The sequence below is a fragment of the Leuresthes tenuis genome, unplaced genomic scaffold (genome assembly GCF_036924035.1).
Source record: "Leuresthes tenuis unplaced genomic scaffold, fLeuTen1.0.hap1 SCAF_5, whole genome shotgun sequence".
Classification (NCBI taxonomy): Eukaryota; Metazoa; Chordata; class Actinopteri; order Atheriniformes; family Atherinopsidae; genus Leuresthes; species Leuresthes tenuis.
The window spans coordinates 36841028-36962923 of record NW_027325359.1 but is presented as its reverse complement, the minus strand read 5'-3'; the positions used below and the strand labels follow the sequence as shown (position 1 = coordinate 36962923).

Sequence of the window (121896 nt, the reverse complement as noted above, 5' to 3'; positions counted from 1 at the left end):
GTAAATAAACCATGAGGAGTTATTTCATTAGCTAAGCTGTTAGCGTTAGCTGCTGCTAAAGGAAGAAATAAATCAATAAATAAACCATGAGGAGTTATTTCATGAGCTAAGCTGTTAGCGTTAGCTGCTGCTAAAGGAAGAAATAAATCAATAAATAAACCATGAGGAGTTATTTCATTAGCTAAGCTGTTAGCGTTAGCTGCTGCTAAAGGAAGAAATAAGTCAGTAAATAAACCATGAGGAGTTATTTCATTAGCTAAGCTGTTAGCGTTAGCTGCTGCTAAAGGAAGGAATAAGTCAGTAAATAAACCATGAGGAGTTATTTCATTAGCTAAGCTGTTAGCGTTAGCTGCTGCTAAAGGAAGAAATAAATCAGTAAATAAACCATGAGGAGTTATTTCATTAGCTAAGCTGTTAGCGTTAGCTGCTGCTAAAGGAAGAAATAAGTCAGTAAATAAACCATGAGGAGTTATTTCATTAGCTAAGCTGTTAGCGTTAGCTGCTGCTAAAGGAAGAAATAAGTCAGTAAATAAACCATGAGGAGTTATTTCATTAGCTAAGCTATTAGCATTAGCTGCTGCTAAAGGAAGAAATAAATCTCCATTAGCTAAGCTGTTAGCGTTAGCTGCTGCTAAAGGAAAACATAAAGACTGTTCAGAACATCTGAGGCAGAATGATCCGGAGCAGGAAAAAAAGACGTTTGTCCAAAATGAGTTTAGTGTTTTTATTGAAGTTTTTACAATGCATCGTTTAAAAGCTCGCTTAGTTTCTCAGACGTGTCCTGAACGCCACACGAGGTCGCTTTTCTCTCCCATAGTTGAATCGTTTCGGTGTGTTCATGTGAAGAGGAACAGACCGGAAGCGTGGTCCGGTTCTGTTGGACCGTGGCGTGCAACATTGGACCTTAAAAGTGCGGCTGGTTCTGGGATCGGACCCCAGCTGCCAGCGGGGCGCGTTTAAAGGTCGGTCCGCTCATCGGGTCGAGAGGTTTGAGACAACAAAAACAGAACCAGACCTGGGTCAAACTGCCAGACAAGAACCAGCTGAAACCAGTTCTAAGAATTTTCTGAATGAATCAGCAGTTCGGACCAGTACCAGGTTCTTATTCTGCTGAACATCGAGTTCCAAAAGTCCAATTTGCTCACTTTTCGATGGTAAATGAACTTGGACCAGGTCGGTTTGACCCAGTTCTGTGAGGAATGAGGTTCCTGAACGCAGCTCTGAGGGGAGCCTGGTATCAGGACCGGTTCAGTCCGTTAGCTGAACTCAACCTCGGCACAGATCAAGAGAAAAATGCAGTCGGATCAGAACCAAAGAGATGCGTCAGGTTGGGGTGAGTCAGAACTCATCCTTTACAAACAACCTGATCAATACTTCTGATCGGAACCGCTCAGCCGACAGTTTTTTCTCGGATCTGAGTTTACGTACAGTTATGACATCACTTCCTGCGTCCTTCGGACCGAAAAGGACGCAGAATGTTTCTGGAGACGGCTCCGGTACGGAGCCCCCAAAGCGCCCAAATTACAACAAGCAGAGGTCATTGAATGCACCACGTTTTAAACTGATCAGAACTTACTCCAACGGGTTTGATTCTGTTGGATCTCAGTTCAGTTCCTGATGAAAACAAGCTTTTGTATTTATATCAAATGTTCTGCTTTGGTTAAATAAACAATTTTCAAGGATTTAAATTAAATTAAACTGTTTATTTCGGTTTCGCTCGCTCTAATTTAGGCGCCAGGGAGATAAAAGCTGCTGGGTCGACCCGGTCGATGCAGAAAGCGTGAGTCAGAAACTACCACAGAACGCCAGACACGAGGAAGGTGGCGGTGAGGATGGCGAGATGCAGAGTCTGTGCAACAGTAGAAAAATACAGGTTAGAAAGGTGCGCCGCCTCCCAGGTAAAGCTAACCAACCAATCAGACGCTCAGCAGGAAAACAACAACGACCCTCGGAAACATTTACACACAACCTGCTCCGACAGATGTGGAAGCTGCGTTCAGGCGGTCTGCCCCAGTGCTGGTGACAAATATACAACTAGTAGACAATCTTCATTATTTTAGTCAACAAAATAGAAACCAAAACTATTTGTTTCCCCCGGAGGCTGAAGAAGCTCCGCCTCCTGCGGCTCCAGCTGGGACTACGCCGCCACTTTGTTGTCCTTCTGCAGGAAAACACAGAAACACACGTTTACACGGGTTAAAACACAAAGTTTACGCTCGATTCATGGAGTGAAGTTTCACAGTGAGGGAGGGAGCCGATCAGGCCCGGTACCAGCAGAACCGGCTGCTCTCAGACTAAACTGGACCGAATCTTTGAGAAGTTCTGAGATGAATTCTGTTGTGAAGTGGTTAATGGGCCCTCTTCAGAACAGAAGTGTGTAGTCACACAGTTTATGCTGAGTAAGTACGTTACGGATGGGAATTGTTAAGAATTTAGCGATTCCTGATATCCGATATCGATTATCGATTCGGTTCCTTATCGATTCTCGGGTCGCAGGAATGTGGGTCTGACCCAAATGGCCGCTGCAGAGCTTGATGACGAGCGGATCATTTGGATCAGGTGTGCTGGAGGGAAGATGAATTCTTATTCTGTTGTGAAGTGGTTAACAGGCTCTAACTTTTCAGAACAGAAGTCACACAGTTTATGCTGAGTAAGTACGTTAGGGATGGGAATTGTTAAGAATTTAGCGATTCCGATATCGATTATCGATTCGGTTCCTTATCGATTCTCCCCCTCGCTGGGCGGGCCAAAGTAACTGCATGCGGTCCGGTCCAATGTTTCGGCGTGTTGGAGGTATTTCCCCCTTTGGTGTGATCATAAAAACACACGTTTACACGGGTTAAAACACAAAGTTTACGCTCGATTCATGGAGTGAAGTTTCACAGAGAGGGAGGGAGCCGATCAGGCCCGGTTCCAGCAGAACCGGCTGCTCTCAGACTAAACTGGACCCAAACTTTGAGAAGTTCTGAGATGAATTCTGTTGTGAAGTGGTTAACGGGCCCTCTTCAGAACAGAAGTCACACAGTTTATGCTGAGTAAGTACGTTACGGATGGGAATTGTTAAGAATTTAGCGATTCCTGATATCCGATATCGATTATCGATTCGGTTCCTTATCGATTCTCGGGTCGCAGGAATGTGGGTCTGACCCAAATGGCCGCTGCAGAGCCTGATGACGAGCGGATCATTTGGATCAGGTGCTGGAGGGACACATCTAAAACATGCAGGGCAGTGGGTCCTTAGGACCGGAACTGAGAAACACTGCGTTAACCAGAACCTATAAACGGGACCGTTAGGAGGACGGATTAACGATTCCACGGAATCAAACTACTGGGAGACGGTTCTTCTCGAGAACCGGTTCTCGATTCCCATCCCTAGCTAACGTTCTGTTAGCGTGTCTTTGGAGGTTTCAAATGATGCTAGCATCAAGCTAACAGAATGAACGATCTTTACATTACGTTATGTTGGAGGAACGGTTTCCCCTCTGATCTGAACCTTCAGGCAGGACTAAAGGTTCTGGTTCTGACAGATTAAAGCCCTTCAAGCAGGGCTGAAGGTTCTGGTTCTGACAGATTAAGGTTCTGGTTCTGACAGATTAAAGCCCTGCAGCAGAAGGTTCTGGTTCTGACAGATTAAAGCCCTTCAGGCAGGGCTGAATGTTCTGGTTCTGACAGGTTAAGGTTCTGGTTCTGACAGGTTAAGGTTCTGGTTCTGACAGGTTAAGGTTCTGGTTCTGACAGATTAAGGTTCTGGTTCTGACAGATTAAAGGCAGGGCTGAAGGTTCTGGTTCTGACAGATTAAAGCCCTTCAGGCAGGGCTGAAGGTTCTGGTTCTGACAGGTTAAGGTTCTGGTTCTGACAGATTAAGGTTCTGGTTCTGACAGGTTAAGGTTCTGGTTCTGACAGATTAAAGGCAGGGCTGAAGGTTCTGGTTCTGACAGGTTAAGGTTCTGGTTCTGACAGGTTAAGGTTCTGGTTCTGACAGATTAAAGGCAGGGCTGAAGGTTCTGGTTCTGACAGGTTAAGGTTCTGGTTCTGACAGGTTAAGGTTCTGGTTCTGACAGATTAAAGGCAGGGCTGAAGGTTCTGGTTCTGACAGATTAAAGCCCTTCAGGCAGGGCTGAAGGTTCTGGTTCTGACAGATTAAAGGCAGGGCTGAAGGTTCTGGTTCTGACAGATTAAAGCCCTTCAGGCAGGGCTGAAGGTTCTGGTTCTGACAGATTAAAGCCCTTCAGGCAGGGCTGAAGGTTCTGGTTCTGACAGGTTAAGGTTCTGGTTCTGACAGGTTAAGGTTCTGGTTCTGACAGGTTAAGGTTCTGGTTCTGACAGATTAAAGGCAGGGCTGAAGGTTCTGGTTCTGACAGATTAAGGTTCTGGTTCTGACAGGTTAAGGTTCTGGTTCTGACAGATTAAGGTTCTGGTTCTGACAGGTTAAGGTTCTGGTTCTGACAGATTAAGGTTCTGGTTCTGACAGGTTACGGTTCTGGTTCTGACAGATTAAGGTTCTGGTTCTGACAGATTAAGGTTCTGGTTCTGACAGGTTAAGGTTCTGGTTCTGACAGATTAAAGGCAGGGCTGAAGGTTCTGGTTCTGACAGGTTAAGGTTCTGGTTCTGACAGATTAAAGGCAGGGCTGAAGGTTCTGGTTCTGACAGATTAAAGCCCTTCAGGCAGGGCTGAAGGTTCTGGTTCTGACAGATTAAAGGCAGGGCTGAAGGTTCTGGTTCTGACAGATTAAAGCCCTTCAGGCAGGGCTGAAGGTTCTGGTTCTGACAGGTTAAGGTTCTGGTTCTGACAGGTTAAGGTTCTGGTTCTGACAGGTTAAGGTTCTGGTTCTGACAGATTAAAGGCAGGGCTGAAGGTTCTGGTTCTGACAGATTAAGGTTCTGGTTCTGACAGGTTAAGGTTCTGGTTCTGACAGGTTAAGGTTCTGGTTCTGACAGATTAAAGGCAGGGCTGAAGGTTCTGGTTCTGACAGATTAAGGTTCAGGTTCTGACAGGTTAAGGTTCTGGTTCTGACAGGTTAAGGTTCTGGTTCTGACAGATTAAAGCCCTTCAGGCAGGGCTGAATGTTCTGGTTCTGACAGATTAAGGTTCTGGTTCTGACAGGTTAAGGTTCTGGTTCTGACAGGTTAAGGTTCTGGTTCTGACAGATTAAGGTTCTGGTTCTGACAGGTTAAGGTTCAGGTTCTGACAGGTTAAGGTTCTGGTTCTGACAGGTTAAGGTTCTGGTTCTGACAGGTTAAGGTTCTGGTTCTGACAGATTAAAGCCCTTCAGGCAGGGCTGAATGTTCTGGTTCTGACAGATTAAGGTTCTGGTTCTGACAGGTTAAGGTTCTGGTTCTGACAGATTAAGGTTCTGGTTCTGACAGGTTAAGGTTCTGGTTCTGACAGGTTAAGGTTCTGGTTCTGACAGATTAAAGCCCTGCAGCAGAAGGTTCTGGTTCTGACAGGTTAAGGTTCAGGTTCTGACAGGTTAAGGTTCTGGTTCTGACAGGTTAAGGTTCTGGTTCTGACAGGTTAAGGTTCTGGTTCTGACAGATTAAGGTTCTGGTTCTGACAGATTAAGGTTCTGGTTCTGACAGGTTAAGGTTCTGGTTCTGACAGATTAAAGCCCTGCAGCAGAAGGTTCTGGTTCTGACAGGTTAAGGTTCTGGTTCTGACAGATTAAGGTTCTGGTTCTGACAGGTTAAGGTTCTGGTTCTGACAGATTAAGGTTCTGGTTCTGACAGGTTAAGGTTCTGGTTCTGACAGATTAAGGTTCTGGTTCTGACAGATTAAGGTTCTGGTTCTGACAGGTTAAGGTTCTGGTTCTGACAGATTAAGGTTCTGGTTCTGACAGATTAAAGCCCTGCAGCAGAAGGTTCTGGTTCTGACAGATTAAAGGCAGGGCTGAAGGTTCTGGTTCTGACAGATTAAAGCCCTGCAGCAGAAGGTTCTGGTTCTGACAGATTAAGGTTCTGGTTCTGACAGATTAAGGTTCTGGTTCTGACAGGTTAAGGTTCTGGTTCTGACAGGTTAAGGTTCTGGTTCTGACAGATTAAAGCCCTGCAGCAGAAGGTTCTGGTTCTGACAGGTTAAGGTTCAGGTTCTGACAGGTTAAGGTTCTGGTTCTGACAGATTAAGGTTCTGGTTCTGACAGATTAAAGCCCTGCAGCAGAAGGTTCTGGTTCTGACAGATTAAGGTTCTGGTTCTGACAGATTAAGGTTCTGGTTCTGACAGGTTAAGGTTCTGGTTCTGACAGGTTAAGGTTCAGGTTCTGACAGGTTAAGGTTCAGGTTCTGACAGGTTAAGGTTCTGGTTCTGACAGGTTAAGGTTCTGGTTCTGACAGATTAAAGCCCTGCAGCAGAAGGTTCTGGTTCTGACAGGTTAAGGTTCTGGTTCTGACAGGTTAAGGTTCTGGTTCTGACAGATTAAGGTTCTGGTTCTGACAGGTTAAGGTTCTGGTTCTGACAGGTTAAGGTTCTGGTTCTGACAGATTAAAGCCCTGCAGCAGAAGGTTCTGGTTCTGACAGGTTAAGGTTCTGGTTCTGACAGGTTAAGGTTCTGGTTCTGACAGATTAAGGTTCTGGTTCTGACAGATTAAGGTTCTGGTTCTGACAGGTTAAGGTTCTGGTTCTGACAGATTAAGGTTCTGGTTCTGACAGATTAAAGCCCTGCAGCAGAAGGTTCTGGTTCTGACAGATTAAGGTTCTGGTTCTGACAGGTTAAGGTTCTGGTTCTGACAGGTTAAGGTTCAGGTTCTGACAGGTTAAGGTTCTGGTTCTGACAGATTAAGGTTCTGGTTCTGACAGATTAAGGTTCTGGTTCTGACAGGTTAAGGTTCTGGTTCTGACAGATTAAGGTTCTGGTTCTGACAGATTAAAGCCCTGCAGCAGAAGGTTCTGGTTCTGACAGATTAAGGTTCTGGTTCTGACAGATTAAGGTTCTGGTTCTGACAGGTTAAGGTTCTGGTTCTGACAGGTTAAGGTTCTGGTTCTGACAGATTAAAGCCCTGCAGCAGAAGGTTCTGGTTCTGACAGGTTAAGGTTCAGGTTCTGACAGGTTAAGGTTCTGGTTCTGACAGATTAAGGTTCTGGTTCTGACAGATTAAAGCCCTGCAGCAGAAGGTTCTGGTTCTGACAGGTTAAGGTTCTGGTTCTGACAGGTTAAGGTTCAGGTTCTGACAGGTTAAGGTTCTGGTTCTGACAGGTTAAGGTTCTGGTTCTGACAGGTTAAGGTTCTGGTTCTGACAGGTTAAGGTTCTGGTTCTGACAGGTTAAAGGATGAACCTTACCCTGTACGATAGGTCAGCAAACTCCCGTCCAGCCTGGTTTCCTCTGTATCCTCCCCTGAAGCCGCCGCCCCCCTGCGGCGGCCCGAAAGACCCTCGGCTGGTCGGACGGCCGCGGCCGCCACGGAAGCCCATACCGCCGCGGCCGCGGTAACCGCCACGGCCTCGGCTCTGACGCAGGGGGATGCCGAAGGTCTCGGCGTTCATCCTCCTCTCCTCTGCCCAGGTCTGCCTCCGCTCCCTGAGGGGAGGAAGAGAGGAGAAGGAACCTGTGACATCACTGTGACATCAGAGATGATGTCACCACCTGCTCTGGGTAAAGCCCAGCAGTTAATCTGTTGCTGGACTCGGAGGATCATTGGGATTCTGTGACTCACCGTGGGAAAACGGAGCCTCCAGACTTCTCATTGGCTTTCCTGGAAGACAGAAAACAGAAAGCGGGTTCATCAACATCCTGAAAGTGAAGCGTTTCATCTTATTTAGTCTGCTGTGAGATCAACTTTAAACTTTCCTGATCTAATGAATCATTTCCACTTTATTTCGGTTGATTTTTGTTTTAGTTTTTATTCACCGACTGAATGAAACTGTTCAGTCTTCAGATTTCCAGGCCTTGGAGGTGTACCTGAACGCATCACTTGTTTTCAGTCCCAGGTGGAGCAGCTCGGGTGGGTCGGACAGCAGGAGAACCGGGCCGGTTCTGTTCATTCTGTTGCCTTAACATTAATGCGTTCTGAATTATGACCAGAACCAGCTGCAGCCGATCGGTTTTATCAATGAGATTATTGATCAATGCTTTAATCATGGTTTAACGTTGCTGTGGATGGAAAACGGATCGACCAGAACTCGTCTGTTTGGGTCAACACGGGCTTTAGTTCGGATCAGAAACATCTGCTTTCATTTATCAGGTTTAAAATCAGATCTTTATGTTCCAGATAGATTTGTGTTCGATACTTTGACCAGAACCAATGGTGTTTTCCCCCCTCTTTTCTGTCTTCTCAAACCCCAGCTGGTCGAGGCGGATGGACCCTTCCTGGTTCTGGTTCTGCCAGAGGTTTCTTCCTGGTTCTGGTTCTGCCAGAGGTTTCTTCCTGGTTCTGCCAGAGGTTTCTTCCTGGTTCTGCCAGAGGTTTCTTCCTGGTTCTGGTTCTGCCAGAGGTTTCTTCCTGGTTGTGGTTCTGCCAGAGGTTTCTTCCTGGTTCTGCCAGAGGTTTCTTCCTGGTTCTGGTTCTGTTGGTTTCCTTAGCTCGGATATTATTTTTGAATTGGCTCCATATGAATTAATTGGATTATGATTACAATGAATTGAATTCCAATTGGCTTGAATTGGACTTTATTACTTAAGTGCCTTGAGATGACAATTGTTGTTGAACTGAACAGAATTGAACTGAATTGAACTGAACTTAATTGAACTGAATTGAACTGAACCGAACTGAACCGAACTGAACTGAATTGAACTGAATTTAACTGAATTGAACTGAACTTAATTGAACTGAACTGAACCGAACTGAATTTAACTGAATTGAACTGAATTGAATTCAACTGAACTTAATTGAACTGAACCGAACTGAATTGAACTTAATTGAACTGAACTTAATTGAACTGAACCGAACTGAATTGAACTGAATTGAACTTAATTGAATTCAACTGAACTTAATTGAACTGAATTGAACTGAACCGAACTGAACTTAATTGAACTGAATTGAACTGAATTGAATTCAACTGAACTTAATTTAACTGAACCGAACTGAATTGAACTTAATTGAACTGAACTTAATTGAACTGAACTGAACCGAACTGAATTGAACTGAACTGAACTGAATTGAATTGAACTGAACTGAATTGAATTGAACTGAATTGAACTGAATTGAAACTCGCGTCCGACCCGGTGGGTCTGAACCAGGAGCCTCTGGACTGAGGCCTTTAAAGGGTAAAGATCCTGGTTCTGACCCAGTCTCTTACCTGGTGCCAGAGGTTTCTTTCTGGTTCTGGTTCTGCCAGAGTAAAGATCCTGGTTCTGACTCAGTCTCTTACCTGGTGCCAGAGGTTTCTTTCTGGTTCTGCCAGAGTAAAGATCCTGGTTCTGACCCAGTCTCTTACCTGGTGCCAGAGTAAAGATCCTGGTTCTGACCCAGTCTCTTACCTGGTGTCGTCACAGGAGATGTTGTCGAAGAAGGACTTGGACTTGTCGTAGTAGCAGTTGGGCCCGAGCGGGTCGCACTCCTCGTCGGCGTTGCCCTCGCTGTTCTGGGTCTCCACGCCGGAGTCTCCTTTGTCCTCGCCGTTCAGCGCCTTCTCCGTCTTCTCATCTGCGTGACAAACGCTCACATTCAGACGTTTGGCCGGAACCAGCGGTTCTGTGGAGGACGGGCCGAGCTTTTCCAACCTTTCAGCTTCAGCTTGCTCTGGAACTCCCGGTCGATCTCCTCCTTGTTGAACTGGGCGTTGGCGCTCTCAAAGTCGAAGTCTTTCTCGAACTTCACGGGCCCGTCTCGGCGTACGTTGAAGCGCCCGCGGCCGCGGTGTCCGCCCCCCCGGCCGCGCCGGTTGGCCGGAGCGCCGGCAGCTGCTGGCAGACAGAATAAAGTCATCAGAAGAAGAAAAGCAGACGCCACACGTCACAGCGAGATGGAGTGAGTCACATCGACCATGGAGGAGAAACACAGCGGCGGAGCGGCAACCGTGGCGTTCTCAGGTCAACTGCGTGAGAACGCCGCCAGCCCGATGACATGAGCGGCATGTCAGTCAGAAACTGGCAGCACGTCAGAGGGATGCGGCGCCTCTGGAGGATGGGAAGCATGCAGGATGGGTTCGGAGAGGGCGGGGCTTTAACCTGAGGGGCGTTTACCCGGCTCCCCGCCTTCGCCTCCCGCCTGCTCGCACTCGGGTTTCTGCAGGTCTGTCCCTGGAACAGCAGAGTGTTTTAGTGTCCACAACAAGCAGAGCGGCGCCGCGTCCGACCCTCAGACTCAACACCTGAACGCCACATGAACAGAGATTCTTCAGGAGCACGAGTCGGAGCGGGACGTTTGAAGCACGGGAAACAGATTCTCATGTCCAGGAAATCTTTCTGTTGTTCAGGTGAAGGTGAGATATCGGACCAACAGAACAGAACCACAGAACAGAACCTGGTTACCGGGTCACTGAACCAGATTCTATCTGAGCTCCGCCTCCCACAGCTGGCCGGTTCTGGACCCGGTGATGTCAGCGCCCTGCTGTTTCCTGTGCTTCAGACGCCGCCCTCCACAGTCAGAACGAGGCGCCTCAACACCTCACCTGATTGGCCCAGCAGGACAGATGCCCCCCCCCACAGGCTCACCTCTCCTCGGGTCCACGCCGTCCTGGTGCTGCACCCTCAGGGCGCTCTGACTCGGGGCGGCGGGGGCCGTGCGGCCGTGAGCGGGGCTCCTGTGGCCCAGTCCAGGCGCCGTGGCCGTGGTGGAGGCCGCCGGGGCTGACGGGCCGCTTTGGACCGCCTGGTCCAGCGCGGGACTCTTCCTCAGGGGGTCCAAGCTGGGGCTGCTCCGGCCTGGGGGGAAAGCCACAGAGAACAGGGTCCAAAACCAGACTGAACCAAATCAATACGATCAGATTACCGTAAAGTCCACCTGAATATAAGCCACACCCTCTGATTTAAAGGGAAAATCCACTCTGTTCTTTATCGGCTGCATTTTAACATGAGATATTTACACATATTTAAACTTTAAATTAAACGCTTAAGGGAAGATAAACAAATACATGCTGCAGATTTGAACGGTGCCTGTAACACCGATGGTTTTAACTTAAACACCAGAGGCATCTAACGCACGAAATTGCATTTTGACGTGTCTCTAAGGACTTGATAAACTACTAAAACAATCAAACTTTTGTATTATATATAGAAATATGGTATGTACTAAGTGTAGGACAACTGTTGTCATTGCATTTGATGGATTTCAACCTTAAAGTTCATTACCGTAACGTATCCAGGCTTTTATTTTTTAATCTTAAACCCAAAATTATCACAATACATAATTTAATATACATATAAATAGAAAAAATGGTTGGGGTTATACCCTTTAACTAGCAGTGTTACCATTTTGGGCCAACTATTTGTGTCCGGAGCATGAACGATTCATTTCCGTAACACTGATATTTGGCTCCATTAAAATCCTTTTGTTCCAATAAATAGTTTTTTTTTTTATCCCATGATGCCTTGTGTGGAAGAGAAGTTTCAAAATGGCTACCAGGTAAGATCATCTTTCAAGTTCTTCCAGTAGATATGTTAAAAATTGTAATTATACACACCCTTTGGCACACTACTACTGTTCATTACCGTAACGGGGTATATTTAAAATAGTTTTGTAGATAATTATTTTATATTCTGTGGAAAAGTAACTTTTATAGAGCCAAACTGTTCGTGAAAATATTTCTGCCCAGTCATGCTAGCTATGCTAATTAATGCTAGCAACATGGAACTGCCATTCGTTACCGTAACGCTCTGCATTCATTACCGTAACATATGCAAGGCTGTTACAGTAATGAAATGAAGTGTTACGGTAATGAATTATATATGTATAATCAGGGCTACAAAGTGTGTGGTTCGTTATCTAGGGGTTATACTGTACTGTAGCAGCATTCCTTCTCATATCTACTAACTACCGAGCTAGCTGTAGCCATTTAGGCTAATTAATTTTTTTTTTCTTTAAAAATTCATAAAAAAATTACAGGGTCCCTTAATTAACATTAGTACATTATTAAGTATTAATTAACTGTTTACAGATATATTAGCAATTCCATCCATCCATCATCTGCCGCTTATCCGGGGGCAGCAGCTTTAACAGAGAAACCCAGACGTCTTTAACTTAAATAGCCATGGGTAACACAAATACGGCGTAAATGCTTTCCCCCCCGAACAGCCTGTAACACTGCTGGTTTTAACTTAAGCTTCCCGTCTGTTCTCTGCTAGCTTCCCCTCTGTTCTCTGCTAGCTTCCCCTCTGTTCTCTGCTAGCTTCCCCTCTGTTCTCTGCTAGCATCCTTCTGTTCTCTGCTAGCATCCTTCTGTTCTCTGCTAGCATCCCTCTGTTCTCTGCTAGCTTCCCCTCTGTTCTCTGCTAGCATCCTTCTGTTCTCTGCTAGCATCCTTCTGTTCTCTGCTAGCATCCTTCTGTTCTCTGCTAGCTTCCCTCTGTTCTCTGCTAGCTTCCCTCTGTTCTCTGCTAGCTTACCTCTGTTCTCTGCTAGCTTCCTTCTGTTCTCCGCTAGCTTCCTTCTGTTCTCCGCTAGCTTCCTTCTGTTCTCCGCTAGCTTCCTTCTGTTCTCCGCTAGCTTCCCGTCTGTTCTCCGCTAGCTTCCCGTCTGTTCTCCGCTAGCTTCCCGTCTGTTCTCCGCTAGCTTCCCGTCTGTTCTCCGCTAGCTTCCCGTCTGTTCTCCGCTAGCTTCCCGTCTGTTCTCCGCTAGCTTCCCTCTGTTCTCCGCTAGCTTCCTTCTGTTCTCCGCTAGCTTCCCTCTGTTCTCCGCTAGCTTCCTTCTCAGCTAACATTAGCTAACCATTAAAATGCTAACGTTAAATGTTCCCTTGTGTTTGTTTCGCTCAGTGGACTCTTTTTGTGAACTGGCTGCTTTCTGCTCAGATTCTGTAGCATTGACGTTGTGCTATCGTGCTAAGCTAACTGGCTTTTATAAAGGACAGTTCAGTATTTTCTCTTTTCCTTTAAATGCTCCCAAGCTTTAGACATTTTTCCAGACATTGACCCCTGAGGTTTGTGTGGTTCCTTGACTTTTTTGTGTCGGTGTTTCTGGGCCTTCAGCGTCGCCTTGGTAACACGGCGCCTGACCGCCCAGAGGTCCTGTGGAGGGTTTTTCGGAGGCCTCGGCTGCGACGGCTCACAGCCACGCCACGGACCGCCCCCCCCTCGCTTCCTGTGGCATGTGTTCGTGGTTCAGGGCCACCGACAGACCGAGAACCCTTGGATATCATGCTGAGCTGCTCAGTAACACCAGAACAGAGCAGTGTGTTCTGCAGTTTGAGCTTACCGACACCAACGGGTCCAAACTGGGGGGACACCAGCGGGCTGGTGTTGAACTGGTTGTAGGCAGGAGCCGGAGCTCGGTTGAAGAGGCCGTAGGAGCCGGCGGACTGAAACGGAGTCGGCGCCGAGCCCAAGGTGGACGAGGAGCTGGAGCTCATGGACGACTGAAAGGTAGATGAAAGACAGAAGGTCAGGGGTGGATCTACTGGAACAGAACCATAAACAGATGGCAGCTGCTTCTGTGATTGGTCGGCTGTGTGGAGGAAGGCGGAGCCTGAACCACAGGAGAGAATCAAAGCTTTGTTTCTCGCAGCTAAAGGATGGGCCCTGAAAGATGGCTGCCAGAGCTGAATATGGACTCTGATTGGTCAGAGTCAACCAAAGATGACATCACCAGCGGCGTACCTGGACGATGGCGGGGTCCTGGGGCAGCGAGCACGTGGGTTTGGGCGGCTCACACACCGTCAGGTCCTTGATGTCGCTGCCTCTGAAGATGATGTACTCAAAGGTGTCGTCCCGGGGCGGAATGGGCCGGTCCGTGGGTCGGTCCTCCGTCCCGAAGGAGCGAACTGAGGAGGAAACGGGTCATGGTTAGAATCACAGGTCAAAGGTCGACCAAAAATGAAGCAAACAGAACCAGAACCGAGCAACAAACCGGGCTCTGCTGAGTGATCCCAGAAAGAGAAGAAGATCGGAGATGCCTCAACGAGTTAAACACTCCAGGCTCAGAACCAGAGGAACCAACCTGGACTCTGCAGCCAGGCTCAGAACCGGAGGAACCCACCTGGATTCTGCAGCCAGGCTCAGAACCAGAGGAACCCACCTGGACTCTGCAGCCAGGCTCAGAACCAGAGGAACCCACCTGGACTCTGCAGCCAGGCTCAGAACCAGAGGAACCCACCTGGACTCTGCAGCCAGGCTCAGAACCAGAGGAACCCACCGTTCCCACCTGGACTCTGCAGCCAGGCTCGGAACCGGAGGAACCCACCGTTCCCACCTGGACTCTACAGCCAGGCCTCAGAACCGGAGGAACCCACCTGGACTCTGCAGCCAGGCTCGGAACCGGAGGAACCCACCACCCAGTCCATCTTTCCTGCTTCAGCTGGGTCACATGACCCAGGCCTAATCAGACTAAAAGTTCTTCATGTCGACACCTAAACCACATCCAAGTGATCTGATCAGTTTAATCTTTAACTAGATTAGCCACGTTTCCACGGGATGATGCTGCTTCACTGTGATTTAAATCTCTCTGTTGTGTTAGTAAACAGATGTGGTGAACTGTGTTTACATCCCTCACTGAATTTAATCTGAATTAAACTGTTGGCAGCCCGAGTTCTGCTGCTTCCACTGACGAAACAAACTGAGCAGCACTCAGTCCAAATGGGCTGATGACAAAAGAAACAGGAAAATATGTGAAATTCAGCTGGATTAATAAACACTTTACTGCTTTTACTAAAAGATGCATTTAGATGGAAGTTTGGAGCCTGAACAGAGTTCAGTTCTGGTCCGGTTTCAGTCTGACTGAGGTGTTTACGTGTAATTTAAAGGCCCGGTTCTGGTCAAACTGGCAGCATAGTTAGTGAGGTCTGAAGCTCCACTTTACTGTGATGTCTCAGTCTGCTGCTTCACTATATAAAATGTGTTTATATTCCACAGAAACACCAGAAACCCGCAGCTGCAACACGTCGCCATCAAGCTCATCTTCTAACGCACGACTCATTTAATCAATACCGGTTCGATCAATACAGGAGGGACAGCAGCGTTTTCTCTGCTGTTCCAGTAAAAAAAAGTCAGTTTTTACAGCCTGAAAGTGTTCAGCTGTGTTGGACCCCGGAGTCCAACATCACGGATCCATTTACAGCCTTAACCTGTTGCTGCTGCTGCGCCAGGTGAGCAGTGACGTCACTCGGCTTGGTGGGAAACTTCGCTGTCACTCAGAACCGACACTTCCTGCTAAAGCTCGTTAGCTGACTCATGTTCCAGAACCACCGGTCCACTTCACTCCGGTTGACTAAGCTACTGTAATTGTTCTGGAAGTAAAACCCTGGCTGAAGTGGCCCCGCTGTTATCTCAGCAGCTAACCGCCTGATGGTGCTGTCCCAGTGGATGTTAGCTGGAGCTAGCAGGCTAGCACCGTCAGTTTGTATGGGGGCCGCTGACACGCTATAATCACCGTTAATAAACCGTGAACACATTTCATCGTTACCCGCCCCCAGCAGCCGGCCCGCGGCCTCACCTTTAGCCAGAGCCACGGTGGAGTTCTCGGTGTCGATCGTGTACAAGATTCCTTCATAGCGGATCTCGGCCTTGGAAATTAGGCTGATTTTACTGCCCAGATACGGCGTCCCGCCGCTCATGGCGACTCTGGGGTTCGGCAGCTGGAGCAGAGAACAGAACGGCGGGTTCTTCCGAACCGTGTGGTCAACTGGACCGATTCTTCAGCGAGTCTTCCGATTCGTTTCCCTCAACCGCTGCAAATCTCCGCAGCTACAACATGGCCGCCACCTCCACCATCGAAATGTTCTGCGCGCGGGGGCTAACGAGAGTTTGTAATATCGCGCGACTTTGTTGCGCCGTGAACTCCAGATCTGTAGCGAGTAGAATGGAAGTGTTTGACTCAGATCAACAGAAGAAACGTGATGAAGTGCATTAAACACTGGCAAAGGATGAGGAAAAATACATTTAAAAAATGTGGAATATATGGAGATGAAATATTGAATTGAAAGCGAAGATATTGACGATCAGAATTGATATAAATGAGGTTATCATTGTTTTTTATTTGTTGTTTTTATCCAAACAGGTGTGATGTTCAGCTGTGTGGATCAGTTAATTACAGCCTTATTATCATGAGTGACACATTAATCTGTTCTCCGTCAGTTTCTGGTGATCAGTGACTTATTGAGTCCAACATTTTGTTTCTTTGTTTTTGTCATTTAATGTTTTTGGCTTTTGGTTTTAAGGCTTCTATGAGACACCGTTTTTATTGTATTGTGAAGCACGTTGTGACGTCACATTAATAAAGTTTCATTACAAACGGCTGAAGTTTGGAGGTTTGTCTCGGTGTTACTGCCTGATACTGGTCACACAGCATCAGAAAGCTGCTCCCTGCAAAGATCTAACCTGGCTCTACCTGCCGACACGCCTACATTTAAAGAACATAGCGTCTCAGCGCAAATGGAAAATCTCTTCGTTCTATTTCTATGCTCGAAAACGAGCCGGATCCTCCGCGCATGCGTGAATTCTAAAAAAACGATTTGCACAACGGTCCAACATCAAAGATGGCGGGAGCCTCCGACCCACTGGAGGACATGCTCTTCAATGAGGTGGACGAGAAGGCGGTCAGCGACCTCGTCGGTTCTCTGGAGTCACAGCTGGGCGACAGAAAGCCTCCCGCGGCGTCGTTCTCCGACGGGAAACGGGAGGCAGCTACGGCCGCGGCCGGACACTTCTCAGGGAAAGTGCGCGATCAAGTGGGGTCCGCGGAGCAGCCGCAACAAGGGCATCCAAACGCGGGGTCGACCCAGGAACCCGGCGCTAACGTGCCGCTCTCCGGGAGAGCTCTCCCCTCCTCTACCTCCACCGTGGCCGCCGGTGCCGTTATAACCGCCGGAGCCAGCGTGCAGACTGCGGGAGCCCCCGCCGCTTCGACCGGACCGGGACCGGTAACTTTGCCCACTCAGCCCGCCGCCGCTAGCTTCCATCGGGCTGCCGTCCTGGGTCCGAGCGCGGCTCCCAGCGCCCCCGCGGTCCCCGCGGCGGAGGCGATCAGGACCTCCTCTCCCGGTATACAGAGTGTAAACGGCGGCAGCGGAGCCGCAAAGTTGGTGAACTCGCCCGGTGTCCCTCCTTCCGCCGCGGCCGGCTCCGTGATCAGCGCCTCTCAGCCCGGCTTCTCAGTCCCTCAGTCCTCGGTGGGCTCCCCAGCTGTGGCCCTGCAGCGGCACCCGAGCCCAGTGAACGGGGTGGACCCCAAAGGCGCCCCCTCCCCATCCGCCGCCGCCTCTCAGGTCATGAACCACAACAACCCTCTGATGCACACCAAGATGCTGGTTCCCAGCCAGCCCGTCCCCGGGAGCTCCGTCATCCTGACCAGCACCCCGCCGCCCGCCGCGGTCCAGCCAACCATCATCCAGACCCAGACCGCCACCAGCACGGCCAAGCCCGCCGTGAACGGCGTGGCTCTGCCCACCGTGGCTGTGGTGAGGCCGCCGGGCGCTCCCGTGGGAGGAGCCTCCGCCATACAGCAGCAGAGACCCGGGCTGGTGTCCGGTTCTCCCCGGGCCGTCGCCCCCCAGCCCGCCATAGCGGTCCGGCCTCAGCAGCAGACGACCATCCAGCTGCCCCCCGGCTTCACCATACCTCCAGGTAAGCCAGCACACCTGCCGGGTCACCTGCCGGGTCAGAATCCTCACAGAAGCTCCGACCCACCTGGGTGTAGAACTGCTGCATCTTCGATTGATCGATCAGTTGATTAAGTGTTTTAACCAGTTCATCCTCAGTTGCTTTTCTTCTCACATCCTGGTTCTCAGCCTGGTTCTGACTCAGCTGATCAGCAGCCTGGTTCTGACTCAGCTGATCAGCAGCCTGATCAATCAGGTCATTGATTTTATAACTTTGTATAATCTAACATTTAAAAAAGTTCTGTTTCCAGCTTTAAACAGAAAAAGTTCTGGGCCCAGAAGTTGAAATCAGCAGGTTAAACGTTTCCACATCGGAGAACCGACCCGAACGCCGCTGAGGCGTTACCGAGGCGACGGGCACCAGAGACGGCGCCGCTGGTCGTGTCGCACTCATTAGACGTGGCGCCGGGCTGAGCCTCAGAACCTTCGGTCCATCCAGACGAACAGGAACCGACGAGGAAACTGATCCGAACAGAGTTCTGGTCCTGTTCTACAGCAGCCTTCATGAAGATGAACTGTTTGTCTTGTTGTGCACGTGCACGTGAAGCCGTGCACGTGAAGCCGTGCACGTGCAGCTGGTAACGGACCGGGCCTTTAGTCTCGTGCGCTCCCGTCTGTCAGTTTTTCGTAGTTTCTTTTGAAATCTGGTTGTAATTCAGTAGAAGAAGAAGTCGACAGGAAATGAACCCGAGAAGAACTCCAGTTCTGACCCGTTTTCTGTCGTTGTTTTGGGTCCAGTACGTTCGGTTCTTAGATGTGAGCTCGGTCTCGATGCTCAGCGGAGAAACAGAACCCAACAGGCTAATGTTGCTCCTTCCCCTGCAGGCATGGTTCTGGTCCGGACGGAGACGGGTCAGCTGGTCATGGTTCCTCAGCAGATTCTGGCTCAGGCTCAGGCCAAGACGCAGCAGGGCCAGACCGTGGTGACCCAGAGACCTGCGACGCCCACGGCCACAACCACCATCCGGGTCAGCACGGCCACCACGGTGAGTTCGGTACCAGCAGCTCCGGGTCTGCCGGGCTTCTGCTGGGTTTCAGCCGGGTTTCAGTCGGGTTTCAGTCGGGTTTCAGTCGGGTTTCAGCCGGGTTTCAGTCGGGTTTCAGTCGGGTTTCAGTCGGGTTCCAGCCGGGTTTCAGCTGGTATTCAGTCGGGTTTCAGTTGGGTTTCAGTCGGGTTTCAGACGGGTTTCAGTTGGGTTTCAGTCGGGTTTCAGCCGGGTTTCAGCCGGGTTCCAGCCGGGTTCCAGCCGGGTTCCAGCCGGGTTTCAGCCGGGTTTCAGCCGGGTTTCAGCTGGTATTCAGTCGGGTTTCAGCTGGTATTCAGTTGGGTTTCAGTCGGGTTTCAGCCGGGTTTCAGCCGGGTTCCAGCCGGGTTTCAGCTGGTATTCAGTTGGGTTTCAGCCGGGTTCCAGCCGGGTTCCAGCCGGGTTTCAGCCGGGTTTCAGCCGGGTTCCAGCCGGGTTCCAGCCGGGTTTCAGCCGGGTTTCAGCTGGTATTCAGTTGGGTTTCAGCCGGGTTTCAGCCGGGTTCCAGCCGGGTTTCAGCCGGGTTCCAGCCGGGTTTCAGCTGGTATTCAGTTGGGTTTCAGCCGGGTTCCAGCCGGGTTCCAGCCGGGTTTCAGTCGGGTTTCAGTCGGGTTCCAGTCGGGTTCCAGCCGGGTTCCAGCCGGGTTTCAGCTGGTATTCAGTTGGGTTTCAGTCGGGTTTCAGCATAGTTTCAGTCGGGTTCCAGTCGGGTTCCAGCCGGGTTTCAGCCGGGTTTCAGCCGGGTTTCAGACGGGTTTCAGCTGGGTTTCAGCCGGGTTCCAGCCGGGTTTCAGCCGGGTTTCAGTCGGGTTTCAGCATAGTTTCAGTCGGGTTTCAGTCGGGTTTCAGCCGGGTTTCAGCTGGTATTCAGTTGGGTTTCAGCCGGGTTTCAGCCGGGTTCCAGCCGGGTTTCAGCCGGGTTCCAGCCGGGTTTCAGCTGGTATTCAGTTGGGTTTCAGCCGGGTTCCAGCCGGGTTCCAGCCGGGTTCCAGCCGGGTTTCAGTCGGGTTTCAGTCGGGTTTCAGTCGGGTTCCAGCCGGGTTCCAGCCGGGTTTCAGTCGGGTTTCAGTCGGGTTTCAGTCGGGTTTCAGCCGGGTTTCAGTCGGGTTTCAGTCGGGTTTCAGTCGGGTTCCAGCCGGGTTTCAGCTGGTATTCAGTCGGGTTTCAGTTGGGTTTCAGTCGGGTTTCAGACGGGTTTCAGTTGGGTTTCAGTCGGGTTTCAGCCGGGTTCCAGCCGGGTTTCAGCCGGGTTCCAGCCGGGTTCCAGCCGGGTTCCAGCCGGGTTTCAGCCGGGTTTCAGCCGGGTTTCAGCTGGTATTCAGTCGGGTTTCAGCTGGTATTCAGTTGGGTTTCAGTCGGGTTTCAGCCGGGTTTCAGCCGGGTTCCAGCCGGGTTTCAGCTGGTATTCAGTTGGGTTTCAGCCGGGTTCCAGCCGGGTTCCAGCCGGGTTTCAGCCGGGTTTCAGCCGGGTTCCAGCCGGGTTCCAGCCGGGTTTCAGCCGGGTTTCAGCTGGTATTCAGTTGGGTTTCAGCCGGGTTTCAGCCGGGTTCCAGCCGGGTTTCAGCCGGGTTCCAGCCGGGTTTCAGCTGGTATTCAGTTGGGTTTCAGCCGGGTTCCAGCCGGGTTCCAGCCGGGTTTCAGTCGGGTTTCAGTCGGGTTCCAGTCGGGTTCCAGCCGGGTTCCAGCCGGGTTTCAGCTGGTATTCAGTTGGGTTTCAGTCGGGTTTCAGCATAGTTTCAGTCGGGTTCCAGTCGGGTTCCAGCCGGGTTTCAGCCGGGTTTCAGCCGGGTTTCAGACGGGTTTCAGCTGGGTTTCAGCCGGGTTCCAGCCGGGTTTCAGCCGGGTTTCAGTCGGGTTTCAGCATAGTTTCAGTCGGGTTTCAGTCGGGTTTCAGCCGGGTTTCAGCTGGTATTCAGTTGGGTTTCAGCCGGGTTTCAGCCGGGTTCCAGCCGGGTTTCAGCCGGGTTCCAGCCGGGTTTCAGCTGGTATTCAGTTGGGTTTCAGCCGGGTTCCAGCCGGGTTTCAGTCGGGTTTCAGTCGGGTTTCAGTCGGGTTCCAGTCGGGTTCCAGCTGGGTTTCAGCTGGTATTCAGTTGGGTTTCAGCCGGGTTTCAGTCGGGTTTCAGCATAGTTTCAGTCGGGTTCCAGCCGGGTTTCAGCCGGGTTTCAGCCGGGTTTCAGCTGGTATTCAGTTGGGTTTCAGCTGGGTTCCAGCCGGGTTCCAGCCGGGTTTCAGCCGGGTTTCAGCCGGGTTTCAGCTGGGTTTCAGCCGGGTTTCAGTCGGGTTCCAGCCGGGTTTCAGTCGGGTTTCAGTCGGGTTTCAGTCGGGTTTCAGTCGGGTTTCAGCCGGGTTTCCTGCGGACAGGAAGTCTTAATTCGACAGACTTTTTAATTCTGTGGCTCAGCCACTGATTCAAGGGCCCCAGGCCCTAAAACACAGGCCCTGAAACACAGGGGGCCCCAGTCGCTCCTCAGATGTGATTAAAGTCTCATTCCGCTTTAATCCAAAGTAATTTTCCTGCTTTCAGCCCTTTTTACCCACAGGTTCTGAAACTAACGACTGTTTTCCCTCTCTGTGGTCTGCAGGCGCCTGGACCCCCTCAGACCGTCCGCCTGGCCTCCCCCACTCCCACCAGGATGGTTCAGACTCCCTCCACCACCACTGTGCAGGTGAGTTTCCACCTGAAGGTTGAACACGTGCACAGAAAAGCCTCTCGTTGGTTCTGAAAAGAGAAACAGAACTCTTTCAGTTCGTGGACGGTTGGTCATGTAAATGAAGTTTGGAGTTAACTTCTCACCCAGCTGGCCTTTTAACCTTCTTCTTCTTCTATTGTTACATTTTTACATTTTAACAGCACAGAACGTCTGTTTTAGGCTCGATTCTTCCAAAGGAGCCTTCAAAATATGTCCTTTTTTCTTCTTCTTCTTGTTTAAATCTGATGTAAGACCAGCGTTCCCTCCGGCAGCTCCTCGCCCCCCTTCATCCACACGCCCCCCTGCAGCACAGTTTATTCACTCCGTGCTCTGTGACAGTCGGCTAACTTCACACAGAGTTTGCTGCTGATAGTTTTGTGCAACATGGCAGGATATTTATCAGATGGACGTTCTTACCGGAGTGAATAAACTGTGCTGCAGGGGGGCGTGTGGATGAAGTGGTCCCAGTAGAGTGCCTGTGTAGAAATCCCTCCGTTAGCTCTCCTATAGCTGCAAGTAGCCACATAACAGAGCTATGAGCTAACAGCAGCTATGAGCTAACAGAGCTTTGAGCTAACAGCAGCTATGAGCTAACAGCAGCTATGAGCTAACAGAGCTTTGAGCTAACAGCAGCTATGAGCTAACAGAGCTATGAGCTAACAGCAGCTATGAGCTAACAGAGCTATGAGCTAACAGAGCTATGAGCTAACAGAGCTATGAGCTAACAGAGCTATGAGCTAACAGAGCTATAAGCTAACAGCAGCTATGAGCTAACAGAGCTATGAGCTAACAGCAGCTATGAGCTAACAGAGCTATGAGCTAACAGAGCTATGAGCTAACAGAAGCTATGAGCTAACAGCAGCTATGAGCTAACAGCAGCTATGAGCTAACAGCAGCTATGAGCTAACAGAGCTATGAGCTAACAGCAGCTATGAGCTAACAGCATCTATGAGCTAACAGCATCTATGAGCTAACAGAGCTATGAGCTAACAGCAGCTCTGAGCTAACAGCAGCTATGAGCTAACAGCAGCTATGAGCTAACAGAGCTATGAGCTAACAGCAGCTATGAGCTAACAGAGCTATGAGCTAACAGCAGCTATGAGCTAACAGAGCTATGAGCTAACAGAGCTATGAGCTAACAGCAGCTATGAGCTAACAGAGCTATGAGCTAACAGCAGCTATGAGCTAACAGCATCTATGAGCTAACAGCATCTATGAGCTAACAGAGCTATGAGCTAACAGCAGCTCTGAGCTAACAGCAGCTATGAGCTAACAGCAGCTATGAGCTAACAGAGCTATGAGCTAACAGAGCTCTGAGCTAACAGCAGCTCTGAGCTAACAGAGCTATAGCACACGTTCATTCATTCATTCTTCTTAAAGTATTGGTGAAATAAAGACAGATAATGCCTTATTTAGAGGCTGCATCCTCTAAGCCCCGTTCACTCCGTTATATGGATCTCCAGTTATCTAAATATCTTCTGAAGGACGCCGACTTTCACCAAACTGTTCTCTGTGAGCAGATGAACGTATTTAATGCCATAAATAAGGTTTAAAAACACCGGAGTTCCCCTTTAAAGCCTGCAGTCAGCATTCAGAGCTCTCCTTCTGACATGAAACTGTTTGTCAGGTGAAGATGTGAAGCTCCTCTGATGGTTAGGGAACCCTGAAGGCAGCAGAACCTCCAGAGTGCAGCTTCGTTATTAGCATTAGGATCAGAACCTTTTATTTTAACGGTGACAAACACAAAGTCTGTCTCAGACATTCGATGATGAGCTGTTTAACTGCATGTTTGCCTCATTTCTTATTGATATTTTAGCATTTTGGTCAAGTTTGGTCGTTTCTTTGATTTATCAGATTTTAGCTCCTCCTCCTCACAGACTTCTGATAATCCAGCTCACCTGAAGAGATTTAATCCTTGTTAGAATCGAGCTCTGACAGCCTCCATGTGAGCTCTGTGGCAGCCGCGCTGCGGCAGCTTTCAGATGTGCAGAAGAAGAAAACGTGTCTCTTCCTGTCTTGTCTCTGAAGGCCCTTCCCGTGGCGCCCGGCGGTGCTGCCGTGTCCGTGAAGATGACCACGCCGCAGAAGAACTCCACGGTAATAACGACAGGCGGGACGCCGGTCCCCAAGCCCGGCAGCGTGGCGTCCACGCCTCCTCCCGCCGCCTCCCCCGCCGCCAGAGTCACGGTGGTGTCGCAGGTGGGTTTTCTGTGGTTTTTAAACGGCGAGTTCACGACCGGCAGGCTCCTCACGCTCTGTTTGTTCTGGCAGGAAATGCAAGAAAACGTGAAGAAATGCAAGAACTTCCTCGCCACACTCATCAAACTGGCGTCCCACAACTCCCCCTCCCCAGAGACCTCCAAGAATGTGAAGGCCCTGGTCCAGGACCTGCTCGTAAGAAGCCCTCCGCTGACCTCCACAGACGAGTCCTCATCGGTTCATGTCCTCATGTCTGTTTTTGTGTCCAGGATGCAAAGATTGAGCCTGAGGAGTTCACCTCTCGGCTGCAGGCTGAGCTGAAGTCCTCCCCACAGCCCTACCTCATCCCCTTCCTCAAGGTACCAGCCGTGTGTTATTACTGTGTTATTACTGTGTTATTACTGTGTTATTACTGTGTTATTACTGTGTTATTACTGTGTTAATACTGTGTTAATACTGTGCTAATACTGTGTTATTACTGTGTTATTGCAGCGTTGTTGCTGTGTTATTAGAATGTTATTACGGTGTTATTACATTACTCCAGTGTTGGTGTTATTACTATGTTATTATTGTGTTAATACGGTGTTATTACTGTTATTACGGTGTTATTACATTACTCCAGTGTTGGTGTTATTATAGTGTTATTAGAGTGTTGTTACGGTGTTATTAGTGTTATTGCAGTGTTATTACGGTGTTATTAGTGTTATTGCTGTGTTATTGCAGTGTTATTACATTACTCTAGTGTTAGTGTTGTTATTACAGTGTTACTAAGGTGTTATTAGTGTTATTACAGTGTTATTACATTACTCTAGTGTTAGTGTTGGTATTACAGTGTTACTAAGGTGTTATTAGTGTTATTACATTACTCTAGTGTTAGTGTTGTTATTACAGTGTTACTAAGGTGTTATTAGTGTTATTACAGTGTTTTTACAGTGTTATTAAGGTGTTATTAGCGTTATTACTGTGTTGTTACGGTGTTATTAGTGTTATTGCAGTGTTATTACATTACTCTAGTGTTAGTGTTGTTATTACAGTGTTATTAAGATGTTACTAGTGTTTATACAGTGTTATTAAGGTGTTATTAGTGTTATTACAGTATTATTACAGCAGTAAACATGCATATATCTCCACAGAAAAGCCTCCCTGCCCTGCGTCAGACTTTGCTCAACAGTCAGCAGTCTCTGACGACCGTGCCGGCCAGCACCTCTGCACCCCCCCCGACCCCTGGCTCCATCACCACCACCGCCATCAGGCCGCGGCTTCCCATCAGCCCGGCCGGCAGCACGGTCCGCCTGAATGCACCCATCGCAAACACAGCAGCTCTGGTATCTGAAATGAACAAATCCTCAATAAATGCAGTTTTAATTAGTTTTATGAAGAAAGATGTAATAGAATTAGGAAGATGGCGGTTAGATAAAGGTCTGACTCTATGAAGCTGCTTCCACTACTAAAGCTGCCTCTGATGATGTCATGTGTCCTGCAGGCTGTGGCGAGACCAGGTGTGCAGACTCTGCAGACCCGCTCACCTGTAGTCATCAGTCAGCAGCTCCGACATCCAGGTGAGTCCAGACGCTGTGTTGTTGCACTGCTGACCTTCACCTGTAGGGGGCAGCATTCATCATTTAAAGACGGCCTTTGCTTTTCAGCCACACTCATCAGAGGACCCGCGACCATAGCCGGGAAAAGTCCTGTGACCCTGGCAGCTCAAGCCAATCAGAAGAAGCTCAGCGACCCGGGGGGCGGGACCTTCAGGTGAGTTTGATCTGCTCTGAGCTGATGGAAAAGTTTCCCTTTTAGAGGAGGAATTATTGGTGCTGACCAGAAACATCTGAGCTGTGAGAGGTCAAAGGTCAGCCAGCAGGGGGCAGCAGTTCAAAGGTCAGCCAGCAGGGGGCAGCAGGATGAAGGTGTGCTGATGTTGGACAGGTCAAAGGTCAGCCAGCAGGGGGCAGCAGTTCAAAGGTCAGCCAGCAGGGGGCAGCAGGATGAAGGTGTGCTGATGTTGGACAGGTCAAAGGTCAGCCAGCAGGGGGCAGCGTGATGAGGGTGTGCTGATGTTGGACAGGTCAAAGGTCAGCCAGCAGGGGCAGCGTGATTTGAAACTCTGCACAGAGGGAAGCAAATCTGGGTGGCACACCAAGCCCCCCCCCCTAAAAAAATGTAGTCCTACAGGTTAGGACTACAGGTTACCTTGTTTAAGTTAACTTGGAGGAAGTTTAAATGTCTGGTTGTTGTTTCTGACGAGTCAACTAAAGTTTCATCACTTGCTGCTTGTTTTTGATGCACTTTTCATGTCTTGAGGAAATAATTTTTTTCTCCTCACTAAATTTCTGTTAATTTTTATTTGATTTAAAGTACATTTGAGTTATTTACATAAAAAAATGAAACCGATTTTATGGGGCCCTACAACAGTTAGTCTCAGACTGGATATGAATTCGTAGCAGAAAATCAGGACAGCAGCCGCCCTCCTCACCTTCTTCCTTACCGTCCATAGAGACGATGATGACATCAACGATGTGGCGTCGATGGCCGGAGTCAACCTCAATGAAGAGAACGCACGTATCCTAGCAACCAGCTCGGAGCTCGTTGGCACGAAAATCCGCTCCTGTAAGGACGAGGCCTTCCTGCCCACTGACCTGCTGCACCGCCGCATCCTGGACACGGGTAACCTGTTTGTTTACATCCTGTTTACTGATGTTTACATCCTGTTTACTGATGTTTACATCCTGTTTACTGATGTTTACATCCTGTTTACTGATGTTTACATCCTGTTTACTGATGTTTACATCCTGTTTACTGATGTTTACATCTTGTTTACTCATGTTTACATCTTGTTTACTCCTTTTTACATCTTGTTTATTCCTGCTTACATCTTGTTTACTCCTTTTTACATCTTGTTTACTCCTGCTTACATCTTGTTTACTCCTTTTTACATCTTGTTTACTCCTGCTTACATCTTGTTTACTCCTGCTTACATCTTGTTTACTCCTGCTTACATCTTGTTTACTCCTGCTTACATCTTGTTTACTCCTGCTTACATCTTGTTTACTCCTGCTTACATCTTGTTTACTCATTTTTACATCTTGTTTATTCCTGCTTACATCTTGTTTACTCCTTTTTACATCTTCTTTACTTATTTTTACATTTTGTTTACTATTTTTACAACTTCTTTACTCCTTTTTACATCTTGTTTTACACCTTCTTACATCTGTTTTACTCCTTTTTACATCTTCTTTACTTATTTTTACACGTTGTTTACTCTTTTTACATCTTGTTTACTATTTTTACATCTTGTTTACTCCATTTTACATCTCGTTTACACCTGTTTACATCTTCTTTACTCCTTTTTACATCTTCTTTACTCCTTTTTACATCTTTTTTACTCCATTTTACATCTTGTTTACTCCTTTTTACATCTTGTTTTACTCCTGCTTACATCTTGTTTACTCCTGTTTACATCTTATTTACCCCTTTTTACATCTTGTTTACTCCTTTTTACATCTTGTTTTACTCCATTTTACATCTTTTTTACACCTGCTTACATCTTGTTTACTCCTGCTTACATCTTGTTTACTCCTGCTTACATCTTGTTTACTCCTGCTTACATCTTGTTTACTCCTGCTTACATCTTGTTTACTCATTTTTACATCTTGTTTACTCCTGCTTACATCTTGTTTACTCCTGCTTACATCTTGTTTACTCCTGCTTACATCTTGTTTACTCCTTTTCACATCTTGTTTACTCCTTTTTACATCTTCTTTACTTATTTTTACATTTTGTTTACTATTTTTACAACTTCTTTACTCCTTTTTACATCTTGTTTTACACCTTCTTACATCTTGTTTACTGCTTTTTACATCGTCTTTACTTATTTTTACACGTTGTTTACTCTTGCTTACATCTGTTTTACTCCTTTTTACATCTTCTTTACTTATTTTTACACGTTGTTTACTCTTTTTACATCTTGTTTACTATTTTTACATCTTGTTTACTCCTTTTTACATCTTCTTTACTCCTTTTTACATCTTTTTTACTCCATTTTACATCTTGTTTACTCCTTTTTACATCTTGTTTACTCCTGCTTACATCTTGTTTACTCATTTTTACATCTTGTTTATTCCTGCTTACATCTTGTTTACTTCTTTTTACATCTTTACTCATTTTTACATTTTGTTTACTCCTTTATACGTCTTGTTTACTCCTTTTTACATCTTGTTTACTCCTTTTTACATCTTGTTTATTCCTGCTTGCATCTTGTTTACTCCTTTTTACGTCTTGTTTACTCCTTTTTACGTCTTGTTTACTCCTTTTTACATCTTGTTTACTCCTTTTTACATCTTGTTTACTCCTTTTTACATCTTGTTTATTCCTGCTTGCATCTTGTTTACTCCTTTTCACATCTTGTTTACTCCTTTTTACATCTTCTTTACTTATTTTTACATTTTGTTTACTATTTTTACAACTTCTTTACTCCTTTTTACATCTTGTTTTACACCTTCTTACATCTTGTTTACTGCTTTTTACATCGTCTTTACTTATTTTTACACATTGTTTACTCTTGCTTACATCTGTTTTACTCCTTTTTACATCTTCTTTACTTATTTTTACACGTTGTTTACTCTTTTTACATCTTGTTTACTATTTTTACATCTTGTTTACTCCATTTTACATCTCGTTTACTCCTGTTTACATCTTGTTTTACTCCTTTTTACATCTTCTTTACTCCTTTTTACATCTTTTTTACTCTATTTACATCTTGTTTACTCCTTTTTACATCTTGTTTTACTCCTGCTTACATCTTGTTTACTCCTGCTTACATCTTGTTTACTCCTGCTTACATCTTGTTTACTCATTTTTACACCTTGTTTACTCTTTTTACATCTTGTTTATATCTGCTTACATCTTGTTTACTATTTTTACATCTTGTTTTACTCCTTTTTACATATTCTTTACTCATTTTTACATCTTATTTACCCCTTTTTACATCTTGTTTACTCCTTTTTACATCTAGTTTACACCTGCTTACTTCTTGTTTACTCCTGTTTACATCTGGTTTTACTCATGTTAACATCTTGTTTATGTTTATGCATTTTTGCTTTTTTCCAAAGCAACTGACAAATGAGGATCTAACATTACAACTAACATCAACGCTAATAATTAGCTACATAGAAGGAAGCCACCAGTCAGACAGATTAGAGATAGGGTGCAGGCATAGAGGGAAGTGCAGGGTAGGAGATGGCATCTGAAGAGCTGAGTTTTCAAGAGTTTCTTGAAGATAGACCTGCCTGACCCCTGTTTGGCAGGTCATTCTCCCATCGTGGAACGACACATGAAAAGAGTCTGGAGGTGCTGCTAAAGGATCGGAGGGACTAAGTCATGACGTAAGCCTTTGCAAGAGCATTCAAGTAGATGGGAGCCGTTCCATTAAGCTCTTTGTAGCTAACATCAGGGACTTGGCCGTGACCAGTTAGGAGACCAGTTAGGAGACCAGTTAGGAGACCAGTTAGGAGACCAGTTAGGAGACCAGTTAGGAGAGCAGTTAGGAGACCAGTTAGGAGACCAGTTAGGAGACCAGTTAGGAGACCAGTTAGGAGACCAGTTAGGAGAGCGTTGCAGTAGTGAAGGTGGGAGATGACCATGGCCTGCACCAGGAGCTGGGGGGCATGTTGGGTTAGGTATGGTCTGATTTTCTTATGTTTAGTAATGCAAAGCGGCTGAACGAGTAACCGAGGTAACGTGATCTTTGAAGGTTAGTTGGTCATCAATCATGACACCCAAGTTTCCAGCAACCTTTGATGGAGCCAGAGATTCAGTTTGGATGCAGATGCTGTGGTGTATGGTTGGTTTGGCTGGGAAGACCAGCAGTTCAGTTTTTGGGAGGTTAAGTTGAAGATGATGGGCTTTCATCCATGTTGATATGTCAGAGAGACAGTCTGAGATTCAGCTGAGACCGTGTGGTCGTCAGGTGGGAATGACAGATAGAGCTGGGTATCATCAGCATAACATTGGTATGAGAAGCCATGAGATCGGATGATCTGTCCCAGTGAGTTGGTGTATATGGCAAAGCGAAGAGGTACCAGTACTGAGCCTTGGGGGACTCCTGTGGCTGCAGAAGTGTGACCAAGCCAGGATACTTTGAAGGACCGACCAGTGAGGCATGATTCAAACCAGGAGTGTGCTCTCCCTGTGATGCTAGAGAGTATGGACTAAAGGATGCTAAAGGTTGTCAAATGCAGCCGATAAGTCGAGCAGGATAAGAACTGAGGACTTAGCTGTCGCTCTGGCTTCTTTCTTTTCTCTGTTTACTCCTTTTTACATGTTGTTTACACCTGTTTGAGCTGCTGGACATTAACCGGAGTAAAGCCCGGCAGGAGGAGCTCTGATGGAGGTCAAAGTAAACATTGAGGAACATGGCGACCCCCGCTCAGGACTGATGATGCTTCTTCTTTCTTATTGAAGTAAAATCATGAAGTAAGACCCATCTAAGTCATCTCAGGTGATCTTAGAGGCCTGGTCAGGTGTGGATTAGTGGAACCACACCTGGAGATACCATCGAACAGATGAATCAGATCATCTCCAAGAGGGTTTAATACCAAACTTCCATTCAGGTGATCCAGCATCTGATGGAGATGCTTCCAGAGGTCAGAGTGGTGGAGTTTGTCATCTCCCGCCTCCCGCTGGCGTCCAGGATCAGACTTGTTGTCTCCCGCTGACTCTTCCTGTTTCTCGTTCGCAGCGAGGAAGCTGGGCGTGACCGAGGTGCCGCTGGATGTCGTGAACATCATCTCCCACGCCACCCAGTCCAGGCTGCGCTCGCTGCTGGAGAAGGTTTCGGTCGTCGCTCAGCACCGCACCGACGGAGGGAAGGTGAGAAAACGCAGAAACACGCGGACTCAGGAGGTTATTTGGTACCAGATGCTGGTTCCTCCAGATGTTGAAGGCGTCTCACAGCAAAACCAGAAACTTTTCAGTTTAAATTCTTCCTTAAATGTTGAGGTGTGCAGTTAGTAAGTCTGAAACTTCCCCTGAAACTCCGCCGTCAGAGGTCAGAGGTCAGAGACCACCTGCTGTCTCACGCCTTGGTCTTCCTCCCCCAGGACGAAGAGCACTACGAGCAGACGTCAGACGTGCGCTCTCAGCTGCGCTTCTTCGAGCAGTTGGAAAGGATGGAGAAGCAGAGGAAAGATGAGCAAGAGCGGGAGATACTGCTGAAGGCGGCCAAGGTACCAACGCTTAAAGTCCCCGTCAGCGGGTTTAATTCAGTGCGATTGGATTTAAAAAACACCACCAGCTCTCCCTCCTTAACCCTCCTTATGATTAAACTGATGTGGAAGCTCAGGTCCGAACGGGCTGCATCAGAACCAGAAGTTCCTTCTGTTTCTAACCTGATGTGTGTTTCACCTTCAGAGTCGTGCACGGCAAGAAGATCCAGAGCAAGCTCGACTCAAGCAGAAGGCGAAAGAGGTACAGCTGCTTTTCACTGGCTGTGATTTACAACAAACCGGTTCTGTTTCATATGAGTTCACTGAGCTCTGACACATGATGACATCATCTCCGGCGTTTGTTTCCTCAGATGCAGCAGCAGGAACTGGCTCAGATGCGACAGCGAGACGCAAACCTCACGGCCCTCGCCGCCATCGGGCCACGCAAGAAGCGCAAGCTGGATGCAGCGGGTGGAGCCTCGGCCGGCAGCGAGGTACGAGACCAGCTCTGTAGGACAGGCAGTCATGTGGGTCACATGACTGCGTGTTCAGATCAGTTTCCAGTCAAATGGTGACAGGGTCACAGGGGTCAGAACGTTATGAAGCTGGTCCCGCTCAGTTAGACCCTCCCCCACATGTGCTGATCTTTGGTTTTATGAGTTTGAATCTCTGTTGTATTTGAAATCACAAACATGTTAATGTGCATAGTGGAGCTCCGAGATCACTCTGAAATCACTTAGATTACTCCTAAATCACTATTAGATCACTCTGAAATTACATAGATCTCTCTGAAATCACTGAGATCACTATTAGATCACTCTGAAATCACTATTAGATCACTCTGAAAAATCACTGAGATCACTATTAGATCACTGAAAAATCACTGAGATCACTCTGAAATCACTATTAGATCACTCTGAAAAATCACTGAGATCACTATTAGATCACTCTGAAATCACTGAGATCACTATTAGATCACTCTGAAATCACTATTAGATCACTCTGAAAAATCACTGAGATCACTATTAGATCACTCTGAAATCACTATTAGATCACTCTGAAATCACTGAGATCACTATTAGATCACTCTGAGATCACTATTAGATCACTCTGAAATCACTATTAGATCACTCTGAAATCACTGAGATCACTCTGAAATCACTATGAGATCACTCTGAAATCACTTGGATCACTCTGAAATAACTTAGATCACTCTGAAATAACTTAGATCACTCTGAAATCAGTTAGATCACTCTGAAATCAGTTAGATCACTATGAGATCACTCTGAAATCACTTGGATCGATCTGAAATTACTGAGATCGCTCTGAAATTACTGAGATAGCTCTGAAATCACTATGAGATCACTCTGAAATCACTTGGATCACTCTGAAATAACTTAGATCACTCTGAAATCACGATGAGATCACTCTGAAATTACTGAGATCGCTCTGAAATCACTATGAGATCGCTCTGAAATCACTATGAGATCGCTCTGAAATCACTATGAGATCGCTCTGAAATCACTATGAGATCACTCTGAAATTACTGAGATCGCTCTGAAATCACTATGAGATCACTCTGAAATCACTATTAGATCACTCTGAAATCACTATTAGATCACTCTGAAATCACTGAGATCACTCTGAAATCACTATTAGATCACTCTGAAATCACTGAGATCACTCTGAAATCACTATGAGATCACTCTGAAATAACTTGGATCACTCTGAAATCAGTTAGATCACTCTGAAATCAGTTAGATCACTCTGAAATCAGTTAGATCACTCTGAAATCAGTTAGATCACTATGAGATCACTCTGAAATCACTTGGATCACTCTGAAATTACTGAGATCGCTCTGAAATCACTATGAGATCACTCTGAAATCACTTGGATCACTCTGAAATAACTTAGATCACTCTGAAATCACGATGAGATCACTCTTAAATTACTGAGATCACTCTGAAATCACCATGAGATCGCTCTGAAATCACTATGAGATCGCTCTGAAATCACTATGAGATCACTCTGAAATTACTGAGATCGCTCTGAAATCACTATGAGATCACTCTGAAATCACTTGGATCACTCTGAAATCACTATTAGATCACTCTGAAATCACCATGAGATCGCTCTGAAATCACTGAGATCGCTCTGAAATCACTATGAGATCGCTCTGAAATCACTTGGATCACTCTGAGATCACTCTAAAATCACTATGAGATCACGCTGAAATTACTTGGATCACTCTGAGATCTCTTTGATCACTCTGAGATCTCTCTGAAATCACCGAACTGTTCTCGGTGAGTAGATGAATGCAGTTTATGCCAGAAATAAGGTCTAAACGAAGATCCCCATTAAACATGTTGGTGCTGCATTCAGGAACACCTGGGATCGTAGGTATTTCACCTTTTGACTTGGAAATGTCAAAGAAGGAACCAGCAGAAGTTGGATTTTTTTCTTTAGGAGCAGCTCAACTCACAGACTTTCACCTGTTTCTCTTGTTCTGATAGAAACTATAAATATTTCTTCATTTCTTTCCAAACTAAGCAAACTGCAGTATATGACAGCTTCATTTCCTGCTTTCTGATTGGATGTCAGAGCCTGTAAGTGACATGTTTGTGGGGTTTTCGTCCCTATTGAGCAGCATCTCGTCACTTTTAGTGGCTTTTTGTTTCCCTCACTCAGTTTTTTTTTTTCTGCTAAATGTTCATCTTCAGAGTCTGATGCCTGAAACTTTGTCTGATCGGGTCCGGTGGATGATTCAGGACCATCACAGCCTTCAGGCTGAAGCCCTGAAGGAAAAGGAGTTGTAGTCCTGTGTTCTGGCTGTAGGGGGAGCCAGAGGTCTGTGTTCCTGGTGGGGAATAAGAGACTGAGCTGAGCTTTGAGTTAAACCCTGAAGCTTCACGCTCTGCTGTTGATGAACATGTGGGCGGAGTCAGTCGGGTCCAGCGTGTGAATCTGACCAGAGCTGAGAGGAAGGGGGTCAGAGTCGGCCTGGGGGGGGCTGTGGCTTTAAGCCCCGCCTCCTCTTCCTGGAGGCAGCCACACATTTCAGCTCTGAGCCTGAGGGTGGGGGGTGGGGGGGGGGGGGGGGGGTCATGGCCTGGGGGCAGGGGCCTTGTGATCGCTGCCCCCCCCCCCCACAGCCTGCCTGAGGCTGACCCCAGCAGACAAAGGGAACATTTCACAGTGGGGGGGTAGTTTATATCCAGTTTAGTGACGTTTGATTGTTTTATTTATTTAGTTAGTTTAGTGAAAACTAAAGAAAGAAATAATAACTAAACGTGGTTATTTAACACCCCCCCCCCTACACTGTTCACTTCCTGGTGATGTCATAAATCCTTCTTACTTTATTTATCCAGAATTTACAGACCAACATGTCCACAGACTGAGGTCAGAGCGGACGGAACCAGAGAAGAAGAGTGTAGACTGAGGTCAGAGTGGACGGAACCAGAGAAGAAGAGTGTAGACTGAGGTCAGAGTGGACGGAACCAGAGAAGAAGAGTGTAGACTGAGGTCAGAGTGGACGGAACCAGAGAAGAAGAGTGTAGACTGAGGTCAGAGTGGACGGAACCAGAGAAGAAGAGTGTAGACTGAGGTCAGAGTGGACGGAACCAGAGAAGAAGAGTGTAGACTGAGGTCAGAGTGGACGGAACCACAGAAGAAGAGTGTAGACTGAGGTCAGAGTGGACGGAACCAGAGAAGAAGAGTGTAGACTGGGGTCAGAGTGGACGGAACCAGAGAAGAAGAGTGTAGACTGGGGTCAGAGTGGACGGAACCAGAGAAGAAGAGTGTAGACTGAGGTCAGAGTGGACGGAACCAGAGAAGAAGAGTGTAGACTGAGGTCAGAGTGGACGGAACCAGAGAAGAAGAGTGTAGACTGAGGTCAGAGTGGACGGAACCAGAGAAGAAGAGTGTAGACTGGGGTCAGAGTGGACGGAACCAGAGAAGAAGAGTGTAGACTGAGGTCAGAGTGGACGGAACCAGAGAAGAAGAGTGTAGACTGAGGTCAGAGTGGACGGAACCAGAGAAGAAGAGTGTAGACTGAGGTCAGAGTGGACGGAACCAGAGAAGAAGAGTGTAGACTGAGGTCAGAGTGGACGGAACCAGAGAAGAAGAGTGTAGACTGAGGTCAGAGTGGACGGAACCAGAGAAGAAGAGTGTAGACTGAGGTCAGAGTGGACGGAACCAGAGAAGAAGAGTGTAGACTGAGGTCAGAGTGGACGGAACCAGAGAAGAAGAGTGTAGACTGAGGTCAGAGTGGACGGAACCAGAGAAGAAGAGTGTAGACTGGGGTCAGAGTGGACGGAACCAGAGAAGAAGAGTGTAGACTGAGGTCAGAGCGGACGGAACCAGAGAAGAAGAGTGTAGACTGAGGTCAGAGTGGACGGAACCAGAGAAGAAGAGTGTAGACTGAGGTCAGAGCGGACGGAACCACAGAAGAAGAGTGTAGACTGAGGTCAGAGTGGACGGAACCAGAGAAGAAGAGTGTAGACTGAGGTCAGAGTGGACGGAACCAGAGAAGAAGAGTGTAGACTGAGGTCAGAGTGGACGGAACCAGAGAAGAAGAGTGTAGACTGGGGTCAGAGTGGACGGAACCAGAGAAGAAGAGTGTAGACTGAGGTCAGAGTGGACGGAACCAGAGAAGAAGAGTGTAGACTGAGGTCAGAGTGGACTGAACCAGAGAAGAAGAGTGTAGACTGAGGTCAGAGTGGACGGAACCAAAGAAGAAGAGTGTAGACTGAGGTCAGAGTGGACGGAACCAGAGAAGAAGAGTGTAGACTGAGGTCAGAGTGGACGGAACCAGAGAAGAAGAGTGTAGACTGAGGTCAGAGCGGACGGAACCAGAGAAGAAGAGTGTAGACTGAGGTCAGAGTGGACGGAACCACAGAAGAAGAGTGTAGACTGAGGTCAGAGTGGACGGAACCAGAGAAGAAGAGTGTAGACTGAGGTCAGAGTGGACGGAACCAGAGAAGAAGAGTGTAGACTGAGGTCAGAGTGGACGGAACCAGAGAAGAAGAGTGTAGACTGAGGTCAGAGTGGACGGAACCAGAGAAGAAGAGTGTAGACTGAGGTCAGAGTGGACGGAACCACAGAAGAAGAGTGTAGACTGAGGTCAGAGTGGACTGAACCAGAGAGGAAGAGTGTAGACTGAGGTCAGAGTGGACGGAACCACAGAAGAAGAGTGTAGACTGAGGTCAGAGTGGACGGAACCACAGAAGAAGAGTGTAGACTGAGGTCAGAGTGGACTGAACCAGAGAGGAAGAGTGTAGACTGAGGTCAGAGTGGACGGAACCAGAGAAGAAGAGTGTAGACTGAGGTCAGAGTGGACGGAACCAGAGAAGAAGAGTGTAGACTGAGGTCAGAGTGGACGGAACCACAGAAGAAAAGTGTAGACGAGGTCAGAGCGGACGGAACCAGAGAAGAAGAGTGTAGACTGAGGTCAGAGTGGACGGAACCAGAGAAGAAGAGTGTAGACTGAGGTCAGAGTGGACGGAACCAGAGAAGAAGAGTGTAGACTGAGGTCAGAGTGGACGGAACCACAGAAGAAGAGTGTAGACTGAGGTCAGAGTGGACGGAACCAGAGAAGAAGAGTGTAGACTGAGGTCAGAGTGGACGGAACCACAGAAGAAGAGTGTAGACTGAGGTCAGAGCGGACGGAACCAGAGAAGAAGAGTGTAGACTGAGGTCAGAGTGGACGGAACCAGAGAAGAAGAGTGTAGACTGAGGTCAGAGTGGACGGAACCAGAGAAGAAGAGTGTAGACTGAGGTCAGAGTGGACGGAACCAGAGAAGAAGAGTGTAGACTGAGGTCAGAGTGGACGGAACCAGAGAAGAAGAGTGTAGACTGAGGTCAGAGTGGACGGAACCAGAGAAGAAGAGTGTAGACTGAGGTCAGAGTGGACGGAACCACAGAAGAAGAGTGTAGACTGAGGTCAGAGCGGACGGAACCAGAGAAGAAGAGTGTAGACTGAGGTCAGAGTGGACGGAACCAGAGAAGAAGAGTGTAGACTGAGGTCAGATTGGACGGAACCACAGAAGAAGAGTGTAGACTGAGGTCAGAGTGGACGGAACCACAGAAGAAGAGTGTAGACTGAGGTCAGAGCGGACGGAACCAGAGAAGAAGAGTGTAGACTGAGGTCAGAGTGGACGGAACCAGAGAAGAAGAGTGTAGACTGAGGTCAGAGCGGACGGAACCACAGAAGAAGAGTGTAGACTGAGGTCAGAGCGGACGGAACCACAGAAGAAGAGTGTAGACTGAGGTCAGAGCGGACGGAACCAGAGAAGAAGAGTGTAGACTGAGGTCAGAGTGGACGGAACCAGAGAAGAAGAGTGTAGACTGAGGTCAGAGTGGACGGAACCACAGAAGAAGAGTGTAGACTGAGGTCAGAGCGGACGGAACCAGAGAAGAAGAGTGTAGACTGAGGTCAGAGTGGACGGAACCAGAGAAGAAGAGTGTAGACTGAGGTCAGAGTGGACGGAACCACAGAAGAAGAGTGTAGACATGTGCTCCAGCAGCTCTTACTGGGACATTTTAAACTCTTTTACTGGTGTTTGTTCAGTAATAAACGCAGCAGCAACATTTTAGACCAACAGGGAACAGAATCACTCGTCTCTCAGCTCTTTATAGACAAAAGCTTCTGTTTTAGGATGTTTTTAGGAACTATTTTGCAGGTTATACGACTGAAACGATCTCAGCTGTCGAGTTTCTGTTGAAATCTTTTCATTTGAAGTGAATAAAGTTGGTGGCAGCACCAGAGGGGGCGCTACAGGCTGCTGTTAGTGGCTGTGATCCAGTAGAAGAAGCAGAAAAGGCAACAGCTGGCTCTGATTGGTTGGATTCCTGCACATCAGAGGGAGGCGCCGGTTTGAAGCCGTGAAGTTTGGACAGTTGCTGGGTAACAAGCAGCTGCCTGTGCTCCTGCTTGGCCCTGAGTTCTGCCTGCAGGCTCAGCTGCACAGGAACCACAGACAGCACCGCAGCTCTGGGACCGGGCCGGCTTCAGGCCGTGTAACCGGGTCAGTTTGCTCCTCAGGGCACTGAGCTGCAGCTCAGCGTTATTTTAACAAGCTGCTGCTTCTGTGACCCACAAACAGCCTCATCACTGAGTCCCTGCTGCTCTGACCCCCCCTGAAAGGCCTCTGTGCTGCCGTCTTTGTCTGTTAATCTGATTTAGAGTCAGTTGATCCTGATCGGGGGGGGGGGCAGAAGCTCAAACCTCCTTCAGGTCCTGTGGGAAACTAAAGCGCTGCTTCCCCAGTGGCTGACTTCCTGTTTACGTCATGTTGGGGGAGGGAAACGGGTCTGGACCCACATGGTTCCTGTGGGCAGACGTCAGGAAACATGTGGGTAACCGGTTCTGTCGGGCCGGTGCTGTCCAGCAGCGTCCCGCTGGCACCGGGTCTGGATCCCATCCAAAATATTCCCAAATGGGATAATCAAACGTCTGGATAACAGCAGGTTATTGTTTAGGTTCAGTCTTTGTTTGAAGTGATGACCTCTAACACACTCCTCTGTGCCCCCCCACAGGTGGCTTCGGGCTCAGGTGCCGGGTCGGCGCCGGGCTCCTCCTCCCGCCAGCAGCTCCGCCAGCGGATCACTCGAGTTAACCTCAGGGACTTCATCTTCTGTCTGGAGCAGGAGCGCAGCACAGCCCGGTCCCTGACGCTCTACAAGGCCCTGCTGAAGTGAGGAGGTCCTCCCGGTTCTGGTCCTCCCGATCCGATGCGTTCTGGTCCTCCAGGTTCTGGTCCTCCCGATGCGTTCTGGTCCTCCAGGTTCTGGTCCTCCCGATGCGTTCTGGTCCTCCAGGTTCTGGTCCTCCCGATGTGTTCTGGTCCTCCAGGTTCTGGTCCTCCCGATGCGTTCTGGTCCTCCAGGTTCTGGTCCTCCAGGTTCTGGTCCTCCCGATGCGTTCTGGTCCTCCAGGTTCTGGTCCTCCAGGTTCTGGTCCTCCCGATGCGTTCTGGTCCTCCCGATGCGTTCTGGTCCTCCAGGTTCTGGTCCTCCCGATGCGTTCTGGTCCTCCAGGTTCTGGTCCTCCAGGTTCTGGTCCTCCCGATGCGTTCTGGTCCTCCAGGTTCTGGTCCTCCCGATGCGTTCTGGTCCTCCAGGTTCTGGTCCTCCCGATGCGTTCTGGTCCTCCAGGTTCTGCTCCTCCCGGTTCTGCTCCTCCCGGTTCCGGTCCTCCCGGTTCTGCTCCTCCCGGTTCTGCTCCCCCAGCAGCACCTTTGGTCTCTCTCATGTCTCATGTCGGTCGGTCCAGAGTTAAAGGAGCACTCCCCCAGTCTGAATCGGACCTGGCAGGAAAACGCCTCGTTTTAGCCTCGTTTTTAGCGGTCAGAAAGCCGACGGGGAGCGAACGCATCGTCATGCTCCTCGCACCCTCAGAGCCGGCGGCAGGTTCACTTTTACTGATTCTGAGGCTGTGACGGTTGATCTTTGCGTCACGCTTTTTACCGCAGAGCGGCGCCGGGAGGCTCAGGCGGAGTGCTCCTTTAACGGCAGCAGCTGTGAGTTCTGATTGGCTGCCAGCGTCCTCGCCCCGCCTCCAGACTCCTGAACCGGTGCCTTCCTGGTGGACCTCTGCTGTCGGCGGGCGCCGCGGACGCCGGCCGCACTCGTTTGAGCGCCGTTACGTCATTTTAATGTGTGCGTGTTTTATTGTGTGTGTGATAATCATGTGATGCTCGGGAGGCGGAAAGCTTAAAGGAACAGTTCAACATTTACGGCTGAGAGTCTGCGGCCGATCAGCTGATAAAAACACCGATTAATGATTATTGAGAGGAGAGATTCAGCCTTATTGGTTTGTTTATTGAACAATTTCAAGTCATAAAAACACATAACCCCCCCCCCCCCCCAGATGAGCTTGTGATGTCTGATCATGTGACTCTCAGCAGAAGTCGTGTGGTACTGTCCCTTTAAGGAACACGTTGCAGTTTTTCGGTGGCAGGGAGCTGGCTCTCCGACGCACAGGAACTCACTCAGGCGCCACATTCCTGCAGCCTCCTCGCCTTCATCACGGCCGGCTGGACCCAAGCTCCGCTCCGATTGGTCGGCGACTGTCGGCAGATGAAATGCAGTCGGGCCTCGCAGATTTGAGGGTTTTTAACGCTTTAACTGTCATTTTTTTTGTTTGTATAACATTTAGCTGAACCCGCTAACCGCCGCCGAGCTGCAGAACTGAGCTCAGAATCCGGCTCCAGTCCATCTGCTGGAAGGACTCGATTTATGCGACTATTTATATTTCCTACGTTCTGTATTCAACCTGACGCTTTTCAGGCGATGCAATTTTACAGTCGTTTGTACCTTTTCAAAAAGAAATAAAGAAAATGATGAAGAAGCAGCTTCATGTGGAGTTCTGATGTGTTGTCATGGCGCCGCCTTCAAACGGCACGCCACGGCCCGGTAGGGGTCTGCTCCTCTCACACCTCACACAGTTACTGTGCATGTCAGGGCAGGACGGAGGGCGTGGAGGCTGCACGCCACGTGGCTTGGCGTGGAGGCTGCACGCCACGTGGCTTGGCGTGGAGGCTGCACGCCACCTGGCTTGGCGTGGAGGCTGCACGCCACCTGGCTTGGCGTGCAGCCTCCAGCGCCCTCACGGCAGAATTTACAGGTTTTTAATCAACACGTCTGTACAAACAACTCAAGGACACAACGCCAGAATGTGCAGTTTATAAAAGAGATAAATTATGTCCACGTAGAAAAAAACAGCAGTCAGTCTCTGCTGGTTCTGGTTCTGGTTCTGGTTCTGGTGTCAGTCCAGAGGCTCCTGTTTGATCCGGATCGGGGTGCTGGTGGCGGAGCGGCTGCGCCGCAGGTCGCGACACAGGACGTACTCGCTGAACTGCGACGAGTCGACGCCGCCGCCGCAGGACGCCCTCACGCTGAAACCCTTCTGGAAGAGACGCTCCAGGACCTGCGGGGACACATGGAGAACCAGGTGAGCTTAAACAACCGGTTCTGATAGAACCCAAAACATCCAGAATGGGAGAAATCGGTCTGAACGCGTGGAGCAAACCAAACCCGGAGCAGAAGTCTGCGAATTTTAATCTGGATTCTCACCTCCGACACTTAAACAGACACCTGAGGAACCCAAAGAGCTGGAGACGGAACCCAAAGAGCCTGCGTGAGCCAATCACAGAAGGTCCCTGACAAAGTTTGGACGAGTAGCGAAACAAGGACAGAACTACAGAACCAAAGAGCTGAGATGGAACCCAAAGAGCTAGAGATGGAACCCAAAGAGCTAGAGATGGAACCCAAAGAGCTGGAGACGGAACCAAAGAGCTGGAGACGGAACCAAAGAGCTGGAGACGGAACCCAAAGAGCTGGAGACGGAACCAAAGAGCTGGAGACGGAACCAAAGAGGTGGAGACGGAACCAAAGAGGTGGAGACGGAACCAAAGAGGTGGAGACGGAACCAAAGAGCTGGAGACGGAACCAAAGAGGTGGAGACGGAACCCAAAGAGCTGGAGACGGAACCAAAGAGCTGGAGACGGAACCCAAAGAGCTGGAGACGGAACCCAAAGAGCTGGAGACGGAACCAAAGAGCTGGAGACGGAACCAAAGAGGTGGAGACGGAACCAAAGAGGTGGAGACGGAACCAAAGAGGTGGAGACGGAACCAAAGAGCTGGAGACGGAACCCAAAGAGCTGAAGACGGAACCATAGAGCTGAAGATGGAACCAAAGAGCTGGAGACGGGAACCAAAGAGATGGAGACGGGAACCAAAGAGCTGGAGACGGAACCCAAAGAGCTGGAGACGGGAACCAAAGAGTTGGAGACGGAACCAAAGAGCTGGAGACGGAACCCAAAGAGCTGGAGACGGGAACCAAAGAGTTGGAGACGGAACCAAAGAGCTGGAGACGGAACCCAAAGAGCTGGAGACGGAACCCAAAGAGAACCATAGAGCTGAAGATGGAACCATAGAGCTGGAGACGGAACCCAAAGAGCTGGAGACGGAACCCAAAGAGCTGGAGACGGAACCCAAAGAGCTGGAGACGGAACCAAAGAGCTGGAGACGGAACCCAAAGAGCTGGAGACGGAACCCAAAGAGAACCATAGAGCTGAAGATGGAACCAAAGAGCTGGAGACGGGAACCAAAGAGCTGGAGACGGGAACCAAAGAGCTGGAGACGGAACCCAAAGAGCTGGAGACGGAACCCAAAGAGCTGGAGACGGAACCCAAAGAGCTGGAGACGGAACCCAAAGAGCTGGAGACGGAACCCAAAGAGCTGGAGACGGAACCCAAAGAGCTGGAGACGGAACCCAAAGAGCTGGAGACGGAACCCAAAGAGCTGGAGACGGAACCCAAAGAGCTGGAGACGGAACCCAAAGAGCTGGAGATGGAACCCAAAGAGCTGGAGACGGAACCAAAGAGCTGGAGACGGAACCAAAGAGCTGGAGACGGAACCCAAAGAGCTGGAGACGGAACCAAAGAGCTGGAGACGGAACCAAAGAGGTGGAGACGGAACCAAAGAGGTGGAGACGGAACCAAAGAGGTGGAGACGGAACCAAAGAGCTGGAGACGGAACCAAAGAGGTGGAGACGGAACCCAAAGAGCTGGAGACGGAACCAAAGAGCTGGAGACGGAACCCAAAGAGCTGGAGACGGAACCCAAAGAGCTGGAGACGGAACCAAAGAGCTGGAGACGGAACCAAAGAGGTGGAGACGGAACCAAAGAGGTGGAGACGGAACCAAAGAGGTGGAGACGGAACCCAAAGAGCTGAAGACGGAACCATAGAGCTGAAGATGGAACCAAAGAGCTGGAGACGGGAACCAAAGAGCTGGAGACGGGAACCAAAGAGCTGGAGACGGAACCCAAAGAGCTGGAGACGGGAACCAAAGAGTTGGAGACGGAACCAAAGAGCTGGAGACGGAACCCAAAGAGCTGGAGACGGGAACCAAAGAGTTGGAGACGGAACCAAAGAGCTGGAGACGGAACCCAAAGAGCTGGAGACGGAACCCAAAGAGAACCATAGAGCTGAAGATGGAACCATAGAGCTGGAGACGGAACCCAAAGAGCTGGAGACGGAACCCAAAGAGCTGGAGACGGAACCCAAAGAGCTGGAGACGGAACCAAAGAGCTGGAGACGGAACCCAAAGAGCTGGAGACGGAACCCAAAGAGAACCATAGAGCTGAAGATGGAACCAAAGAGCTGGAGACGGGAACCAAAGAGCTGGAGACGGGAACCAAAGAGCTGGAGACGGAACCCAAAGAGCTGGAGACGGAACCCAAAGAGCTGGAGACGGAACCCAAAGAGCTGGAGACGGAACCCAAAGAGCTGGAGACGGAACCCAAAGAGCTGGAGACGGAACCCAAAGAGCTGGAGACGGAACCCAAAGAGCTGGAGACGGAACCAAAGAGCTGGAGACGGAACCCAAAGAGTTGGAGACGGAACCCAAAGAGCTGGAGACGGAACCCAAAGAGCTGGAGACGGAACCCAAAGAGCTGGAGACGGAACCCAAAGAGCTGGAGACGGAACCCAAAGAGCTGGAGACGGAACCAAATAGCTGGAGACGGAACCCAAAGAGCTGGAGACGGAACCAAAGAGCTGGAGACGGAACCCAAAGAGTTGGAGACGGAACCAAAGAGCTGAAGATGGAACCAAAGAGTTGGAGATGGAACCCAAAGAGAACCAAAGAGCCGGAGACGGAACCGTAACCGGAGACGGAACCGTTCTGGCTCCATAATGGATGGGTTGAGCTGCTCAGTAAAATTACACATTTGATTGTTATGTTTATGCATTTATCAGATGCTTTTATCCAAAGCGACTTACAGGTAGGCAGGTAGGGTAAAGGGGTCTTGCCTAAGGACCCCTACTGGAGGTAATACCGTTCATGTAGGGGATTTGAACCCAGGTCTCCCACATGGAAGGTGGCAATCATACCACTACACTATCCAGTCCCGGTGATTGGTGATTAAAAAGGTTCTGCTTCTGTTGAGCAGACTGAAACAAACAGAATCTGTATTTTATAGTTTTTATGGCAGGTTAAAGAGCCCCTTCCTCCTAATCTGAGGGGAAACCTCAGCTCAGATATTATGGGATGGTCTCACTGGGTGAAAGATGTTTGAACGTATAAATGACATATTTAGAGGTAAAAGTCCAACTTCCTGTGAGCTGTTCGGACCTTCAGAACCACAGAGCCAAAGGTCGCAGCAAACCGACTCACTAAAGACAGAAATGGGGTCTTTAAGGCAGCCAGCGGCGTGTTCCGGCCCTTTAAGAGCGAGCTCACCTGCACAGAGTTCAGCCGGCAGTAGCCGTTGAGCGGAAAGCGGATGACGTGGGTCGGGTCCTGGTTCCAGCCGGCGTTCACAGAGTTGCACATCACGTCTCCGGTCTCGGGGAACACCTCCTCGATGAGAACCTTCTCCCCGCTCAGCGCGATCCTCTCGCCCAGGTCGGGCGTGACCCGCACCACCAGGCACTCGCAGGGCGCCGCCCGCTGGGCCTCGCGCTCCGCCTGCCAGCGCTCCAGCTCCCGGACCATCGGGGTCAGCTGGTAGTACCGGGCCTCCTCACACAGCTGGGGGAAGTCCTGGAGGGGGGGCAGAGATTGGTTACATTCTACCATGGATCAGCCGTGTGGGCGGGGCCTTTAAAGCCCTCCAATTAGCCCTGTGGGCGGGACCTTTAAAGCCCTCCAATTAGCCCTGTGGGAGGGGCCTTTAAAACCCTCCGATCAGCCGTGTGGGAGGGGCCTTTAAAACCCTCCGATCAGACGTGTGGGCAGGGCCTTTAAAACCCTCCGATCAGCCGTGTGGGCGGGGCCTTTAAAACCCTCCGATCAGACATATGGGCGGGGCCTTTAAAGCCCTCCAATTAGCCCTGTGGGCGGGGCCTTTAAAGCCCTCCGATCAGCCGTGTGGGCGGGGCCTTTAAAACCCTCCGATCAGACATATGGGCGGGGCCTTTAAAACCCTCCGATCAGCCGTGTGGGCGGGGCCTTTAAAACCCTCCGATCAGCCGTGTGGGCGGGGCCTTTAAAACCCTCCGATCAGACATATGGGCGGGGCCTTTAAAGCCCTCCAATTAGCCCTGTGGGCGGGGCCTTTAAAGCCCTCCGATCAGCCGTGTGGGCGGGGCCTTTAAAACCCTCCGATCAGACATATGGGCGGGGCCTTTAAAGCCCTCCAATTAGCCCTGTGGGAGGGGCCTTTAAAGCCCTCCGATCAGCCGTGTGGGCAGGGCCTTTAAAACCCTCCGATCAGCCGTGTGGGCGGGGCCTTTAAAACCCTCCGATCAGACGTGTGGGCGGGGCCTTTAAAACCCTCCGATCAGACATATGGGCGGGGCCTTTAAAGCCCTCCAATTAGCCCTGTGGGCGGGACCTTTAAAGCCCTCCAATTAGCCCTGTGGGCGGGGCCTTTAAAGCCCTCCAATTAGCCCTGTGGGCGGGACCTTTAAAGCCCTCCGATCAGCCGTGTGGGAGGGGCCTTTAAAACCCTCCGATCAGCCGTGTGGGTAGGTCATGTGACCCGTGTGTAGGTCATGTGACCCGTGTGCAGGTCATGTGACCCGTGTGCAGGTCATGTGACCCGTGTGCAGGTCATGTTACCCGTGTGCAGGTCATGTGACCCGTGTGTAGGTCATGTGACCCGTGTGCAGGTGACCCCCGTGGTCATGTGACCCGTGTGCAGGTCATGTGACCCGTGTGTAGGTCATGTGACCCGTGTGCAGGTGATGTGACCCGTGTGTAGGTCATGTGACCCGTGTGCAGGTCATGTGACCCGTGTGCAGGTCATGTGACCCGTGTGCAGGTGACCCCCGTGGTCATGTGACCCGTGTGCAGGTCATGTGACCCGTGTGTAGGTCATGTGACCCGTGTGCAGGTCATGTGACCCGTGTGCAGGTTATGTGACCCGTGTGCAGGTCATGTGACCCGTGTGTAGGTCATGTGACCCATGTGCAGGTCATGTGACCCGTGTGTAGGTCATGTGACCCATGTGCAGGTCATGTGACCCATGTGCAGGTCATGTGACCCGTGTGCAGGTGACCCCCGTGGTCATGTGACCCGTGTGCAGGTCATGTGACCCGTGTGCAGGTCATGTGACCCGTGTGCAGGTCATGTGACCCGTGTGTAGGTCATGTGACCCGTGTGCAGGTCATGTGACCCGTGTGCAGGTCATGTGACCCGTGTGCAGGTCATGTGACCCGTGTGTGCAGGTGACCCGTGTGCAGGTCATGTGACCCGTGTGCAGGTGACCCCCGTGGTCATGTGACCCGTGTGCAGGTCATGTGACCCATGTGCAGGTCATGTGACTCGTGTGTAGGTCATGTGACCCGTGTGCAGGTTATGTGACCCTTGTGCAGGTCATGTGACCCATGTGCAGGTCATGTGACCCGTGTGCAGGTCATGTGACCCATGTGCAGGTCATGTGACCCATGTGCAGGTCATGTGACCCATGTGCAGGTCATGTGACCCGTGTGCAGGTTATGTGACCCGTGTGCAGGTCATGTGACCCGTGTGTAGGTCATGTGACCCATGTGCAGGTCATGTGACCCGTGTGTAGGTCATGTGACCCATGTGCAGGTCATGTGACCCATGTGCAGGTCATGTGACCCGTGTGCAGGTCATGTGACCCGTGTGCAGGTGACCCCCGTGGTCATGTGACCCATGTGCAGGTCATGTGACCCGTGTGCAGGTCATGTGACCCGTGTGTAGGTCATGTGACCCGTGTGCAGGTCATGTGACCCGTGTGCAGGTCATGTGACCCGTGTGTAGGTCATGTGACCCGTGTGCAGGTCATGTGACCCGTGTGCAGGTCATGTGACCCGTGTGTAGGTCATGTGACCCATGTGCAGGTCATGTGACCCGTGTGCAGGTCATGTGACCCGTGTGCAGGTGACCCCCGTGGTCATGTGACCCGTGTGCAGGTCATGTGACCCGTGTGCAGGTCATGTGACCCGTGTGCAGGTGACCCCCGTGGTCATGTGACCCGTGTGCAGGTCATGTGACCCGTGTGCAGGTGGTCATGTGACCCGTGTGCAGGTCATGTGACCCGTGTGCAGGTCATGTGACCCATGTGCAGGTCATGTGACCCATGTGCAGGTCATGTGACCCGTGTGCAGGTGACCCCCGTGGTCATGTGACCCGTGTGCAGGTCATGTGACCCGTGTGCAGGTGGTCATGTGACCCGTGTGCAGGTGGTCATGTGACCCGTGTGCAGGTTACCTGTGGTCATGTGACCCGTGTGCAGGTCATGTGACCCGTGTGCAGGTTACCTGTGGTCATGTGACCCGTGTGCAGGTTACCTGTGGTCATGTGACCCGTGTGCAGGTTACCTGGAAGTCTTCGGGCAGCAGCAGCTTGCAGGTGCGCAGGAAGCTGAGGATGTAGCGGAAAATGTCTCCGTCTCTATCGATGAAGTAATGCTGCTTCAGGCTGTCCAGGACGATGGGCTCGGTGCCGTTGAACAGGCGCCCGATCCTGCACACACACACGTGCACACACACACGTGCACACGCACACGTGCACACGCACACACACAGAGATGAGCGTGCACGGCCAGAAACATCATTTCTGTACAGACTTCATGCAGAATTCATTTTCTCACAACTGGAAGCAGAAGGTTTCAACATCTGATTAAATCCAGAATCCAGCAGAAAATCAATGCATCAGAACCATGATCAGCTGATTGATCCGAGTCAGATCGATCTGAGGAGAAGTTTCGGGTTTTTGGTTGAACGTTTTAAACACTCCAGAACAGGTCCAGCTCAGAGCTTGGTTCTGTTTCTGCTGGACCTTCAGCGGGAGGATTTCTGACCTCAGGTCAGCTTTCAGAGTGACTCCATCCTGACCTCCACCCTTTAAAATACCTCCACCAGAACCAGTTTGTTCTGTTACCTCCCAGAACCAGCTCAGAGGAGAACCATCAGTCTACATGCTGCATTCACTGAACCCCAGACGTGGGAATTCTGAAGTCTTTTGGGTTTTTTTGTCATTAACAACAAACAACAGGAGCTCATAAAGGTCATAAAGGTTCAGTGTTTGGTGTTTTATTAGATCAAGAATAGCAAATTAGAGGTTTTTCCACCGAGTGATGACAGAAGTCTGTGTTCACAAAGGTTTTCATCATGAATCACCTGCTTCAGAGGTCATTAAATGTGACATATGGACATCACTGCATCTCCTAAAAGCAGCTGCTGTGAGCAGAGCTGCACAGATGTGGCTGAAATGCAGCTGTTGTTCTGCTCTCTGTGGTATTTTTCACTAAAACGTGTCACAGACGTTTCATTCAGGCCTCCGGACACGGTTGAGCTGTGGAAAACAAACGTTTCAGAGCGGTTTCACTCTGGATTTGGTCCAGGGCTCATTGTGATGATGTCATAATGCTGCGACACTGTTACAGTCAGAGTTTCCGTTTCTATGGAAACAGCTGGAGTTTAACCAGCAGGAACTAGTTCCCTTCAGCAGTTTGTTACTTTCACATGAAGCTTCCTCCTAAAGTGGGACACACCTGCCTGCTGTGACTCACCTGGACTCCGGGAACTTGGTGAGCGTCGCCAGGCTGCTGGTGTACATGTGCCCCCCCACATCGATGTGGACGGGCGCGTTGGCCTTGGTGAGCTGGGCCGGGGATGGGATGCCCTGAGGGGTCATGGGCGACACAGGTGAGCGGCTCAGAGACATCCTGGACAAGCTCCGCCCCTCCTGTCACAGGTGAGAACAGGTAACAACAGGTGAGAACAGGTAACAACAGGTAACAACAGGTGATAACAGGTAACAAAAGGTGAGAACAGGTAAGAACAGGTGAGAACAGGTAACAACAGGTGAGAACAGGTAACAAAAGGTGAGAATAGGTGAGAACAGGTAACAACTGGTGAGAAAAGGTAACAAAAGGTGAGAATAGGTGAGAACAGGTAACAACAGGTAAGAACAGGTGAGAACAGGTAACAAAAGGTGAGAATAGGTGAGAACAGGTAACAACAGGTAAGAACAGGTGAGAACAGGTAACAACAGGTGAGAACAGGTAACAACAGGTGAGAACAGGTAACAACAGGTGAGAACAGGTAACAACAGGTGAGAACAAGTAACAAAAGGTGAGAACAGGTAAGAACAGGTGAGAACAGGTAACAAAAGGTGAGAATAGGTGAGAACAGGTAACAACAGGTGAGAACAGGTAACAACAGGTGAGAACGGGTAACAAAAGGTGAGAATAGGTAACAGGTGAGAACAGGTAACAAAAGGTGAGAACAGGTAACAACAGGTGAGAATAGGTGAGTACAGGTAACAACAGGTAAGAACAGGTGAGAACAGGTAACAACAGGTGAGAACAGGTAACAACAGGTGAGAACAGGTAACAACAGGTGAGAACAGGTAACAACAGGTGAGAACAAGTAACAAAAGGTGAGAACAGGTAAGAACAGGTGAGAACAGGTAACAAAAGGTGAGAATAGGTGAGAACAGGTAACAACAGGTGAGAACAGGTAACAACAGGTGAGAACGGGTAACAAAAGGTGAGAATAGGTAACAGGTGAGAACAGGTAACAAAAGGTGAGAACAGGTAACAACAGGTGAGAACGGGTAACAAAAGGTGAGAATAGGTAACAGGTGAGAACAGGTAACAAAAGGTGAGAACAGGTAACAACAGGTGAGAACGGGTAACAAAAGGTGAGAACAGGTAACAACAGGTGAGAACAGGTAACAAAAGGTGAGAACAGGTAACAACAGGTGAGAACAGGTAACAAAAGGTGAGAACAGGTAACAACAGGTGAGAACGGGTAACAAAAGGTGAGAACAGGTAACAACAGGTGAGAACAGGTAACAAAAGGTGAGAACAGGTAACAACGGGTGAGAACAGGTAACAAAAGGTGAGAACAGGTAACAACAGGTGAGAACAGGTAACAAAAGGTGAGAACAGGTAACAAAAGGTGAGAACAGGTAACAACAGGTGAGAACAAGTAACAAAAGGTGAGAACAGGTAAGAACAGGTGAGAACAGGTAACAACAGGTGAGAACAGGTAACAAAAGGTGAGAACAGGTAACAACAGGTGAGAACAGGTAACAAAAGGTGAGAACAGGTAACAACAGGTGAGAACGGGTAACAAAAGGTGAGAATAGGTAACAGGTGAGAACAGGTAACAAAAGGTGAGAACAGGTAACAACAGGTGAGAACGGGTAACAAAAGGTGAGAATAGGTAACAGGTGAGAACAGGTAACAAAAGGTGAGAACAGGTAACAACATGTGAGAACGGGTAACAAAAGGTGAGAATAGGTAACAGGTGAGAACAGGTAACAAAAGGTGAGAACAGGTAACAACAGGTGAGAACGGGTAACAAAAGGTGAGAACAGGTAACAACAGGTGAGAACAGGTAACAAAAGGTGAGAACAGGTAACAACAGGTGAGAACGGGTAACAAAAGGTGAGAATAGGTAACAGGTGAGAACAGGTAACAAAAGGTGAGAACAGGTAACAACAGGTGAGAACGGGTAACAAAAGGTGAGAATAGGTAACAGGTGAGAACAGGTAACAAAAGGTGAGAACAGGTAACAACATGTGAGAACGGGTAACAAAAGGTGAGAATAGGTAACAACAGGTGAGAACAGGTAACAAAAGGTGAGAACAGGTAACAACAGGTGAGAACAGGTAACAACAGGTGAGAACAGGTAACAAAAGGTGAGAACAGGTAACAACAGGTGAGAACAGGTAACAAAAGGTGAGAACAGGTAACAACGGGTGAGAACAGGTAACAAAAGGTGAGAACAGGTAACAACAGGTGAGAACAGGTAACAAAAGGTGAGAACAGGTAACAACAGGTGAGAACAGGTAACAAAAGGTGAGAACAGGTAACAAAAGGTGAGAAGAGGTAACAAAAGGTGAGAACAGGTAACAACAGGTGAGAACAGGTAACAAAAGGTGAGAACAGGTAACAACAGGTGAGAACAGGTAACAACAGGTGAGAACAGGTAACAAAAGGTGAGAACAGGTAACAACAGGTGAGAACAGGTAACAAAAGGTGAGAACAGGTAACAACGGGTGAGAACAGGTAACAAAAGGTGAGAACAGGTAACAACAGGTGAGAACAGGTAACAAAAGGTGAGAACAGGTAACAACAGGTGAGAACAGGTAACAAAAGGTGAGAACAGGTAACAAAAGGTGAGAAGAGGTAACAAAAGGTGAGAACAGGTAACAACAGGTGAGAACAGGTAACAAAAGGTGAGAACAGGTAACAAAAGGTGAGAACAGGTAACAAAAGGTGAGAACAGGTAACAACGGGTGAGAACAGGTAACAACAGGTGAGAACAGGTAACAACAGGTGAGAACAGGTAACAAAAGGTGAGAACAGGTAACAAAAGGTGAGAACAGGTAACAACAGGTGAGAACAGGTAACAAAAGGTGAGAACAGGTAACAAAAGGTGAGAAGAGGTAACAAAAGGTGAGAACAGGTAACAACAGGTGAGAACAGGTAACAAAAGGTGAGAACAGGTAACAAAAGGTGAGAACAGGTAACAAAAGGTGAGAACAGGTAACAACGGGTGAGAACAGGTAACAAAAGGTGAGAACAGGTAACAACAGGTGAGAACAGGTAACAAAAGGTGAGAACAGGTAACAAAAGGTGAGAACAGGTAACAACAGGTGAGAACAGGTAACAACAGGTGAGAACAGGTGAGAACAGGTAACAACAGGTGAGAACAGGTGACTAAGATGAGCTCATTCACTTCATTTGATTCACATAAATGAAAGTTAGAATCTATCTCCAGCAGTTAAATTAAAACCTGTAACTTTGAGGATTTCTTCTACCTGATAAATGAAGAGTTTCAGTTTAAACTAAACCATAAACCAGCATTCAGGACCTGATCTGACCACATCTCATAGTTAGGGATGGCTCAGGTGAGTCTGAACTCAGGTGGACTCAGATGGACTCAGATGGACTCAGATGGACTCAGGTGGACTCAGATGGACTCAGGTGGACTCAGCTGGTCTCAGATGGTCTCAGCTGGTCTCAGATGGTCTCAGATGGACTCAGGTGGACTCAGATGGTCTCAGGTGGACTCAGATGGACTCAGGTGGACTCAGCTGGTCTCAGATGGTCTCAGATGGACTCAGGTGGACTCAGATGGTCTCAGGTGGACTCAGATGGACTCAGCTGGTCTCAGATGGTCTCAGATGGTCTCAGGTGGACTCAGGTGGACTCAGATGGTCTCAGATGGACTCAGGTGGACTCAGGTGGACTCAGATGGACTCAGATGGTCTCAGATGGACTCAGCTGGACTCAGCTGGACTCAGGTGGACTCAGATGGTCTCAGATGGTCTCAGATGGTCTCAGATGGACTCAGATGGACTCAGGTGGACTCAGATGGTCTCAGATGGACTCAGATGGTCTCAGGTGGACTCAGGTGGACTCAGGTGGACTCAGATGGACTCAGATGGTCTCAGATGGACTCAGCTGGACTCAGCTGGACTCAGGTGGACTCAGGTGGACTCAGATGGTCTCAGATGGACTCAGCTGGACTCAGGTGGACTCAGGTGGACTCAGGTGGACTCAGATGGACTCAGCTGGACTCAGATGGACTCAGATGGTCTCAGATGGACTCAGCTGGACTCAGATGGTCTCAGATGGACTCAGATGGTCTCAGATGGACTCAGGTGGACTCAGATGGACTCAGGTGGACTCAGATGGTCTCAGGTGGACTCAGATGGACTCAGATGGTCTCAGGTGGTCTCAGATGGTCTCAGATGGACTCAGGTGGACTCAGGTGGACTCAGGTGGACTCAGATGGTCTCAGATGGACTCAGCTGGACTCAGGTGGACTCAGGTGGACTCAGGTGGACTCAGGTGGACTCAGCTGGACTCAGATGGACTCAGATGGTCTCAGATGGACTCAGCTGGACTCAGATGGTCTCAGATGGACTCAGATGGTCTCAGATGGACTCAGGTGGACTCAGCTGGACTCAGCTGGACTCAGATGGACTCAGCTGGTCTCAGATGGTCTCAGATGGACTCAGATGGACTCAGATGGACTCAGATGGTCTCAGGTGGTCTCAGATGGACGCAGATGGACGCAGATGGACTCAGATGGACTCAGATGGTCTCAGATGGACTCAGATGGTCTCAGATGGACTCAGGTGGACTCAGATGGTCTCAGATGGACTCAGATGGTCTCAGATGGACTCAGGTGGACTCAGGTGGACTCAGGTGGACTCAGATGGACTCAGATGGTCTCAGATGGACTCAGCTGGACTCAGCTGGACTCAGGTGGACTCAGATGGTCTCAGATGGTCTCAGATGGTCTCAGATGGACTCAGATGGACTCAGGTGGACTCAGATGGACTCAGATGGTCTCAGGTGGTCTCAGATGGACTCAGGTGGACTCAGATGGACTCAGATGGTCTCAGATGGACTCAGCTGGACTCAGGTGGACTCAGGTGGACTCAGGTGGACTCAGGTGGACTCAGGTGGACTCAGATGGTCTCAGATGGACTCAGCTGGACTCAGGTGGACTCAGGTGGACTCAGATGGACTCAGATGGTCTCAGATGGACTCAGCTGGACTCAGATGGTCTCAGATGGACTCAGATGGTCTCAGATGGTCTCAGGTGGACTCAGATGGACTCAGGTGGACTCAGATGGTCTCAGGTGGACTCAGATGGACTCAGATGGTCTCAGGTGGTCTCAGATGGTCTCAGATGGACTCAGGTGGACTCAGGTGGACTCAGGTGGACTCAGATGGTCTCAGATGGACTCAGCTGGACTCAGGTGGACTCAGGTGGACTCAGGTGGACTCAGGTGGACTCAGCTGGACTCAGATGGACTCAGATGGTCTCAGATGGACTCAGCTGGACTCAGATGGTCTCAGATGGACTCAGATGGTCTCAGATGGACTCAGGTGGACTCAGCTGGACTCAGCTGGACTCAGATGGACTCAGCTGGTCTCAGATGGTCTCAGATGGACTCAGATGGACTCAGATGGTCTCAGATGGACTCAGATGGTCTCAGATGGACTCAGCTGGTCTCAGGTGGTCTCAGATGGTCTCAGATGGACTCAGATGGTCTCAGATGGACTCAGGTGGACTCAGATGGACTCAGGTGGACTCAGATGGTCTCAGATGGACTCAGCTGGACTCAGATGGTCTCAGATGGTCTCAGATGGTCTCAGCTGGACTCAGGTGGACTCAGATGGACTCAGGTGGACTCAGATGGACTCAGGTGGACTCAGATGGTCTCAGATGGACTCAGCTGGACTCAGATGGTCTCAGATGGTCTCAGATGGTCTCAGGTGGACTCAGGTGGACTCAGCTGGACTCAGATGGTTTCAGATGGACCGGGACCTCCCACAGAGGAGGTAACTGAGGGCAGCAGCAGCTCAGCAGCCTTTTCAGGGGGCAGAGACTCTGATGAAACACAGGGCCTGATGTCCTGGGGGGTTCTGTGATGTCCTGGGGGGTTCTGTGATGTCCTGGGGGGGTTCTGTGATGTCCTGGGGGGTTCTGGGATGTCCTGGGGGGGTTCTGGGATGTCCTGGGGGGTTCTGGGATGTCCTGGGGGGTTCTGTGATGTCCTGGGGGGTTCTGTGATGTCCTGGGGGGGTTCTGGGATGTCCTGGGGGGGTTCTGGGATGTCCTGGGGGGGTTCTGGGATGTCCTGGGGGGTTCTGGGATGTCCTGGGGGGGTTTACCCCCCCTCTCTCTGCAGTTCAACGGATCTTTGAAGCGTGAAAGGTGAACAGGAGGCTGCGGCTCCGTCTGTGCCCCGCGGCCCGCGTGCCACCCGAGGCCAAGGCGACCTGCTGCGCCCCGCCCCCCTGCCGCTCCCGCTGTGCACGCGCGTGCAGAAACACTGGTGCGTTCAAATGTCAGGAAACAACACCGTCTGTGCTGCCGATGCTGTACCGAGAGATCCAACTGTACTGAGCGAGTGCGCGCTCCCGCGGAAGGAGTAGACTCCCTTCCCAACAGAGATAACTATGTGCACGTGCCAGGTTCTGAACCGGCGTGTGTCCAGAACACGGAATGCGTTACTGCGCATCACCGGGAGCCCGTCTTCTCTCTGACGATCCGAACCGGAAAAACTTGCTGATTTTATGTGTCCACGCGCGACCTATGGACCAGACCGCGCGCACAAACACACGCATGTGGGGGTCACATTTGTATTTTTACATCTATCTCTGAAACTGGAGGAAACATCTGGAGAAGAACCACTTTCTGTGAAGGAACCAGGTCCGAACGCGCCAAGCCACGCTCCGGACTCCCTTAAAAAATCTGAATATTTAAGCTTTTTCTTTATAATCAAAGACACGAGGCAGGTTCAGTGTATCTTCACCTGATTTCAGATGTTTGAGACCTTTTAGTCAATTCGGTATACAATATGTATTTTCTAAATAATGAATCGCTTTCATAATCTTGTATTTCAACCATCCACCGGCGCGTATCTATCAGTAGGTTGAAGAGGTCATAAAAGGGTGAGTCACCAGAAAAAGTTCATTTTTGGTTGAAAAACGTCCTTTTTTGGAACAGTTGTTCCTGCCGATTTTTAGGCCACATCCTGTTATTACGTGAACAAATAAAGTTTTATTGTGTCGTTTCCATTTGTTCATTCTCACTGGTGTCGATTAAAAACTGATGTTTTTTAAGCGGAATCTGGCTCCATGTTGGGAGCCTCGAAGCTCGCTGAAACCCACAAGTAGGCGATCAAAAATCGAGTTTCTGTGGTAAACTTGCAGCACGTGTTCTGGTCTCACCTGAGAGGACACGGAGGACATGGAAAGCGGTGTCTGTGGCTCCGGAACCGGGCTGCTCCTCACCTCACGGACCGTCAGTCTGCGTCTCCGTGCTGCGGTGTGTGCGCGCGAAGCGGGGGGAGCCAAATAAGCCAGTCCGCGTCTCTCCCCCAGTATAAAGAGGAGGGCTGAAAGAGGAGAGAGGCCCGGGGCCCTTCAGACCCCCAGGGGCCAGGATTAGGGTGCAGTTGGGAGGGCGGTGAGAGCTTCTCCTCCACCCGGACCCGCGCGTTCAGCCGCGGCCGGAGGAGCGGATCCTGTCGGCCTGTCGGAGCGCTGCTTTCTGAGCGGAGACAGAAGCGAATCCTCCCGGTTCGGTGTGGCTGCGCTGTCTGCACATTCAACCCGTCAAACATCCCTCTGGCTCTGGGGCAGAATGGCGTCTTGCGTCATGCATTGTGCCCCCCCCCCCAGCAGCCTGCGGCTAAGTGAGCCATTTCAATTATTGCGCTCTGGTAGATGGAGGAGAGCCGCGAGGCTGCACCCAGAGCCGCTTCCCCCTGATCCTCTGCCGGCTGCAGAGAACCGGAACGGATCAGCCGAACTCCGCTCGCTTGGTCCACAGGAGCCATTTAGGGCTGCGGAGTCGTGCGCGGAGCCGTGCGTGTTGGATGTGACTCCTATCGGACACTGAAGCAGCTTTCAGACACGAGCTCCACCTGCGCCTCCTCACAGCTTCAGTTTGCGGCTCCTGCTCTGCGCCACTTTCCTCTGACAGCCGCAGATGTGCAGAGATGATGAGAAGTGCTGCTCACGCTCTTCCTCTTCCTCATCCTCTTCCTCATCCAAATCATTCAGCATGTGACCAACGCGCAGCCGGCGGCTCACACTCTGCTCCATAAACTCTGGACTCGTTTTTAGTTTTTAGAGGTAAAGAAGTTTTGTTTTTGTGAAGATGGAGCTGCTGCTGATGGATTCAATAACAAAAAACTGGTATCAGAAGTCAGATTTCCTATTAAACAAAAGATTTATTGGCTCATATTGTGTATAAATCCCTTCTTCCTGTTCCTGGGAGCAGATATCAGGGCGTCTGAGGTCACCAGCAGGTGTAAAACTCCCCAAAGAAAGTTCCTCATTTAACGAGCCGTTCTGATTTTCATTTCTAAAGTACGTCACTCCTTAAGTTGGCTCCGCCTCCTCTGCTAAGCCCCGCCCACTCACCTCCACCCTGCTGGACGGATGAAGCCAGCTTCTGGTGGAAATGTTCTGCTGTCAGCTGCACTGAGGAGCATGCATCTTCCATCCAGCAGCAGCCTCAGAGGATATAAGAGCCCAGTGGATAAACTATATCTGAGGCTAATGTTCCAGCAGAGTTAGCTAAAGACTGTGAATGTGCAAGTAATTAACGGTGCACGAGTTACGCTGTGCACATCTCCGACTTGGTCCATTACTGTTGATGAGAAAGCATTGTTTGCTAGCATCTGCTGCTAACTTACAGCGAACTGCTAACTTACTGCTAACTGCTAACTTACAGCTAACTTACTGCTAACTGCTGACTTACAGCTAACTGCTAACTTATTGCTAACTGCTAACTTACAGCTAACTTACTGCTAACTTACAGCTAACTGCTAACTTACAGCTAACTTACTGCTAACTTACAGCTAACTGCTAACTTACAGCTAACTGCTGACTTACAGCTAACGGCTAACTTACAGCTAACTGCTGACTTACGGCTAACTTACAGCTAACTGCTAACTTACAGCTAACTACTGACTTACAGCTACCTGCTAACTTACAGCTACCTGCTAACTTACAGCTAACTGCTAACTTACAGCTAACTACTGACTTACAGCTACCTGCTAACTTACAGCTACCTGCTAACTTACAGCTTACTGCTAACTTACAACTTACAGCTAACTTACAGCTAACTGCTGACTTACAGCTAACTGCTAACTTACAGCTAACTGCTAACTTACAGCTACCTGCTAACATACAGCTACCTGCTAACTTACAGCTAACTGCTAACTTACAGCTAACTGCTAACTTACAGCTTGCTGCTAACTTACAGCTACCTGCTAACTTACAGATACCTGCTAACTTACAGCTAACAGCTAACTTACAGCTAACTGCTAACTTACAGCTTACTGCTAACATACAGCTACCTGCTAACTTACAGCTACCTGCTAACTCACAGCTAACTGCTAACTTACAGCTAACTGCTAACTCACAGCTAACTGCTAGCTTACGGCTAACAGCTAACTGCTGTCCTTAATCAACACGTATTTTAACCAAATACATCTCAGAAAAGGCCTCAGAAAAATGTGTCAAACTGGTAAAAAGAGCACCTTTAAGTACAACAAAACTAGTGATAGAGCCAAACAACAAGGTGTGCGTTTAAACTTCTTTTCTGAAGTACATTGAATGCAGCACGATGTGAAGCTGAGGGCAGAGACTAAGATGGAGAAGCTGGATGGATCTGACTGGGGGGGGGGGCTCCAGACAAACTAACAGCATTATTGGAGGTAACTTCAGACAAACAGATTTCTCATGTGAGTTTCAGCAGTTTGTTCTGGTGAAGCGGCCCACAGTGAAACGGTAAACAGCAGCTGGTTCTGTCTGGTTCTGTTTGGTTCTTCCAACATCTCTCTAGTTTCAGAACCACATGTGAAGTTTTTCCATGTCTGAACTGGTCATTTTCTGGGTGACTTATGGTTAAAAAACAGAACCTTGTGATTGGCTTCTGAATTCAAAAGGTAGAGGCCACACCCACCTTCCTGGTCATCGGACTCCACCCAGAACAGAACCGCCTAGAACCGCCGTACATGTCGAACTGCTGCTTTAAACAAAGGAAACCAGGTGTTCCCACGATGCCCTGCTGCTGTCAGGGGGGCTGATGATGCTGATGCCAACTTACAGCTACCTGCTAACTTACGGCTAACTGCTAACTTACGGCTAACTGCTAACTGCTGTCCTTAATCAACACGTATTTTAACCAAACCCTCTCATACATCTCACTAAGGCCTCAGAAAAATGTGTCAAACTGGTAAAAAGAGCACCTTTAAGTACAGGGGGGCTGATGGGAAACGGCGACGTCACGCTGAACCCAGATCAGTGACGTCTGAGGATCTCCGTCAGCCGGCGCCTCGGGCCGCCTGAGAGCGCTGCAGCTTCCTCCTCATTAAAGGAACCCCGCAGTTATTAAATTACACACGTTCAGAGGAACTGTGTCACCAATTTAAAGACTTAAATATCTGCTAAAGTCGCTGCAGGCTGAGGGGGGGGGGGTCAGGTGCTGTAAAACATGAGGATTGGATGCCAAACACCGCTCATTATTTAGGGTTTTTCTTACAGTTTGGATCTGAAATAATCAAATTAAAGCTCAGATTCTGGACCGGAGGATCCGTTTGAACCAGCTGGAGTTACAGGAACCGGGTTCTTCTGGTTCCTCTCCTCAGACTGGAACCAGTCCTGGAACCAGTCCTGGAACCAGTCCTGGAACCGGTCCTGGAACCGGTCCTGGTGCTGCTGGGTCACGGATCATCAGAACCAGTTCTACTCGGGTGGAGTCAGACCAGATGAAGTGGAAGGAGCACGGTGGAGGAGGGTGGAGGAGGCACCCTGAGGGCTGTCTGAGAGCTCACCAGACAAAGGGGGTGACAGGGTTTCAGATGTGTGCCCCCCCCCATCCCTTAAGGCACCAAGAGGTGACAGACGCCAAAATGTATGGAGCGCGGAGAGGGTCATAATTCAGCTCCAACTGAACACGAATCACAAAGAAAGTGTGAATGATGCTTGTTTTCCGCTCTGATAAAAGAGTGAAACTATGCTGTTCATGTCCACATAAGAGCCCTAAAAGCCCCCACATTTACGGCGTTTTTCCATATAATTAGTCCTTCTTTCTGTTTGGAGCAGTTCATCCAGTGCCTGCCACGGTTGGGTTTCTGTTTCTGAACATTAAATATAATAAAAAAGCAGGTTTAACTGAGACATCAGAGTCTGCTGACAGGGTGGAACGTGCACTATATTGCCAAAAGTATTCACTAAATTCAGGTGTTTCAGTCCCTTCCACAGGTGTGTAAATCCAAGCACCTCGGCTGCAGACTGCTTCCACCAACATCTGAAAGAATGAGTCGCTCTCAGGACCGTGGTGCCCTGATAGGACGCCACCTGTGCAACAAGTCCAGTCCTGAACTTCCCTCGCTGCTAAATATTCCACAGCCAGCTGTCAGCTGTGTTATAATAAAGTGGAAACGATTAGGAAGTGATTAGGAACGACAGCAGCTCAGCCAGGAAGTGGTCGGCCAGGTAAAATGACAGAGCGGGGTCAGAGGTCACCAACTTTCTGCAGAGTCAGTCGCTACAGACCTCCAAACTTCCTGTGGCCTTCAGATCAGCTCAGGAACAGAGCATAGAGAGCTTCACAGAATGGGTTTCCATGGTAACTGCATCCAAGCCACACATCACCAAGTGCAAAGTGTCAGATGCAGTGGAGTAAAGCTGCCGCCACTGGGGTCTAAAGCAGTGGAGACGCCTCCTCTGGAGTGACCAATCAGGCTTCTCCATCTAACAACCTGATGGAGGAGTCTGGGTTTGGTCGTTGCCAGGGGAACGGTACGTATCTGACTGCATTGTGTAAGGTTTGGTGGAGGGGGGATTATGGTGTGGGGCTGTTCTTCAGGAGCTGGGCTTGGCCCCTTAGTTCCAGTGAAAGGAACTCTGAATGCTTCAGATACCAAGAGATTTTGGACCATTTCATGCCCCCAACTCTGTGGAAACAGTTTGGGGATGGACCCTTCCTGTTCCAACAGGGAACCAGTGCACAAAGCAAGGTCCATAAAGACATGGATGAGCCGGTTTGGTGTGGAAGAACCTGACCTCAACCCGATAAAACACCTTTGGGATGAATTAGAGCAGAGACTGAGAGCCTTCTGTCCAACATCAGTGTCTGACCTCACAGAGCTTCTGGAAGAATGGTGAAAAACTCCCATAAACTCACTCCTGAACTTTGTGGAAAGCTTTCCCAGAAGAGTTGAAGCTGTTATAGCTGTAAAGGGTGGGCCGACGTCATATTAAACAATATGGATTAAGAATGGGATGTAAAGGGAGGTGAGTGAATAAAATATAATGTATATCTGAGTCTCATCTGCATAAAAAAAGACAAAAATCACAGGAGGGGGAACATGTTCAGTAACAACTCTGAGGTCCTGATTCCGAGCTTTGTGGAGCACCTCCAGCTGTACAACATGAGGCATCATTTCTGTCCCCAGAGCAGCCCTGGAAGACGACATCAGGAGTAAGAATAAAAGCACGAGACGCAGCTTTGAAAAGAATCAAATGTTTATTGTTATCACACAGAATAATAAAGCAGCAGGTGAGGCAGTGTTAAGGCTTAAAGGAACAGTCAGTCTCACTCTGACCGACACAAAACTCAAGTCTTTGTGTTAAGATGAAGAACTCAAACAGAAAACTAAAACTCTTCTTTATCAATGAGCAGATTCAAGCCGGTCTGATGCAGTTTGTTCTCGTTCTGCTCAGGTGTTTCTACCTGGAGAGAAATCAGTTTAACGGGAACTTCACAGAAGTCGTTGGGGCTGTAGGCTGAGGTTTGAAGAAGAGAACTCCGTCAGATCCGCTCATTTGATCATCTCCGTCACCCTCGGAACCGGCTTCCTTCAGGCTGACCTCCGACTCCTTCACCGTTAAAAATACCCTGAAACAGAAGGTTCCTTCACCGTTAAAAACAACCTGAAACAGAAGGTTCCTTCACCGTTAAAAACAACCTGAAACAGAAGGTTCCTTCTCTGTTAAAAACAACCTGAAACAGAAGGTTCCTTCACCGTTAAAAACACCCTGAAACCGAAGGTTCCTTCACCGTTAAAAACGACCTGAAACAGAAGGTTCCTTCACCGTTAAAAACACCCTGAAACCGAAGGTTCCTTCACCGTTAAAAACAACCTGAAACCAAAGGTTCCTTCACCGTTAAAAACAACCTGAAACCGAAGGTTCCTTCACCGTTAAAAACAACCTGAAACCGAAGGTTCCTTCACCGTTAAAAACAACCTGAAACAGAAGGTTCCTTCACTGTTAAAAACACCCTGAAACAGAAGGTTCCTTCACCGTTAAAAACAACCTGAAACAGAAGGTTCCTTCACCGTTAAAAACAACCTGAAACCAAAGGTTCCTTCACCGTTAAAAACAACCTGAAACAGAAGGTTCCTTCACCGTTAAAAACAACCTGAAACCGAAGGTTCCTTCACCGTTAAAAACAACCTGAAACCGAAGGTTCCTTCACCGTTAAAAACACCCTGAAACAGAAGGTTCCTTCACCGTCAAAAACACCCTGAAACAGAAGGTTCCTTCACCGTCAAAAACACCCTGAAACCGAAGGTTCCTTCACCGTTAAAAACAACCTGAAACAGAAGGTTCCTTCACCGTTAAAAATAACCTGAAACAGAAGGTTCCTTCACCGTTAAAAACACCCTGAAACAGAAGGTTCCTTCACCGTTAAAAACAACCTGAAACAGAAGGTTCCTTCACCGTTAAAAACAACCAAAGGTTCCTTCACCGTCAAAAACAACCTGAAACCGAAGGTTCCTTCACCGTTAAAAACACCCTGAAACCGAAGGTTCCTTCACCGTTAAAAATAACCTGAAACCGAAGGTTCCTTCACCGTCAAAAACACCCTGAAACAGAAGGTTCCTTCACCGTCTAAAACACCATGAAACCGAAGGTTCCTTCACCGTTAAAAACACCCTGAAACCGAAGGTTCCTTCACCGTTAAAAACACCCTGAAACCGAAGGTTCCTTCACCGTTAAAAACAACCTGAAACCGAAGGTTCCTTCACCGTCAAAAACAACCTGAAACAGAAGGTTCCTTCACCGTCAAAAATAACTTGAAACAGAAGGTTCCTTCACTCTTAAAAACAACCTGAAACAGAAGGTTCCTTCACTCTTAAAAACACCCTGAAACCGAAGGTTCCTTCACCGTTAAAAACAACCTGAAACCGAAGGTTCCTTCACCGTCAAAAACAACCTGAAACAGAAGGTTCCTTCACCGTCAAAAATAACTTGAAACCGAAGGTTCCTTCACTCTTAAAAACAACCTGAAACAGAAGGTTCCTTCACTCTTAAAAACACCTTGAAACAAAAGGTTCCTTCACTCTTAAAAACAACCTGAAACAGAAGGTTCCTTGACTCTTAAAAACAACCTGAAACAGAAGGTTCCTTCACCGTTAAAAACACCCTGAAACAAAAGGTTCCTTCACCGTCAAAAACACCCTGAAACTGAAGGTTCCTTCACCGTCAAAAACACCCTGAAACAGAAGGTTCCTTCACTCTTAAAAACAACCTGAAACCGAAGGTTCCTTCACCGTTAAAAACAACCGAAGGTTCCTTCTCTGTCAAAAACACCCTGAAACAGAAGGTTCCTTCACCGTCAAAAACACCCTGAAACAGAAGGTTCCTTCACCGTTAAAAACACCCTGAAACCGAAGGTTCCTTCACCGTCAAAAACAACCTGAAACCGAAGGTTCCTTCACCGTTAAAAACACCCTGAAACCAAAGGTTCCTTCACCGTTAAAAACACCCTGAAACCAAAGGTTCCTTCACCGTTAAAAACACCCTGAAACCGAAGGTTCCTTCACCGTTAAAAACAACCTGAAACCGAAGGTTCCTTCACCGTCAAAAACAACCTGAAACAGAAGGTTCCTTCACCGTCAAAATAACTTGAAACAGAAGGTTCCTTCACTCTTAAAAACAACCTGAAACAGAAGGTTCCTTCACTCTTAAAAACACCCTGAAACCGAAGGTTCCTTCACCGTTAAAAACAACCTGAAACCGAAGGTTCCTTCACCGTCAAAAACAACCTGAAACAGAAGGTTCCTTCACCGTCAAAAATAACTTGAAACCGAAGGTTCCTTCACTCTTAAAAAAAACCTGAAACAGAAGGTTCCTTCACTCTTAAAAACACCTTGAAACAGAAGGTTCCTTCACCGTTAAAAACACCCTGAAACAAAAGGTTCCTTCACCGTCAAAAACACCCTGAAACTGAAGGTTCCTTCACCGTCAAAAACACCCTGAAACTGAAGGTTCCTTCACCGTCAAAAACACCCTGAAACAGAAGGTTCCTTCACTCTTAAAAACAACCTGAAACCAAAGGTTCCTTCTCTGTCAAAAACACCCTGAAACAGAAGGTTCCTTCACCGTCAAAAACACCCTGAAACAGAAGGTTCCTTCACCGTTAAAAACACCCTGAAACCGAAGGTTCCTTCACCGTCAAAAACAACCTGAAACCGAAGGTTCCTTCACCGTTAAAAACACCCTGAAACCAAAGGTTCCTTCACCGTTAAAAACACCCTGAAACCAAAGGTTCCTTCACCGTTAAAAACACCCTGAAACCAAAGGTTCCTTCACCGTTAAAAACACCCTGAAACCGAAGGTTCCTTCACCGTTAAAAACAACCTGAAACCGAAGGTTCCTTCACCGTCAAAAACACCCTGAAACCGAAGGTTCGTTCTCTGTTAAAAACACCCTGAAACCGAAGGTTCCTTCTCTGTTAAAAACACCCTGAAACCGAAGGTTCCTTCTCTGTCAAAAACACCCTGAAACCAAAGGTTCCTCCACCGTTAAAAACAACCGAAGGTTCCTTCTCTGTTAAAAACACCCTGAAACCGAAGGTTCCTTCACCGTTAAAAACAACCGAAGGTTCCTTCTCTGTTAAAAACACCCTGAAACCGAAGGTTCCTTCACCGTTAAAAACACCCTGAAACCGAAGGTTCCTTCACCGTTAAAAACAACCTGAAACCGAAGGTTCCTTCACCGTTAAAAACAACCTGAAACCGAAGGTTCCTTCACCGTCAAAAACAACCTGAAACCGAAGGTTCCTTCACCGTTAAAAACAACCTGAAACCGAAGGTTCCTTCACCGTCAAAAACAACCTGAAACAGAAGGTTCCTTCACCGTCAAAAACAACCTGAAACCGAAGGTTCCTTCTCTGTCAAAAACACCCTGAAACAGAAGATTCCTTCACCGTCAAAAACAACCTGAAACAGAAGGTTCCTTCACCGTTAAAAACACCCTGAAACCGAAGGTTCCTTCACCGTCAAAAACAACCTGAAACCGAAGGTTCCTTCACCGTTAAAAACACCCTGAAACCAAAGGTTCCTTCACCGTTAAAAACAACCTGAAACCGAAGGTTCCTTCACCGTTAAAAACACCCTGAAACCAAAGGTTCCTTCACTCTTAAAAACACCCTGAAACCAAAGGTTCCTTCACCGTTAAAAACAACCTGAAACCGAAGGTTCCTTCACCGTCAAAAACAACCTGAAACAGAAGGTTCCTTCACCGTCAAAATAACTTGAAACAGAAGGTTCCTTCACTCTTAAAAACAACCTGAAACAGAAGGTTCCTTCACTCTTAAAAACACCCTGAAACCGAAGGTTCCTTCACCGTTAAAAACAACCTGAAACCGAAGGTTCCTTCACCGTCAAAAACAACCTGAAACAGAAGGTTCCTTCACCGTCAAAAATAACTTGAAACCGAAGGTTCCTTCACTCTTAAAAAAAACCTGAAACAGAAGGTTCCTTCACTCTTAAAAACACCTTGAAACAGAAGGTTCCTTCACCGTTAAAAACACCCTGAAACAAAAGGTTCCTTCACCGTCAAAAACACCCTGAAACTGAAGGTTCCTTCACCGTCAAAAACACCCTGAAACTGAAGGTTCCTTCACCGTCAAAAACACCCTGAAACAGAAGGTTCCTTCACTCTTAAAAACAACCTGAAACCGAAGGTTCCTTCACCGTTAAAAACAACCTGAAACCGAAGGTTCCTTCACCGTCAAAAACAACCTGAAACAGAAGGTTCCTTCACCGTCAAAAATAACTTGAAACCGAAGGTTCCTTCACTCTTAAAAACAACCTGAAACAGAAGGTTCCTTCACTCTTAAAAACACCTTGAAACAGAAGGTTCCTTCACCGTTAAAAACACCCTGAAACAAAAGGTTCCTTCACCGTCAAAAACACCCTGAAACTGAAGGTTCCTTCACCGTCAAAAACACCCTGAAACTGAAGGTTCCTTCACCGTCAAAAACACCCTGAAACAGAAGGTTCCTTCACTCTTAAAAACAACCTGAAACCAAAGGTTCCTTCTCTGTCAAAAACACCCTGAAACAGAAGGTTCCTTCACCGTCAAAAACACCCTGAAACAGAAGGTTCCTTCACCGTTAAAAACACCCTGAAACCGAAGGTTCCTTCACCGTCAAAAACAACCTGAAACCGAAGGTTCCTTCACCGTTAAAAACACCCTGAAACCAAAGGTTCCTTCACCGTTAAAAACACCCTGAAACCAAAGGTTCCTTCACCGTTAAAAACACCCTGAAACCAAAGGTTCCTTCACCGTTAAAAACACCCTGAAACCGAAGGTTCCTTCACCGTTAAAAACAACCTGAAACCGAAGGTTCCTTCACCGTCAAAAACACCCTGAAACCGAAGGTTCGTTCTCTGTTAAAAACACCCTGAAACCGAAGGTTCCTTCTCTGTTAAAAACACCCTGAAACCGAAGGTTCCTTCTCTGTCAAAAACACCCTGAAACCAAAGGTTCCTCCACCGTTAAAAACAACCGAAGGTTCCTTCTCTGTTAAAAACACCCTGAAACCGAAGGTTCCTTCACCGTTAAAAACAACCGAAGGTTCCTTCTCTGTTAAAAACACCCTGAAACCGAAGGTTCCTTCACCGTTAAAAACACCCTGAAACCGAAGGTTCCTTCACCGTTAAAAACAACCTGAAACCGAAGGTTCCTTCACCGTTAAAAACAACCTGAAACCGAAGGTTCCTTCACCGTCAAAAACAACCTGAAACCGAAGGTTCCTTCACCGTTAAAAACAACCTGAAACCGAAGGTTCCTTCACCGTCAAAAACAACCTGAAACAGAAGGTTCCTTCACCGTCAAAAACAACCTGAAACCGAAGGTTCCTTCTCTGTCAAAAACACCCTGAAACAGAAGATTCCTTCACCGTCAAAAACAACCTGAAACAGAAGGTTCCTTCACCGTTAAAAACACCCTGAAACCGAAGGTTCCTTCACCGTCAAAAACAACCTGAAACCGAAGGTTCCTTCACCGTTAAAAACACCCTGAAACCAAAGGTTCCTTCACCGTTAAAAACAACCTGAAACCGAAGGTTCCTTCACCGTTAAAAACACCCTGAAACCAAAGGTTCCTTCACTCTTAAAAACACCCTGAAACCAAAGGTTCCTTCACCGTTAAAAACAACCATGAAACCGAAGGTTCCTTCACTATTAAAAACACCCTGAAACTGAAGGTTCCTTCACCGTTAAAACAACCTGAAACCGAAGGTTCCTTCACCGTCTAAAACAACCTGAAACCGAAGGTTCCTTCACCGTTAAAAACACCCTGAAACCGAAGGTTCCTTCACCGTCTAAAACAACCTGAAACCGAAGGTTCCTTCACCGTCAAAAACAACCTGAAACCGAAGGTTCCTTCACCGTTAAAAACACCCTGAAACCAAAGGTTCCTTCACCGTTAAAAACACCCTGAAACCGAAGGTTCCTTCACCGTCTAAAACAACCTGAAACCGAAGGTTCCTTCATCGTCAAAAACAACCTGAAACCGAAGGTTCCTTCACCGTCAAAAACACCCTGAAACCGAAGGTTCCTTCACCGTTAAAAACAACCTGAAACAGAAGGTTCCTTCACCGTTAAAAACAACCTGAAACCGAAGGTTCCTTCACCGTCAAAAACACCCTGAAACCGAAGGTTCCTTCACCGTCAAAAACAACCTGAAACCAAAGGTTCCTTCACCGTTAAAAACAACCTGAAACCAAAGGTTCCTTCACCGTTAAAAACACCCTGAAACTGAAGGTTCCTTCACCGTCAAAAACAACCTGAAACCGAAGGTTCCTTTACCGTTAAAAACACCCTGAAACTGAGGGTTCCTTCACCGTCAAAAACAACCTGAAACCGAAGGTTCCCGCCCGCAGATAAAACCTTCTGGAGGTTTCCTCTCTGTTCTCTCAGAGAGTTCATCTGAAAACTAAAAACTCAGGAACCTCTACATCATCCTCAGCCGGGTCCCGGCCCGGTTCTGGGCTCCGACCAGGTACCAGCAGGAGCTCACCTGGAAGCTGGCGGCTCAGTGCAGGTCTGAGAAGGGTTTGGGGTAGTTGAACATCAGGTAGTCCATGTAGTAGAAGTCAAAGACCTTCTGCCTCTCTGTGGCGTTCAGCTGGGAGAAGTACTCCCGGGTCATGGTGGAGGAGGTCCGCTCAGCGAGCGGGTTCCTGTCTTTGAAGTCTGGGAAGGTGAGGTTATGCGGTGCCCCAATGCCGCGCAGCAGGAAGTTGGCGTCCTCCTCCAGGCTCTCGAACGTACCGATGAAGTTGTACTGCAGGAGGCAGGGGCTGCACAGCTGGCTGACGGGCTCCCAGTGGATGTCCATCCCCACGGGCCGCCGCATGTCCAGCAGGTACTGCACGAACTCCCTGAAGGTGACGCCGGCGCCGGTGCTCAGCGCGGAGCGCGAGGCGTTGGCTCGGTACCTGGAGATGATGGGGCGTCCGAACACGGGATGGTAGTACGAGTTTGGGCTCTCAAACTTGTCTCTGAACGCAGACACCAGCCGCTCGAAGGGCTCCCGGACGAACAGAACCTTGGTGTAGGACCGCATTCGCTCTATGATGCCGGCGGGTTCGTAGCTGTCCAGCCGCCGCAGCCGGTTGGTGTAATGCGCAGCATCGTGAGGGATGTCCCGGGTGGATTTGGCGGCGCCGCTCAGCACCATCAGCACCCTCTTCCAGTTGGAGCAGCCGGCTTTGGGCACCTCGCAGTACAGCAGCCTGGACCGGTCCTCCACAAAAACCCGCGACACCTGCCGCCGGGACACCCGCTTCTCACCGAAACCCGGCTGGTATTTGGCGCAGATGTCTGCGAGCAGACGGCGCCGAGACTCCTGCGTTCCCATCAGCCTCAGCTGCTGCAGGGCCTCCTCTCCTCCGGGGGCGGCGCTCTTCAGCAGCAGCTTCCTGTGGCGTTTGGTGACCGCCTGCGTGTTGCCAAGCGACGAGTCGGAGAATGGCGAGGCCGATGGCAGCTGCAGGCGGAGTTCGGGCGGCAGGAAGCGTCCTGCGGCGGCGTCCTCGCTCAGCTCTGTGGCGTCCTGCAACACAGACACACAACAGGTCAGACAGGTTCAGATCAATCTGAACTGATCTGGACTTCCTGTCTGATTATTATCTGGTGACTTTGTGCTGAGGTGTAATGCAGCCGGAGGCCAGCAGGGGGTGCTGTCCAACAGCAGGTCTAACCTTCTCCAGAGGCCACCTGGGCGCCGCCATCACCTGAAGTCCTGGAACACAGAGAGGAAGCAAACAAAGTGATGAATAACAAGATGGATTCATGAGAACATGGTGGAAACAAAGCAGGAATAAATGAGTTAATATTAAAACAATTAAACAAAACGGTCAGTTCAAACGTGTTTAACTCTTAATGTATTAAACTTTAGATAAAGATGTTTTTAGACGTTTATTTTGTGTTTCCTATTTAATCTTTTCCTCTTTCTTTTTACAGATTCATTAGTTTTCCTGATATTTGATATTCTTCATGTTTCAGAACAGATTTGATCCAGTTTCATTCATCAGAGCAGTTTAAAAACAAGTTTCAGCATCATTTTTAACATTATCACTGTTCTTTTTTAAAATTTTTCTCTTAAATTTGGGCAAAATATGAAATATGAATTGAACCCACAGATATATGTTGATGCAGAGCGCCCCCTGCTGGTCTGAGAGGAAACAAACTCAGTTTATGTTCAAGGAGGGAGCAGTCATCATCATCTGCTGCCTCCTCTAAGGGTAAACTTTGGCCTCCTCTAAGGGTAAACTTTAGCCTCCTCTAAGGGTAAACTTTGACCTCCTCTAAGGGTAAACTTTGGCCTCCTCTAAGGGTAAACTTTAGCCTCCTCTAAGGGTAAACTTTGACCTCCTCTAAGGGTAAACTTTGGCCTCCTCTAAGGGTAAACTTTGGCCTCCTCTAAGGGTAAACTTTGACCTCCTCTAAGGGTAAACTTTGGCCTCCTCTAAGGGTAAACTTTAGCCTCCTCTAAGGGTAAACTTTAGCCTCCTCTAAGGGTAAACTTTAGCCTCCTCTAAGGATAAACTTTGGCCTCCTCTAAGGGTAAACTTTAGCCTCCTCTAAGGATAAACTTTGGCCTCCTCTAAGGGTAAACTTTGGCCTCCTCTAAGGATAAACTTTGGCCTCCTCTAAGGGTAAACTTTAGCCTCCTCTAAGGGTAAACTTTGACCTCCTCTAAGGGTAAACTTTAGCCTCCTCTAAGGGTAAACTTTAGCCTCCTCTAAGGGTAAACTTTAGCCTCCTCTAAGGGTAAACTTTGACCTCCTCTAAGGATAAACTTTGGCCTCCTCTAAGGGTAAACTTTAGCCTCCTCTAAGGATAAACTTTGGCCTCCTCTAAGGGTAAACTTTAGCCTCCTCTAAGGGTAAACTTTGACCTCCTCTAAGGGTAAACTTTAGCCTCCTCTAAGGGTAAACTTTAGCCTCTTCTAAGGGTAAACTTTAGCCTCCTCTAAGGATAAACTTTGGCCTCCTCTAAGGGTAAACTTTAGCCTCCTCTTAGGGTAAACTTTAGCCTCCTCTAAGGGTAAACTTTAGCCTCCTCTAAGGGTAAACTTTAGCCTCCTCTAAGGGTAAACTTTGACCTCCTCTAAGGGTAAACTTTAGCCTCCTCTAAGGGTAAACTTTAGCCTCCTCTAAGGGTAAACTTTAGCCTCCTCTAAGGGTAAACTTTGACCTCCTCTAAGGGTAAACTTTAGCCTCCTCTTAGGGTAAACTTTAGCCTCCTCTAAGGGTAAACTTTAGCCTCCTCTTAGGGTAAACTTTAGCCTCCTCTAAGGGTAAACTTTTACCTCCTCTAAGGGTAAACTTTAGCCTCCTCTAAGGGTAAACTTTGACCTCCTCTAAGGGTAAACTTTAGCCTCCTCTCGGGTAAACTTTGACCTCCTCTAAGGGTAAACATTGACCTCCTCTAAGGGTAAACTTTAGCCTCCTCTAAGGGTAAACTTTGACCTCCTCTAAGGGTAAACTTTGACCTCCTCTAAGGATAAACTTTAGCCTCCTCTAAGGGTAAACTTTAGCCTCCTCTAAGGGTAAACTTTGACCTCCTCTAAGGGTAAACGTTAGCCTCCTCTAAGGGTAAACTTTAGCCTCCTCTAAGGGTAAACTTTAGCCTCCTCTAAGGGTAAACTTTAGCCTCCTCTAAGGGTAAACTTTAGCCTCCTCTAAGGGTAAACTTTAGCCTCCTCTAAGGGTAAACTTTAGCCTCCTCTAAGGGTAAACTTTAGCCTCCTCTTAGGGTAAACTTTAGCCTCCTCTAAGGGTAAACTTTAGCCTCCTCTTAGGGTAAACTTTAGCCTCCTCTAAGGGTAAACTTTAGCCTCCTCTAAGGGTAAACTTTAGCCTCCTCTAAGGGTAAACTTTAGCCTCCTCTAAGGGTAAACTTTGACCTCCTCTAAGGGTAAACTTTGACCTCCTCTAAGGGTAAACTTTGACCTCCTCTAAGGGTAAACTTTGACCTCCTCTTAGGGTAAACTTTAGCCTCCTCTAAGGGTAAACTTTGACCTCCTCTAAGGGTAAACTTTGACCTCCTCTAAGGGTAAACTTTGACCTCCTCTAAGGGTAAACATTGACCTCCTCTAAGGGTAAACTTTGACCTCCTCTAAGGGTAAACTTTAGCCTCCTCTAAGGGTAAACTTTGACCTCCTCTAAGGGTAAACTTTGACCTCCTCTAAGGGTAAACTTTGGCCTCCTCTAAGGGTAAACATTGACCTCCTCTAAGGGTAAACTTTGACCTCCTCTAAGGGTAAACTTTGACCTCCTCTAAGGGTAAACTTTGGCCTCCTCTAAGGGTAAACTTTGACCTCCTCTAATGGTAAACTTTGGCCTCCTCTAAGGGTAAACTTTGACCTCCTCTAAGGGTAAACTTTGACCTCCTCTAAGGGTAAACTTTGACCTCCTCTAAGGGTAAACTTTAGCCTCCTCTAAGGGTAAACTTTGACCTCCTCTAAGGGTAAACTTTAGCCTCCTCTAAGGGTAAACTTTGACCTCCTCTAAGGGTAAACTTTAGCCTCCTCTAAGGGTAAACTTTGACCTCCTCTAAGGGTAAACTTTGACCTCCTCTAAGGGTAAACTTTAGCCTCCTCTAAGGGTAAACTTTGACCTCCTCTAAGGGTAAACTTTGACCTCCTCTAAGGGTAAACTTTGACCTCCTCTAAGGGTAAACTTTAGCCTCCTCTAAGGGTAAACTTTGACCTCCTCTAAGGGTAAACTTTAGCCTCCTCTAAGGGTAAACTTTGACCTCCTCTAAGGGTAAACTTTGACCTCCTGGGGCATGTGACCCCACTGTCTGATTTTCTTATCACTCTGTACCAGAACAAACTCATGCTGATGAAGACGAACCACATTTCCCATAATTCCACTGTGAAATCACAGCTGCTCCCTGCTCTGTGTGCGTTTCCGCCTGATGGGGGCTGGCTGCGTTTTGGTGTGTTTCTGTGTGTGTGTTTGTCCCCACAACGTCACTAATACATGTTGACAGAGTAAAGGCTGCAGATGGTCTCTCAGCAGCTTCCTGACACTGACAGACTGCAGCCTCTCCGGGTTATTTATTACCCAGAGTGCACCTTGCTGCGTCCCACACACACAAACACGAGATCTGGAAACAGAAGCAACTCAGTCAACACAGGACCAAACATCAGAACCTCACACTGGACTTCTCCTCTTCTTATTGTTCCCACATTACTAACTGAAGCTAACGCTAACAGCTTAGCTAATGAAGATGACGTACACCAGCTTCTAAGGAGTTACTGCTGCTCCTTTCTGAAAGATGAACATTATTGTTCCCACATTACTTTGTTAGCTGAAGCTAATGCTAACAGCTTAGCTAATGAAGATGACGTACACCAACTTCTAAGGAGTTACTGCTGTTCCTTTCTGAAAGATGAACATTATTGTTCCCACATTACTTTGTTAGCTGAAGCTAAAGCTAACAGCTTAGCTAATAAAGATGACGTACACCAACTTCTAAGGAGTTCCTGCTGTTCCTTTCTGAAAGATGAACATTATTGTTCCCACATTACTTTGTTAGCTGAAGCTAACGCTAACAGCTTAGCTAATGAAGAGAAGTACACCAACTTCTAAGGAGTTACTGCTGCTCCTTTCTGAAAGATGAACATTATTGTTCCCACATTACTTTGTTAGCTGAAGCTAACGCTAACAGCTTAGCTAATGAAGATGACGTACACCAACTTCTAAGGAGTTACTGCTGTTCCTTTCTGAAAGATGAACATTATTGTTCCCACATTACTTTGCTAACCGAAGCTAACGCTAACAGCTTAGCTAATGAACGTACACCAACTTCTAAGGAGTTCCTGCTGTTCCTTTCTGAAAGATGAACATTATTGTTCCCACATTACTTTGTTAGCTGAAGCTAACGCTAACAGCTTAGCTAATGAAGATGACGTACACCAACTTCTAAGGAGTTCCTGCTGTTCCTTTCTGAAAGATGAACATTATTGTTCCCACATTACTTTGTTAGCTGAAGCTAACGCTAACAGCTTAGCTAATGAAGATGACGTACACCAACTTCTAAGGAGTTACTGCTGCTCTTTTCTGAAAGATGAACATTATTGTTCCCACATTACTTTGTTAGCTGAAGCTCACGCTAACAGCTTAGCTAATGAAGATGACGTGCACCAACTTCTAAGGAGTTACTGCTGTTCCTTTCTGAAAGATGAACATTATTGTTCCCACATTACTTTGCTAACCAAAGCTAACGCTAACAGCTTAGCTAATGAAGATGACGTACACCAACTTCTAAGGAGTTCCTGCTGTTCCTTTCTGAAAGATGAACATTATTGTTCCCACATTACTTTGTTAGCTGAAGCTAACGCTAACAGCTTAGCTAATGAAGATGACGTACACCAACTTCTAAGGAGTTACTGCTGCTCTTTTCTGAAAGATGAACATTATTGTTCCCACATCATTCCTTTAGCTGAAGCTAACGCTAACAACTTAGCTAATGAACATACAACAACTTCTAAGGAGTTACTGCTGCTCTTTTCTGAAAGATGAACATTATTGTTCCCACATTACTTTGTTAGCTGAAGCTAACGCTAACAGCTTAGCTAATGAAGATGACGTGCACCAACTTCTAAGGAGTTACTGCTGTTCCTTTCTGAAAGATGAACATTATTCTTCCCACATTACTTTGTTAGCTGAAGCTAACGCTAACAGCTTAGCTAATGAAGATGACGTACACCAACTTCTGAGGAGTTAATGCTGTTCCTTTCTGAAAGATGAACATTACTGTTCCCACATTACTTTGTTAGCTGAAGCTAACGCTAACAGCTTAGCTAATGAAGATGACGTACACCAACTTCTGAGGAGTTACTGCTGCTCCTTTCTGAAAGATGAACATTATTGTTCCCACATTACTTTGTTAGCTGAAGCTAACGCTAACAGCTTAGCTAATGAAGATGACGTACACCAACTTCTGAGGAGTTAATGCTGTTCCTTTCTGAAAGATGAACATTACTGTTCCCACATTACTTTGTTAGCTGAAGCTAACGCTAACAGCTTAGCTAATGAAGATGACGTACACCAACTTCTGAGGAGTTACTGCTGCTCCTTTCTGAAAGATGAACATTATTGTTCCCACATTACTTTGTTAGCTGAAGCTAATGCTAACAGCTTAGCTAATGAACATACACCAACTTCTGAGGAGTTATTGCTGTTCCTTTCTGAAAGATGAACATTATTGTTCCCACATTACTTTGTTAGCAGCAGCTAACGCTAACAGCTCAGCTAATGAAGTCTCAGCTTTAAAGGAGCAGAGCAGCTGCTTTAGCTAAATCCTCGTTTCTTTGTTCGTCTCTGAAACTTTCATTAATAAATAACTGGTTTCATGTTCCCAAGCAGAGCCGCTGCCATGGTAACATTGTAATCAATACTGCTCGGGTTCCTCGGCGAGAGCCGAGATAAGAACAGGAAGCAGAGACCGACCCAGAAAACTATCAGCGCCTCTGAAGGAAAACCCGAAAGTTTGATTTCATTCAGACTCTCTGGGATCATGTTTTTTCATTAATTAAATTATAAAGTTCTCCTGTCCATCATCCAGGGTTTCTATGGCAACGCTGTCAGGTTTTATTCAATAATGACATCATGAAACAGGTTTTCCATCAGAGGGTTTGGTTCTGGTTCTGCATCCGATCCACACTCAGAAACGCTCCTCATGGACAGACTTCCAGCGCCCGCCCGCCTGCCTGCGGCGCCGTGCGTCATCGAGCCAAACGGACGCCGCACGCCTCTGATCAGACGCCAGATCCTGCTGCTGCTGACGGACTGAACTCAGAGTCCAGCTCCAATCAGAGGGAGGCTGCAGTAATCCGATTACTGTAGCCTGTGGCAGCACTTTATTTACCTTTTTATCTTTATTTTTCACTTCCAAACTCTGATAATAAACTAATAATCTGTATTATCTGTGATATCTGAGAGAAGCTTCCCGTAAAAACCCGATCAGATGATGTAATACCTGCAGCTGCAGTCCTCAAACTGCTGCTCTCGCAGCTTTCTGCTCACCCTGACAGCTCAGGTGTGTTCCCCACCTGATTAATCACCCAGCCTGCCGCGGTTCTGCCGAGCTCAGCGCCCACTCAGGTGACCCGGCAGGTGCAAGACAAACGACAGCTCAGGTAGGAGCTCGGCGCCGTTCACCCCTGCTACTCGGGATGTTTCCATGGAAACCAACAGAACAGGTCCAGCCCTCATGAAGAAAAGAGAGGGCAGAACCAAGGTCCGGTCGGTTCTGTCGGCTGTGCTGAGATGTGTAGAACCGCTGCGTTACCACAGAAGAAGAGCAGGTGTTTGGACCTTGGTGCGTTTGGGGCGGAGCTCTGAGGAGATGAGTCACAGACCAACAAAGATGAAGTCTTAAAGGTGAGGAGGCTGCAGCCGGATCACAGGTCAGAGGTCAGAACACGTGTGGATGACGTCATCTGAGGGGGAGGAAGACTGAGCTGAGAAGGCTCCTCTGTCTGCTTCAGCGCCTGTGGGCGTGGTCACGTGATGGCGGCCTGCAGATTCCCCTCTTCCCTCTGAGCGGACGCCTCTCTCTGGTCAGCACAGGAAGTGACCTCATACAGAGGGAGATGTTGACCTGCTGAACAACGAGTGGCTGCTGGAGGCTGGAGAGCATGAGGTGGAGCTCTGATGGAGACTGATGGAGGTCCTGATCTTCTTAGGTTTACTGCCACACCTGCTGCTGGTGGCTCTCAGCTGTTCCCAGTATAAATTCTGCTCATCTCCATCATCTCCTCCTTGGTCCTCCCCTCAGAGCCTGGCTCTGAAATCTGAGAACAAACTGATCAGTGCAGCCACTGAAACCGGTTATTACCGAGGAGAGAGTTTCCCCAGAGGAGCTGAAACAGTCCTTCAGTGGTTCTTTAGCTGGTTCCTGTGCTAGTTCCTCAGCTGGTTCCTGTCCTAGTTCTTTAGCTGGTTCCTGTCCTAGTTCTTTAGCTGGTTCCTGTCCTGGTTCCTCAGCTGGTTCCTGTCCTGGTTCCTGTGTCCTGGTTCTTTGGCTGGTTCCTGTCCTGGTTCTTTGGCTGGTTCCTGTCCTGGTTCTTTGGCTGGTTCCTGTCCTGGTTCTTTGGCTGGTTCCTGTCCTGGTTCTTTGGCTGGTTCCTGTCCTGGTTCTTTGGCTGGTTCCTGTCCTGGTTCCTCAGCTGGTTCCTGTCCTAGTTCTTTAGCTGGTTCCTGTCCTGGTTCCTCGGCTGGTTCCTGTCCTGGTTCCTCGGCTGCTCCCTGTCCTGGTTCTTCGGCTGGTTCCTGTCCTGGTTCTTCGGCTGGTTCCTGTCCTGGTTCCTCGGCTGCTCCCTGTCCTGGTTCCTCGGCTGGTTCCTGTCCTGGTTCCTCGGCTGGTTCCTGTCCTGGTTCCTGTCCTGGTTCCTCGGCTGGTTCCTGTCCTGGTTCCTGTCCTGGTTCCTCGGCTGCTCCCTGTCCTGGTTCCTCGGCTGGTTCCTGTCCTGGTTCCTCGGCTGGTTCCTGTCCTGGTTCCTGTCCTGGTTCCTCGGCTGGTTCCTGTCCTGCTTCCTGTCCTGCTTCCTGTCCTGCTTCCTCGGCTGATTCCTGTCCTGGTTCCTCGGCTGCTCCCTGTCCTGGTTCCTCGGCTGGTTCCTCGGCTGGTTCCTGTCCTGGTTCCTCGGCTGGTTCCTGTCCTGGTTCCTCGGCTGGTTCCTCGGCTGGTTCCTGTCCTGCTTCCTGTCCTGGTTCCTCGGCTGGTTCCTGTCCTGGTTCCTCGGCTGCTCCCTGTCCTGGTTCCTCGGCTGGTTCCTCGGCTGGTTCCTGTCCTGGTTCCTCGGCTGGTTCCTCGGCTGCTCCCTGTCCTGGTTCCTCGGCTGCTCCCTGTCCTGGTTCCTCGGCTGCTCCCTGTCCTGGTTCCTCGGCTGGTTCCTGTCCTGGTTCCTCGGCTGGTTCCTGTCCTGCTTCCTCGGCTGGTTCCTGTCCTGCTTCCTCGGCTGGTTCCTGTCCTGGTTCCTGTCCTGGTTCCTCGGCTGGTTCCTGTCCTGGTTCCTCGGCTGGTTCCTGTCCTGGTTCCTCGGCTGGTTCCTGTCCTGGTTCCTCGGCTGGTTCCTGTCCTGGTTCCTCGGCTGGTTCCTGTCCTGGTTCCTCAGCTGGTTCCTGTCCTGGTTCTTTAGCTGGTTCCTGTCCTGGTTCCTCAGCTGAAACAGTCCTTCAGTGGTTCTTAAGCTGGTTCCTCAGCTGGTTCCTGTCCTTCAGTGGTTCTTAAGCTGGTTCCTCAGCTGAAGCTGTCCTTCAGTGGTTCCTCAGCTGGTTCCTCAGCTGAAACAGTCCTTCAATGGTTCCTCACCTGGTTCCTCAGCTGAAACAGTCCTTCAGTGCTTCCTGTCCTAGTTCCTCAGCTGGTTCCTCAGCTGGTTCCTGTCCTGGTTCTTTAGCTGGTTCCTGTCCTGGTTCCTCAGTTGGTTTCTGTCCTGGTTCCTCAGTTGGTTTCTGTCCTGGTTCCTTAGCTGGTTCCTGTCCTAGTTCTTTAGCTGGTTCCTGTCCTAGTTCTTTAGCTGGTTCCTGTCCTAGTTCTTTAGCTGGTTCCTGTCCTAGTTCCTCAGCTGGTTCCTGTCCTAGTTCCTCAGCTGGTTCCTGTCCTAGTTCCTCAGCTGGTTCCTGTCCTAGTTCCTCAGCTGGTTCCTGTCCTGGTTCTTCAGCTGGTTCCTGTCCTGGTTCCTCGGCTGGTTCCTGTCCTAGTTCCTCAGCTGGTTCCTGTCCTAGTTCCTCAGCTGGTTCCTGTCCTGGTTCTTCAGCTGGTTCCTGTCCTGGTTCTTTAGCTGGTTCCTGTCCTGGTTCCTCAGTTGGTTTCTGTCCTGGTTCCTCAGTTGGTTTCTGTCCTGGTTCCTTAGCTGGTTCCTGTCCTAGTTCTTTAGCTGGTTCCTGTCCTAGTTCTTTAGCTGGTTCCTGTCCTAGTTCTTTAGCTGGTTCCTGTCCTAGTTCTTTAGCTGGTTCCTGTCCTAGTTCCTCAGCTGGTTCCTGTCCTAGTTCCTCAGCTGGTTCCTGTCCTAGTTCCTCAGCTGGTTCCTGTCCTGGTTCTTCAGCTGGTTCCTGTCCTGGTTCCTCGGCTGGTTCCTCTCCTGGTTCTTCAGCTGGTTCCTGTCCTTTGCTCTCAGTCTATTTTCAGACTGATTATATTTCTCACTTTCAGGTTCTAAATGGACCGGCACCATCCTTTCAGGTTCTAAATGGACCGGCACCATCCTTTCAGGTTCTAAATGGACCGGCACCATCCTTTCAGGTTCTAAATGGACCGGCACCACCCTTTAAGGTTCTAAATGGACCGGCACCATCCTTTAAGGTTCTAAATGGACCGGCACCATCCTTCCTGTCTGAAACATCCCACAAACTGGAACGACTGGAGCTCATTCATCTCTTCTTCTTGGCTTTTAGCTCCAGTCTGACTTCCTTTTAGGTTCTGAGTTCTGCCTTTATTGGGTTTGTTGCTGCTGGGTTCGGGTTCGACTGATTTATTATAGATTTATTCCCATTATTGTTGGTTATTCCTGAGCTTTAGTTACTGTTATTTTTACAGCTGTTAGTTACTTCACTTTGTGGATGAACTCCACCCTGATGATGGAGCTGCTGGTTGTGCCTGGATGACAGCTCCGGTTCTTTGTCAGAACCTCTGTGTGGTTCTGGACTCATTTTAAACACATCAGGACAGCTTCAGTGGAATTAAATTAAACCGATCGATGGAGGAGACGCTGAGAGGAACAGGATAGTGTCACCTGATACTCAGGAGGATCGATAGAAACACAGAACAGAACCAAACGGGCCGAACCGCAGAACAAACAACAACAACACATGGTACCAACACTGAGGGGGGGGGTTAAATGTACATGAGAAGCACTGACCTGAGCTGTGCTGCAGCACGGTGTCGGTCAGGTCCTGCAGGCACACCAGCAGCAGCACCGACCCGGTTCCCAGCAGCAGCAGGAACCACAGGGAGCAGGGAACCTTCATCCTCCTCTGGTCCTGCAGCCGACAGTCCACCGGGCTCAGTCCAGACCGCAGAACACCTGAGGACAGCAGAACCTGAGTGATCCACAGCAGAACCTGAGTGATCCACAGCAGAACCTGAGTGATCCACAGCAGAACACCTGAGTGATCCACAGCAGAACACCTGAGTGATCCACAGCAGAACACCTGAGTGATCCACACAGCAGAACCTGAGTGATCCACAGCAGAACCTGAGTGATCCACAGCAGAACCTGAGTGATCCACACAGAACCTGAGTGATCCACAGCAGAACCTGAGTGATCCACACAGAACCTGAGTGATCCACAGCAGAACCTGAGTGATCCACAGCAGAACACCTGAGTGATCCACAGCAGAACCTGAGTGATCCACAGCAGAACCTGAGTGATCCACAGCAGAACACCTGAGTGATCCACAGCAGAACCTGAGTGATCCACAGCAGAACACCTGAGGACAGCAGAACCTGAGTGATCCACAGCAGAACCTGAGTGATCCACACAGAACACCTGAGTGATCCACAGCAGAACCTGAGTGATCCACAGCAGAACACCTGAGGACAGCAGAACCTGAGTGATCCACAGCAGAACCTGAGTGATCCACACAGAACACCTGAGGACAGCAGAACCTGAGTGATCCACAGCAGAACCTGAGTGATCCACACAGAACACCTGAGTGATCCACAGCAGAACCTGAGTGATCCACAGCAGAACACCTGAGTGATCCACAGCAGAACCTGAGTGATCCACAGCAGAACACCTGAGGACAGCAGAACCTGAGTGATCCACAGCAGAACCTGAGTGATCCACACAGAACACCTGAGGACAGCAGAACCTGAGTGATCCACAGCAGAACCTGAGTGATCCACACAGAACACCTGAGTGATCCACAGCAGAACCTGAGTGATCCACAGCAGAACCTGAGTGATCCACAGCAGAACACCTGAGTGATCCACAGCAGAACCTGAGTGATCCACAGCAGAACCTGAGTGATCCACAGCAGAACACCTGAGGACAGCAGAACCTGAGTGATCCACAGCAGAACCTGAGTGATCCACACAGAACACCTGAGTGATCCACAGCAGAACCTGAGTGATCCACAGCAGAACACCTGAGGACAGCAGAACCTGAGTGATCCACAGCAGAACCTGAGTGATCCACACAGAACACCTGAGGACAGCAGAACCTGAGTGATCCACAGCAGAACCTGAGTGATCCACACAGAACACCTGAGTGATCCACAGCAGAACCTGAGTGATCCACAGCAGAACCTGAGTGATCCACAGCAGAACACCTGAGGACAGCAGAACCTGAGTGATCCACAGCAGAACCTGAGTGATCCACACAGAACACCTGAGGACAGCAGAACCTGAGTGATCCACAGCAGAACCTGAGTGATCCACACAGAACACCTGAGGACAGCAGAACCTGAGTGATCCACAGCAGAACCTGAGTGATCCACAGCAGAACCTGAGTGATCCACAGCAGAACACCTGAGGACAGCAGAACCTGAGTGATCCACAGCAGAACACCTGAGTGATCCACAGCAGAACCTGAGTGATCCACAGCAGAACCTGAGTGATCCACAGCAGAACACCTGAGTGATCCACAGCAGAACCTGAGTGATCCACAGCAGAACACCTGAGTGATCCACAGCAGAACCTGAGTGATCCACAGCAGAACACCTGAGGACAGCAGAACCTGAGTGATCCACAGCAGAACCTGAGTGATCCACAGCAGAACCTGAGTGACCCACACAGAACACCTGAGGACAGCAGAACCTGAGTGATCCACAGCAGAACCTGAGTGATCCACAGCAGAACACCTGAGTGATCCACAGCAGAACCTGAGTGATCCACAGCAGAACCTGAGTGATCCACAGCAGAACACCTGAGTGATCCACAGCAGAACCTGAGTGATCCACAGCAGAACACCTGAGGACAGCAGAACCTGAGTGATCCACAGCAGAACCTGAGTGATCCACAGCAGAACCTGAGTGACCCACACAGAACACCTGAGGACAGCAGAACCTGAGTGATCCACAGCAGAACCTGAGTGATCCACAGCAGAACACCTGAGTGATCCACAGCAGAACCTGAGTGATCCACAGCAGAACCTGAGTGATCCACACAGAACCTGAGTGATCCACAGCAGAACCTGAGTGATCCACACAGAACACCTGAGGACAGCAGAACCTGAGTGATCCACAGCAGAACCTGAGTGATCCACAGCAGAACCTGAGTGACCCACACAGAACACCTGAGGACAGCAGAACCTGAGTGATCCACAGCAGAACCTGAGTGATCCACAGCAGAACACCTGAGGACAGCAGAACCTGAGTGATCCACAGCAGAACACCTGAGTGATCCACAGCAGAACCTGAGTGATCCACAGCAGAACCTGAGTGATCCACACAGAACCTGAGTGATCCACAGCAGAACCTGAGTGACCCACACAGAACACCTGAGTGATCCACAGCAGAACCTGAGTGATCCACAGCAGAACCTGAGTGATCCACACAGAACCTGAGTGATCCACAGCAGAACCTGAGTGATCCACAGCAGAACACCTGAGTGATCCACAGCAGAACCTGAGTGATCCACAGCAGAACACCTGAGGACAGCAGAACCTGAGTGATCCACACAGAACACCTGAGTGATCCACAGCAGAACCTGAGTGATCCACAGCAGAACACCTGAGTGATCCACAGCAGAACCTGAGTGATCCACAGCAGAACCTGAGTGATCCACAGCAGAACCTGAGTGATCCACAGCAGAACACCTGAGTGATCCACAGCAGAACCTGAGTGATCCACACAGAACCTGAGTGATCCACAGCAGAACCTGAGTGATCCACAGCAGAACCTGAGTGATCCACAGCAGAACACCTGAGTGATCCACAGCAGAACCTGAGTGATCCACAGCAGAACACCTGAGGACAGCAGAACCTGAGTGATCCACAGCAGAACCTGAGTGATCCACACAGAACCTGAGTGATCCACAGCAGAACCTGAGTGATCCACAGCAGAACCTGAGTGATCCACAGCAGAACCTGAGTGATCCACACAGAACCTGAGTGATCCACAGCAGAACCTGAGTGATCCACAGCAGAACACCTGAGTGATCCACAGCAGAACCTGAGTGATCCACAGCAGAACACCTGAGGACAGCAGAACCTGAGTGATCCACAGCAGAACCTGAGTGATCCACAGCAGAACCTGAGTGACCCACACAGAACACCTGAGGACAGCAGAACCTGAGTGATCCACAGCAGAACCTGAGTGATCCACAGCAGAACCTGAGTGATCCACAGCAGAACACCTGAGGACAGCAGAACCTGAGTGATCCACAGCAGAACACCTGAGTGATCCACAGCAGAACACCTGAGTGATCCACAGCAGAACCTGAGTGATCCACAGCAGAACACCTGAGGACAGCAGAACCTGAGTGATCCACAGCAGAACACCTGAGTGATCCACAGCAGAACCTGAGTGATCCACAGCAGAACACCTGAGTGATCCACAGCAGAACCTGAGTGATCCACAGCAGAACCTGAGTGATCCACAGCAGAACACCTGAGTGATCCACAGCAGAACCTGAGTGATCCACAGCAGAACACCTGAGTGATCCACAGCAGAACACCTGAGGACAGCAGAACCTGAGTGATCCACACAGAACACCTGAGGACAGCAGAACCTGAGTGATCCACAGCAGAACCTGAGTGATCCACACAGAACCTGAGTGATCCACAGCAGAACACCTGAGTGATCCACAGCAGAACACCTGAGTGATCCACAGCAGAACCTGAGTGATCCACAGCAGAACCTGAGTGATCCACAGCAGAACACCTGAGTGATCCACAGCAGAACCTGAGTGATCCACAGCAGAACCTGAGTGATCCACACAGAACACCTGAGGACAGCAGAACCTGAGTGATCCACAGCAGAACCTGAGTGATCCACAGCAGAACCTGAGTGATCCACACAGAACCTGAGTGATCCACAGCAGAACCTGAGTGATCCACAGCAGAACACCTGAGGACAGCAGAACCTGAGTGATCCACAGCAGAACACCTGAGTGATCCACAGCAGAACCTGAGTGATCCACAGCAGAACCTGAGTGATCCACAGCAGAACCTGAGTGATCCACACAGAACCTGAGTGATCCACAGCAGAACCTGAGTGACCCACACAGAACACCTGAGTGATCCACAGCAGAACCTGAGTGATCCACAGCAGAACCTGAGTGATCCACACAGAACCTGAGTGATCCACAGCAGAACCTGAGTGATCCACAGCAGAACACCTGAGTGATCCACAGCAGAACCTGAGTGATCCACAGCAGAACCTGAGTGATCCACAGCAGAACACCTGAGTGATCCACAGCAGAACCTGAGTGATCCACAGCAGAACCTGAGTGATCCACAGCAGAACCTGAGTGATCCACAGCAGAACACCTGAGTGATCCACAGCAGAACCTGAGTGATCCACAGCAGAACCTGAGTGATCCACAGCAGAACCTGAGTGATCCACACAGAACCTGAGTGATCCACAGCAGAACCTGAGTGATCCACAGCAGAACACCTGAGTGATCCACAGCAGAACCTGAGTGATCCACAGCAGAACCTGAGTGATCCACAGCAGAACACCTGAGTGATCCACAGCAGAACCTGAGTGATCCACAGCAGAACCTGAGTGATCCACAGCAGAACACCTGAGGACAGCAGAACCTGAGTGATCCACAGCAGAACCTGAGTGATCCACACAGAACCTGAGTGATCCACAGCAGAACCTGAGTGATCCACAGCAGAACCTGAGTGATCCACAGCAGAACCTGAGTGATCCACACAGAACCTGAGTGATCCACAGCAGAACCTGAGTGATCCACAGCAGAACACCTGAGTGATCCACAGCAGAACCTGAGTGATCCACAGCAGAACCTGAGTGATCCACAGCAGAACACCTGAGGACAGCAGAACCTGAGTGATCCACAGCAGAACCTGAGTGATCCACAGCAGAACCTGAGTGACCCACACAGAACACCTGAGGACAGCAGAACCTGAGTGATCCACAGCAGAACCTGAGTGATCCACAGCAGAACACCTGAGTGATCCACAGCAGAACCTGAGTGATCCACAGCAGAACCTGAGTGATCCACAGCAGAACCTGAGTGATCCACAGCAGAACCTGAGTGATCCACAGCAGAACACCTGAGTGATCCACAGCAGAACCTGAGTGATCCACAGCAGAACCTGAGTGATCCACAGCAGAACCTGAGTGATCCACACAGAACCTGAGTGATCCACAGCAGAACCTGAGTGATCCACAGCAGAACACCTGAGTGATCCACAGCAGAACCTGAGTGATCCACAGCAGAACCTGAGTGATCCACAGCAGAACACCTGAGTGATCCACAGCAGAACCTGAGTGATCCACAGCAGAACCTGAGTGATCCACAGCAGAACACCTGAGGACAGCAGAACCTGAGTGATCCACAGCAGAACCTGAGTGATCCACACAGAACCTGAGTGATCCACAGCAGAACCTGAGTGATCCACAGCAGAACCTGAGTGATCCACAGCAGAACCTGAGTGATCCACACAGAACCTGAGTGATCCACAGCAGAACCTGAGTGATCCACAGCAGAACACCTGAGTGATCCACAGCAGAACCTGAGTGATCCACAGCAGAACCTGAGTGATCCACAGCAGAACACCTGAGGACAGCAGAACCTGAGTGATCCACAGCAGAACCTGAGTGATCCACAGCAGAACCTGAGTGACCCACACAGAACACCTGAGGACAGCAGAACCTGAGTGATCCACAGCAGAACCTGAGTGATCCACAGCAGAACCTGAGTGACCCACACAGAACACCTGAGGACAGCAGAACCTGAGTGATCCACAGCAGAACCTGAGTGATCCACAGCAGAACCTGAGTGATCCACAGCAGAACACCTGAGTGATCCACAGCAGAACACCTGAGTGATCCACAGCAGAACCTGAGTGATCCACAGCAGAACACCTGAGGACAGCAGAACCTGAGTGATCCACAGCAGAACACCTGAGTGATCCACAGCAGAACCTGAGTGATCCACAGCAGAACACCTGAGTGATCCACAGCAGAACCTGAGTGATCCACAGCAGAACCTGAGTGATCCACAGCAGAACCTGAGTGATCCACAGCAGAACACCTGAGTGATCCACAGCAGAACCTGAGTGATCCACAGCAGAACACCTGAGTGATCCACAGCAGAACACCTGAGGACAGCAGAACCTGAGTGATCCACACAGAACACCTGAGGACAGCAGAACCTGAGTGATCCACAGCAGAACCTGAGTGATCCACACAGAACCTGAGTGATCCACAGCAGAACACCTGAGTGATCCACAGCAGAACACCTGAGTGATCCACAGCAGAACCTGAGTGATCCACAGCAGAACCTGAGTGATCCACAGCAGAACCTGAGTGATCCACAGCAGAACACCTGAGTGATCCACAGCAGAACCTGAGTGATCCACAGCAGAACACCTGAGTGATCCACAGCAGAACACCTGAGGACAGCAGAACCTGAGTGATCCACACAGAACACCTGAGGACAGCAGAACCTGAGTGATCCACAGCAGAACCTGAGTGATCCACAGCAGAACCTGAGTGATCCACACAGAACCTGAGTGATCCACAGCAGAACCTGAGTGATCCACAGCAGAACCTGAGTGATCCACAGCAGAACACCTGAGGACAGCAGAACCTGAGTGATCCACAGCAGAACCTGAGTGATCCACAGCAGAACACCTGAGGACAGCAGAACCTGAGTGATCCACAGCAGAACCTGAGTGATCCACAGCAGAACAGAACAGAACTTCAGAAGAAGAGCAGAACTCTGACTGATTAAAGATGAATCCTCCTCCTCCTCCTCCTCCCATGAGGCCGAGCAGGACATCTGTTTCTGTGCAGAACAGCTCATCTCAGCAGGAAGCGACCGCACAGGTAACATGCACGCTAACGTGCACACTAACGTGCACGCGCACACGTGCACACTGTGAGGCAGCAGCTTTGCTGAGCCTCAGCTGCTTGAACACAGAGGAGCTGGAAACACTGAAAGGTTCAGCGCCTCCAGAACCTTCTCCTCAGCAGACCTTTACATCACTTCCTGTCAGCCGGATGAAAAGCAGCAGAACCGTCCTCAGACTGAAACCGGACCTTTAAACCCGTCCTCAGACTGGAACCGGACCTTTAAACCCGTCCTCAGACTGGAACCGGACCTTTAAACCCGTCCTCAGACTGAAACCGGACCTTTAAACCCGTCCTCAGACTGGAACCGGACCTTTAAACCCGTCCTCAGACTGGAACCGGACCTTTAAAACCGTCCTCAGACTGGAACCGGACCTTTAAACCCGTCCTCAGACTGGAACCGGACCTTTAAACCCGTCCTCAGACTGGAACCGGGCCTTTAAACCCGTCAGTCAGACTGGAACAGGACCTTTAAACCCGTCCTCAGACTGGAACCGGACCTTTAAACCCGTCAGTCAGACTGGAACCGGACCTTTAAACCCGTCCTCAGACTGGAACCGGACCTTTAAAACCCGTCCGTCAGACTGGAACCGGACCTTTAAACCCGTCCTCAGACTGGAACCGGACCTTTAAACCCGTCCTCAGACTGGAACCGGACCTTTAAACCTGTCCGTCGGACTGGAACCGGACCTTTAAACCCGTCCTCAGACTGAAACCGGACCTTTAAACCCGTCCCTCAGACTGGAACCGGGCCTTTAAACCCGTCCTCAGACTGGAACCGGGCCTTTAAACCCGTCCTCAGACTGGAACCGGACCTTTAAACCCGTCCTCAGACTGGAACCGGACCTTTAAACCTGTCCGTCGGACTGGAACCGGGCCTTTAAACCCGTCCTCAGACTGGAACCGGACCTTTAAACCCGTCCTCAGACTGGAACCGGACCTTTAAACCCGTCCTCAGACTGGAACCGGACCTTTAAACCTGTCCGTCGGACTGGAACCGGACCTTTAAACCCGTCCTCAGACTGGAACCGGACCTTTAAACCCGTCCTCAGACTGGAACCGGGCCTTTAAACCCGTCCTCAGACTGAAACCGGACCTTTAAACCCGTCCTCAGACTGGAACCGGACCTTTAAACCCGTCCTCAGACTGGAACCGGACCTTTAAACCTGTCCGTCGGACTGGAACCGGACCTTTAAACCCGTCCTCAGACTGGAACCGGAGCAGAACTGCAGGTGATCAGCTGGGTTTGAATCCTCCTGCATGGAAACACTCAGCTGCTCTGTTCAGGCTCCAAAGTTTCAGCTAAAACAGTTCATTGATCCAGCTGAACTCCCCGTAAAGCTGCTCTCAGTCTCATGTTTTCCTGGTTCTTTGGTCAGAAACTGGGTCTAAAATCAGACTTCCTGTTAAACCCTTTCAGCCTGTCGCTCTGCTCTGATAAAATCCTGATTTTAGAACCACAGAATCACCGATAAAGCAGCTGAAAAACAGCGTCTGAACTCAGCTGGACTCAGCTGACGGACTTCAGTCAGTACTGACTGGGTGCCGCTGCAGTATGAGACCTCTCTCTCTTCTTCTGTGGTTTCCATCTGGTTAAAGCACACACGACTCGTTTCTCACCTTCATCTGTCCCAGATCCTCTTCATTTTCTTCTTCTGTCTTTGTGTAAAAACTCCTCAGAAAGCTGCCTCCTCCACCTTCTTCTTCATCACTTTCTGAGCTGAGCTCTTCTTCTTCTTCTGTCTTTGTGTAAAAACTCCTCAGAAAGCTGCCTCCTCCACCTTCTTCTTCATCACTTTCTGAGCTGAGCTCTTCTTCTTCTTCTGTCTTTGTGTAAAAACTCCTCAGAAAGCTGCCTCCTCCACCTTCTTCTTCATCACTTTCTGAGCTGAGCTCTTCTTCTTCAGGTCTTTGTGTAAAAACTCCTCAGAAAGCTGCCTCCTCCACCTTCTTCTTCATCACTTTCTGAGCTGAGCTCTTCTTCTTCTTCTGTCTTTGTGTGAAAACTCCTCAGAAAGCTGCCTCCTCCACCTTCTTCTTCATCACTTTCTGAGCTGAGCTCTTCTTCTTCTTCTTCTGTCTTTGTGTAAAAACTCCTCAGAAAGCTGCCTCCTCCACCTTCTTCTTCACCTCCTTTCTGAGCTGAGCTCTTCTTCTTCTGTCTTTGTGTAAAACTCCTCAGAAAGCTGCCTCCTCCACCTTCTTCTTCTTCACCTCCTGAGCTGAGCTCTTCTTCTTCTGTCTTTGTGTAAAAGCTGCCTCCTCCACCTTCTTCTTCTTCACCTCCTGAGCTGAGCTCTTCTTCTTCTGTCTTTGTGTGAAAACTCCTCAGAAAGCTGCCTCCTCCACCTTCTTCTTCATCACTTTCTGAGCTGAGCTCTTCTTCTTCTTCTTCTGTCTTTGTGTAAAAACTCCTCAGAAAGCTGCCTCCTCCACCTTCTTCTTCACCTCCTTTCTGAGCTGAGCTCTTCTTCTTCTGTCTTTGTGTAAAACTCCTCAGAAAGCTGCCTCCTCCACCTTCTTCTTCTTCACCTCCTGAGCTGAGCTCTTCTTCTTCTGTCTTTGTGTAAAAGCTGCCTCCTCCACCTTCTTCTTCTTCACCTCCTGAGCTGAGCTCTTCTTCTTCAGGTCTTTCCTGTCAGACAGGAACCTGCAGTGACACCTTCTGATGCCCTTTTCTGTTTGATCAGAGACTAAAAGCTGCTGCAGCTGGGTGACTCGGTCCCTCGGACTCTGCTGAACCTCCGTCTCTCTCATTCTTCTTGTCCTTCGGTCATGAAAGCGTCCGCCTGAAGCAACACTTGTGACTTTTGTCTGGAGGAGGTCGGACAGCTGAGCTGGAGATATTTATAGATCAGAGTGTGATCTGCTCCCAAACCAAAGGCTATTTTCATCCCTCACAGCAGAGCCTGCAGAACCTGCTGCAGCGTCTCGCTCCCCGGTGGTTCCCGTCCTCGCCCTGGTTGCCCTGGTTACCCTGGTTACCTCATGCCCTCCCCTGTGTGTCAGAGGCAGATTGTCTCGTCTCCTTCAGCAGCTTTCCAGCGTTATTAAAGCGTATAGCTGATCCTTTTCCTTCCCGTTTTGTCTGATTTTGCACCTGTTCTTTGGATTTTGGGCCTTGGACCCTATAAATAACCCTGAGAACCGACCGTCTGCCTGCTTTTGTGTCACCAGTTCCTGGTTCTTGGTGTGTAGCCGACTCTCTTCTGCTGCTACTTCAAGTCTTCGTCCAGCAGGGACACGGGATGTTGAGGCTACAGATGAACCCTAAGCCCCTCAGAGCTGCCAGGATGTCTTTATTTCTCAGCAGCTGAAATTGTTTCACTTTTCACTTTCACTCCACAATAAAATGTTTGTTTTGTTTGAATAAAAACTGAAAAACGGATTCAAATAAGGTCCGATTCTGGTTTCTGCTTCTTTTCATCTTTCCTCCGATAAAGAAGGTGAAGAAAAGTAAAACAGCTGAGCTTCAGGAAGTCCTAGAAGCCTTAATGTGGGCCTTTCAAAACAAAAGCCCAGAGAATAAAGTGAGCCTGAGCTCATCACCACCAGGTAATAAAGGTAATAAAGGTAGTTACGCATCATCCTATGGAGTGGTGCGGCCCAGAAGCTGTGCTCCAGCTTTCTGTAATCAGAAGAAGTGCATGATGGGAAGTGTTGTTTCCCCCAAAGTGCGCGCTGCCGTCAGGAATAAACGAAAAGAAACTTCATAAAGTAAAGTAAATCAGATGCGATTTCAGGAGGAAAATAGCTCTAATATCTCTGGCAGCGTGTCGGGTCTGCGGCGGAAATGAAGAACGGCAGCAGAGTGGAAATCATCTCGTTCACTGCGGCGAAAAGAAAGAAATGTTTCATCTGTTTTATCTCTTAGTTTCAATCCGTGGAAGAAGAAGTTTATTAAAAGCTCGTGCTTACAACATGCACACGCATTTCAACAAGTTCTCGCGCGCCAAAAAAAGAAAAAGAAAAGAAAAGAAATTTCTCCGGCGCGCCGCGATCACCATGGAAACGGCAGGAGAGAAGCACGTGTCCCACGAGTCTGGGCAGATCACTGATAATAATATGAGGGGTGATAGACCTGTCCAAGCCCCCCCGGCACGTGCAACTCGGTTAAATAACAGTCAGCTGGTCCAGCCGTAGGTAAAATCTCGTCTCGTGCGTCTCGTCACGCCCCAAATACCAAGTTAAACCCACAGAAACTCCTGCTGCTGCCGCAGAATTAACTTGTTCAGACTCGCTGTGCTTAAAACAAAGAGAAGCTCAGAGTCCAGCTGCTAAAAGGCAGAATCTGTACCAGATGCAGACAGAAAGGCTGATAAACCTGTTCAGGTCAGAGGCTTCGGGTCGGATCTGCAGACAGAACCGACCCAGTAAATAACGCCACAGCTCAGCCGTCCTGTTCATTCAGTCTGTTAGAAAATCAGATTAATGCAGAGTTCTTTCAGGGAACTCCTGCAGATCAGAAGTGATGAAGGTGATGAAGAGGCAGAGCCCCCCCACAGGCTGCCTGAATCCTGCTTTGTTTGAATAAAAGCTTTGGACTTTGAAACCTTAAAGACGTCCGGTCTCAGGCTGCCTCCTCACTGGGTCCATGTCTGACTGAGTCTCAAACAAACCCAGCCTTAGAGGAGTCCAAACGGCTCCATCAGTGTTTCACTGATAACATTTAGATTAGATTCAAACCGCAAAAACCAAAGAAAACTCATCAGAGTCAAAGTCTGACAGAATCCCAGGAAGTAGTCTCATCCCATCCTTTAACTCAGTGTGTGGTGGAGGAGGGAAACATCGAAAACATGCAGGGCAGTGGGTCATGAGGACCGGAATTGAGAAACACTGCTTTAACTCAACTTTTTACCTGCTGTCACCTTTAATTCTTGAGATTTGACCCAAAATGATTCAAACTTTCATTTAAATGGATGGATGGATACCGATTACAGCGTTTCCTCGTGTGGAACGTTGTCGTCCATCAGCAGAGTCCTGAAGGGGGTTAGGGTCCATCAGCAGAGTCCTGAAGGGGGTTAGGGTCCATCAGCAGAGTCCTGAAGGGGGTTAGGGTCCATCAGCAGAGTCCTGAAGGGGGTTAGGGTCGGTCCCCAGAGTCCTGAAGGGGGTTAGGGTCGGTCCCCAGAGTCCTGAAGGGGGTTAGGGTCGGTCCAAGTCCTGAAGGGGGTTAGGGTCGGTCCAAGTCCTGAAGGGGGTTAGGGTCCGTCAGCAGAGCCCTGAAGGGGGTTAGGGTCGGTCCAAGTCCTGAAGGGGGTTAGGGTCGGTCCAAGTCCTGAAGGGGGTTTGGGTCGGTCCATCGCCAGAGTCCTGAAGGGGGTTAGGGTCGGTCCAAGTCCTGAAGGGGGTTAGGGTCGGTCCAAGTCCTGAAGGGGGTTAGGGTCGGTCCAAGTCCTGAAGGGGGTTAGGGTCCGTCAGCAGAGCCCTGAAGGGGGTTAGGGTCGGTCCAAGTCCTGAAGGGGGTTAGGGTCGGTCCAAGTCCTGAAGGGGGTTAGGGTCCGTCAGCAGAGTCCTGAAGGGGGTTAGGGTCGGTCCAAGTCCTGAAGGGGGTTAGGGTCGGTCCAAGTCCTGAAGGGGGTTTGGGTCGGTCCGTCAGCAGAGCCCTGAAGGGGGTTAGGGTCGGTCCAAGTCCTGAAGGGGGTTAGGGTCGGTCCAAGTCCTGAAGGGGGTTAGGGTCGGTCCAAGTCCTGAAGGGGGTTAGGGTCGGTCCATCGCCAGAGTCCTGAAGGGGGTTAGGGTCCATCAGCAGAGTCCTGAAGGGGGTTAGGGTCGGTCCAAGTCCTGAAGGGGGTTAGGGTCGGTCCAAGTCCTGAAGGGGGTTAGGGTCGGTCCATCGCCAGAGTCCTGAAGGGGGTTAGGGTCGGTCCATCGCCAGAGTCCTGAAGGGGGTTAGGGTCGGTCCATCGCCAGAGTCCTGAAGGGGGTTAGGGTCGGTCCATCGCCAGAGTCCTGAAGGGGGTTAGGGTCCATCAGCAGAGTCCTGAAGGGGGTTAGGGTCGGTCCAAGTCCTGAAGGGGGTTAGGGTCGGTCCAAGTCCTGAAGGGGGTTAGGGTCGGTCCAAGTCCTGAAGGGGGTTAGGGTCGGTCCAAGTCCTGAAGGGGGTTAGGGTCGGTCCAAGTCCTGAAGGGGGTTAGGGTCGGTCCAAGTCCTGAAGGGGGTTAGGGTCGGTCCAAGTCCTGAAGGGGGTTAGGGTCGGTCCAAGTCCTGAAGGGGGTTAGGGTCCATCAGCAGAGTCCTGAAGGGGGTTAGGGTCGGTCCAAGTCCTGAAGGGGGTTAGGGTCAGTCCAAGTCCTGAAGGGGGTTAGGGTCGGTCCAAGTCCTGAAGGGGGTTAGGGTCGGTCCAAGTCCTGAAGGGGGTTAGGGTCGGTCCAAGTCCTGAAGGGGGTTAGGGTCGGTCCAAGTCCTGAAGGGGGTTAGGGTCGGTCCAAGTCCTGAAGGGGGTTAGGGTCGGTCCAAGTCCTGAAGGGGGTTAGGGTCGGTCCAAGTCCTGAAGGGGGTTAGGGTCGGTCCCCAGAGTCCTGAAGGGGGTTAGGGTCCATCACCAGAGTCCTGAAGGGGGTTAGGGTCCATCAGCAGAGTCCTGAAGGGGGTTAGGGTCCATCAGCAGAGTCCTGAAGGGGGTTAGGGTCCATCAGCAGAGTCCTGAAGGGGGTTAGGGTCCATCAGCAGAGTCCTGAAGGGGGTTAGGGTCGGTCCATCAGCAGAGTCCTGAAGGGGGTTAGGGTCGGTCCAAGTCCTGAAGGGGGTTAGGGTCGGTCCATCAGCAGAGTCCTGAAGGGGGTTAGGGTCGGTCCGTCGCCAGAGTCCTGAAGGGGGTTAGGGTCCATCAGCAGAGTCCTGAAGGGGGTTAGGGTCCATCAGCAGAGTCCTGAAGGGGGTTAGGGTCCATCAGCAGAGTCCTACTCCTGAGGACGACAGGAAGTCGATACAAAGCTCCATCAGAGCTCTGAAGCTCATCCTGCAGGAAGCAGAGGTGTCTTCTTCATGCATTATTAAAGCCTCCCCATAAATAACCAGGAGAAAAGCTGGTTCCTGACTGAGGTTTTTCTCATTAGTGTGTGGAGGATAATGTTTCCTGTGCTCAGGTTAAAGAAACTGAATCCTAAGAGCAGCTCGGGCTGATGAGGTTCTGACATGCAGGCGTGAACATCCTCCCTCAGGAGGAATCAAAGGAGACGCAGCAGAGGATTCTTCTTCTCCTGAGCAGAAAAAGGCAGCTTTAAGCTTTAAGCTAAAACCAGGAACCAGGAGCCATCAGAACCCAGAGAAGGTCCAAATATGCACATATTTGTCTGATTTCAGGACAGTTTTGAACAAAGTTTGAAACAAACAGAGAAATTCACCCTCCGACCCACAGGAACCGGCTTCAGCCGCGGTTTCCATGACGAACCAGTTTGTGCCGACGGGCCGAGCCCAAACACAGACGTGTTCTTAGTTCTTCTTCTTTAATAAAATCAGAACTTTTTCAGCCTTGGATCAGAACCCTCAGCTGAAAAAGCTCATTAACACATCAGTGACATCATGATCACCTTCGCTCCTTCTGCCGGTGGAACCGGACCGGATCGGGCCAACCCTTCAGAACCAACAGGTTCTGGAAACCTGCTTCCTGTCGTCCTCCTGCTCCGGACTGAAGCTCAGAGTGTGTGGCGCTGCGAGGTGTTCAGGACAGGCGGCTATTTTTAGCCGCGAGGAGAGAAATAATTCAGCAGCTCGCTGACTGAGAGGAGCCGCCGCCTCCTCAGGTTGGACCCGGAGGTTCTGTCCTCAGGAGGTTCTGTCCTCGGGAGGTTCTGTCCTCGGGAGGTTCTGTCCTCGGGAGGTTCTGTCCTCAGGAGGTTCTGTCCTCGGGAGGTTCTGTCCTCAGGTCCCTCCTCAGGTTGGACCCGGAGGTTCTGTCCTCAGGAGGTTCTGTCCTCAGGAGGTTCTGTCCTCGGGAGGTTCTGTCCTCAGGAGGTTCTGTCCTCAGGAGGTTCTGTCCTCAGGTCCCTCCTCAGGTTGGACCCGGAGGTTCTGTCCTCGGGAGGTTCTGTCCTCAGGAGGTTCTGTCCTCAGGAGGTTCTGTCCTCAGAACCCTCTGATCTGCCGAGGTTCTGTCCTCAGGAGGTTCTGTTCTCAGATCCCTCCTCAGGTTGGACCCGGAGGTTCTGTCCTCGGGAGGTTCTGTCCTCGGGAGGTTCTGTCCTCGGGAGGTTCTGTCCTCGGGAGGTTCTGTCCTCGGGAGGTTCTGTCCTCAGATCCCTCCTCAGGTTGGACCCGGAGGTTCTGTCCTCAGGAGGTTCTGTCCTCAGGAGGTTCTGTCCTCAGGTCCCTCCTCAGGTTGGACCCGGAGGTTCTGTCCTCGGGAGGTTCTGTCCTCGGGAGGTTCTGTCCTCGGGAGGTTCTGTCCTCGGGAGGTTCTGTCCTCAGAACCCTCTGATCTGCCGAGGTTCTGTCCTCAGGAGGTTCTGTCCTCAGGAGGTTCTGTCCTCAGAACCCTCTGATCTGCCGAGGTTCTGTCCTCAGGAGGTTCTGTTCTCAGATCCCTCCTCAGGTTGGACCCGGAGGTTCTGTCCTCGGGAGGTTCTGTCCTCAGGAGGTTCTGTTCTCAGGAGGTTCTGTTCTCAGATCCCTCCTCAGGTTGGACCCGGAGGTTCTGTCCTCGGGAGGTTCTGTCCTCGGGAGGTTCTGTCCTCAGAACCCTCTGATCTGCCGAGGTTCTGTCCTCAGGAGGTTCTGTCCTCAGGAGGTTCTGTTCTCAGATCCCTCCTCAGGTTGGACCCGGAGGTTCTGTCCTCGGGAGGTTCTGTCCTCAGGAGGTTCTGTCCTCAGGAGGTTCTGTCCTCAGAACCCTCTGATCTGCCGAGGTTCTGTCCTCAGGAGGTTCTGTTCTCAGATCCCTCCTCAGGTTGGACCCGGAGGTTCTGTCCTCGGGAGGTTCTGTCCTCAGGAGGTTCTGTTCTCAGGAGGTTCTGTTCTCAGATCCCTCCTCAGGTTGGACCCGGAGGTTCTGTCCTCAGAAGGTTCTGTCCTCAGGAGGTTCTGTCCTCAGGAGGTTCTGTCCTCAGAACCCTCTGATCTGCCGAGGTTCTGTCCTCAGGAGGTTCTGTCCTCAGGAGGTTCTGTCCTCAGGTCCCTCCTCAGGTTGGACCCGGAGGTTCTGTCCTCGGGAGGTTCTGTCCTCAGGAGGTTCTGTTCTCAGGAGGTTCTGTCCTCAGGAGGTTCTGTCCTCAGGAGGTTCTGTCCTCAGAACCCTCTGATCTGCCGAGGTTCTGTCCTCAGGAGGTTCTGTTCTCAGGAGGTTCTGTTCTCAGGAGGTTCTGTCCTCGGGAGGTTCTGTCCTCGGGAGGTTCTGTCCTCGGGAGGTTCTGTCCTCAGGAGGTTCTGTCCTCAGAACCCTCCTCAGGTTGGACCCGGAGGTTCTGTCCTCGGGAGGTTCTGTCCTCGGGAGGTTCTGTCCTCGGGAGGTTCTGTCCTCGGGAGGTTCTGTCCTCAGAACCCTCCTCAGGTTGGTCCCGGAGGTTCTGTCCTCAGGAGGTTCTGTCCTCGGGAGGTTCTGTCCTCAGGAGGTTCTGTCCTCAGGAGGTTCTGTCCTCAGAACCCTCCTCAGGTTGGTCCCGGAGGTTCTGTCCTCGGGAGGTTCTGTCCTCAGGAGGTTCTGTCCTCGGGAGGTTCTGTCCTCGGGAGGTTCTGTCCTCGGGAGGTTCTGTCCTCGGGAGGTTCTGTCCTCAGGAGGTTCTGTCCTCGGGAGGTTCTGTCCTCAGGAGGTTCTGTCCTCGGGAGGTTCTGTCCTCGGGAGGTTCTGTCCTCGGGAGGTTCTGTCCTCAGGAGGTTCTGCTCCTCAGGAGGTTCTGTCCTCAGGAGGTTCTGTCCTCAGGAGGTTCTGTCCTCAGGAGGTTCTGTCCTCAGGAGGTTCTGTCCTCAGGAGGTTCTGTTCTCAGAGTTCAGCCCAAACATCCCTTTCAGGACTTTTCTGTTTCCTGTAAAGCGTCCGCTCTGACCTCTGACCTCTGACCCCGGACCTCTGGGGTCAGGCAGATTTTTTACAGTCACACCGAGTCCATTAACTCTGACAGAACCTTTTCTGACCAAAACATCAACCTTAAGCCCAGAACGGGTTCGGATCAGATGTTTGGATCCGTTCAGCTTCATTAAAACCTGGAGGTGAAACTCTGGAGAGACGCCTCAACATACATGATCCTGTCCCAGGAAATCTGCCAAAATATGATAAAAACCCCCGTCATGGACCGGTTCTGCTCAGAAAAACTGATATTTTAGGGAAACCCAGAGAAACAACAATTAAATTCTACCTTTTGAATCATTTTTAAATGGAATATTTGAACAGTTAATATTTCTGATTTCACTGGACCTCACAATGTGACACAAACATGACAAAAAATATGAAAAAAACAATAAATACAGACCCAATAATGTGGAAAAATGAGCAAAACACAGTCCAGCTGAGCAGTTTCATCTTTTTATCCAGAAGTTTATTTAAAGTTTGAAAGCTTCTGGAGGACCAAGCTGTTCTCAGTGAGCAGATGAACGTATTTCAGCCAGAAATAAGGTTTAAAAACCCCTTAAAGCTTATGTATTCAGTCATTATTACACTAAAATCCATGGGAAAAAAACCTGCTTCTCACTGTTTTCAGGTCAAATATTTATATGCGATTAATTTATTACAAAGCCTCTAATTAATTAGATTAATTTTTTACTCTACTTATTAGCTCCAGCTGCTCTGAGAGTTAGATTTAAGTCTGTTGAGATGAGACTAAAGAACCGGTTCTGAACCTAAACTGGACCTATTTTGGCTTTAATTTTATCATAAATCTAATTTATTACAATTTCTCATCTTAAAAATGCTAAGAAATGTCTGAGGAGTGTCTGCAGTGCCTGAAGTTTTAGGGTTAGGGTTAGTTTCTGAAGTCTGTATCTGATTGGTCGGCTCCTCTGGCCTGAACTGTCTCTGCTGAGCTTTAAAACACAAGAAGGCTTTTCATTGGTCAGCAGGTTAGGGCCCGCCCCTGAGTGCAGGATGAGTCATAAACATCTTTCCACCAACTTCAAAGTAAAAAAAACTTTAAAATACGCTTAAAATCTCACCTTTTAAAGAACGAATTAATGAAATATCTCAATCAATTTCATTTCTAGAGGTCAAAACAACCAATTCTGATTTCTGCCATAAAGGAGCAGTCCAACACAAAACGAACTACTAATGGTTAAAAGTGGGCAAAGGGCGCCGTGGAGAACAGAAGAGTCGCTCAGGGCACAGAAAAGAGCCGGAGAGCCGAATGGAAATGGCACAGGTCAAAGCTCCAGGTTCATTATGAGGTTTACAGAGAAAAGCTGTGTGTTTAATGACAAATTTGACTGTTCTCAGTCTATTCCATGGACATTATCAGCACACATCGGGCCCGTTTATGTGAGCTAATAGGGGCCAACTGAACCTACTGGTAGGTTCAGGAGGCTGTAGGCCTACCATTATTTCAGTCAGCCAGTAGGGGGAGCACTAGCACCAAAAAACAACGGGAAAAGGACAGAAGAAGAGTAAACATCAATTTAAAAAAAGGAAAAGGTGTTTTAGCTTGTTCAGTCTATAATCTTTATGGAACAAACACATTCAAGGTATCAAATGACGCTTTTATAGCATAAAGACGCGGTTCTACCATGCTGCGTTTTTTAAATTATTATTATTATTTAAAAACAGGTTGCCAGATCTCGCTCCCGCCTTTTACGTTTAGCTGGCCAAGTAGCATATTGTAGCAGTGTAGTTGTTGAGCTAATAGAGGCGGACTGGACTCATAATGTGTAAAAACCGCGGGTACGAGCAAACCTGGCAACCACTCCTAGCTGGTTAAAGAGCTACTTTCCCAAAAATATGACTCCTATTTATATGATGATGATGTATCTGATTGATCTGATTGATGGAAGAAGTTGGGCTGATTAATATAGGGATGAAGGAGTAATAGTATAATAATATATTATACTGGTGACTATAGCAGAAAGATATCATACACATACATATGACTGTCTTTACAGAAGATGTCCTGCAGGGGCAGCGCAGGATATCTGAGGTGCTGAGAGTGCTACCTGTTGAAGAATGATCTTTATTGTTATTATTCATTATTTTTGTGGTGCATGGCTGTGTGTTGCATATGTTTTAGTGTTGGACAAAATAGGGAAAGTGAGTGCCCTGCCGTGGGGTTATGGGATGTTGACATGCCCAGGGGCCCATTGCCACCCACCTATGGGTAAAATAAAGCAAAACACAAGCCCAAATCCAAAAAAATGACCATGATTGGGAAAATTATCAATACCTTGAAGGTTCTTTCTGACCAAAGAGTTAGGGTTCATCCAGGCTGGACAATGAAATGGTTTTATAAACTACACCTGAAAGAGGCTGACACCGAACAGAGGTGAAAATGACACTTTGTTGTAGGACAAAATGAAAGATCTTGACCTGGTGAGTAACATATGTCAGTGTGAAGATTATAAATTAGTCCCGTCTTGAAAAATTGACCTTTGAACCTTGACCTCAGTGCTATTAGGCTTATTAGGCTCCTACTAGCCCATATAAATGAGACCGATGTGTACTGATAATGTCCATTGAATAGACTGATAACAGTCAAATCGGGTGGACCAAATGGCTATGACCTGTGGGGTTCCCCAGGGGTCTATCCTGGGACCCCTATTGTTCAATCTGTGCATGCTCCCATTATGCCAGCAAATACTCAGGATCAGGAAATATGACCGTATTAGTCCAGATCTCAGGTCTAGAACCAGGAAATATGACCGTATTAGTCCAGATCTCAGGTCTAGAACCAGGAAATACGACCATATTAGTCCAGTGCTCAGGTCTAGAACCAGGAAATATGACCATATTAGTCCAGACCTCAGGTCTAGAACCAGGAAATACGACCATATTAGTCCGGATCTCAGGTCTAGAACCAGGAAATACGACCATATTAGTCCAGTGCTCAGGTCTAGACCCAGGAAATACGACCATATTAGTCCAGTGCTCAGGTCTAGAACCAGGAAATACGACCATATTAGTCCAGTGCTCAGGTCTAGAATCAGGAAATACGACCATATTAGTCCAGTGCTCAGGTCTAGAACCAGGAAATACGACCATATTAGTCCAGATCTCAGGTCTAGAACCAGGAAATACGACCATATTAGTCCAGTGCTCAGGTCTAGAACCAGGAAATACGACCATATTAGTCCAGTGCTCAGGTCTAGAACCAGGAAATACGACCATATTAGTCCAGTGCTCAGGTCTAGAATCAGGAAATACGACCATATTAGTCCAGTGCTCATGTCTAGAACCAGGAAATACGACCATATTAGTCCAGTGCTCAGGTCTAGAACCAGGAAATACGACCATATTGGTCCAGAGCTCAGGTCTAGAACCAGGAAATATGACCATATTGGTCCAGAGCTCAGGTCTAGAACCAGGAAATACGACCATATTAGTCCAGTGCTCAGGTCTAGAACCAGGAAATATGACCATATTAGTCCAGACCTCAGGTCTAGAACCAGGAAATATGACCATATTAGTCCAGTGCTCAGGTCTAGAACCAGGAAATACGACCATATTAGTCCAGTGCTCAGGTCTAGAACCAGGAAATATGACCATATTAGTCCAGAGCTCAGGTCTAGAACCAGGAAATATGACCATATTAGTCCAGTGCTCATGTCTAGAACCAGGAAATACGACCATATTAGTCCAGATCTCAGGTCTAGAACCAGGAAATACGACCATATTAGTCCAGATCTCAGGTCTCTGCTCTGGCTTCCTGTCGCTCAGAGAATAGACTTTAAAGCAGTTCTGCTCCTGCACATTTCTGACATGTTAGAGCCATATGAACCAGCTGGGACTCTGAGAACCTCAGGGAGGGGCCTCCTCCTGGTGCCCAGAGTCAGGACAAGCCGAGGCTTCGTTTCAGGTTTATGCTCCTAAAATCTGGAAAAGTCCTCCAGAAGATGTGAGACAGGCCACAGCTCTGACAGTTTAAATCCAGGCTGAAAACAGTTTATTTAGCTGTGAATATGACAGCTGAACGTATTTTATCTGCACTCTGAGCTTTTAATTTAATTAATTAATGATTGTTTTTATATTTATGGAATGATTTTATTTGCCTTCTTGTGATTTTATGCAGCTGTGAAGCACTTTGAATTGTGCTCTAAATACAAATGTCTACTGATGGGGTTTCCTTCAGGTGGGGGTCACTTTATCTTTAGCAGAACCGCTGGATGAAGCACTTTAAACCGGTCTCAGCGGTTTAAACAAACACTTGTTCAGCAGGATGAATAATCAGTTTCCGATGACCCGGGACACCTGAGCAGAAGACAAGCGGAACCAGAACCCAGAGAACCCCTGAAAGCACCGGCAGACAGGTGACTGACACGCGGGTCCCGGTGAACAGGTGCCACCAAAAAGTCACTTTAAAAAGCTGCATCTCTGCTGTGAAAGTTACACTGACCCGAGCGGAACCGAACCAGAACCACCGGCCCGGCTCTGGGTCGCTCCCCGCCGCCACTCACCTGTGTGCGGCTCAGCATGGAGGCTGTCGGAAAGTCCGCTGCCCCGGGCTTCTCCTTTCTTCCCCGGTCCAGACAAAGTCCAGTCAGCCCCCTCAGAGCGCTAAGGCCGGGTGGACCGGAGCCGGTGAGCCGCCGTTAACTGGGTCGGAGCCGAAAGCCGAAAGGAAAACGCCCAAAGTGCTGGATAGAATCCGAGGAGAGTTGACTGTGGACGGGGGAGGATGGCTGAGAAGATCGAGTCAAGCTCCAGCTGAGAAGAAGAGTCGAACCGGATGCTCTGAAATATGAACTTCATAATAAGAGTCTGCGGAAAATCCCTTTAAATCTGTCAGAATAAAGCGAATTGAACTATGAAGATGCTGTCCTTCATCCTCAGACTCCCGGTTCCTCTCAGACCTGTGAACCAGATGCTTTTCTGACACCTCACAGCAACAGAGTCTGCAGCTGTTAGAGTGCAGCTGACACTTCTGTGGCCTCAGATGATTTTATTTCCACTCCTGAACAGAAACTGATCACCTGAGTGGCAGCAGGTCTGATTTAATCAGTGAGGAACAGGAAATGCAGGCGGACCAGGAGGTGGAAATATGCAAATGATTAGATGATCGAATTAAAAAGAACAAAAACAATAAAGTTCAGCCGGAACAAATCCTGCTCAGTCCCCAAAATGACCCCCCCCCTTACAGGACCTGTATGACGTCATCACCAGTCACATGACCAAACAACTGGATGTTTTTTTTAAAACAAAAAGGCCTCAAAACTGATTAAATTCCACCCCCACCAGAAGCTGAAGCACCTGGAAACACCTGGAAGCACCTGGAAACACCTGGAAACACCTGGAAAGTGTCCCCAAAGAGACCCCCCCCCCCTTACAGGACCTGTATGACGTCATCACCAGTCACATGACCAAACAACTGGATGTTTTTTTTAAAACAAAAAGGCCTCAAAACTGATTAAATTCCACCCCATCAGAAGCTGAAACACCTGGAAACACCTGGAATCACCTGGAAACACCTGGAAACACCTGGAAAGTGTCCCCAAAGAGACCCCCCCCTTACAGGACCTGTATGACGTCATCACCAGTCACATGACCAAACAACTGGATGTTTTTTTTAAAACAAAAATTCCTCAAAACTGATTAAATTCCACCCCATCAGAAGCTGAAACACCTGGAATCACCTGGAAACACCTGGAAACACCTGGAAAGTGTCCCCAAAGTGACCCCCCCCCCTTACAGGACCTGTATGACGTCATCACCAGTCACATGACCAAACAACTGGATGGTTTTTTTTAAGAAAAGGCCTCAAAACTGATTAAATTCCACCCCACCAGAAGCTGAAACACCTGGAAGCACCTGGAAACACCTGGAAACACCTGGAAACACCTGGAAAGTGTACCCAAAGAGACCCCCCCCCTTACAGGACCTGTATGACGTCATCACCAGTCACATGACCAAACAACTGGATGTTTTCTTTTTAAAAAAGGCCTCAAAACTGATTAAATTCCACCCCACCAGAAGCTGAAACACCTGGAAGCACCTGGAAACACCTGGAAACACCTGGAAAGTGTCCCCAAAGAGACCCCCCCCCCTTACAGGACCTGTATGACGTCATCACCAGTCACATGACCAAACAACTGGATGTTTTTTTTTAAACAAAAAGGCCTCAAAACTGATTAAATTCCACCCCCACCAGAAGCTGAAGCACCTGGAAACACCTGGAAACACCTGGAAACACCTGGAAACACCTGGAAAGTGTCCCCAAAGAGACCCCCCCCCCCTTACAGGACCTGTATGACGTCATCACCAGTCACATGACCAAACAACTGGATGTTTTTTTTTAAACAAAAAGGCCTCAAAACTGATTAAATTCCAGCCCCACCAGAAGCTGAAGCACCTGGAAACACCTGGAAACACCTGGAAAGTGTCCCCAAAGAGACCCCCCCCCCTTACAGGACCTGTATGACGTCATCACCAGTCACATGACCAAACAACTGGATGTTTTTTTTTTAAAAAAGGCCTCAAAACTGATTAAATTCCACCCCACCAGAAGCTGAAACACCTGGAAGCACCTGGAAACACCTGGAAAGTGTCCCCAAAGAGACCCCCCCCTACATGACCTGTATGATGTCATCACCAGTCACATGACCAAACAACTGGATGTTTTTTTTTAAACAAAAAGGCCTCAAAACTGATTAAATTCCACCCCCACCAGAAGCTGAAGCACCTGGAAGCACCTGGAAACACCTGGAAACACCTGGAAAGTGTCCCCAAAGAGACCCCCCCCTTACAGGACCTGTATGACGTCATCACCAGTCACATGACCAAACAACTGGATGTTTTTTTTAAACAAAAAGGCCTCAAAACTGATTAAATTCCACCCCCACCAGAAGCTGAAGCACCTGGAAACACCTGGAAACACCTGGAAAGTGTCCCCAAAGAGACCCCCCCCCCCTTACAGGACCTGTATGACGTCATCACCAGTCACATGACCAAACAACTGGATGTTTTTTTTTTAAAAAAGGCCTCAAAACTGATTAAATTCCACCCCACCAGAAGCTGAAACACCTGGAAGCACCTGGAAACACCTGGAAAGTGTCCCCAAAGAGACCCCCCCCTACATGACCTGTATGATGTCATCACCAGTCACATGACCAAACAACTGGATGTTTTTTTTTAAACAAAAAGGCCTCAAAACTGATTAAATTCCACCCCCACCAGAAGCTGAAGCACCTGGAAACACCTGGAAACACCTGGAAAGTGTCCCCAAAGAGACCCCCCCCTTACAGGACCTGTATGACGTCATCACCAGTCACATGACCAAACAACTGGATGTTTTTTTTAAACAAAAAGGCCTCAAAACTGATTAAATTCCACCCCCACCACAAGCTGGAGCACCTGGAAACACCTGGAAACACCTGGAAAGTGTCCCCAAAGAGACCCCCCCCTTACAGGACCTGTATGACGTCATCACCAGTCACATGACCAAACAACTGGATGTTTTTTTTTAACAAAAAGGCCTCAAAACTGATTAAATTCCACCCCACCAGAAGCTGAAACACCTGGAAGCACCTGGAAACACCTGGAAACACCTGTAAAGTGTCCCCAAAGAGACCCCCCCCTACATGACCTGTATGATGTCATCACCAGTCACATGACCAAACAACTGGATGGTTTTTTTTAAACAAAAAGGCCTCAAAACTGATTAAATTCCACCCCCACCAGAAGCTGAAGCACCTGGAAGCACCTGGAAACACCTGGAAACACCTGGAAAGTGTCCCCAAAGAGACCCCCCCCTACATGACCTGTATGATGTCATCACCAGTCACATGACCAAACAACTGGATGGTTTTTTTTAAACAAAAAGGCCTCAAAACTGATTAAATTCCACCCCCACCAGAAGCTGAAACACCTGGAATCACCTGGAAACACCGGGAAAGTGTCCCCAAAGAGACCCCCCCCCCTTACAGGACCTGTATGACGTCATCACCAGTCACATGACCAAACAACTGGATGTTTTTTTTTAAACAAAAAGGCCTCAAAACTGATTAAATTCCACCCCACCAGAAGCCGAAGCACCTGGAAACACCTGGAAACACCTGGAAAGTGTCCCCAAAGAGCCCCCCCCCCCCTACAGGACCTGTATGACGTCATCACCAGTCACATGACCAAACAACTGAATGTTTTTTTTTAAACAAAAAGGCCTCAAAACTGATTAAATTCCACCCCATCAGAAGCTGAAACACCTGGAAACACCTGGAAACACCTGGAAAGTGTCCCCAAAGAGACCCCCCCCTTACAGGACCTGTATGACGTCATCACCAGTCACATGACCAAACAACTGGATGGTTTTTTTAAACAAAAAGGCCTCAAAACTGATTAAATTCCACCCCCACCAGAAGCTGAAGCACCTGGAAGCACCTGGAAACACCTGGAAACACCTGGAAAGTGTCCCCAAAGAGACCCCCCCCTTACAGGACCTGTATGACGTCATCACCAGTCACATGACCAAACAACTGGATGGTTTTTTTTAACAAAAAGGCCTCAAAACTGATTAAATTCCACCCCCACCAGAAGCTGAAGCACCTGGAAACACCTGGAATCACCTGGAAACACCTGGAAACACCTGGAAACACCTGGAAACACCTGGAAGGAGCTCAAAGACCTCCCGTGTTTTCGCCTCTGACCCCTCAGAGTGACACAAATGACCTCTTCAGTCCATATTCTGGAGCTGCTTGGAACTGTGGAGGTTCTCCAGAACTCAGAATGTTTTCATTTGTGTTTCTTTAAAAGTTGAATCTGTGAAAGAGACAAGCAGCTACAGATGGAGAAGGTACGGAAACACGTCTGATGATGTTTTTAATCGTGTGTTCAGCTGTTCCTGAAGGTTTCTGATGATAGAAAGCTGCCGACAGAGCGGCTGAAGCCTCTGTGTCACATCTCAGCTGGTTTCTCTTCACAGTCAAAGACGTTGGATGGTCCTCAGCTGGAGCCCGAGGGTTCGGCCTCGACCTCTGCTGCCGCCTCAGAGACCTCTGCTAAGGTTAGAGATCCTGAAGCTTTGTCCTTCACACCATCAGAGAGTCAGTTTTATTTCAGTTATCCCTGCAGAATTAATCAAAGATCAGCTGTTGTTGCAGATAAATAACAAAATGAAACAGAAACAGAGAGAAAGTTGTGGCAGAAATGGAAGTGGCTTTTTGCCTTAGATCTGTTATGATGCGTAGCCATGGCAACGTGAAAACTATTAACCTGTTGGAGCGGCAGTAATGCCTGGAAATAAGACCCCAAATCAACCTCATAGTCTCATGCACGCTCAGATTTGATTGGATGATGATTGGCTTGCATTGGGCCGGATCCCTGAAGTGTCCTGAGAAAACATCTGCTGTGATTTCACGTCTCCTCTTCAGCTCATCTGGATTTGGTGTCTTATTCCAGGCATTTTAAAAGGCCTCAGTTAGCTGCTCCAACAGGTTAACAACTTCCCCATTGCCATGGTTACGCATCATAACAGATCTGTAAAAACTGCCAAAGTTCTTCCAGCAGAATCCAAACTGCAGATGTGTTCTCATCCAGCTGCAGATGTGTTCTCACTCAGCTGCAGATGTGTTCTCACTCAGCTGCAGATGTGTTCTCATCCAGCTGCAGATGTGTTCTCACTCAGCTGCAGATGTGTTCTCATCCAGCTGCAGATGTGTTCTCACTCAGCTGCAGATGTGTTCTCATTCAGCTGCAGATGTGTTCTCATCCAGCTGCAGATGTGTTCTCACTCAGCTGCAGATGTGTTCTCACTCAGCTGCAGATGTGTTCTCATTCAGCTGCAGATGTGTTCTCACTCAGCTGCAGATGTGTTCTCATCCAGCTGCAGATGTGTTCTCATCCAGCTGCAGATGTGTTCTCATCCAGCTGCAGATGTGTTCTCATCCAGCTGCAGATGTGTTCTCATCCAGCTGCAGATGTGTTCTCATCCAGCTGCAGATGTGTTCTCACTCAGCTGCAGATGTGTTCTCATCCAGCTGCAGATGTGTTCTCACTCAGCTGCAGATGTGTTCTCATTCAGCTGCAGATGTGTTCTCACTCAGCTGCAGATGTGTTCTCACTCAGCTGCAGATGTGTTCTCATTCAGCTGCAGATGTGTTCTCACTCAGCTGCAGATGTGTTCTCATTCAGCTGCAGATGTGTTCTCATTCAGCTGCAGATGTGTTCTCACTCAGCTGCAGATGTGTTCTCATCCAGCTGCAGATGTGTTCTCACTCAGCTGCAGATGTGTTCTCACTCAGCTGCAGATGTGTTCTCATCCAGCTGCAGATGTGTTCTCATCCAGCTGCAGATGTGTTCTCATTCAGCTGCAGATGTGTTCTCATTCAGCTGCAGATGTGTTCTCATCCAGCTGCAGATGTGTTCTCATCCAGCTGCAGATGTGTTCTCATCCAGCTGCAGATGTGTTCTCACTCAGCTGCAGATGTGTTCTCACTCAGCTGCAGATGTGTTCTCTTCCAGCTGCAGATGTGTTCTCACTCAGCTGCAGATGTGTTCTTATCCAGCTGCAGATGTGTTCTCATCCAGCTGCAGATGTGTTCTCACTCAGCTGCAGATGTGTTCTCACTCAGCTGCAGATGTGTTCTCATCCAGCTGCAGATGTGTTCTCATCCAGCTGCAGATGTGTTCTCATTCAGCTGCACAGCTGCAGATGTGTACTCATCCAGCTGCAGATGTGTACTCATCCAGCTGCAGATGTGTTCTCATCCAGCTGCAGATGTGTTCTCATCCAGCTGCAGATGTGTTCTCACTCAGCTGCAGATGTGTTCTCATCCAGCTGCAGATGTGTTCTCACTCAGCTGCAGATGTGTTCTCACTCAGCTGCAGATGTGTTCTCATCCAGCTGCAGATGTGTTCTCACTCAGCTGCAGATGTGTTCTCATTCAGCTGCAGATGTGTTCTCACTCAGCTGCAGATGTGTTCTCATCCAGCTGCAGATGTGTTCTCACTCAGCTGCAGATGTGTTCTCACTCAGCTGCAGATGTGTTCTCATTCAGCTGCAGATGTGTTCTCACTCAGCTGCAGATGTGTTCTCATCCAGCTGCAGATGTGTTCTCATTCAGCTGCAGATGTGTTCTCATTCAGCTGCAGATGTGTTCTCATCCAGCTGCAGATGTGTTCTCACTCAGCTGCAGATGTGTTCTCTTCCAGCTGCAGATGTGTTCTCATCCAGCTGCAGATGTGTTCTCATTCAGCTGCAGATGTGTTCTCATTCAGCTGCAGATGTGTTCTCACTCAGCTGCAGATGTGTTCTCTTCCAGCTGCAGATGTGTTCTCACTCAGCTGCAGATGTGTTCTTATCCAGCTGCAGATGTGTTCTCATTCAGCTGCAGATGTGTTCTCATCCAGCTGCAGATGTGTTCTCATCCAGCTGCAGATGTGTTCTCATTCAGCTGCAGATGTGTTCTCATCCAGCTGCAGATGTGTTCTCATCCAGCTGCAGATGTGTTCTCATTCAGCTGCAGATGTGTTCTCATCCAGCTGCAGATGTGTTCTCACTCAGCTGCAGATGTGTTCTCATCCAGCTGCAGATGTGTTCTCATTCAGCTGCAGATGTGTTCTCACTCAGCTGCAGATGTGTTCTAATCCAGCTGCAGATGTGTTCTCATCCAGCTGCAGATGTGTTCTCATCCAGCTGCAGATGTGTTCTCATCCAGCTGCAGATGTGTTCTCATTCAGCTGCAGATGTGTTCTCACTCAGCTGCAGATGTGTTCTAATCCAGCTGCAGATGTGTTCTCACTCAATCCAGAATTAAAGGTTTCATTAATGAGATAATGTTTAGACCAATGGGTGGAGGTTCTACTTTAATCAGTAAATTAAGTCTAACCTGCAGATTTTAAGGCCTTCTGAGACTTTCCGCCGACCTCTGGCTACACTTCTGTCCTCATCATGTCTGATTCTGGCTTCATGGGGATAAAAATGAAGTGAATCCAGCCTTCAGGAGGTCCATAAAGCCTCCTGAGATACACAAACCAAAGGTTTCAGAGGGTTGACTGATGTGGAAACCGCCTCCTGTGACCGTTTGGCTGTGATTTTAAAGCAGGTGGAAGTTCTGGACTGGATCCCAGAGCTGGTCCAATCAGCCAGGGAGGGGGTTAGTTTGGAGGGCAGAAACAGCTCGGAACCAGTCCAAAAACACAGTTATTCACGGTACCAGAGAAGTTCTCAGAGCTCATATGTTTTAGAGCAGAAACAGTGCTGCAGGGTCCAAATCCATATGGTTTATATCCTCCAACTGTGTGACGAGCCTCTAAGATCTCAGCCCATTTCTGCTCCGGTCCATTATTAAAACAAGCCTTTACTAAAGCGTCTGACTGTGACTGAAAGGGCTGAGATTGATCTTTAAAAACCCGGTTCTGTAGCAGTTCTCAGGTCTTTTCAGCCCACCTGATCCCACCGTTTCTGAGAGGCTGTCCTGCTGCTCTGGGAGTTTCCTCTCAGTCCGACTCTGATCGGGTTTGTTCTGTTCAGCCATGGGTTCTAAGTGTCAAATTAACATTCAAACTGACCGATGAGCGCCTGTTTCCAGCAGCAGAACCAGCGGGCCGATGGGAGACGGGCCGGGCCAGAGGAGGTTCTGATCCACGGTCTGAGCGTGGAGCGTTACAGAGTCATCTACAACTCAGTGCTGCAGCCGGCCGCCCTCGCCGCTCTGTCCTCAGCCAAGAACACGGTAAACATCTGGAAACAGGCAGAACCGGAGCAGATCAGTGACTTAGAGCTGCTCTGGGTCCAGTCTGTGGACAGAACCGGGCCTGCGCTGCTCAGCGTGTTCTTTGCTGCTTCCTGCTGTTGTTTCACTGAACATCTGGAACTCATCTGTTTTCTCTGGTTCTTATTGCTCTGGTCCATTTCCTGGTTCTGTTTCAGCTCTCTGACCTGTGTTTGGTTCTGCTTCGTGTTCTTCATGAGTTCAGACTTCAGATCCAAGTTTGTCTGTATTCTTTGGACTTTAGTTATCTTCTGATTTCACCTGGAGTCCCTCAGGGTTCAGTGAGGGTTACTTCTTTATCTTCTAAAGTCTTTTCTTTGTTACTCTTTGCTTTTTCAGCTTTGTATTCAGAACATTTTCAGGAATCGTCCATCTACTTCCGGGTCGCTGTTCTGCATTTGGGTCGTCTGCAACCCACCAATCAGAACAGTTTCCTCTTTAATCTGTTCTTTTAGTCCAAGTGTCTAAGAGTCTAAGTTTCCCACTGCAGCTCCAACGTTCAGGCTTCCTTCCCTCCTGGTTCTGTTCAGGCTTCCTTCCCTCCTGGTTCTGTTCAGGCTTCCTTCCTGGTTCTACTCAGGCTTCCTTCTCTCCTGGTTCTGGTTCTGCTCAGGCTTCCTTCCCTCCTGGTTCTGTTCAGGCTTCCTTCCCTCCTGGTTCTGGTTCTGTTCAGGCTTCCTTCCCTCCTGGTTCTGGTTCTGTTCAGGCTTCCTTCCCTCTTGGTTCTGTTCAGGCTTCCTTCCCTCCTGGTTCTGTTCAGGCTTCCTTCCCTCTTGGTTCTGTTCTCCTGGTTCTGTTCAGGCTTCCTTCCCTCCTGGTTCTGTTCTCCTGGTTCTGTTCAGGCTTCCTTCCCTCCTGGTTCTGTTCAGGCTTCCTTCCCTCCTGGTTCTGGTTCTGTTCAGGCTTCCTTCCCTCCTGGTTCTGGTTCTGTTCAGGCTTCCTTCCCTCTTGGTTCTGTTCTCCTGGTTCTGTTCAGGCTTCCTTCCCTCCTGGTTCTGTTCAGGCTTCCTTCCCTCCTGGTTCTGGTTCTGTTCTGTTCAGGCTTCCTTCCCTCCTGGTTCTGTTCAGGCTTCCTTCCCCCCTGGTTCTGCTCAGGCTTCCTTCTCTCCTGGTTCTGGTTCTGTTCAGGCTTCCTTCCTTCTTGGTTCTGCTCAGGCTTCCTTCCCTCCTGGTTCTGTTCAGGCTTCCTTCCCTCCTGGTTCTGGTTCTGTTCTGTTCATGCTTCCTTCCCTCCTGGTTCTGTTCAGGCTTCCTTCCCTCCTGGTTCTGTTCAGGCTTCCTTCCCCCCTGGTTCTGCTCAGGCTTCCTTCTCTCCTGGTTCTGGTTCTGTTCAGGCTTCCTTCCCTCCTGGTTCTGGTTCTGTTCAGGCTTCCTTCCCTCTTGGTTCTGTTCAGGCTTCCTTCCCTCCTGGTTCTGTTCAGGCTTCCTTCCCTCTTGGTTCTGTTCTCCTGGTTCTGTTCAGGCTTCCTTCCCTCCTGGTTCTGTTCTCCTGGTTCTGTTCAGGCTTCCTTCCCTCCTGGTTCTGTTCAGGCTTCCTTCCCTCCTGGTTCTGGTTCTGCTCAGGCTTCCTTCCCTCCTGGTTCTGGTTCTGGTTCTGTTCAGGCTTCCTTCCCTCCTGGTTCTGTTCAGGCTTCCTTCCCTCCTGGTTCTGGTTCTGCTCAGGCTTCCTTCCCTCCTGGTTCTGTTCAGGCTTCCTTCCCTCCTGGTTCTGGTTCTGCTCAGGCTTCCTTCCCTCCTGGTTCTGGTTCTGTTCAGGCTTCCTTCCCTCCTGGTTCTGGTTCAGGCTTCCTTCCCCCCTGGTTCTGCTCAGGCTTCCTTCTCTCCTGGTTCTGGTTCTGGTTCTGTTCAGGCTTCCTTCCCTCCTGGTTCTGTTCAGGCTTCCTTCCCTCCTGGTTCTGGTTCTGTTCTGTTCAGGCTTCCTTCCCTCCTGGTTCTGTTCAGGCTTCCTTCTCTCCTGGTTCTGGTTCTGTTCTGTTCAGGCTTCCTTCCCTCCTGGTTCTGGTTCTGCTCAGGCTTCCTTCTCTCCTGGTTCTGGTTCTGTTCTGTTCAGGCTTCCTTCCCTCCTGGTTCTGGTTCTGCTCAGGCTTCCTTCCCTCCTGGTTCTGTTCAGGCTTCCTTCCCTCCTGGTTCTGGTTCTGCTCAGGCTTCCTTCCCTCCTGGTTCTGGTTCTGTTCAGGCTTCCTTCCCTCCTGGTTCTGGTTCTGTTCAGGCTTCCTTCCCTCTTGGTTCTGTTCAGGCTTCCTTCCCTCCTGGTTCTGTTCAGGCTTCCTTCCCTCTTGGTTCTGTTCTCCTGGTTCTGTTCAGGCTTCCTTCCCTCCTGGTTCTGTTCTCCTGGTTCTGTTCAGGCTTCCTTCTCTCCTGGTTCTGCTCAGGCTTCCTTCCCTCCTGGTTCTGGTTCTGTTCTGTTCAGGCTTCCTTCCCTCCTGGTTCTGCTCAGGCTTCCTTCCCTCCTGGTTCTGTTCTGTTCAGGCTTCCTTCCCCCCTGGTTCTGCTCAGGCTTCCTTCCCTCCTGGTTCTGGTTCTGGCCCAGTTGCTCCAGATGAACACTTTGATGCTTCTCGTCTGCAGGACTACGTCTGTCAGGTTCTGGAGCTGAAGGAGCGCCTTTGGACCCATTTGGGTCGACCCCGGCTGCAGGAGACGGTGATGGAGGACGGACGGGTGGAGGTCACGGAAATACTGGACCTGACATGAGAGGAAGGCCCGTTTCAGTCTGATTAATGACATCATCAGTCTGGATCTGCAGGAAGATGATTCTCCAGGAAACAGAAGAAGAATAATTTCATGTAAATAAAGTTTTTGTCTGACTGTCGTTATCCTCTGATGCAGCTCAGCCACACAGGTTCTGTTCTGCTGCTCTCAGGTCAGCTTCATGCTGGAAGGACCGGGCAGACCAAGGTGAACAGAGCAGCAGCAGCTCGTCTCTGTAGGTTCTGACTGAGGTCCACCAGGCCAGGCGGGTTCTTCCACCTGTCCTGAGCTGCAGCCTCAGATTTCAGATCAAAGTTGGAGGAAGAGCTCCACTGTTTCCAGCTTTTAGACGTCATTTAAACTGAAATCTAAGCAGTCAGAGACAGGTGAAAGTCCTGGTCCTGGTCCTGGTCCAGGACCTGGACCTGGTCCTGGTCCTGGTCCAGGACCTGGACCTGGTCCTGGTCCTGGGCCTAGTCCTGGTCCTGGTCCTGGTCCTGGTTCTGGTCCTGGTCCTGGTCCTGGTCCTGGTCCTGGTCCTAGTCCTGGTCCTGGTCCTGGTCCTGGTCCTAGTCCTAGTCCTAGTCCTGGGCCTAGTCCTGGTCCTGGTCCTGGGCCTGGTCCTGGTCCTAGTCCTAGTCCTAGTCCTAGTCCTAGTCCTGGCCCTGGTCCTGGTCTTAGTCCTGGCCCTAGTCCTAGTCCTGGTCCTGGTCCTGGTCCTGGTCCTAGTCCTGGTCCTGGGCCTGGTCCTGGGCCTGGGCCTAGTCCTGGTCCTGGTCCTGGTCCTGGTCCTAGTCCTAGTCCTAGTCCTGGTCCTGGTCCTGGGCCTGGTCCTGGGCCTGGTCCTGGTCCTGGGCCTGGTCCTGGGCCTGGTCCTGGTCCTGGTCCTGGTCCTGGTCCTGGTCCTGGTCCTGGTTCTGGTCCTAGTCCTAGTCCTGGTCCTGGTCTTTGAGAAACCACAAGGAAACATTAATGGTCTGGTCCTGGTTCTGGTCCTGGTCCTGGTCCTAGTCCTAGTCCTAGTCCTGGTCCTGGTCCTGGTCCTGGTCCTGGTCCTGGGCCTAGTCCTGGTCCTGGTCCTGGTCCTGGTCCTGGTCCTGGGCCCGGTCCTGGTCCTTGGCCTGGTCCTGGGCCTGGACCTGGTCCTTGTCCTGGTCCTAGTCCTGGTCCTGGTCCTGGTCCTTGTCCTGGTCCTAGTCCTAGTCCTTGTCCTGGTCCTAGTCCTGGTCCTGGTCCTGGTCCTGGTCCTTGTCCTGGTCCTAGTCCTAGTCCTAGTCCTAGTCCTAGTCCTGGCCCTGGTCCTGGTCCTTGTCCTGGTCCTAGTCCTAGTCCTAGTCCTAGTCCTGGGCCTAGTCCTGGTCCTGGTCCTGGGCCTGGTCCTGGTCCTAGTCCTAGTCCTAGTCCTAGTCCTAGTCCTGGCCCTGGTCCTGGTCTTAGTCCTGGCCCTAGTCCTAGTCCTGGTCCTAGTCCTGGTCCTGGTCTTAGTCCTGGCCCTAGTCCTAGTCCTAGTCCTGGGCCTAGTCCTGGTCCTGGTCCTGGGCCTGGTCCTGGTCCTAGTCCTAGTCCTAGTCCTAGTCCTAGTCCTGGCCCTGGTCCTGGTCCTGGTCTTAGTCCTGGCCCTAGTCCTAGTCCTGGTCCTAGTCCTGGTCCTGGTCTTAGTCCTGGCCCTAGTCCTAGTCCTGGTCCTAGTCCTGGTCCTGGTCTTAGTCCTGGCCCTAGTCCTAGTCCTGGTCCTAGTCCTAGTCCTAGTCCTGGTCCTGGTCCTGGTCCTGGTCCTGGTCCTGGTTCTGGTCCTAGTCCTGGTCTTAGTCCTGGCCCTAGTCCTAGTCCTGGTCCTAGTCCTGGTCCTGGTCTTAGTCCTGGCCCTAGTCCTAGTCCTGGTCCTAGTCCTAGTCCTGGTCTTAGTCCTGGCCCTAGTCCTGGTCCTAGTCCTGGTCCTGGTCTTAGTCCTGGCCCTAGTCCTAGTCCTGGTCCTAGTCCTAGTCCTAGTCCTAGTCCTAGTCCTAGTCCTAGTCCTGGTCCTAGTCCTAGTCCTGGTCCTGGTCCTGGTCCTGGTCCTGGTTCTGGTCCTAGTCCTGGTCCTGGTCCTAGTCCTAGTCCTGGTCCTGGTCCTGGTCCTAGTCCTAGTCCTAGTCCTAGTCCTGATCCTAGTCCTGGTCCTGGTCCTGATTCTGGTTCTGGTCCTAGTCCTAGTCCTGGTCCTGGTTCTGGTCCTGGTCCTAGTCCTAGTCCTGGTCCTAGTCCTGATCCTAGTCCTGGTCCTAGTCCTGATCCTGGTCCTAGTCCTAGTCCTAGTCCTAGTCCTAGTCCTGGTCCTGGTTCTGGTCCTGGTCCTGATCCTGGTCCTAGTCCTAGTCCTAGTCCTAGTCCTAGTCCTGGTCCTGGTTCTGGTTCACTTCCAGCCAATCATGGATAACAGTTAAAAAAGTGAAACAGCGGATCTTTGAGAAACCACAAGGAAACATTAATGGGACATTTTGAGTTCCCAAAAGGTTGTTTCACAGTAAAAGACTGTAAAAGGAAGAGAAATAAAGATGGATTTTAACCGTTTTCAGCAAACTGTGGAGAAACTTCAGAAAAATGTTGCTGAAGGTAAAACTGAGAATCTTCCAAAGAAGAAGAAGCTGGTCGGGTTCAGCCCAAAGAGTCAGGAAGCCGGCTCCATGTAGAGCTGGGTGTTAGGAAAAGGCCTGAGCCGATCCCTGGAGTTATGAACTGTCTCCAGCAACGAAAATCAGGTTCTAAAGATACTTCTAAAGCTGCTGCACTTGATGATACATCAGTGATAATAATGGGAAGGATTCCATTAATCTTCTCTCTGATTGAAACAATTTTATTGATAAAGAATCTCATGAAATCATCACTGCTGAGAGTTAAAGGAATACATGGCTCAACAGAGCTCGGACTCTTTGTCAGCCTGGCTACAGTGCTGAAAAGAAACCTGGGATTGTTCTTATTCTCTTCTATCAATAATGAATAATAAGCAGTTCTAGATTTACGAAGTGCTTTCTTATACGTTATTATTATTATTATTTCAATATTGGCTTAATATTTGACAAAGCTGACCCATTTGGTAATAGCTGTATGTGTTGTGACCCGTATAAAGTTTGAGTATATCTCTGGCTGAAAGTATGCAGAAGTGGTTAGGTTGAAAAGAGACAGTTGAAACATGAAATTTGCATAAAAATTGAAGAAAATGTGAATAAAATGTTAAATATTTTAAAAAGTTTAAAAGTTAGAAACACCAAACGTGAAAGCCATAATCTCCTGAAAGAGCTTAACGTTTTGATACCTACATTGTAGAAATTGGTGAAAGATTGCAGAGGTAGTTAGAGGACAAAAAACATACAGAATAATAATAATAATAATAAAGAGAAACAGGAAAACAATTGTGAGAATGCTGGAAAGCATTCCAAGGAGCCAACCTCTTCTGACTGATTACCTTCCTTTTCAGAGGGGCAACATTGTCCAGTGTTGTACACATTGAAGCTATAGTGCTGTCAACAAGAGAGTCAAGTTCTACTGGAGTAAAATTTAGGTAGCCGTCCTCTGTCATATCTGCATATGGCAGTCAAGAAAAGGATGATGAAATCAACTCTTTAAATCTGGTTACAGCATTCTCTGACAGACACCTTCTATATGTAGAATTCTTCTCAGAAACCGTGTAGTCAAGTAATGTAAATTCAAAAGTTATTAAAAAATGGTCAGACAAGACAGGGTTATGAGGGAACACTGTTAACTGTTCACTCTCAATGCCATAGGTCAAAGGTCAAGGGTTAAGGCATTAAGGCAGTGAGTAGGTCTGTGAACACTTTGAGAAAATCCAATAGAGTCTAATTGTGAGAATGCTGTTAATCACAGTTCTAAAATCCTTGATGATTTCTGAGTTTACGTTAAGATAGAGACACCATTCAAACTTTAAAATGTTCACAAGACATTCAGCTATTACCGAATGATTCAGCTTTTTAAAATGTTCAGCCAATTTTAAACTGTTACAGTTTAAATATGGAGTAAAATCCTTGATGATTTCTGAGTTTACAGTGGAGGCTCCAACTGCCAGAGTGGAAGAATACAGAAAAAAAGTTTTAACCTGTCACTGCTTTTAAAATATTTAAGCCACAGAAATAGTTTTAGCATTAAAACGTAGGTATTTTTGTCCTCTTTCAGCCAATGTGACTTTCATAGCCTTCAGGAGTTTACTTTTTGAATTAGAAGCCTTTGAATCACAGCAGTACCTTCCAACTGCCGTCCTTTTTGCACGTTTCTGCTCTTTCCTGTACTTTTTTTGCCTTCATACAGCTCCACATCCTTTATAATAATAATAATAATGCATTTCAGGCCTTTTGAAGCTTCAGCAAATGAAATTCCACTAAATTTTCACAATTTTTCTTCAGTGTTTCTCATCTTTCTGATCTTTTTCCCTTTTTGTTTCGCATTTTTCTTCTCTTTCCTGTACTTTTCTGCCTTCATCTAAGCTTCAGGTGATTAAAATATTCACATTTTTCTGCATTATGAACAGAATTCATCTCAAATGTCCTTCTTTAAACCTTCAATCTTTTCTGCCAGGACTTGTAACTTTTTTTTAAGACATTTAATCAATTTTGCCTTTTTCAGGTGAAATGATCACATATCGAGTGTTTGTTAGACGCAGTTTGTCTGTTTTCTGGTCATTTGATTCACTTTCCAACAGCTGGAGCTCTGCAGTGTTGAACGTCAGGTGTCCCGTAGAACCAGAGAGTCCCTGAACGCCTCACAGCTCCTTCATCCCATCTGAACTGAAGGAGATGTTCATGGACACACAGCGCCATCCGGTGGCCACAAACAGAACCACCCAGCTCATTTTAAACACTTTATTCCATCTTTTCTTTGTTTACAGTCAAATAAATCTAATCAAGAGAAAGCAGGATGTAAACTGACAGCTGTAAAAACCGAAGGCACTTAACTTCCTGTTAAATATGTTTCTCTTCTGTACAGATATTTACACGCTGCACCATGATGAGCAGAACATGGAGGTCTAAAGTTAAACTGGGTTTTTCATGATGAACTTTAACTGAAGGTTAAATATAACAGGATAAAAACTGGTAAAATGTCTCGTAATGGATTAAAAATACAAACAGAGTACATAAAAGTGTTAAAATGCAGAAGGTTTCTGATTAAAAAGGTGAAAAGCTGCTTCTTCTTCTTGGGTTCATCATCAGAAATCAATAAAATGATCAATGAAACACTGATAATGATGTTAGCTTCAGGCGTTTAACAGACAGAACCAGTGGAGTTCTGATCCAAACTCTGATCGGTCAGCAGGTCCATGATGGCGACTGTGTGTTACTATGGTGACAATAGAGGGCTCGGGGGGGGGCGTGGTCAGTTGCGATGTTGGCGGTCGTTGGCGATGTCCTGCAGGCGGCGCCACAGAGACGTCTGCGCAGCAGAGACGTTCTCAGGACAGATGCGTTTGGGCGATGTCTCGTCGTCCAGAGGAATGCTGCGCTTCCTGGTGGGAGTTTCTCCGGTCCGGATCATGCTGTTGATCTCCTGGAGGCGCTGCGAGGACAGAGGAAACAGGACAGAGGACAGAGGAAACAGGACAGAGGAAACAAGAGAGAGGACAGAGGAAACAGGACAGAGGACAGAGGAAACAAGAGAGAGGACAGAGGAAACAGGACAGAGGAAACAAGAGAGAGGACAGAGGAAACAGGACAGAGGACAGAGGAAACAGGACAGAGGAAACAAGAGAGAGGACAGAGGAAACAGGACAGAGGAAACAAGAGAGAGGACAGAGGAAACAGGACAGAGGAAACAAGAGAGAGGACAGAGGAAACAGGACAGAGGACAGAGGAAACAAGAGAGAGGACAGAGGAAACAAGAGAGAGGACAGAGGAAACAGGACAGAGGACAGAGGAAACAGGAGAGAGGACAGAGGAAACAGGACAGAGGACAGAGGAAACAGGACAGAGGAAACAAGAGAGAGGACAGAGGAAACAGGACAGAGGACAGAGGAAACAGGACAGAGGACAGAGGAAACAAGAGAGAGGACAGAGGAAACAGGACAGAGGACAGAGGAAACAAGAGAGAGGACAGAGGAAACAGGACAGAGGACAGAGGAAACAGGACAGAGGAAACAAGAGAGAGGACAGAGGAAACAGGACAGAGGAAACAAGAGAGAGGACAGAGGAAACAGGACAGAGGAAACAAGAGAGAGGACAGAGGAAACAGGACAGAGGACAGAGGAAACAAGAGAGAGGACAGAGGAAACAAGAGAGAGGACAGAGGAAACAGGACAGAGGACAGAGGAAACAGGAGAGAGGACAGAGGAAACAGGACAGAGGACAGAGGAAACAGGACAGAGGACAGAGGAAACAAGAGCGAGGACAGAGGAAACAGGACAGATGACAGAGGAAACAGGAGAGAGGAAACAGGACGGAGGAAACAAGAGAGAGGACAGAGGAAACAAGAGAGAGGACAGAGGAAACAGGACAGAGGACAGAGGAAACAAGAGAGAGGACAGAGGAAACAGGACAGAGGACAGAGGAAACAAGAGAGAGGACAGAGGAAACAGGACAGAGGACAGACGAAACAGGACAAAGGACAGAGGAAACAAGAGAGAGGACAGAGGAAACAGGACAGAGGACAGAGGAAACAGGACAGAGGACAGAGGAAACAGGACAGAGGAAACAGGACAGAGGAAACAGGACAGAGGACAGAGGAAACAAGAGAGAGGACAGAGGAAACAGGACAGAGGACAGAGGAAACAGGAGAGAGGACAGAGGAAACAGGACAGAGGACAGAGGAAACAAGAGCGAGGACAGAGGAAACAGGACAGATGACAGAGGAAACAGGAGAGAGGAAACAGGACGGAGGAAACAAGAGAGAGGACAGAGGAAACAAGAGAGAGGACAGAGGAAACAAGAGAGAGGACAGAGGAAACAAGAGAGAGGACAGAGGAAACAGGACAGAGGACAGAGGAAACAAGAGAGAGGACAGAGGAAACAGGACAGAGGACAGAGGAAACAAGAGAGAGGACAGAGGAAACAGGACAGAGGACAGACGAAACAGGACAAAGGACAGAGGAAACAAGAGAGAGGACAGAGGAAACAGGACAGAGGACAGAGGAAACAGGACAGAGGACAGAGGAAACAGGACAGAGGAAACAGGACAGAGGACAGAGGAAACAAGAGAGAGGACAGAGGAAACAGGACAGAGGAAACAGGACAGAGGACACAGGAAAGAGGAAACAGGACGGAGGACAGAGGAAACAAGAGAGAGGACAGAGGAAACAGGACAGAGGACAGAGGAAACAGGACAGAGGAAACAGGACAGAGGACAGAGGAAACAAGAGAGAGGACAGAGGAAACAGGACAGAGGAAACAAGAGAGAGGACAGAGGAAACAAGAGAGAGGACAGAGGAAACAGGACAGAGGACAGAGGAAACAGGACAGAGGAAACAGGACAGGGGACAGAGGAAACAGGACAGAGGACAGAGGAAACAAGAGAGAGGAAACAGGACAGAGGAAAAAGGACAAGGGACAAAGGAAACAGGACAGAGGAAACAGGACAGAGGACAGAGGAAACAAGAGAGAGGACAGAGGAAACAGGACAGAGGACAGAGGACAGAGGAAACAGGACAGAGGACAGAGGAAACAAGAGAGAGGAAACAGGAAAGAGGAAAAAGGACATATATCAGAGGGTTTGCCCCTGTGTTACAGCTACTTCCTGTTTTATATCAGAGGGTTTGCCCCTGTGTTACAGCTACTTCCTGTTTTATATCAGAGGGTTTGCCCCTGTGTTACAGCTACTTCCTGTTTTATATCAGAGGGTTTGCCCCTGTGTTACAGCTACTTCCTGTTTTATATCAGAGGGTTTGCCCCTGTGTTACAGCTACTTCCTGTTTTATATCAGAGGGTTTGCCCCTGTGTTACAGCTACTTCCTGTTTTATATCAGAGGGTTTGCCCCAGTGTTACAGCTACTTCCTGTTTTATATCAGAGGGTTTGCCCCAGTGTTACAGCTACTTCCTGTTTTATATCAGAGGGTTTGTCCCAGTGTTACAGCTACTTCCTGTTTTATATCAGAGGGTTTGCCCCTGTGTTACAGCTACTTCCTGTTTTATCTCAGAGGGTTTGCCCCAGTGTTACAGCTACTTCCTGTTTTATATCAGAGGGTTTGCCCCTGTGTTACAGCTACTTCCTGTTTTATATCAGAGGGTTTGCCCCAGTGTTACAGCTACTTCCTGTTTTATATCAGAGGGTTTGCCCCAGTGTTACAGCTACTTCCTGTTTTATATCAGAGGGTTTGTCCCAGTGTTACAGCTACTTCCTGTTTTATCTCAGAGGGTTTGCCCCTGTGTTACAGCTACTTCCTGTTTTATATCAGAGGGTTTGCCCCTGTGTTACAGCTACTTCCTGTTTTATATCAGAGGGTTTGCCCCAGTGTTACAGCTACTTCCTGTTTTATATCAGAGGGTTTGCCCCTGTGTTACAGCTACTTCCTCTTTTATATCAGAGGGTTTGCCCCAGTGTTACAGTTACTTCCTCTTTTATATCAGAGGGTTTGCCCCTGTGTTACAGTTACTTCCTCTTTTATATCAGAGGGTTTGCCCCTGTGCTACAGCTACTTCCTGTTTTATATCAGAGGGTTTGCCCCTGTGCTACAGCTACTTCCTGTTTTATATCAGAGGGTTTGCCCCTGTGTTACAGTTACTTCCTGTTTTATATCAGAGGGTTTGCCCCAGTGTTACAGCTACTTCCTGTTTTATATCAGAGGGTTTGCCCCAGTGTTACAGCTACTTCCTGTTTTATATCAGAGGGTTTGCCCCTGTGCTACAGCTACTTCCTGTTTTATATCAGAGGGTTTGCCCCAGTGTTACAGCTACTTCCTGTTTTATATCAGAGGGTTTGCCCCTGTGTTACAGCTACTTCCTGTTTTATCTCAGAGGGTTTGTCCCAGTGTTACAGCTACTTCCTGTTTTATATCAGAGGGTTTGCCCCTGTGTTACAGCTACTTCCTGTTTTATATCAGAGGGTTTGCCCCAGTGTTACAGCTACTTCCTGTTTTATATCAGAGGGTTTACCCCTGTGTTACAGCTACTTCCTGTTTTATATCAGAGGGTTTGCCCCTGTGTTACAGCTACTTCCTGTTTTATATCAGAGGGTTTGTCCCAGTGTTACAGCTACTTCCTGTTTTATATCAGAGGGTTTGCCCCAGTGTTACAGCTACTTCCTGTTTTATATCAGAGGGTTTGCCCCAGTGTTACAGCTACTTCCTGTTTTATATCAGAGGGTTTGCCCCAGTGTTACAGCTACTTCCTGTTTGGAACTTCCTGTTCCCTTTTTGCTAACCGCTAACTCACGTTTGGGGGGCTGCTGCAGATGTAGTAGAAAATCCTGTCCTGGGGAGATGACGGCGAGGGGGTGGGGCCTGTCTTGTGAGGGGAGATGTAGATGGAGTGTCTGCTGGACAGAAGCATCCGCCGTGGAGAGCCGGTCCTCAGGGTGGGGTATGGACAGATGGGGGGGGACTCCACCTGCACACAGAGATAAAGGCTCACCTTCAGAGGCGGAGACAGTGGGTCGGGAATTTATAAAAAGGGAGCATATATCAGGGCGTCTGAGGTCACCAGCAGGTGTAAAACTCCCCAAAGAAAGTTCCTCATTTAACGAGCCGTTCTGATTTTCATTTCTAAAGTACGTCACTCCTTAAGTTGTCTCCGCCTCCTCTGCTAAGCCCCGCCCACTCACCTCCACCCTGCTGGACGGATGAAGCCAGCTTCTGGTGGAAATGTTCTGCTGTCAGCTGCACTGAGGAGCATGCATCTTCCATCCAGCAGCAGCCTCAGATGATATAAGAGCCCAGTGGATAAACTATATCTGAGGCTAATGTTCCAGCAGAGTTAGCTAAAGACTGTGAATGTGCAGCAAACACTTTTCATCCCACTGTTTTAACAACTTGGTCCAGTTCAACGCTGGACTGAAGGAACTGAGCCACAAAGAGGATCAGTTCCAACTCTCAGAGCCTGAACTTCAGAGCAGGGAAATGGAAGCATCTGAGAAATAACTCCTCATGGTTTATTTACTGATTTATTTCTTCCTTTAGCAGCAGCTAACGCTAACAGCTTAGCTAATGAAATAACTCCTCATGGTTTATTTACTGATTTATTTCTTCCTTTAGCAGCAGCTAACGCTAACAGCTTAGCTAATGAAATAACTCCTCATGGTTTATTTACTGATTTATTTCTTCCTTTAGCAGCAGCTAACGCTAACAGCTTAGCTAATGAAGATGACATACACCAACTTCTAAGGAGTTACTGCTGTTCCTCTCTGAAAGATGAACATTATTGTTC

The 121896-nt window shown here is 48.9% G+C and overlaps 5 protein-coding genes across 14 annotated transcripts in view; 1 reads left to right on the top strand and 4 right to left on the bottom strand.

Moving 5' to 3' along the window:
• Positions 1 to 710: 710 nt before the first annotated feature.
• lsm14aa (LSM14A mRNA processing body assembly factor a) lies at positions 711 to 15831 on the bottom strand. Of its 4 annotated transcripts, none has more exons than XM_072386784.1 (10): positions 15519 to 15831; positions 13688 to 13851; positions 13287 to 13446; positions 10589 to 10798; positions 10103 to 10174; positions 9656 to 9838; positions 9413 to 9578; positions 7650 to 7688; positions 7276 to 7513; positions 711 to 2161 (listed from the first exon to the last, which is right to left on the bottom strand). In XM_072386784.1, the coding sequence occupies exons 1-10, from the start codon at positions 15637 to 15639 to the stop codon at positions 2138 to 2140; spliced, it is 1377 nt and encodes a 458-aa protein (XP_072242885.1). In that variant the 5' UTR covers positions 15640 to 15831; the 3' UTR covers positions 711 to 2137. The 4 variants fall into 4 exon arrangements, with proteins under 4 accessions (XP_072242885.1, XP_072242886.1, XP_072242887.1 ...); XM_072386785.1 differs by having other exon boundaries at positions 9656 to 9835; XM_072386786.1 differs by lacking the exon at positions 10103 to 10174 and having other exon boundaries at positions 15519 to 15830.
• Positions 15832 to 16545: 714 nt separating this feature from the next.
• On the top strand, positions 16546 to 40150 carry LOC140307778 (transcription initiation factor TFIID subunit 4-like). Of its 2 annotated transcripts, XR_011915835.1 has the most exons (16): positions 16546 to 17647; positions 18508 to 18668; positions 21293 to 21376; positions 23429 to 23599; positions 23672 to 23794; positions 23869 to 23958; positions 24733 to 24924; positions 25083 to 25158; positions 25246 to 25351; positions 26094 to 26263; positions 30336 to 30466; positions 30697 to 30822; positions 31007 to 31063; positions 31173 to 31295; positions 38338 to 38906; positions 38956 to 40150. XR_011915835.1 is itself a non-coding variant. In XM_072386783.1 (15 exons), the coding sequence occupies exons 1-15, from the start codon at positions 16561 to 16563 to the stop codon at positions 38497 to 38499; spliced, it is 2859 nt and encodes a 952-aa protein (XP_072242884.1). In that variant the 5' UTR covers positions 16546 to 16560; the 3' UTR covers positions 38500 to 40150. The 2 variants fall into 2 exon arrangements, 1 of the variants encoding a protein (XP_072242884.1); XM_072386783.1 differs by having other exon boundaries at positions 38338 to 40150.
• Positions 40146 to 56687, bottom strand: LOC140307781 (BTB/POZ domain-containing protein kctd15-like). 2 transcript variants are annotated; one of them, XM_072386788.1, is made up of 5 exons: positions 55494 to 56687; positions 48291 to 48466; positions 47098 to 47242; positions 44048 to 44350; positions 40146 to 40729 (listed from the first exon to the last, which is right to left on the bottom strand). In XM_072386788.1, the coding sequence occupies exons 1-5, from the start codon at positions 55512 to 55514 to the stop codon at positions 40568 to 40570; spliced, it is 807 nt and encodes a 268-aa protein (XP_072242889.1). In that variant the 5' UTR covers positions 55515 to 56687; the 3' UTR covers positions 40146 to 40567. The 2 variants fall into 2 exon arrangements, with proteins under 2 accessions (XP_072242889.1, XP_072242890.1); XM_072386789.1 differs by lacking the exon at positions 55494 to 56687 and adding an exon at positions 51610 to 52227.
• A 4092-nt stretch (positions 56688 to 60779) lies between these two features.
• On the bottom strand, positions 60780 to 100849 carry LOC140307777 (carbohydrate sulfotransferase 8-like). Of its 4 annotated transcripts, none has more exons than XM_072386781.1 (5): positions 100624 to 100849; positions 78969 to 79133; positions 68788 to 68828; positions 67602 to 68639; positions 60780 to 61182 (listed from the first exon to the last, which is right to left on the bottom strand). In XM_072386781.1, the coding sequence occupies exons 2-4, from the start codon at positions 79075 to 79077 to the stop codon at positions 67617 to 67619; spliced, it is 1173 nt and encodes a 390-aa protein (XP_072242882.1). In that variant the 5' UTR covers positions 79078 to 79133; positions 100624 to 100849; the 3' UTR covers positions 60780 to 61182; positions 67602 to 67616. The 4 variants fall into 4 exon arrangements, with proteins under 4 accessions (XP_072242882.1, XP_072242883.1, XP_072242880.1 ...); XM_072386782.1 differs by lacking the exon at positions 60780 to 61182 and adding an exon at positions 67279 to 67298; XM_072386779.1 differs by lacking the exon at positions 60780 to 61182 and having other exon boundaries at positions 67433 to 68639.
• Positions 100850 to 116412: 15563 nt separating this feature from the next.
• rbl2 (retinoblastoma-like 2 (p130)) overlaps positions 116413 to 121896 on the bottom strand; it is a 40954-nt gene continuing 35470 nt past the window's right edge. For both annotated transcript variants that reach the window (XM_072386777.1, XM_072386778.1), the window contains 2 exons: positions 120907 to 121080; positions 116413 to 117102 (listed from right to left, as the gene is read on the bottom strand). In XM_072386777.1, the coding sequence (XP_072242878.1) occupies positions 116923 to 117102; positions 120907 to 121080 (354 nt within the window). In that variant the 3' untranslated portion in view covers positions 116413 to 116922. The remainder of the gene's footprint in view (positions 117103 to 120906; positions 121081 to 121896) is intronic.

Bases quoted from the DNA above. Each gene is read 5' to 3' on its own strand.
- lsm14aa (XM_072386784.1), bottom strand. From the start codon at position 15,639: ATGAGCGGCGGGACGCCGTATCTGGGCAGTAAAATCAGCCTAATTTCC. The intron at 13,852-15,518 runs GTGAGGCCGCGG...TTTCCTCCTCAG, and splicing joins CACCGTGGCTCTGGCTAAAG to TTCGCTCCTTCGGGACGGAG. The intron at 9,579-9,655 runs GTTGGAAAAGCT...TTTGTCACGCAG, and splicing joins GAGCAAGCTGAAGCTGAAAG to ATGAGAAGACGGAGAAGGCG.
- LOC140307778 (XM_072386783.1), top strand. From the start codon at position 16,561: ATGGCGGGAGCCTCCGACCCACTGGAGGACATGCTCTTCAATGAGGTG. The intron at 23,600-23,671 runs GTGGGTTTTCTG...TTGTTCTGGCAG, and splicing joins GAGTCACGGTGGTGTCGCAG to GAAATGCAAGAAAACGTGAA. The intron at 23,795-23,868 runs GTAAGAAGCCCT...TTTTGTGTCCAG, and splicing joins CCCTGGTCCAGGACCTGCTC to GATGCAAAGATTGAGCCTGA.
- LOC140307781 (XM_072386788.1), bottom strand. From the start codon at position 55,514: ATGTCCTCCGTGTCCTCTCAG. The intron at 48,467-55,493 runs GTGAGACCAGAA...CACCTGTGACAG, and splicing joins TGTCCTCCGTGTCCTCTCAG to GAGGGGCGGAGCTTGTCCAG. The intron at 44,351-47,097 runs GTAACCTGCACA...CCCCCCCTCCAG, and splicing joins TGCTGCCCGAAGACTTCCAG to GACTTCCCCCAGCTGTGTGA.
- LOC140307777 (XM_072386781.1), bottom strand. From the start codon at position 79,077: ATGAAGGTTCCCTGCTCCCTGTGGTTCCTGCTGCTGCTGGGAACCGGG. The intron at 68,829-78,968 runs GTCAGTGCTTCT...TCTGTGTTCCAG, and splicing joins CGTGCTGCAGCACAGCTCAG to GACTTCAGGTGATGGCGGCG. The intron at 68,640-68,787 runs GTTAGACCTGCT...TCTGTGTTGCAG, and splicing joins CCAGGTGGCCTCTGGAGAAG to GACGCCACAGAGCTGAGCGA.